Here is a 126040-nt window from a genome sequence, read left to right on the forward strand (position 1 = left end):
CTTTTTTTTAAATCTTTTATCAATGAGGAAGGAGAAAATTTTACTATTTCCCCCAATTAAATGTCACTAGGTTAGTATTAGGGTACACTAATGTATTAACAATTTAAACTTAATTTGCTTAGCAAATATTTTTAAAATGAAAGGTTTATTTGTTTAAATATGAGTAGCCTAAAACATTGATATCTGGCATGTTATTTATTATAGTCATTATGATAATATCGCTTTATTTTATTTTACAGTTTGAAATGGGCATAAATTTCTATGTGTTGAAGTTTGACTTTGGCAGTGGCATCATCTGATGTCCATCAACATATAACATACAACTATGAGGTGCCCTTGCACTGTTTGGCTGATCTAATAAATCCATTATCACTTTTAACATACATTGGTCATCTACTTGTCTAATATCATTTAACGCTGATGTCATTTTGCAAGCATGTCACAAGTCTATAAAGAAATAAAGGCTTCTTTGCAACAAAAGAAGATCATCAGTCAAACAGCAGAGTAGAACTATAGCCACCAGAACCATTACCAGAGTTGATACTTCCAGACGGTTCAATTAGAATTTGAAACCAAAATCAAGAAGAAAAAATCATAATTTTGTTGTTTAATTGTTTATTTTTGGATTCTTTTTTGTTTCAAATAGATGTTTTTATTATATAGTTGATTTTAATTTAATTTAATTTTTTCTAATTTATATTTTTTAAACAAAGCCATTAATACTAAATATATTGCTACTATATATAGTAAAAAAATGAAGGGCTATTTAAAAATGAATGGTTTCCAAAAAATTATATACGTACCTAAATTAAATAGAATCTTTAGCATGAACACAAAAAGTCTTAGGTGTTTTTTTGCAATCTGTACCTATAGTAATTACAATATTGTCCTAGTGTATAAAGGTAGTCTAGGGTGAAAAACATTAAATTCACACATGAAACAATATAATTTGATGACGTTTTAAATTCGTAGTATGTAGAATATATTATAGAAATAAGAAATCTGCATAAGGCAAACATTTTCTGTCGTAGTTCTTTTTAAGAACAATATATTAAGTGTGAATAACGAAAATGATTGCGTGAAAATTGGAAATATTACGATACAAATAAATAATGTTCTACTTCAAACATTTCTATAACATTTAATAATCAGTAAACTTATTATTTTTTATTTACTCTCGAAATACTCTAATAAATAATAATTACCAAAAAAACGTACCACTTTTAGTATTTAGAAATCTTACTTTTGGCCACCTTAAATGAATTACAGACCACTGTGCGATTCGAGTCAAATGGAAAAACTATCAGTTTTCGTTTTTTTAACATGTTATACCTAATACATACCTTGAAGCCTAAATTTTGAAATCTCAAATTTAGCTAGAAACTAAAATATTTAATAATATATAACTATAATATAACCGTTCGATAAATTAGCAGTAAAAGTGGGTTAAAGGTAAAATTATAATAACGGGAATATATTATTTAATATATGTATATAATACTATCATTATCTTTATGAATTGTGGTCGAGACTAAAATAATTATCCATTGTGAATTATTGAGCCACTTTTACATTAAAATTTAACCAAAATAATATTATTAATATTAATAATAATATTTGTACAAAAAGTTGGATAAACAAACTGCTTTAATGACACTAAATTTTCACTATTTGAGAATAAAATATAGAAGTACGATAAAGTCTATATATATTTAAATTTTCAATATATTATAACATATAGAGAGATTTGTAGAAACGAAATGTATTGTCAAACGGGCTCTTTTTGGACAAAAATGAATGTGGCGCAAATGTATATTGGAACAATTACAATTAGGACAAAACGTCCGTTGGCATAACTGTTTTGCACCAAAAAACAGTTGAAACAAATATATTATTAATGTTCGTTGGAACAAGCCATAATCATGGATAATAATGTCTTTGGAACAAATGTCTCTTGGAGTAAAAAATGCGTGGAACAAAAAGTAGTGATCCGTTTAGAATTTAGACTCTAATCTCTAGAATTTACAAATTGTACGTTGGTCGTTGATAGATTTGCGTTTAATTTATTTGTGAATATTGTATTTTTTATTTTGAGTTAATTTTCTAAATTTCATTAGGTAGGTTCAATAGGTATTATTATATTATTATCCGGATCATCGTTCTCCCTTTCGTGGGTTGTGTAATTTTTTCATTTTTTACCTTTGTACCATTTTATTATTTAGCTAATTTTTCGATAAAATATTACCTAAACTATGCGCCGTGCACGACCAACGGTTTTCTCGCTGCGTTAATACGTCGAATACTTGATGTCGAGCTCTTCTATCCTAAAAAGTTTGACACAGACTTCAGAAATGACAACAACACAAGGTTTGAATTGAAATGAATAAATGAAATTAAAAAAATATTCAATGTCTCACTAAATGGCTTGTTTCTTTACAAGATAACCAGTGACCATCTGTCAGAAGAGACTTTGCCACTGTTATTTACCAAAAAAAAAAAAAAAACTAGCTAATAATAAATAATTATCAAGTATAGAAATTCATAGGATTATTTTTGTATAAATCAAAAATGTATCGTATTTTTTTTTTTTATCAATCAGTATTCCACACCATCTATGAATGGCTGTTAATTTGACAGGTCCTATTAGGAAGTCATTACAACGGTCTCCTTTTCATAATAACTGCAGCCCGACAGTTTCAATTTTAGCGTATTATATTTTTTGGTGAACATTTTTTATATCTAACGCCTGAGGCGTAATTTTGTCATTAAATATAATAGTACAAACTGTTCTTAGTTTATACCTATCTGTTCCTAAAAAAGTTCCTACCAATTTTGATGATTATATTTATAATAATATTATAAAAATAATTATGTCTAAAAATATTTATAAATGGCCTAAACATTTTTTTATTGAAATCAACTCATATTATGTTTTTATTATCAACATTTATAGTCTTCAAATTGACAAAGTTTGTTGGTGGAAGGGTAACATACTATTTAGCTAGAATAAGACTAGAATATCCATTAGTTATCTGTAGATTTTAAAACCATAACATGTTTTTTTGTTTTACAGGTTTCCAGTCTCAAAAATCTTTATCCGACTTCAATATATATTTGGAAAAAATATTTTCAACGGATTCAGATGTCTTAAATGCTATTAAAGTAATTTTTCAGCCAATATTTAAAATTGTATTCTATTTAAATTGAACAATGTTGAGAACAAGTTATTATAAGTTTTTTAATTGATTTGTTTTGATTTTTTTCTAGAATTTAAATGTGACCATTAAATATTTGGATGATTTGTCTCAAATCAATATTTTGAATAAAAATGATGTTTTAATCACTGAAGTTTTTGAACAGTTGGCAGTTAAGAAACCATGTTTCAAGTAAACTTTAAATCTCAATTAATTATAACTTAAGGGGTCTGCACATAGCTATTAATTAAAATGCAAAGTAAAGTAAATTTTTAATCTCAGCGTCACTGCCTGAGATCTTTGTGTAAGTTGTGAATGTTATTAGTATGATAGTGTATAGATCTGTCACAGTAGTTAATGCAGTCATAAACAGTTGTTTATGAGTTTATTCTACTAGACCTGTTTCTACTGTTATTGTTGAATTATCTGCAGCATAAAAAAATTATATATTAATAAAATTATTTTAATCTATCTCTGATGATATTGTTCATTTTGAAAACTTGGTTAGTAGACGTTAAACATTGGGGGGAAAAGGGCCAAACTATAAAAAGTATATCAGCATCGGTATAAAGAAAGAAAAGGTGGGAAAAAGCATAGGTAAGTTCTAAATTATTTAATAAGTATATTGAGCTCATTGCCAGTATGATTTATTTATTATAATTTATTTGTTATCGTTTATAAATTGTTTAATAGCATTATCTAGCGTTGTTTCTATAACTAATAACTGTGTGACTGCTACCACTAACAATAAGTATGGAAACTCAATGACAATGCAGTCCACGGCAGAAGAAAAGTCTGAATTGGCCATGAAGCACGGATAATTCAATGACGATGGAATGCCCTTTATATTGGTAATAAAGGATGGTGCATAGTCGAAACAAGGCTAAACGATAAATTACAACGCTTTTTCCAGCGTAGTAAGTTAAATGTATACACCTTATAATTGATCAGTGTGACAGTATTATCCTTGTAGTGCTACATAGTTGGAGCAAGTATAAAAAATAATTTACCTATGAATCCAGGATAAGTCAATATGCAAAGAACTAGCCGTGAACAAGTGTTTTAAGAACTCGCAAGGAATTTCAACATCTTTGATCTGATACCATTCTGGAGGGTTTCGAGAGAAGTTTCAATGCATACCATGAGTTAGTACAGGTGAATATGCAATACAAAAAAAAAAACTTGTCGGGTCAGATTAGGTTTGTTGGTTTGTAGTTGTTATAGTTAACATTTTGACATTTTGGTTGCTACAAATTTTAAACAAATAAAATAAAGCAAAAAATTTTCAATTTCAAAATAACATAAAGTTCAAACGTCAATAAAAAAAATTAGCCTAACCAAAAATTATATAATTTTATATTGATAAATACTAAAAATTAGTTTATTTTTTAGATATGGATTAACAGAAACCATAGATCATTGGAAAAACTTGTCAAACCTTACGAAAAATCAAAAACAAAGATTTTTGAAAATGGATCTTTTTATGTACTTTGTTGTGATTAAAATTATGATCAGTAAGTATATTATACAGTAAAATGAATAACACTTTTATTTTAACTACATCTCGTTCATATCTAGATATTTTTGTTAAGCTGAAGCCCCTTTCTATACACTTATGTTCTTGAAATAGAATTTTGTGCAATCATATGTTGCCTATTGCAAAAAATAACTGCTGTAAAATACTTGGCATCTTTTCATGCGGGTTGCTTAATTTATAACTTGAATAATAATTATGTAGAGTCGTACAATAGAATATTTGCCAAATTTGTAGGTGACATAAGAGTAAACTATTCCCTGCTTGGTAAATAAAATATTAGTTTTAAAAATGATTTTTTATATTAATCATCAGTTACCGTTTTGCATTGTTAGGTTCATATAAGCAATGTATGACAGCTGTGCCATAGTTTAATTTAGGCCCAGACTACATTCAGGGGCTGCATAAATAAGCGACTAAGAAAAGTCCAGGAAAGTTTACTAAGCGGTATATTTCTACATTTTTAAGGTGGGGAAACTATTTAAGGAGTACACCAAAATCTAGACTCAATTTTGGGTAAAATAAAACAGTTTATTATTTCTATATATATATATAATTTTAAATTGAATATAATAATAAAATTAAAATATTCTTTTTTAGAGCATAGAGTAAACAATTTGCTGGGCACGAAACTGACAATGACGATTTTTGCAATGAGTTAGGTTGCGATGAATTTCAGCTTTCGGCCGAGGATTGGTCGGATAACTCATATTCTTATTACTAAAAACCAAGGAAAACAAGCAAGTGTAAAACTGTGAAAATTGAACACGTTCAATTATATAGTTTACAAATAGTATAGAAAATCAAAGTCTGATGCACTGTAGGAAATCTTGCCCTATCCAAAAATAAAAAATTGTATATATTGTAATTAACTACTCTACGAGGTGTGAGGGTTTTTTTCTGATGAACTTATACAAGCAGGCGCGCGCAGGCCTCTTAATTAGTATTTTTACTCAAATATTCATGCTAATAATGTTAATTTTACGTTTTGTTTGCATAGAGTACTGGGACGACCAGCGTTATTGGAACTCGCATCTAGACCTACAGGTTTAAAGGGCGTTAATCGGTATCGTTATTGCAATGCTTTAGTGGGATCTATTGTCAGCATAACTGGAATTAAAAAAAGAGATGAAATGGTAATTATTATTCCGTTATTATTACTTTGTGGTGTTTGTCGTCCTTATCATTTTTACATATATACTTTGTTCCCAGGCTCGTTTGTTGTGTTTAATCCGCTGGATGGGTGGTAGTTTTCGAGAAAATATTAACCACAAAACCACTTTTTTGGTCTCTGATTACGCGTGTAGTGATAAATCACAGTATGCATTTTTACATGAAATTCCAGTTGTCAATACGACTTGGCTTTACGAAGCTTGGAAGAGACGCAATGAGATGGGATTTTCAGCAGCTGACTTATCGTTTGTGTGTATATTTGTGTCGTGTTTTATTTGCCGTTAAAATTTCATTGTAAAAACGAGTTGCTTATGCGTTATTTCCTAGGCGTCTGAACACAAATTAAAACCTTTCCATGGAGCTAAAATAGGTTTTATAGGATTCACAGAAGAAGAAAGAACACATATGGTTGATGTTTTGCAGCAAAACGGAGGTACTCCAGTTGATAAAAATGATGCATGGTGTACCCATTTGGTATGACTATTTTTGTATTACGATAAATTGCATGTAAAACCGTAACCAGTATATAGTGATTTATCAGTTTGATTGAATAATTTACCTTTATAAATTCTTTTTGTACTATAGTTTGTTTTAAAAACACTTAAGACCCTGCCATCGATATACAGTACATGAAACAAACTTGAGCTTTGAAATATAATTTTCATTAATCGCAGGTTTAAGTTTCTTATATGGGATCTAATTTGGGACTAACAATAATTGTTACCTCTCTTAACGCTTTTGTTTGTTAAACTAACCCTATATGTTTGTCGGTGTTACATGTTTTGTGTATTTTTTTGCATGCCAGGTCACAAAAGATGTCTATTCTTGTGTTTCTTATACATATGGTGAATGGAATCCAAAAACTGCATCGTGCTTACAAGGTGTTCTGTCTCCTAAAAACTTGATAGAAATATTGGAAAAGGACCGCATGCAACCCAAGAGTCCTTATGGTAGAAATAGGGGGTTATCGTTGACGCTTAATCTAACTAATGGAAATGAATTGCTAGAAAACGAAGAGAAATGTCTTGTGGACCAAGAAAACAACATGCATCGTAGTAATCCTCTATCGACGTGTGTAAAACAAACTGATCTTAATGTGGTACTAATGGTTTGCTTTTGAAATATATTTTATCTCGTGTAAAAGATGCGCTAATCAAGAACCATTTTAATGTTCTTACAGTTTTAGTGCAGTCAATATTATATAATACAATAATTTTTACTTCTTTATGTATTTTAATTGTTATATTAATTATTTTATACGACTTATTAAAATTAAACAAAATAACTAAAATACTTAGTGTAAAAAAAGGTAATTTTAGTGTGTCCCAATAGTGATAGTTGTGCTGGTTAAAACGAGTAAGAGTCATTAAAGGTAGACCAATGAAGTGTGTGCTATTATTTACACTTATGTTAATTAATGTGAAAGTATTTATTATATTAATGTATTCTTTATTTGTAGGTTGTAAATGATTCGCTAAAAGATTATACTCCGTTGATAAAAAAGAACCATGCTGAAGTAGTGAAAGAAGCTTGGTTTTGGACATCAGTTCAATATCAGAGTTGTGCTTTGATTAGAGAGTATTATTTAACTAATGTAAGTACTTTAGTAACTTGAATGACATAATTTAATGCATTACTTCTCGTGCTAGAATGATAACTAGATCACATTGATAAAAAATGTCCTATAAAACGTTTAAAAAACTACAATTGTGTTTTTTTCTTCGTATATGTACTGTACGATAAACGTTTAATTACCGAGAAAGTTGTAGAGAGGCTGATATAATTTCTTCCCTAAAAAATAATAGTTTAGGCCTGTTAAAGCGAAAATATACATTTTTAATGAAGAGAGGAAGAGTCTATAGAACATGTTTGGACGTATGTTATGATTAAGTCGTAGTTTGAATTAAGCAATGACTAGGTATTTGATGATTTCAAGTCTAAAGAACTTCTGAAGGAAAATTGATAGACTTATTTAAGTTATAACATTATATTTTTATATGAACAAACTTATTGACATACTTTTATTCTCATTAGATCATTGTTTATAATTTCTTTTGACCAAGAGTCAAAATGTAATTTGACTTTAATTAAATGAAGTAAATAAATATCAAAAATAACTTACTATGAAAAAAAATATCATCAACTTAACAGGCCTTTAAAACCAACGCTGTGATCATGAGATGGTTTCTAAACGAATTCGCTGTCTGGGACAGGTCGTCATTCATCGCCTGATAGGTTAATTTTTTTGTTAACTTAATTTACTTACAACAAATTGCAATAAATCAATGTGGTCAGGGGGTACAGCAGGGTTATTTTTTTATTTTGCTAACAATATTTGCATACAAATTTAGTCGAATGTGTTTAATACATCAACGTCTGCTTTGTCTTCTACGTTTACAATGAACTCATCAACCCGACCACGGAAGAGGAAAAGACAAACAGACAGCATGGGTGAGCTGCAGAAATTAAATCAGACGGCAAATGGTGCAAAGACTTCTTCGATTAGCTGTTCTGATTTATCGAACCAACATTTTTCAATCGTTGAGGATTCAACCAAGTCTCCAACATTTTTAAATGTTAATAAGAGCCCTGACCCATCTACTTTCACCTGTACCAATGGTTTGTGTCAAGAATAATAAGTGTCTATTTCTAATCAAACATTATTATTGTTATTAATATTTTGTTTTAGATCCCAGTATAACTATTTTAAAGGACAAACCATTCAGTCCTCGATATCAAGTTTTCTCTGAACTATTGCAAACCGAAACAAACTACGTTGGGATTTTAAATACAATTATTTCTGTTAGTATAGAATAATGATATAACTTATTTTTTTCATCAATTGATTATGTTAATAAATATTTTTTCAGGTGTACCAAAAACCTTTAGAAGAAATGAATGGGAAAAAAGGTTGTAGTCTACTCGATAACACCGAAATCAAAATTATTTTTGGAAATGTATTACCAATTCATGAAATTCATTGTAAAATGCTGAAAAAGTTCAAGTACCTTGCAGAAACGTGGGAAGAGGATAGTAGCATAGGCAGTGTCCTGCTTAATTATGTAAGTTCTAATGTCTAATATTTATTTATAACAATTTGATTGTATTTTGTTGGCTTTTTTTACAGTCCAATGACTTGATTAAAGCTTATCCTCCGTTTGTGAACTATTTTGAGAAAACACGAGAGATGCTCTTGCAGTGTGATCAAATGAAACCTCGTTTCCACGCTTTTTTAAAAGTTGGTCAAACCAAACCAGAATGTTGTCGGCAAAGTCTTCTAGATCTTCTCATTCGACCTATTCAAAGACTGCCTTCGATTAGTCTTCTCTTAAATGGTAAGGTCTGTGTTTAAATAAGTTGGTGAAACATTTAAAGTATGTCATTTTGAACTTTTTTTATTTTAGTCTTTAGCAGTGAGATTAAGTTTTATATAATAATAATCATTACATAAAAATGTGATTGTTTAGATATATTAAAGCATACGGATAGAAATAACCCTGATCATAAAGCTCTTGAATTGGCTCTTCTAAGCATAACAGAAGTAATGACACACATTAACGAAGACAAAAGAAGGGCTGAAGGTCAAATTGTTCTGTTTGATATCTTTAATGAGATTGATAATTGTCCCGTAAGTATAATTTAATTTGAATAGTTGTGCACACATCAACAGCGATATAGCAAAAATGCAGGGTATAAGCGACATGATTTTCTATCAATACAATAATTTGTTGATAGTATAACTACATTAACATTAGTAATTTTTTATACATATTTTTAAATAACATGTAATTTTTACATGTAAAAACATAATATAATGAAACCTAATAATGTTACTAAGTTATGTGCGATAGAGACAGAGCTAAATTGGGCATATGGTGTTTTAATCCTATCATTTTACCCAAACTAGCTCATCTCCCTCCCATATCATGTGTAATGTGTTGATTTATCTTTATATATTGTCTATCGCTGATATGCGCGGTCCATATTTTTATCAAATCTATGGTTTAAATTGTATAAATGTCGGTTATGCCTGTTTGCAAGTATCATCATCGATATTAATTTAATTTAATTTAAATAATTTAATAGGCTCATTTGATTTCTTCGCATCGAAGTTTTATTACAAAATGTGATGTAGTAGAACTCGGGGACAATTTAAGTGGACGCGGTGATAGTATAACCATATTTCTGTTTTCGGATATGATTGAGGTATAATATTTTCAAAATTAACATAACACTGGATATGAAAAAAAAAATTTTAACTTAGATATTTCGCGTTGTAGTTTAGCAAAAAGAGAAGATTCTTTGATATGAAAAGTCCTAAAGAACTGAATTCGAGCTTACACAAAATCAACGGTACTAAATTATACAAACACATTAATTTGATACCACTAAACTCCATCAAACAAGTCATCGATATAAAAGAAACTGATGGTAAAAAAAAAATTATCAATAATATAAGTTAGTGTGGTAATTTTGTAATAATTCTAACAGCAGAGTTGGGCAAAATTAGAATAATTATGAATGTGTTGAAGCTTTTTCACGGGTTGAAATACCACGTGGATGACTTTCAGATATATCCTTGTCGGTAATTGTTAGCCAAAATGAACACTGATATATCTGAAAGTCATCCACGTAGTTAGAATAATTTCTTATTTAGATAAGGCGATAAATAACATTTTTCTAAAAATTATTTAGTAATCAATAATTTGTTACTCGTTATTTTGTTTCAAATTATTCACGAATAATTGTATTTGAATACATTAATGAACAGTAAATACAAATTTGAAATATTCAAGATACCTTATAACAGATAATCTATAATAAAAAAACATTGTAATGTCGATTAGTGTAAGTTGCTAGTTTTTCTTATTAAAAAAAGTTTCATCGCCATTTTTTAAGAAAACTATGTATGTAACTCATTCGACTCAAAAAGTAATAGGCAATAGCACACCGTAATTTTTAAATAGAAAATGATGTAAAAAATTTGGGTGTTTTCCTCGATTTTAAACGGGTAAACTTTAAAAAAAAATTTGTTCTTTTAAAGTAGCTTTTAGGTAAGATTTCTGATCTATAGAGTTGTTACATGAGAAACAAAACACAAATAAAACATATCATTATAAAAATATTACCTTATCAGCTACGCATCAAAGCTAAAATAAATAGATTAGGTTTGAACGGGGCTTACTGTATTTATTATTTGTTTTAGAACATAAAACTATACATTTAGAATTAATAGTTAAATTTTGATCTGTTTTGATTGATTTAGATTGTCATGATGCGTTTTCATTATTGATTATCGATAAAAATGATTTTCAAGAATACTTGTATACGTTTACTCTTACTGGGAACGGTAACAAAAAAACGTTTTTAGACAATTTGTCTGAGCAAGTGGTCAACACCAATTGTTCGGTATGTCTTTAAATATCACATAATATTAGTTATAACATAATGCAAGTACTGCCGTAAAAGTAATATTCATACTATCGTTTATTCAAGGGTAATATTTTGATTTCTTTGGATTGTAAACAACTGGATATTGATACAAGTGCGATTTCGACGACGGGTACACTGAGAAAAGCGTTCAGGTAAAAATACACAGTTCATATTACAATATTAATTTTTACTGGTGAAAATGGTTTATTTTAAATTCCAGATTTGCAAACAAAACTCGAATGAGATTTGGTCGGGCGCTTAGTATTAATAAGACGCCCAATAAGCTTAAACAAACCGTGTCGACAATGATAAGTCCTATGATGAACTTGACGAATAACGAGATTGGTGCAAAGAAGTCATTAACGCCCTCTACACTATTGTCCAACCTGGACTTGACATCTTGCAATAACCTCAGCTTTAGTTTTTTGAATGAACACAATGCCAAAAGTAATTCACTAAATAAAATTAAAAAAACTGTCAAACGTAATTCAATGTCGCACACTGCTCGTTAGCTTTATGCAGTTTCACTTCAATATGATTATTACACATGTTTTCAGACTATTTTCTTTTCTTCCTTCATTTTTTGTGTTACTTTAATAAGTGCTCTTTTTACTACATAGATAAATAATAAAATGTTAAAAACAATTTTTCTTTTATATTTTATATTTGATATAATAAGATATTTTTAAACATTTTTCAATAAATTCTTGTTTTGTTATTTCCATGTCATTTTACTTAATCGTTCTAAATATTTTTAGTTATTAAGTCTTAAGTACTTTATGATGTACTACATATTTCTTTTTCTATTGTTCATTGCTTATTATTTCAATTGTAAATGCAGTATTGATTTAAAGTTACCTTACTATAAAAAAAAATACCTATAAAATTATATATTATAATATATAAATACTTGTAAATGCTTAATTATTAAAACTACTAAAAGGCACCAAAGTGTAAAATATGTAATAGCTACATAAAGCTATGTTATATATATATATCTTTAAGTCAGTGCTAGTATTGCCTCCAAATACCATAATATGTTGTATTATTCATCGTTCAACGGTATATTATTTTGGTTAAAAAAAATTTAAGTATTTACTTTTTAATATTAAAACATATGATCAACTGATTTGTATAAGAGATAAGTGTATAATATGTAAATATATTGTAAGTAACCTAATCAAAGTTAATACAAATTGTGAAAATCTTAAACATCAAATTACAAAATGTAGAAATTTTACTCAACAAATACTCAATTACGTTACTTTGCTCAAATCATATCTTTAAAAAAAAAAACAGTCGGTTATCCATTGATCTATTTATTTTGTGAAGTATTAATATTTTATTTGTCTAGTTGAAATTTATTTGATTTTATTATTACTATTATTATTAATAAAGTTATATTAGCAATCTACAGTTTTTTTTATAAATTAAATAAATATATACACTTTGATGATAAACAATTTTTTTTTATAATCTTAAAGTTATTGTTATGTTTCGTTTGTCATTAAGTAAAGAGCACTAACACACTTTTGGGAGAATTTTTCAGTACATCTTACGGTATACTTTCTATAACTATTCATCATATTTTAACAAAATGAAACTGACATTATAATATGCTAACAGTCGATTTCAAATTATTTTTCTTTCTTATATATTAATTGTTAGACTTTGACGAATTACTGACAGTACATATTTAACAGACATATTTTTTTTTGGTAAGAAAAACTTACCTCAATAGTAAAGAACTGGTCTGCATTGTACGAAGCAGTTATATATTATGTCATACTTGTATAAAATCAAATTTCCTTAAGTTTAAATGCATTTAATGATCTGTTTACCACAATTTACCTAACTACTTGGAAAAGGCTATTTATACTGGGCTGTATAATTAAAAAAAAACTATATTTGATCGACTTGGTTATTCTATTTAAAATACATAAAGTATTTTCTCATTTAAATTAAAGCATTTAGAATAAGTATTATATTATCTTATTCTTAGCAACAATTTTTTGTACATCCAATATCCCAAATTTGTAAAATCTATTACAAAATCATAGGCGGTCCCCTCCCTGAATTTGCACCTGCGGGCACCTTTGAGAACGTCTATTATTTTAATCTCTACATATGGTATAACTTTATAAAAAAAACATAAATCAATATTTTTTTTTATTTTTGAATGCTTTGAATTTCGCTTTTGATATTATAGCTCAAATCATACTTTTTATTTTATTCATGGTATGTTGTATGTCATGATTTAGGAATCTCTATTTTATGTAGTCTTATTTCTTTGGGTGACTGGGGGCCTTATATCAATAATATTTCAGTGAAAAATATTCAATAATGTCGTTGAGTGTAACTTTAATTAGATCATTAAGTTTTAAAGAATTTCGTGGGCCAAACCCTTCTATTTGAACAACCGTATGTATTAATGTTTTTTTCTTTGAAATCATAAAAATTAAAATTATATAAATCAGTGGCAGAACTTGAGACTTAAGGCAAGACATTTTTTCGCGCCCTATATTACATGTTAACGTGTACAGTAAACCCTACTGCCGCATGGGGTGTCTTAATTGGTAACGGGCGTGACAAGCCTGCGGACCCCACTCCCCAGCCATTGGCGTAGGAAAAACGGTGTCCCCATGACCCTACCGCCCAATGTACCAATGGTACATTGCAATAACCCTATTATGGCCTTAACTGGTTGGGGTGATCTAGTCCTCCAGATTGGGGTTTAAGCGCAGGGCTAACATCTCTGCCTTGTAAAAAAAATATTTGTTCAAGATTCATATTTCGTACGACAACTCTTGGACTAGTCTTCTTAGTGGCCGATTTACCTATGAAGATGAAGTAAACGCTCTAAATTAGAATACGCCCTGGAGTAGCCCCCCTTTCCCGTACCCACGGTAGCTACGATTTATACGTTTATTTTATAAAATAAAAAATTATTTAGACTACACAAGTGCAACAAAAACAGAATTGATTAGTTTACAATATTTTTCAATAATAATTTCCACGGAAATCGTGTTCGTCGCGTTAGCAATGATTTCAATATAGCACACTTTACTAAAATTATATTCATTTGTCATCATTTTACCGGACGCTCAGACCGTTGAGTAATCGGTAACGCTGTCGTAAAATTTATATCGTTTGACTATTATAATATAACATAAAAGGCGGTTCCCCTTTGTACGGTTTGCTACCGTTGGGACAAAGTGGTTCGTTTGTGGATTATTAGAACAGCACGATCTGGCAACGTCGCAGCCGCCTAACAAACGGCAACAGGCAGGGGGAGTTTTTTCATAATCAATACGATATGACCTGCAGCCTCCAGAGCCTTTGAAGGGATCCACCTATGGCGGGGCCGGGCCGGGTGGAGATCGCCAAGCGACAGTGTTCGACGGTTGCCAAAGGCGTGCACACATCGGTTGACTGCGGAACTACTTTGGTAAGCATACTTTTTTTTATTCGTTATAGAAAGCTAAGTACGCGACTCAAAGGCCTTTCGACCGTCGCCCGTTTATTCTATATAGGCGCGAAAACGATGGTATTTTTTTCTTTCTCTTATTAAAACCGTTTTTTGTTTAAATACAAGCCGACCAAACGCGATAATAATAATTGTGACCATCAATATTATTATAATATCAACTTGACATACCTAACATAAAAAAAAAAGGGACTTGTTGGTTTCGTTGCTACGAGGGTCTGAAAAGCGATGATAAATAGAATTGGTATAGGCACGGTTAGGTATGTAAGGTATTGAGTATATATATATATTGTATAATACAATATACTCAATGGTATTTAGCTCAAGCGGCCGTTGAACATCTCATCGATGTTAACAAATAAAGCGCGAACGGTACATATTTTCCAGTGCCAATGTTTTCGGATGATATAAATACCGTAAAATAAATTCTAAATTCTATTCGATTTTTATTGGTGTGCGCACTGTCAAGTATATACATTTTGCGCGTCATTCTTAAGGCTAAACGACCGCTCTGTATTACTATAGGTATGGGTTATGTATATGCCATAAGAAGCAATGAAATGACAGGAGGATGCGCAGTACCCTCAGATCAATAGTCCGGAAAACCTCCAAACACCGTCGTCGACAATGGCGACATAACATAGAGGGAGGGTGGGCTGGCAGGGCCGTAGCAAGGGGGGGAGGGAGAGGTGTAAGGTGCCCACGCCCCGGGCACAAAAATAAGGAAATAATGTGAGGGGACGAGCCTTTGTACCTTAACGTCTTTTTTTAATTTCTTCTCGGCAAATTCCTGTTAGCACGTCGTTTGCTGTGCCCAGGTAGCTGATTTCGATGATTTTCAAATAAACGGGCCTCGTAGACTCCCTGACAATTGCCTCTGCTCTCACTCTGAGTTTTGATGCCGCCTTGGCATTGCAGTTACAGAAACGCCGAGGGTACCCAGGTCTATATTAGACGTGAATTTCTTGGCCATTTCTGCGTACGACGTCCTTTCTTTGTCAGATAGATCACTTGTTCCCACGGGACTAGCTTGCGCCCTGCTGGCTTTCCATTTAGAATGTCTTTATCTCCCTTTTTCTTTTTGGGTTTTCTCTTCTTCCTTTTGGAGTTTTGCTCTATATAGGCGCGAAAACGGTGGTATTTTTGCTTTCTATTATTAAAACCGTTTTTTGTTTAAATACAAGCCGACCAAACGCGATAATAATAATTGCGACCATCAATATTATTATAATATCAACTTGACATACCTAGCACAAAAAATAATGGCTTGTTGGTTTCGTTGCTAAAAAGGTCAGAAAAACGATAATAAATAGAATTGGTATAGGTACGTTTAATTACGGTTAGGTATGTTAGGTATTGAGTATACATATATATTGTATAATATATACTCAATGGTACTTAGCTCAAGCTGTCGTTGTACATAAAAAAATCTTAAATGGGATATTCCTCATTATGTGTTAAAAAAAATTGTGGTTTCAAGGAACTAAATACAAAATATTTCGATTTTTATTGGTGGGCGCACTGTCAAGTGTAAACCTTTTGCGCGTCATTCTTCAGGCTAAACGACCGCTCTGTATTACTATATGGGTTATGTATATGGCATAAGCAGCAATGAGATGACACGAGGATGCGCAGTACCCTCAGATCACTAGTCCAGAAAACCTCCCAACACCGTCGTCGACAATGGCGACATAACATCATGGAGGGAGGGGACTGGCAGGACCGTAGCAAGAGGGGGAGGGAGGGGTGAAAGGTGCCCACGCCCCAGGCGTAAAAATGAAAAAAGAATGTGATGGGACGAGCCTTCGTACTTTAACGTCAAAATTGTCAGCAAATTATTGTTAATTTAAAAAGTTAAAAATATATATACGTTACCGTTCAAGTTTCAGGAGTGATAAAGCTCTAGAAAATACTAACAAAGATAAAATTGTAAATATTATCTCTTACAGTAATATAGTATAATCAACATTTTTTTTAAAAAAAGAAACAACAAAATTGCAATTATTTTAAGAGTTAACTAGTGTAGGGCGTAAAAAGAATCACCTGGTATGTATATTTATAGAATATATCCAGTTTATAAGACGTACCCAGGTCGTGGCTTTTTCCTAGACCTATTTAAACAATTTTTACATTCATTTATACATTTAGTGTTACTTTCTTTTTTTTTCTCTTACTAATTATTATTAATTAAGGCTTCTACTGCACCACGTATGTGACATATTCGATGAACACTGTTATACATTATAATATAGTTTAACCAACTTCGCGCCCCCGCGCCGAGAATAAAGCATAAATAACAATTATTTGTACCGTGTAAGCTAGTAAAATGCTATTGTTAATGTACGGAAGGCAGACTACCAGTTGTAGTGTAACACGATTTAATCAATTATTTTATTTTCAGATAATAATTTGTGAGTGCTTAGTCAAGTCAAATGAAACTCGTTTGGGGCAAGGATGATGTTGCAACGTCGTGCACTGAACAACCGACGACAACCGACTCTGACAATGTGCAAAAGTATGTTTATTGTAAAAGCCATTCGTGAAATTCGTGCGGGTAATACGAGATGTGAATATAAATGTATTATGTTTTTTTTAGCGCCATTGTTGAGAATAAGGAGGATGCGTTGAACGTGAACGAGAACAAGGTCGTCTTAAAATATAAAAAGATGTATAAAGAAAGTATTACACTACGCCGACTCAGCGACAACGAAGACGCTGTGACAACCGGTAACACAGATAAGCGTGTTAAAAAGAAAAAGAGTGAAAGTCAAAGAAAAAAGCGTTGTCTTAGGAGAAGACAGCTGAAAAAAATGAAAAAATTGAGTGAACACGAAAAAAAAAAGCAGAACCTTAAGACAAGAAAGCAGAAAAAGCGAAGGAAACTTGAAAGACGCTCGGAAATGAACACGGCAAACAATTCTTCTGACTCTGCACCCGATGGCACCAACGATCATGTTGAAAATATTTTGGAAACCGGAAACCACACTCAAGCACCGAACGGACGTGACTCGGACTCGGAATCAGAATCAAACAATCTACAGCAGCAGGTTCCAAGTTCAACTGTTGACGATCATAGAGAGGACGTTGATACAACCCGGGCTGGCTGGCTAGCCTCTAGCGCCTCGATTTCCGACTTTTCAGAAGACGAATCCGGTCGGTCTAGTGAAGATAGATCGTATTCCAGTGCCGACGAAGGACTCCCGCCTCCACCTCACGTGAAGTATAGGGATATCATGGAAGTTCCAGCGGAAATGGACGAATATAATGGGGTTTCCTCGACTGTACCGATGGTAGCCGTACAGCCACCGTCGTCTCCGCCGCCGCCGCCAAACCCACCGCCACGGACAATGAAGCTGAAAAAAAAATTACTAGTGAAAGTTACTGCACTCAAGCGTGTACTCAAGACGACCGTTCGTCAGTATGCGCACGTGTATGCGCCAAACCCCATAACCGAACAGCTGGCTTTACTGCTGAAGGCCGGCGACATGCTGCACCACATTTACCAGTACTGGGACACTCGCCAAGTAGCGGATATCCGAGATTTTGTGCGGTGGTTAATTTATAGCCTGAACGACTCGCCCCGGAACATTGTGCCCCTTATCGGGTGCCTGATGACCTTGTTCCGTCGGACTTGCCCGACGGCCGGAATGACCGCCATGGAAACGTACGGGCAATTTAAAATATTCATCAACGCCATCAAAGAATGCGTCCGAGAGGTAAACGTGCAGTTCTACAGGACATGGATGACTCCCGAAAGCTTCCTGTTCGCGTGCTTCTTTATAGACCACGAGTTGTTCCGGGACACACATCCCGACTATACATTCATGAGCCACCGGATCAACTGGTCAAGGGTGACGGCTTTCAAGTGGTATTTGAAAATACCGCCGTTCCGCGTACCCCAGCCAACACGCCGGAGCGACGATACCGCGTACCAGCCCAGCCGTATGATCGTGAACAGGGGCATTCAGGTGTCATTGTTAAATTTAGCTAATTTAGTACATCAGCCATCAGGTGATTATTTTTATCTATAAGGTTATGCTTAAATTAAAGGCTTAGCTGAAGTCAATAATAGCTATTTAAAAGTAGACAATATCAATAGAAATGTTCTCAACCGGTCATGACCATGTGCGCAAACGGGTTGCAAGTATTATTTCTATTGTGTTAGCAAACGAGTTCTGTCGTTTCAGATAAAAATAATAGATTGACCGTAAACTATATAGTTGGAGACCACGTTGCTCTCTCTAAATGATTACTAGTCAATTTAGGTGGATAGTTATGGGGTGTTCATTTAGTAATTTTACTACTGTAAAATTATATAAATAAAAAACGTTTGAACTACTCTTAAAACGTGAGGGTAAAACATTTGTGTAATGATTCTTTGTCGACACTAGGAATTGTTGTACTATAAATTCTGTGTAATAAAATTAATTTTGTTTTATTTTTTAGATGAAGCGCAGTGAAGATTTGAAGGAGACTTCTTTTTAAAAACAATTTGGCATTTGTCGACCTTACCTTTTAGACGAAATTAATGAAATGTTAAAACCATTTATTAGCCAGTAGTAAACTTTTAGTAATATGTAGTAAACTTTATTAGATATTAGACTTAAGATAGATTCTAGACGTGCTTGTTAAAACATATTTATACACTAAATAATAGGGTTGGAAAATAGCTAGTTTTAATATTTAATAATACATGAAATACTCTTAGTAATGTGTGTAAACTATAATATTATATTCATCTTCTAATCACTTATTATTAGCCCAGTTTTATTAATGAGTATAGTTTTAGTATTAGCTATTATAAATATTAAATATTGCACAGATTCTTTTAAAATAAAATAACCTTTACCAATTAATACAATTTAACTTTAACAACAGAAGATAATTAATATTTGTATTTTTATTGTGTGATAAATACCTACATATTATGTAAAGATGTTTCATTAAGTATATTTTGTAATATATGTTTACAAAAAATATACTCAATGGATCTATCTATAGTAGTCTATAGTCTATCTTAATGAAAAAGTTTTCAATTGATGTAGGTACTTTTAACTATTATATGGCATTTAACATTTATCTTTGTATACATTTAATTATAAACAAAATAAATAAACTTTAATTCATAATATAAATATTGTGTTTGAATTATTTCACGTTTGGTTTATGACTCTAATCCACATATCTAAATTGTTGCTTGGTTAAATTTCATCAAATGTTTCAATCTAAAATCCGATAAAATAAAATTTAATAAATTCTGACAAACATTGGAATAAGCTAAACAAAATTTCATACAAAATATTAACACGTTAACTTAAAATAATATACACAGTAGGTTATACACCTAACCTCCTAATTTTACCATAAGAAAAAAAATATTTTTGCGAGTGTGCTACATTCTCCTTGTTTACCATACTTGATATTTGTTCATTTCTCATTCGGTTATATTATTTTTATATATATTCAAGTACGTACGGTGTACAGATCAAAAATAATAACAATTTATTATAGTAAAACATAATTTTCTGCACAGCTGTTCTTGTGTGAAAACAAAAATTATTGTATGTATAATAATACATAAATACTTTAAATATAATAACAACATTACTAACGAACAATTTATATTGATTCTTAATTATTCTTATATTTATATATTTAAAAAAAACATATACCCATTCAAATTCTTGTTTTAGATTTAGATAAGAAAATTAGATTGTTAGCTCGGTTAGTTTAAATGTACTGAATAGTTTCTTGAAATTGTATAGTAAGTTTACAATTTATTACTAAGTATAGTTATTTTTCAAACCGTTCATTTGATTGAATATTAGAGAATTGTTCACATAGATGTAGTAATTATATATGTTGCCTCACAGCATACAGTAACTAGAATATAAAAAACAAAAATCGGTAAAATTTAATATCTTTATGATTCTATAATAACATTATCTATACATATATATATATATATATATATTTATATATAATGTAAAACAGCCTAGACGGGGTATGCTAAAGCTTTACAGCATGGAGTACTGACTTTTTTTTTTATCTTATTCTGATCTGCTATAAATGTTCCTGCTATTATAGAAATAATAAAAAGTATGTAGTATCTAAATAAATGGATGAAAGTAAATTATTACTAATATTATTATTTAGACAAAACTTAAAGATCTATTATATCAATTTAACGAAACAATTAATTTAGTATATTACATTAATCTCTTTATTATTTTAATAAAGAGATTTTTTATAAAACCTCATTTTTATTAAGAGGCATATCTTGTCAAGATACACGTAATTATAATGTATAATTTGGTATGTTTCTATTTGTTCATACCTAATTAATTATTTAGTATCAAAATTGTATTGTTTATTTTGAAGAGTGAATTAATTAAATGTAAATCAACCAAATTATTGATTTTTTTTTAAAAAGTATAAATAGGTATGTTTGTTTTTTATTACTCAAAATTTCTACATTTTTATTGTTGAATAACTGTTAATAAAGCAGTATTTAAAAAAAACACTACTGTTTTTTATAATTTAAATGCAAACCTAATTTTAGTTTATTATGTTGTTTAATTATTTTTAATTAATAGAAAGCTATTAAATATAATTAGTACACATAGTACACAAAGTGGAGGTAAAAATTTAAAAGTGGCTGTGCAATATAATATTTAAGTAGGTAGTTGATTTATATTCTGTTTTAATTAGAATGTAACTAATTTTTAAATTTCCATCTATTTTTAAGTGTTAGAGTTATAAACAATCATGTATATTATTTCTACCTATTATAACCTTTTTTTTTATAATATTTATTTGGCGCCGGAGTAAAAAAAGTTTAAGTCGTGTTCTCAAAAAAAATTATAAACCTTCTACCCAACTTATCACGACCTCTCATTTATAAAAAAAAAATCATTTACCTATTCAAATTCCTGTTTTACTTTTAGATAGAAAAATTAGATTGTTAACTCGGTAAATTCCAATGTACTGATTAGTTTCTTGAAATTGTATAGGAACTTGATTTATCACCATATATTATTTATTATAAGCGGTATTTTTATAAAAAAAACATCTTTTGAATTGTCTTAAAATAAATTAGAAATAAGTAAACTCTAAAAATGAATATCTGGAAAAAACACTTTAACCTGCCTGCAATGTCTTTAAAATGTAAGAAGATTCCATAGCTTTCTTCTTTTTGTACAAGAATGGATTTTATTTCTGTTAAAATCAGTATAATAGATTTTAAAATCTTAAGTTTATGTAAAAATTAAATTAGAATGATCATAATATAATGATCATCAAGTGAATCGCTAGTCAATAGTACCTGAAAAATAGTTGCATAATGTTGTCAATACATAATACACGGGGAACAATGGCAACAAGCTATTGTAGACAACGACCACGGACCAGCCTTAACCTTATCCACCCTTATACTAAAAAACGTTTTTTAGCCAATTAGGTATTGTCTTTAAAATAATTTTTATCAATACTAAAATTTGTACTATTAACAAATTCGCATCGATGATCGAAATGTTTTATTTGGAAACAATTTCATTACTTCGTTTAAGTTGCAAATGTTTAATGGTTTAAGTAGGATTGCTTTGGAACGCCTTAAATGTAATTTTGCGGTGTCAATATGTATTACTTAAGGAAGAGTCGAAATATAAATACCTAAGCAATTTTCGTGTTAAAGGGATAAAAAACTTTAAAAGGAGCAAATCAGACTATCAGAGATTTTATGACTTATGCCGTTTGCGTTTTGAAAATTGACATATGTTTTAAAACCTGAATATTATTAAGACCATAAAAGATAGACCTAATTCAAATGATGAGACTGAGAAACATGACACATTAAAGCGGCAAATATGAAATTATCTCCTACTATTAGGTATAATTAGTAAATATTTTGTTCATGAGTCATAAGTCTTATTGCTTCCATTAGCAATCAAATATTCAAATGGAAAATGTTATCATCTTATCAATTTTTCGTCCCAACGCGTCCGACCATCAGTGATGCCGACTTCTTGTCGGTATAGAGGTCTTATTCCCGTATAGCCTTTTGGTTTTTTTCCGTTAATTAATTTCACCATTTCTTATGTCGAGTCATTAGTTTAAGCTATTTACGAATTATCGTTGTTTTACACCTTAAATTTGGCCAATGTCCATCACTCATCTGTATTTAGCGTCGGCGTCTACACAATGGCAATATAGATAAAAGATATTTTGTGTGCCGGACATGTCCGCACTGTAATAACACAACAAGCGACGCCTCAGTAAAATCATAATTTCACAATGTTGTTATTTACCAAACGACTCGACTGCTTAGTAGACGAGTCGAAGAGTTTGATATTAATTTTAAATAATAGTGCTCATCCGCCGTGTACGATAATGTCTGTGGATCCCTTCCGTTTCGATAAAAGTAAGTTACGATTACAGTCTCTTCTTTTTTTTTTTTTTTTACTTTTATGTATTATTATTTTTTACCCGAGTAAACTAATAAGGTGATTCAAAATTGACGGTGATGAAATTTAAATACGAATGAGGACATTTTAGAGATATTGAAAGTAGGTAGCTAAATTAAATATTTTACATTGGATCTGCTGGACAAAATTAAGTAGAGTATATTTATCTAAGAGGTAGCATTAAGTTTGTATCTGTAGTAGCAATAATTAATGAGATTAGGGAATAGTTAATACAGGCAGGAGATACAACAGAGAACGAGGTCAAGAAAACAGCAGTAGCGTTTGATCTTATGAAAAGTGAACAAAGAGTAGCCATTATTTATAAAAAGTAGGTGAGTTTTGTTGAAAGTGAGTTAAGATGATATGAATTAGGTAATAACAAATATTGTTAAAATTTTGAGTAATATGCACTGATTGGATAGAAATCTACTAAAAGAAAAGATTTTTATGAGTAAAGAAAAAACCAGAATGCTGCAACAATCATTTTTATACAAATATATGCAATATTTCTTTTCATTATAAATAAATAAAAATTTTAAAATCACAATTACGCCAAATTGATTTGAATCGTTTGTTATTTGACAGATGACATAGTGCTGTGTTACCACAGATCTATGTTATATGAAGCAAAGTGTCTAAAACGACGAATTGGACCTGACGGTGAAGTGAACTACTACATTCATTACATAGGGTGGAAAACGAAATGGGATGAATGGGTTCACGATGATCGTGTTTTGTCTGTAAATGAGTTTTCGCTTGACCACATGAAAGCACTCCAAGACCAACAGTAAATATGTGTTTTAATATTAATATTGTATCGAATGCAATTATTATGTCGTCAATTTTACCAATAATATTAATTTTTTTTTGAGAGAGAGAGCGATTTTTAAATTTTCACATTATTTATAACATGAATCGATCAGTCTAATTAAATAAATACTTTTGTAATATTTTCAGCAAGTTTAAAAAACATTTTAGCAAAGGAAGAGTTGGCAGACGTAAAAAAAATACTGAAGTAAACCAAACCACTGGTGCTCCATCTTCGGCTACTGAAGAGTCTGGTAATTAATTGAAATTAAAAGTTAAAATTTTTTGACCTGAAACGTTCCGGAAAAAAATCCAAATTTTACTAATTTACTTATTTATTTAAATAGAACCATCTTCTAATCCAGTTTTGGTGGCATTCAGAACTGTTGATCTAATAGAAAATAACATTAATAACTTACCTGCCATACAAGAGTTTTTGGTAATATACCTTTTTATAATTAAATTATTATCTTAATAAATATTTTGTTTAACAGAAAATTGTTATTATAATCTTTAGAACATTGTTATGGCTGATAATTGATGTATGTGTTGAACGGATGTACATATACAGCCAAACAGTTATTTATTTTGATTTTGACTTTGTCTGCAACAAAACTATAAATTTTTCTAGCCTCCATACGATAAACAACTAATATTTGATGTGCCTACAATTCTGAAACGACGATTGTCCTACGACTATAATATGATAAACGTTTTTAACAAGGTGTTTTAAACATTTTAATAATATTTGGTCACTTTGTTAATAAATTGTTTGCCTAATAATGGTGTGTAAAATATTTTAGCAATTAAAGTTTCCATCCAAATTCACTGTTATGCATCTCATTGATGGTTATATCGATTCCAAACAGAAATCAACAATATTTGTTAGGTAATTATTGTTTTTCTTACAAAGTTAATAGTATAATAGTGTGGAAAATATAATAAGATATTTTTAGGGAAAGAGCTTTGTGTGTTGGATCGACTTTTATTCAATATTTTAATTCACGAATACAGACGCTGCTATATGCGAAAGAACGTAATAATGAAGTGCACAATAAAGTAAAATATTTTTCGTTGATGAGATTTTATGTAATGAGAATTTTTATTTAATAAATTTACCAATATTTTCCTTTTAGGCTGTTGCTCTGATATTAGAAAAAATAAGACTAGACAATTTACAGTTCAAATATAAAAACATTTATTCGAAAGACTTGTGGTGTACAGTTTATGGACCCATTTATTTACTAAGGCTATTTGGTACGTATGAAATATTGACTTTGATGTTAGCGAAATTATGTTTTATTAATTTTTTATGAACGCGTTCTGGAGCTCATTTAGAAAAAGAACACCTTCCATACACTCAACCATTTTTTTAGGTGTTTTTTCCAAACATTGATAATAATATTTTATATAGCCTTACATAAAGTGCTATCCTAATAAACATAATTTTTTTAGTGACTGAAGACAACCAGCATTCTTCAATAGCTGTAACATAAATTATTTGTTCAGGTAAGAATTCAATTTTCTTTTTTTTTTAGTTTAGCAATCCTCTTAGAATTTTACTATTATATTTATTATGGTTTATATAAAATAATAATTAAATGAACTTGCTGGTTCGTCTAGGGTGATCATTTTTAATAATAAAAAAAAAAACGGAACACAATTTTGTAAAAACTTCTAAAGAAATTATTATTAACAATTATTATTCTAAATAATATTTGGATAATAATTATTATTATTTTAATTTATTAATAAACAAATCGTTTTAATTACTTGTGTTATATTAATAGTTCATTTACTAACTTTCAAGTTTCATTTTTTTTTATACAGTTCAATAAGTACATTTTTTTGTTGTAAAAATGAGTGACAAGAGGATTGCCACTCTTTTAAATTAGAAAATTTCTTTATTTTCTCATAGGAAAAGTTATATTTTTCGCTACCCAAAATTCTGTTTTAATTATTTTTGGGTAATTATGCCCAAGTGAGCAGCCCAACACTGTATACAGCCCATTTGTTTTGATTGAAAACAGTAGTATTACAATCGCTATCATACATGATAATGTTGTTCGATACATTTACAATTGAATTATGATAAATAAATGCAATATACATTCCATAAAAAAGGAATCGGTACTTGCATTTCTTTGCGATGGCCGACAAAAAAAAATAACACTATCAGCGTTAACTGATACGAGTGACCGTTAACAATTGGCTATGGCGACACTGACATCCGGTAGCACATTGTGATTGGTGTTATTTGAGAATACGAACCCCTTCCGGTCCTGCTCATTAGTAATTGTGCGCAATTTTTGTTTGCGCGCGTTTTTTTTAACAATGGGTCGGTAATCTAAAACAAAAATTCCTTTCTCGCTAGTTATTTTAATATTATAATAGTCGTGGTCTCAGCCACAGTCGTTGTGTGTTTTTCTTTAACAACTCATCGTTTCTGGCCAAAAGATTGTGCAAAAACAGACGGTCTAGTGGTACCTCGTAGTAGTCTCGTTAGGTACGGTTACGTTAAAATGTTTTCCGCCGACAGGAAGCAAGTCAAATGGAAATGTTTTTGGCTGATCGTTATGTTTGGCACCGTACAAGGTATGATTTGATCAAACTATAGAATCATAATACAACTGATTGCGATTGGTGTCTTTGCAAAACGGGGGTTCGATATCTGAAAAATAACAATTAAGTAATCGTAGGTAGCATAATAAAATTATACTAACAAATAAAACAATTAAACTTTTAAAAATAATTCAAATTCGTCATAGTTTTGTTTCAACCATATTGTAGTCATATATTTTAATTGTAATTTATGACCAACTTCAATTTAATAATTTTGCTGTTTGTACATTTTAGGTAGTGTCAAATTCGTTATAGAACCCAAGGATATTGTGACAACTGCCGGTGAAACTGTTCGGTTAGACTGTGAAGCAAAATTTGATAGTGTAGCAACTTTGCCAAAAATTAGATGGAGGATTCCCAACCAACCAAACTTGGATTTTATTGGAGACACAAAGAGGTACATGTTCAAAATGTTTATATCAAAATGGTTATTAATACATTTTTAATTTTAGAACTTTGCTGAACAATGGGTCATTACTTATTAAAAACGTTTTTAACGATGAGACAAATCCATCTGACGGTCTAGAAGCATATCAATGTGTAGCATTTGTTGATGATATTGGTTCGGCCGTGAGTCGTATTGCGACTATTATACTTGCTCGTGAGTTTCCACCTGCGTTTAATAATATGTATAGAACTTTTCGTTTTTTAAAAATATTTTTATTATTAACTAATTTTTTTTTAAGGATTATCACCGTTTGAAAAACAGCCGACAAATTTAAGACTTTTTCCGGGTCAAACTGCTTACTTTTCGTGTGTGATCAACTCTCAATCGCCTCAGAAAATAGTTTGGCTTAAAGATCATTCGCTATTAATAATAGATGGTTCTCGGATGACAATTTTTCCATCAAGTACAATTCATTTAAATTAAAGTTAAATAGCGCCTATTTATTTTATTTCATTAACTGTTATTTGGCTTTTTATTGTTTATTTTAAGTAGCATTAGAAATTGTTGATGTACTCAAAGCTGATGCTGGTGAATATCGCTGTAACGTTACTGGATTGGGTAGTTACAGGCTGAGTGATCCTGGTGTTTTGACAATCGATGAGAATGAAGGTAAATTTTATTACTAATAAATGTGTTGATTATTGATGGAAAAACTATTTAATCTTAGAACTTATCAAGAGGCCTAAAGCCCCAGAATTTATTGCCAAACCACATTCGACCATTGCTTTAGAAGGGTCGGTAGTTTCGTTAGATTGTGCAGCTATAGGAAATCCTCGACCCCGAATTTCGTGGCTGAAGGAGGATGGTGCTTTGATTGATGTGGCGTAAGTGCAATATAGAGAAAGCATTTACGACTGGCAACTATGATTATTATAAATTGTGGTCAATATTGTAGTTTCAGATTGTTAGATAGTCGTTACAGCATTATCGGCACAGGAGGTCTACAAATTACTCAAGTCAACAAGAAAGACAACGGAAATTATGTTTGCCGAGCTGAAAATGGTGAAGGTTCTGCTGACGTTCTTGCTACACTTGAAATTCAAGGTTAATCAGTTGGATATTTATTTTACAAAATGCTTATTGAATCCAAAAAATGTTAGTTTTTTTTTTTCTTGTTTCAGTCAAACCACAGTTTATTAAGAAACCCAAAGACACCATGGTCGTCGAAAAAGAAGATATAGTATTGGATTGCGAAGTTGAAGGAAAACCGACTCCACAAATTACATGGTTAAAAAATGGTGATCAAATTAAACCAGGCGAATATCTACAATTTGTTAATGGGTTGGTATTTGCGAAAAAACCAATACAGAACTCGTTAAAAAACAATATTATTACATAATTCTTGTAATAATAACATTGCTGGCATCAAACAAATTGGTTATTACGCTGATTTCTAAAAAATTTAGTTCTGATGTCAAGGAAGCTAGTGGAGGGTACCTCTGGCGGCCAATGGGTTTGGCTCAGACAATAATATAAATTGGATAAACTAAACTTTCATAGTTAACTTACTAACTTTTTATTTATCAAAACCTTTTAATGCAACACAGCTCAACTTATATATAAATTATCATGTTATATTTACCGGATTTTAAAATGTATTTATGTTCGTACTTGTAATAAATATAAATTAAAGTATCTTTTTTTAGCAGACAGAAAAATGACGAATTGCTGTCGTATTTGAAATAAATTAAATATAAAATGTGTTTCACAAAATAATCATTTTTTGCAGTACAAATTTAAAAATATTGAGATTGATGACGGACGATTCTGGAATGTTCCAATGTTTAGCGTCGAATCCAGCTGGCAATATTCAGTCATCGGCGTTTTTAAATGTTTTTCACACAGGTAACTTGATAGTTTTAAAGAAACAATATATTTGATCTGGTTTTTTTTTTTTTATTTAATAATCTTAATGTTGGTAATTAAATTTATTAAAGTTATCATTTTTTTTACTAATTTTAAAAATTGTTTTAGGTACCTACAATTTATTAATATTATGTTCTTATTCGTAACAAACATTTCATAATACCGAAAGCTTTTATAGTTTTTTAATTTATTACTTGTGTAGTAATGTTTCAACATTTTAATTTTTTTTATGGTTCAACTTTCCAAAACAATTATATTTCATTAATTTGTTAAGAATAGTTTTAGTAATAAAAAAATGGTACCTTTGTATAAAAATGTATTATTTGTTTGCATTTGCTGCCTTTTTATATTCTTAACAGTTAATATTATTTTTTCAATGCTATTTACATATTATTTATTTATTTTTTAAGTCTTAATTTTTTTTTCTAAATGAAGTAACTCAATTAACAATAATGAGTAATGTTGAAGAAAAAGTATTCTTATTTGTTTAAAGATCAATTTAATTACTTATTGCATTTTGTGCCTTATTTTAGTTTTAGAGTAAAGCAATTACTTTATTTATAAATATTTTGAATAATTCTGAAAGTGTTGACTAAGGCAGAAATGAACTTACCTGGACCTCCATTAAACGTGACGGCTATGCCAATTTCCTCGTCTTCGATTTTCGTCTCTTGGAACAAATCTGACCAAGGAAACAAATCCTATAATGAACATAAATTGTTCTTTGTTGATGTAAGTTAAAAATGGTACAACCCCTATGTATTTTAATTGTCTTTAAAGTTTAAAATATAAATTACTTTTGTAATAGACTTACACTAATGAAGAAAAGTACAAAATAACCAAACATACCAAGAAATTCAGTCAAGATGGGCTAATAACTGGCTATAAAATACAGTATAGGAAACGAGATGAGAAGGTGTACCGCGATATAACAACAGCTGGGGATATTACTAGTTACCAAATTTCTGGTTTAGAAAAAAGCTCTGTAAGTAAAATATTTAGGCTTTATTAAATTTTATATTTCACAATATGTCTTCGACCTTAACTTGTAGGTAATTTTTTTTATAAGATGGAAGCATAAAAAATAACTTCATTTTGTAGGAATTAGACTGCGGGAACCTTTGTGCGATTTGTGATGATTCATCTTCAGCGCTAACGATAGACTATTAAACTAACCACGTTTTGTATGTTTTCTAAGTCTCTCGATGGTAGCTATCATGTACTTGTACGAATGACTATTAATATTTTTGTGGTTTTACTGTTGTTTTAGGTGTATCAAGTTCGGCTTTGGACTCTTCACACTGTAGGAAAAAGTCCACCCACAGACTGGTTAACGGTTGAAACATACGAAAATACTCTTGGAGAAAACACTGTTCCCGATTCACCGACCAATTTCAAAGGTAAACTAAAAGGGATTAAATTGCTAACTATAGATGGTATAAAATTAAAAACATATATTATACCATTTCGTAGCCAATAATAATATAATATCTAATAATTAAATAAAAAACTAACTTGATTAATGATAAATTTAAAAAAACTTCTTATACTAATCATCAACATGGGCCAGACATGGACAAATTATTGTAACTAAATAAAAAAAAAACAAGTTAATTAAAATAGATTTAGTGTTATAAAATAAATTTGTATTTACTGTATTAGATAATCATTTATTAGTACTACCAACAATATTTCATTAAAATATAGTTTTTGGTGAGGATGAGTATTACTAAAATCATTTTTGTAATATTTGATTTTTAGTTCGAGCGTTTTCCAATTCGTTGCTGGCTACTTGGTCACCTCCCAAAGACAAGGCAATAATGGTCAGAGAGTACACTTTGGGGTGGGGTAAAGGTATCCCGAATGTGTACACAGATAAGTTGAGTCCAAAATCACGGCAGTATGAAATCACTAATCTAGGTAATATGATCAATAGTTTTTTCTCCAAATTTATTACTGTAGTTTGGAATTTCTCGCCATCATTGTTTTTAGAACCGGGTACAAAATATGTTTTGAGCATTGGCGCATGCAACGACATGGGCGTTAGTCCATTGGCTTATCAAGCCGCTACTACAAGAGCCAGTAACATGAACACGTTGGAAACGAATAAACCATTGATTCCGCCAATAGGATTAAAAACTAACATTATTTCTTCGAACGCTATCGAAGTGTCGTGGACTGACAATACTCTACTAGATTTGGATGTAACATATTGTTTTTATTAATATTATTATTATTAAGAATACAACATTCTGAATGTTTATCAATTTTTTTTATTTGCAGATGAATGAAGATGAAAAACGTTTATATGTTGTACGATATAACGTTTACGCCCCAAGCAACGTCGGGTATAAAACGTTCAACACCACAAAACTGTCTTGTATCATTAACAGTTTGAAACCTAACACACAGTACGAGTTTACAGTGAAATTAATTAAGGTGCGGTTTCTGACATAATCTCAAGTATTATTGTAACTTACCCCAACATTAACCGAGTGTTAATGTCTTTAGGGTGAATTGGAGAGTGAGTGGAGCATGCTGGTATCAAACTACACTAAAGAAGCCAAACCAGCATCGCCTCCTAGAGACTTGGCCGCTATTAAAATCGATGATAAACCTCAGTCAATAACCCTAAATTGGCAACCACCAATATTTTCAAATGGAAAAATCATTGGTAGGTATTTTATATTATTGAGTATATATATTATATACTCAGTTATATTATTAACTATTGTAATAATTCACTTAATAATGATTTTTGGAAATTGTTTTTTTTTTTTTTATGTCGTTTTTAGCTTTATTTCTTACTGTATTCCATTGATGAAAGTATCCCAGATCCCAGATTTTTTTTTTTTTTTTTTAATATTTTTTACATTCCTTGCTATGAAAAAATAAGTTTTTATAATAACTTTAAAAAAAAATTGTTTTTTTTTAAACCCTTTATTGTATTTAAAAGCATATGATATGAACACTAGGTAATAAGGTGCACGAGTAAAAATTTACCCCAGTTCTATAATGTAGTTGTGTCACACTAAATTTAAGTGTGACTGAAAGCCGTGCACCTGATGGGGGTTAATATTCTTAAAAAGTTCTTTAAAGAAAACAACTAATATTTAAATTATTTTTATAATTTTTTTAGATGGCAAAAGTGGAATTAATATCACTACTATATTGTATATCTTAATAATTTGCTGTTTGATGCTAATATCTTGTATTGGTGTTGGAATCGCTCTGTTGTGTTGTAAGCAAAACAAACCGCTTAGCAATAGAAGTAAAAAGGAGTAAGTCAATTGTTTAAAGTTATTGGTTTTGCAGTTGATTAAATATATTACATTTTTTTTTTTTTTAAAGGTATATAAAAGGTAAAACTGTAAAAGCGGCTCAATCGCCGAGCATCAAGCCACCAGATCTGTGGATACACCCTGATCAGATGGAACAAATATTGAACGAAAAATCTTCTCAAGGATCGTTAGATTCATGTTCAGGTTGCAGTCAAGGAAGCACCAACACTTATGATGGATTTGACACCCGTGTGACAACACATCACGTGCCACATTCGACTAATTCATTGGACAAGAGTAACGTGGGTAAGTATTCGTTGGTTGGCACACACATAATATAATGTAATGTAATTTAGTATTATTAATTTTAGTTAAACAGATTTTTTTTTTTCATTTCTTTGTTATTATAAATTATTATATACGTTTACTATTTTTCTGCATGTCAATTTCATTTTTTTTTTTCCAAACTCGTTGTTTTGCCTGTTGATGCTTTTGATTATGTTTATAAAGACAGTAAGTTTACATTTCAATTTATTGTTTAGGCGTTACCGTAATTAAATCTTTGGTGCTTAGTCAAAAGAAGGTTACACAATAAGAGTCTAAAACGTCACCTTTTGAGTAATCTTCTTGGTATTTGTGTGTTAATTGGAGGGGGATATAAAATATTGGAATTTTTCCTATTCCAGAGGTATATGCATCAATAAATTAACTTACTCGAAAAATGAATTGTTAATTGAATAAGAAATTTTAGGCAATTTCATGAAATGTTGATATTTTTTATTTAAATAATTTTTGACTTTGCCCTGAAGATAAAAATTATATTATGGAGATGAAAAAATATTTATACCAATTGTGTACATTTAATTTTCAGATATGACCACTTTACCAAGGCAAGAATCTAGCTCGCCATTTCCATTTCAACATGCCACTACCAGAGCACATGTTACCGTAGACTTGACTGCAGGTACAACATATTTTACTATTGATTTTGAAAATGAAAAATGTATTTATTTTTAATAAAACTGTCTTGTTATTTTTTTATAAAAAGGTGCTCCTAAAAATAATTATATTGTCCAAGCTACAACTGTTTTGGAAAAATATGAGTCCATTCCTTTGACATCTACATCTAGTCTTCAGCAGCACATGTAAAGCTTATAATAAAAACATGTATTAATTTTTATAATATTAAATTATAATTTATATAGAGGATCGATGAACACAAAAAGACAGCAAGGCCATCCTTTGAAAAGCTTTAGCGTACCTGCCCCGCTGCCCCAGTCAGTGCCGTCGACACCACAGCAAAAACCCAATGGTAAAGGTCGAACATGTGTTTAATTGAATGATATAAAAAAAAAATTGTACTATAACTTGATAATATATCTATGGCGTTTTCAAAATTGTAGTTACAGTAAGACCTCAAGGATCGTCTGGTCTATACAAAAAACCAATGACCTATTCGATGGTGAACAACTCGCCGACCAATAAGTCAAAACTAGCCAGTGCTCCGAAAGTATCGAAACCACCAACTACCAACGATCAGTCCAATCAACAGAGCGACTTGGGTCCTGAAGTAGAATTCCTTAGCAAAATACAGGTAACTTATATGATGGCAGCTAACTTAGGGCCAAAGTAAGCATTGTTTAAAAATCCATCTGGTGAATACATACTAAAATGAATATTTTCTTTTTCTTGTTAACGTAAAACAATAATATGTGTTAACGATTTAATGTGAAACATTACGATATTGTTATTTCAGACGTCGAACAGTACTGAAGAACTAAATCAAGAAATGGCAAATCTGGGAAGATTGATGAAAGACTTGAACGCGATCACCGCATCCAAATTTCAGTGTTAACAGAATTCCACTTCGCCTTCTTACGTACTACGACCACATTGTTATATTATGGTTGGAAATTATTTATTTATATTTAAACATAATACTGTTTGTATTATAATAATATTATATAATATTTAGTATTTGATAGTGACTATTGCAAAGACTGATCGACCAGAGACTAGGCCGCCAGCTCTAGTATTTGAAAATATTAATTTTTTTATATAATCCATTATAATATTATTATTTCTTTTTTTTTTTTATTCGATTTAAGCTTAATTATTACATTATGTGAAAAATATTTTTACGACAACGGTCCTTTTCTTACGTACTAAAAGTTTGAGTCTTTAAAAAAAAAATAATTATTATTTTAGTATATTTCTGTGTATAAAACTTAAAAACGACAGACTTGTTTCTCCGTTATTTGTATGAGAATTGTATTTTTGTAAACGTGAAGTATGATATTTTCTATTTACTTTTTTAATTGTTTGTTCTACTGAATGAAAAAGATATTTTATCATATTTTGTTTTTTTATATATTTTGTTTGTCTTTTTTTTAAACATGACATTTTTTTAAAATGGTGGCACCACAATATTAAGCATTTTATTGTAAAATAATAACGATAGTATCAAAACAAGTAACAAGACAGTACATTTAACGTTACACATTAAAGATTTATATATATTTTAATAATTTACTTCTGCTTTATTTGTATTTTTATATTTTTGGTAATATTGCTTGACTGAGACATCACAATATTTTTACATTGTTACGCAGAACATTGCGGTTTACTTAAATTATAATATCGAGAACTCGACTATAAACATATTGTTTTTTTTTTTACAAAACTAATAAATAAAAAACGACCTCAAGTAATTTATTATTGATAAAACAGTGTATTTTTTTTTTCTTAGACACAAAATATAAAAAATGAAACACTTCATTTTTATTACAATTGGATATTAATCCGGCTTTTTTTTAATATAACTAAATGACCATTAACAATTTTTCATAATTATGTGATAAACTCTATTGATATTTTTTAACTAAATATGACAAGTAGTACAGTTGATAAATAAATAAATCGAATTGGGATAGTGCAGCTAAACGATATTTTTTCTTATTTCTCATTTTTAAACTTACTTTTACAAATAATAGAAAATAATTTTAGGGAGGTGAAAACTTATCCAACTACTAGCTAGGTTAGTCTAATCACCCGTCGACTACTCCTTTAACCAACATTATATTTCTTTCAATATTCTAATAACCACAGGTGCAACTAAGGGAGGCTAGGAAGAAATGCTTAGCACTTTCACCTTCCAAATTAATACAATCAGATTTGTCATTAAATATATTTTATCCTAATGCTTTAAACTTATCCATATGGCCATGTTGATAAATAAATAAAAAAATATTTTATTTCAAAACGTTTTATATCCATACTTCTTTTCAAAACGATGCAACTGATAGGGCACTTAAACTATTTTATTTCAAAACGAGTGACTGACAATATTGGAAATTTCTTTATAATTAAATTAAATTGAATCATTTTTAAAAAAATATTAAAATGTATTAAACGTTGCAATTTATTACAGCTGTTGATAAAATAATATATAAACAAATAATTGAAAATTTATATTTTATCATTGCTTACACTCATATGATTGTTATTAACCGCCAAAGTTCATGATAAAGCATTTTTACACTGAATTCGGTGATAGTGTAACGGTGATAATACTTAAAAATCCAAATTTTTAATATTATTTGTATATAATTTTTACAAATTGGAGCACCTATTAACCAATATAATAATAAAATGCTTCGCTCTAAAAGAGCAAAAGCAATTATAGAATCAATAAAGGATTCAGTAAGTATCGTATATATTAACTGCCTATAATCTACTAAAATACATTTAATAATAATAAAGTTAGTGTGATCTCATGAAGAAGTATGAATGTTCTATTTCAAATTTGTTATTTGTTATTAAAAGTATAGTATACAAAAAGTAATATTTTACTCGTTGTGGTAAATAATGTTGTTTGTTATAACTTAGTAATACTGAACACAAAATTAATTTTAAATAATAAATAAAGATTTTACATGTAATACACATTAAAAACTAATAACTATAATTTTTTAGTACTTGAGTAATTTTATTAGAAAAATAAAATAAATTAGGTATACAGTAATATTTTTAAAATAGTATAATAAAACTATGGAAATCACTCATTTTGACAATAAGTAATTCTTTTTTGCGAAACGGACTATCATAATTTTTTTTCCAAAACGTACTATGTCTGGAAATAACACGTTTTGTACAAAATCCTATTTTAAAATCATTTAAAAAGTGGTAAAAAAATATTTTTATTTTTATTTCGTACATTTTTGGTATTTAATCATCATCCTGAATCAAATATTCAACATATTATGCTATAACTTATTTAGTTCTTTTAATATAAAAAATCTCTATTCCTGAAAAAAGTGGTTTTTGGTGATAACGCGTTTTGCATAGAAACGCCTCATTTATCAAAAGGATAATCTTTTGAATTAGAAGATTTCCCTTATTTTCCTAGAGAAAAAGTCGTATTTTTCTGTACACAACATTTTGTTTAAAACATTTTTTTTTTTTAAATTCTTTTTTGAATAGCTGTTCGAATAGTTAGCACGGACAGGTGATTTCCCTTTGTACGGTTTGCTACCGTTGGGACAAAGTAGTTCGTTTGTGGATTATTAGAACAGCACAATCCGGCAACGTCGCAGCTTCCTGACAATCGGCAACAGGCCTAGGCAGCTTTTTCATAATCAATACAATTTGACCTGCAGCCTCCAGAGCCGTTGAAGGAATCCAGCTTTGGCGGGGCCGGGCCGGGTGGAGATCGGCAAGCGACAGTGTTCGACGGTTGCCAAAGGCGTGCACACATCGGTTGACTGCGGAACTACTTTGGTAAGCATAATTTTTTTTATTCGTTATATAAGGCTAAGTACGTGACTCAAAGGCCTTTCGTCCGTCGCCCGTTTGTTCTATATAGTCGCGAAAACGGTGGTATTTTTTTCTTTCTATTATTAAAACCGTTTTTTGTTTAATTACAAGCCGACCAAAGTAGTTCCGCAGTCTACATTCAAATATAAATGTATTATGTTTTTTTTTTAGCGCCATTGTTGAGGATAAGGAGGATGTGTTGAACGTGAACGAGAACAAGGCCGTCTTTAAATTAAAAATGAAATATCTAAAAGATACTACACTAAACCGACTCAGCCACAACGGATATGTTATAACAACCAGTTACACAGATAAGCGTATTAAAAAAAAAAAGAGTTTAGCCCAAAGAAAAAAGGGTCGTCTTAGGAGAAGAGAGCAAAAAAAATTGAAAAAATTGAGTGAGAAAATGAACAGAGAAAACAATTGTCCCCACTCCGCACCCGATGATAGACCACCGGTACGTGGCATAAACGATCATGTTGAAAACATGTTGGAAAACGGTAACCACACTCAACCGGGCATTTCTTCGACAGTATCCGGTCAAGCACCGAACGGACGTGACTCGGACTCGGAATCAGAATCAAACGATCTACAGCAGCAGGTTCCAATCTCAACTGTAGACGATAATCCCAAGGAAAAGGATCAAAATGATGGCCCCCCTCCGGAAATGGATCGTGATCAATATTTGGAAATGCAATATTTGGAATATTTGGAATCATTGCAAGCTATCCCGCCGGCGTCCGACGACGGATCCGACAAAGACAAAGACCTCCCGCCAGCAAATACGGACCAGGAGTTTAATGGGGTTTCCTCGACTGTACCGATGGGAGCTGTACAGCCACCGTCGTCTCCGCCGCCGCCGCCGCCGCCGCCCCCGCCGCCGCGGCCGCGGCCAATCCCACGGCGAAAGAAGAAAAAGAAGCGGGTATATGGTTATTGCACGAAAATTGCTTTCCTCCGGCGTAAGCTTATTGACACCGTTTTAGAGTATTCAGACTTGTTGTTTAAGAAAATTCCCATAACCGACCAGCTGGCTTTACTGCTGACGGAAGGCGACTTGCTGTACAACATTTACCAGTGCTGGGACACTCGCGAAGCCTCGGAAGTCCGAGATCTTTTGCGGCAGTTAATCTATAGCCTGAACAACTATCCTGAGAATATTGTGCCCTTTATCGGGTGCCTGACGACCTTGTTCCGTCAGACTTGTCCAACGGTCGGACTAACCCCCACGGAAACGTACGTGCAATTTCAAATATTCTTTGACGCCATCAAAGAATGCGTCCGAGAAGTAAACGTGCAGTTCTACAGGACATGGATGACTTCCGAGAACTTCTTGGTTGCGTGTATCATTATAGACTCCAAGTTAATCCAATACGCGCCCGGTTACACACACATGAGCTGGGATATCAAGTGGAATAAGAAGACGGCGTTCGAGTGGTATATTAATATACCGACGTACAGCCTACCCGAGCCAATAGAGCAGTGCGATGATATCATGGACAAGACCAGCCCTATGACCACGAACAGGTACATTTAGTTGTGATTTTTGTATGATGGGTACTAATTTAGTACATCAGATGGTGATGATTTTTATCTATAAGGTAATACTGTCGGAGAACGCCTTTTTAGTTTTACAGCAAAAGTGTCTTTACTTACAGAGACTAAATATTAGTAAAGGCCCAGTTACTCCTAAAACATGAGGGTAAAAAATGTGTTTAACGATACTCTGCCGACACTAGGAATTGTTGTACTATAAATTCTGTGTAATTAAATAAATTTTGTTTTATTTTTTGAGTATATATTGTAATATATACATACAAAATATATACTCAATGAATCTATCTATAGTAGTCTATCTTAATGACAAAGTTTTCAATCGGTATAGGTACTTTTAACTATTATATGGCATTTTACATTTATTTTTTCCAGGCTATTGTCTGATGATAAATCCGGTCAGTCGGGCAATTCTTCGACTGTATCCGTTCAAGCACCGGACGGACGTGACTCGGACTCGGAATCAGAATCAAACGATCTACAGCAGCAGGTTCCAATCTCAACTGTAGACGATAATCCCAAGGAAAAAGATCAAAATGATGGCCCCCCTCCGGAAATGGATCGTGATCAATATTTGGAAATGCAATATTTGGAATTTTTGGAATCATTGCAAGCTATCCCGCCGGCGTCCGACGACGGAACCGACAAAGACAAAGACCTCCCGCCAGCGAACACGGACCAGGAGTTTAATGGGGTTTCCTCGACTGTACCGATGGTAGCTGTATATACTGATGAATATTTGAAAAACGTTGAATCATTCCAGACTTTCTCGCCGGCCACTAGCACCTCAATCTCTGACTTTTCTGATGACGAATTTGGCGAACAGAGGTCTTGCTGTAGTGCCAGCGAATACCAACCGCCAGCAAATACGAACGTAGAGTTTAACGGGGTTTCCTCGACTGTACAGCCACCGTCGTCTCTGCTGCCGTCAATCCCGCGGCCAACGAAGAAAAAGAAGCGGATATATAATTCTGAATCGAAAGTCCTTTTGCTCCAGCGTAAGCTTAAGGCGGTCATGCGTCAGTATACACACGTGTATGTGGCGAATCCCATAATCGAACAGCTGGCTTTACTGCTGAAGGCCGGCGACATGCTGTACAAAATTTACCAGTGCTGGGACACTCGCCTGGCTACGGATATCCGAGATCATGTGCGGTGGTTAATCTATAGCCTGAACAACTTGCCTGAGAACATTGTGCCTTTCATCGGGTGCCTGATGACCTTGTTCCGGTCGACTTGTCCAACGTCCGGACTGTCCGCCGCGGGTACGTACATACAATTTCAAATATTCATCGACGCCATCGAAGAATGCGTCCGAGCGGTAAACGTGCAGTTCTACAGGACATGGATGACTCCCGAAAGCTTCCTGTTCGCGTGCTGCTTTATAGACCACGAGCTGTTCCGGGACACACCCGACTATACATTCATGAGCGACCAGATCGAGTGGAATAAAGAGACGGCGTTCGAGTGGTATATTGAAATACCGATGTACACCGTACCCAGGCCTATACAGCGGTGCGACGATATCATGTACCAGACCAAACGTATGATCATGAACAATTGTGATTTTTATATGATGGATACTAATTTAGTACTTCCGGTGAGGTTTTTATCTATAAGGTTATACTGCCGGAGAATCGCTAGACGCGTTTTTTAGTTTTAAAATAAAACTGTCTTTACTTACAGAGACTAAATATTAGTAAAGGCCCAGTCACTCCTAAAACACGAGGGTAAAAAATTGTGTCTAACGTTTCTCTGCCGACACTAGGAATTGTTGTACTATAAATTCTGTGTAATTTAATAAATTTTGTTTTAAATTTTAGGGGAACGCAGAGAAGATTTGAAGGAGACTTCTTTATAAAAAAAACAAGAACTATCTTCTGTTGTTATATAACAACAGAAAATAATTAATATTAAAACCATTTATTAGCCAGTAGTAAACTTTTAGTAATATGTAGTAAACTTTATTAGATTTACTGAATAGTTTCTTGAAATTGTATAGGTACTTAATTTATCACCATATATTATATTATTTTAATCGGTATAAAAAAAATTTTTTTTGAATTGTCTTAAAATAAATTAGAAATAAGTAAACTTTAAAAATTAATATCTAAAAAAAACTCTTTCACCTGCCTGAAATGTCTTTAAATTGTAAGAATATTCCATAGTATTCTATACTCTGGCTACTCTGACAAAGTTTTTAATCGGTGTAGCTACTTTTAACTATTATAATATGGCATTTAACATTTATCTTTGTATAAATTTAATTATAAAAAAAAAAAATAAACTTTAATTCATAATTTAAATATTGTATTTGAATTTGTTCACGTCTGGTTTTAGACTCTAATCCTCATTTTAAAATAATTATTAGATAAATAAAGAAAGTTGGTTGGAATTCATTAGTCTTTTAAATATTCGTCGAGTAAATTACTTTTGTACTAGTAATACTTATTATCTAAGTATACCTAAGTATACTTAGATAGATACGAGCTTGATCTAAAGTCTGATAAAATAAAATACAAGGAGTAAATATGCGTTACAAGGAGTATCAGAAAAAATAAATAATGCCATCTCAAATGGAGAAAAACAACTGATCGCAGTTACACAGTAGCACGGTGGAAAACGCCACACAAACTTAATTTGTTGAATCGATTAATTTAAAATGCCAGATGGACATTGCACATTTTATACAATTTTATTTTAACAACAAATGTATTACATTTATCAATAATAGGTTTATTAAAAAAAACAATTTTTATCTACTTGAAAACATAAGATTATTATTATTACTAAATTAACAATTGGTTTTTATCGAGTTAATAAAACAAAATATGTTAATAAATCATCAATCGGCGGTCTGACGTGTAGATGTCTAGTTTGTTGATAAGTCTATTTGCCAGATCAACTTTAAAATTATTAGACGTTCGTTGATGGTAAAATTGTAGCTATTTTTGAAACGCGTATAAAATTTGGTTGGTGCAAAATTGTTATTCGGTCGCCCAAGTCGTGAAAACACAAATTAATTACAATTCATTTTTTTTTTTTTTACAGACCCGTCAAGTTAACCTAACCTAACCGTTGAGATAATAAAAGTTTGATAAAGTGTCCCCTTGAAAAATGAAAAAAAAAAACATCCCATAACAGGAAAGTAAAACTCAATTATACGCTTTAGACTAGGTATACCGAAAAGTAAAAAATAATAAAACTGGTGGAAACGGTACTCATAATATTAATGGCTCTAGTTTAAACTCGTCAGCGTCTATCATGATTATGTATTACCGCCCATACTACAATGCCAAAGCGGTCATTTAGTTTGTAGCACATGTCGATCAAAGTTGGTGATATTCGTAACTTGGCAATGGAAAAAGTTGCTTCTGCAGAGATGTTTCCTTGTAAATACTCATCTTTTGGTTGTCCCGAAGTGTCTTTACTACTTACTGAAAAAGTTCTTCACGAAGAACTTTGTGAACGTCGCCCATGTACTTGTCCATGTCCGGGTGGAAAATTCAAGTGGCAAGGTGGTTTAGAGCAAGTGTTGGAACATCTGATGGTTGCTGCACATAAAGCTATGACAACTATACAAGAAGAGGTTACTGTTTCCGGATTCCTCAGTGTCAAAACTGTCAAGTTTTATGGCCACACCCGTACATATTGTGCACATCTACCCAAGTGTGTAAAATGTGGGGGTACAAAATGTGTATACTTGCACAAAATCAGCAAAACTTCCAGCAAAATGCGCTCGCTGACATTTAGGTTTATATGTTCTACTTATATTATTTTTAGCTTCTTTAATTATGTTTGTTTATTAAAATAATGCAGCGGTTATACGGGTAATTAAAAACTACCTATGTAATGAGTACACAATACAAATAAAGTACAATAATAAGTAGGTATACATTTTTTGCTATATGTAAAGCAAAGTAACCGTTTATTAAAATAATTAATGTGTATTGTATGATAAACTCGTATATTAACAGTCATTACACTTAGACATAAACCAAAAATTGTTAGTTTTGAAATCATATTATTACCTAGGTATCTAAATGATAAAGATTTTTTAACCTTCTGTTTAAGGGGCCTCTACACCAGCATTTATTAAGGAGTATTGTATAGGCAATTTCAAAAAACATTTTGTCACTGTGTTGGTAACTGTTTATTCGTAAATGAACATTAGTGTTAGTGAGCAATTATATGTATATAATATATATACATCATAATTCTCCGTATACGGAGTCACGACCGCGAAAGTGCGATAACAAGATAATAACTTACTATTATTGGAAACACGACAAAAGGTCGCCCGACAAAACGCCGCCGTTAAAAAAATCAACAAAACGTCGCCGGACAAATCGCCGCCGTTAAAAAAAACCGCCTCTCAGTAATGCCAACACTAACAATACTTGTATCATTGATTAAATATACATAGATAGCCCAAGCTGTGTTAAAAGCTAGCCGCTCATAAATGGGAGCCAGAAATTGAGTAGTATGGGAGCCGAACCATAGAGAGCGCTAAATCTGTAGTTCATTCGATCGAAAATGGTGCTCTGACACACGACATACCGGTTCAAAACTGGGCGGCCAATACACTTTTTTTGCAACTTTTTCCTTTATTTTATACAATTTTTATTTACATTATACTTTATTATAATTAAAGTATAACTATTATAATAAAGAAAAAATAGTTTTTTTTGTATAAATTATTATATATTAATATATTTTTTTAATCATGCATAAATTGAAATTGCATTTGAAATACAATATTTAGTATATGTCATGAGTTCTTGTGAATTTGTACGCACATTATTACCAATTTAAATTATATTTCTCAAATTTACATAATTGGTTATTTATATTAATCTACTATTCGCCCTCAATACACCATTGTTGCTGTACGTAATTGGACTACAATATTACTTATTAGGGAATAGTTTAATATTAAAAAAAATACAATTACATAATGCCGTTTGTAAATAAAATAAAAATATCATTTTTCCACCCTTTGAATCTAATTGGTAGGATTTTTTTACACAATATGTTCCCTCTCTTCCTGTACTCTCTTACACCACGGACGTCGGACATCGACGGAGTCGTGACTCGTGTCCAAGTCTTATGATTTTGTTTTTTTTAAATACAATACAATATAATGTAATAAATAATAATAGTACAATAAGTAAATCGATAGCGTCACTAGACATTCTTTTGTGCGTTTTAAGCAAACAATTTTGTTTTTTTTTTTTAGTCATTGATCTACTTTTTTTAAACCTTTATTACCACCACAGTTTGTGTTGAGCGTTTTAAGAGTCGTGAGCTCCTCTAGTAAAATTCTATATTTTATTCGTCTCTTTAATTTTTATATTTTATTGTTTTAAAATGTCTCGTAAATGCGGAATTAGGTGCGAGTATTTTAACTGTGGTAAAAGCGCAAGAGATATTGAAAATCTTAAATTATATCGGTTTCCAAAAGACCAATCATTATGTTCAAAATGGGTTTCTAACTCAGGTATAAAACTAAACATTTTCATAAGCTTAACAATTCCTTTAGTCTCTTTCTTGGATAGGTACCTTATTAGCACCAGGAAGTTGGAAAATTACAAAAAATGCCGAATGGTCATAATTGAGTACATTCAGCGTACGTAGGGTAGTCGGTAGTAATATTGGCTTCCTATTTAATGTAGTGAAGAAAACGGGCATTACCTATTATTATTATTGTCTACTCAATTTCCCGGTGCTATCAGGGTGATTTTTAACCAATATGTCCATGGCTCGTGAGTTATGTAATTTTTTTTATCAATCTTACTAAGTCGTAATTAACTCTACCTTTAAAGCTATTGGGTACCGGCTAATATTAAGGTGTTTTGTACAGACAATACTTAAGAAAAAAGTGGTTTTAATAAATTTTGATCAGGGGCCGATTGAACTTAAATGGGTAGTTTTTAACGGAAAAATTAGTCGGTACCCAATAGCCTTAAGCGAAAAAGATAAAAAATGTGGTATAAGTAACCCGGGGAAATATTCTAGATTGTAATAATGAAAATAATCTTATCGGATGACTGGTTCGGCCTGTACAATTGACAAAAGATGATGTATTTTGACTAAAAAAACGGTCGGTATCCAATCCCATATAGGGCCATTCTGCGACATTTTTACGCTTCGATGCGGAGAAGGTATTGTTTTTTAAAATATGTTTTTATTTTTTTTTTGTTTTGTGTCTGTTCTATCTTTAAGTCACTGAATAAATTTCATTATTGGACCAAAAATTTAAAAAGTTCTTTCTAAAAAATCTTTTCCCCTTCAAAATGGAGAAAAACGCCAACAAAACTACGTATTTTTCAACTTAAAATTACGACGCTCCATAACTTTTTTAAAAATAGTCCAATTAGTTTATTAAACATATTTAATAATAATAAATAATGGTTTTATGAGAAATTTAATATTAAAATTTATCATTTTTTGTATCACAATATATGTAGCTCTTTAAACTATATCAGAAAATGGAGTACAGTTTTTTTCGTGAAAATGGACTTATTCCCTTTTACCCGCGCACTGTCCATATTTAATATGGCATATTAACTATATAAATGAGATTTTAATTGCATTAAATGACGAGCCGTGGACTTATGTTATTTACCTAACCATACATATTTTCTTTTTTCCTCTAAATTATACTTCTATTTGTTTTAAACACATTTTAAAAGTTATCTAAATTTTTTTAGGGAACATAGGTTTAATACATCTAACTTCTGACGATCTTAATAAAAAACGATTATGTATTTTGCATTTTACCGATGACGATTTTACAAATCCAACAACGAAAAACTTAAAAAAAAATGCTGTACCTAAAAAGTACGTGGACCCAGAACAACATCTAGTATTAACACCAACTAAAACATACAAGCATCATAATTTGTTCCCTAAAAGCCCTGAAACTCCAAAATTAAAAAAAAAACAAATTCCGGATGAGACTATACATTTACAAACGCCAACTAAAAAAATGAAAAAGAATGAAATCGTACCTCCATGTTCACTGCTTGAGCTTACACCTAAAACCCATGACTTACTTGTCTCAACGCGAAATTTCCCTACTCCAAAAAAAAACTCTCCGGAAAAACGTGCGTCGCCTTCGAAACGTTCTTTACATAAAATTGTAGACAAACTAAAAAACACAATTAAAAACCAAAGAAGGCTGTTAAAAAATAAACGGGGATCAATTTCAAAACTCCGTAGTAATCTTTCAACTTCCAAATTAAAATATAAAAATGACGATATTTTAAACTCTTTAAATTATTTATCTAAAGAATCCAAAACCTTAGTTAAAATGCAAATTTCCAGAAAAAACAAAACTACAAAAAAATGGGCTATAGACGAAAAAAATCTGGCTTTGAGCATTTTTTATAAATCTCCATCAACGTACAAATTTTTACGTAATTCAAAAAATATTAACCTACCTGCTGAGTCTTCAATTAAGCGATGGATTGGCAATTCAAAGTTTAAAACCGGCTTTAACCCAAATGTCTTCAGACAACTTAAAATGAAAGCTGAAACAATGGACGAACAAGAACGGTATTGTACACTTGTTTTTGACGAAATGAAAATAAAAAATTTCTTAGAGTACTCTAAATACCTTGATTTGGTCGAAGGCTATGAAGACTTGGGTCCATTGGGAAGGTCAAATAAACTAGCTGGCCAAGCAATGGTGTTTTTAATTCGTGGTTTATATGCTCCGTGGAAGTTACCAATTTCATATTTTTTTACTTCTACATCTGTAAGACATACGGATTTAAGTACTCTACTAATAAATGCCATTGAAAAATTATTGGACTGTGGATTTATAGTTACTGCGATGATATGTGACCAGGGTAAAAATAATGTTGCTGCTCTTGTAAAAGACTTAAAAATGACAAAAGAGACACCGTTTATCGAAGTCAAGGGCAAAAAAATTTATTCTATTTTCGATGTTCCTCATATATACAAAAATTTTAGAAACAATTTTAAATCAAACAATTTTATTTTCAAAGGAAAAGAAACTTCATTTAAAGACCTTAGAGACGTATACGAAATTGATAAAAATAGTGGAACAAGTAGGTCCCTTTTAAAAATTACTGATAGCCACATGAACCCTGGGCCGTTTCAATTAATGTCCTGTAAATTGGCAATGCAGCTCTTCAGTAATTCGATGGCAGCAACAATGGAGACATGCATAATGACCAAACAACTGCAATCTAATACTGCTTTAAATACTCTGGACATGGTTAAAGAGTTAAATAACTTATTAGACGTTTTAAATAGTAAAACACTATTTCACCAAAATCGATTTAAATGTGCAATATCTCAAGAGCGTCCCCAACAACTGGAATTTTTACTTAAAACAAAATCTTGGCTCAAAAATTTAAAAAAAGTGAAAACCAAAAGTAGACAAGAAGAAAGACCTCCGTGCTTTGATGGACTTATATGGACCATAAATTCTATCGAAATGCTGTATAATCAACAAAAAGGATTAGGATATAATTACCTTCTAACGAACCGATTAACGTCTGATGTCATTGAAAATACTTTTTCGGTTTTCCGGCAAAGAGGAGGATACAACCGGTATTTTTATTTTTTTATTGAATTTAATTAAGTTTTATTTTTGGTATGACAAAAAATTACTTTTTTACATGCTTTTCTTCAACTCGCTAACACGTTTGTACGGGTATTTTTCAAATCTTGCAAAATCAATTTAACTCACTTCCCGATGTCGTAGAGGGCTGAAACTTGGCACTGACACTCATCTCGGATGATAATACAATATTCCGTCATAATATTAGGACCCGGGTATCCAGGTCACAAATTCTGGGGGGTCAAATATAGGGGTCATTTCACTAAAATTTCATGTTTTTTCAAATCTTCCAAAATGAATTTAGTAATCTATTCACCAACTATTAAGTACCTTTAATAGGATTAAAAAGTAAAAGTAAAATAAATAAATACAATTTTTTTTTAAAAAGCTCACTTTTTTACTATTTTTTAGAAAAGCGTGTTTTTAAAAAAAAATGTTTTAGTTATTTTTTTTTTTTTTTAGAAATCCGACAGCTCGTATTTTCCGGACGACATTTCGTATCAATGTTAAAATGAATCTTATGAGACCGTCTATATTTTCGAACTGCGAAGCAGATAATGATACTCATTTATTGAACAATGATAATCGCAATGAAGCAACCATGCATATTGAAGATACTAATGAAATTTCAGATAGCTCTTCCTCTGTATCGTTGTCGTCTATTTCGTTCACTGAAGAAAGTGATGATGGTTATACACCTAACGTAACACTAGAAAAATGTTCAAATACTTATTTTTCAGGTTACTTAGGCAAAAAATGTGTAGAAAAATTTAAGTGTAGATTATGTGAAAATAATTTTTTAAAAGAAACTAATGATGAGCAATTTAATGAAAATGAGTTTCTCATATTTTGTAAAAATTATGATTCTGAAAGCTCAAAATTGTTTTTAAGGAGGCCAACTGACTCATTTAAAAAGTTTATTACCAACGCTCAAAAAATAATTATAAAAATAGTAGAAAAAATGCCTCACAAAAATAAAATTTCTTTATTTATTTACCAAAAAATAAAAAATGAAATTATTGGAATTATAAACTTTAATGAGCAGTGTGAGCCTCATATTGATTTCATAATTAAACATTTAATTTTGTGCAGGCTTTTAAGAGATTTTAATTGGAACTCTAAAAACATAAAAAAAATAAGATCGGAAAAATCAAAACAAAAATTAAATATTTTAAGGAATGTATAGTTTTTATATATTTTGCCAGTTTATTTTTAATAAGTATTTTTTTTTTAACTTTACTACTTCATTATTTATTAAAAGGGAAAAATGAAACTGAATGTCTTGGTTTTTGTTTTATTTTATTGTACCTATTCGTATTTTGTTCCAGTGCCTTTTTTTCAAGATTTCCTTCTCATCGTCTAAATAGATCCATTAAACTGGTATTTTTTTTAAAAGGTGATATTCGAAGTAAATACCTATAAATTATAATAATGTTATTTAGTCTATATTTATAACCGTTTTATTTAACTAATTCATATTTAGAACTAAGATTCTAAATTTTGTTTGCAATAAACAAATGCTTTAGAGCAAAAACTTTAGACATACAATATAATTTAATTCTAAAAAGAAAAATATCTGAAATAATCTTATGGATAAGATTCATTTATAAATCTTTTATATTTTGTAAAAGAATAATAATTGTATGAAACTCATATAATAAAATATAATCTCATACCGATAGGAAAACCGGTTTTACTTTGCGCACGACGGGTGGTCGCGGCCGACCGGCCGCGGCTGTGTCTGAAAATACGGCATAACAAAAAAATATTATTTTGTAATATTGTACGACATCTATGAATAGTATAGAACACTAAATAACGTGTTTCCATATTTTCTATTGACATGAGCTATCTATGTATATTTAATCAATGCTTGTATCATTGATTAAATACACATGGATAGCTCATGTCAATAGAAAATATGGAAACACGTTATTTAGTGTTCTATACTGTTCATAGATGTCGTACAATATTACAAAATAATATTTTTTGTTATGCCGTATTTTCAGACACCGCCGCGACCACCCGTCGTGCGCAAAGTAAAACTGGTTTTGCTATCGGTATGAGATTATATTTTATTATATGAGTTTCATACAATTATTATTCTTTTACAAAATATAAAAGATTTTTATAAATGAATGTTATCCATAAGATTATTTCAGATATTTTTCTTTTTAGAATTTAATTATATTGTATGTCTAAAGCTTTTGCTCTAAAGCATTTGTTTATTGCAAACAAAATTTAGAATCTTAGTTCTAAATACGAATTAGTTAAATAAAACGGTTATAAATATAGACTAATTTAACATGAGGCATTTTTTCTACTATTTTTATAATTATTTTTTGAGCGTTGGTAATAAACTTTTTAAATGAGTCAGTTGGTCTCCTTAAAAACAATTTTGAGCTTTCAGAATCATAATTTTTACAAAATATGAGAAACTCATTTTCATTAAATTGCTCATCATTAGTTTCTTTTAAAAAATTATTTTCACATAATCTACACTTAAATTTTTCTACACATTTTTTGCCTAAGTAACCTGAAAAATAAGTATTTGAACATTTTTCTAGTGTTACGTTAGGTGTATAACCATCATCACTTTCTTCAGTGAACGAAATAGACGACAACGATACAGAGGAAGAGCTATCTAAAATTTCATTAGTATCTTCAATATGCATGGTTGCTTCATAGCGATTATCATTGTCCAATAAATGAGTATCATTATCTGCTTCGCAGTTCGAAAATATAGACGGTCTCATAAGATTTATTTTAACATTGATACGAAATGTCGTCCGGAAAATACGAGCTGTCGGATTTCTAAAAAAAGTGAAATAACTAAAACATTTTTTTTTAAAACACGCTTTTTCTAAAAAAAGTGAGCTTTTTAAAAAAAAAATTTATTTATTTATTTCACTTTTTTTATTTTTACTTTTTAATTCTATTAAAGGTACTTAATAGTTGGTGAATAGATTACTAAATTCATTTTGGAAGATTTGAAAAAACATGAAATTTTAGTGAAATGATCCCTATATTTGGCCCTCAAGCATTTGTGACCTGGATACCCGGGTCCCAATATTATGACGGAATATTGTATTCTCATCCGAGATGAGTGTCTGTGCCAAGTTTCAGCCCCCTACGACATCGGGAAGTGAGTTAAATTAATTTTGCAAGATTTAAAAAATACCCGTACAAACGTACGTACGTGTTAGCGAGTTGAAGAAAAGCATGTAAAAAAGTAATTTTTTCGTCATATCAAAAATAAAACATAATTAAAATCAATAAAAAAATTAAATTTCCTCATAAAACCATTATTTATCATTATTAAATATGTTTAATAAACTAATTAGACTGTTTTTAAAAAAGTTATGGAGCGTTGTAATTTTAAGTTGAAAAATACGTAGTTTTGTTGGCGTTTTTCTCCATATTAAAGGGGAAAAGATTTTTTTAGAAAGAACTTTTTAAATTTTTGGTCCAATAAAGAAATTTATTCAGTGACTTGAAGATAGTACAGACACAAAACAAAAAAAAATAAAAACATATTTTTAAAAACAATACCTTCTCAGCTCCGCATCGAAGCGTAAAAATGTCGCAGAATGGCCTATGTGGGATTGGATGCCGACCGTTTTTTTAGTCAAAATACATCATCTTTTGTCGATTGTACAGGCCGAACCAGTCATCCGATAAGATTATTTTCATTATTACAATATAGAATATTTCCCTGGGTTACTCATACCACATTTTTTTATCTTTTTCGCTTAAGGCTATTTTTATTTAATCAATGCTTGTATACAATATACGATTATTAATGGTGTTAGTTGTGCTGCCAGCATGACATATTATTAAGGAGTAATTATTTCACATTTTATTCATTAATGAGCTAACGACTCAAACGAGGCTGTTTTTAAAAAAATATTTCCAGATGGCATTTTGAAAGTCGGATAAGAAGTCCGAATGTATATTTTTCACCACAAAAAAAAAACGATATTTTATTATCTCTAGAAAACTGTTTACCTATTATTGAACTGTTATCTTTGTTTATTTTATAAATGCATGTAGGTATTACCTATATATTTTTAGTACTTATTGCAAAGTGTATAGGTGTAAAATGGTGTTATTGTTTTAAAGGAAGGCAAAAAAATTATACACAATAATTATTCGTATACCAAACAACACATACTAGAACATTCCATTCGATGGAAATGTTCACAAAAAAGTTTAAAAAAATAACATCCATCAATAAACGTAAAAAATCAAAAAAACTTATACATAAACATGTATAAATAATGTTAAATTTTTACTTTTATTAATAACAGTTAACTGGTTCATTCATTGACTTCAAAATATAGATGATAAAACACAGGGCAAAACCGCACACTTTTAAAATTGCTGTATTCAAAAACCGCACATTTTATAATGACGTATTAACTGTTGTAACGCTTGACCCTCGGTTGGGTTCAAATTAAGCATTATTATTAGCTAATTAAATAAATTATAAATGCAAAAACTTGGTAAGGTAATAATTGATTTTATTGATTGGTAATGTAGGTTGCTTCCTATAGAATAATAATAATAATGATGACGATGATGAGATGGAAATGTAGGATGTAAGTATGGAGCGGGGATGAAATCACGATCGGACCGGCGTCTAGATCGTGATTAAAAAAAAATAGATTAGCTCAAGGCTAAGGAGTTGGGTAATAATATTACCTATACTCTATTGCTGGCTACGGCGACACAGTGTGCGGCAGAGGGTTTACATACGCTATACGGTGTGGCTAGTGGGGAGATGGACGGCAGGCGGTGAACTTTCCAGCGACGGCGACGAGTTGGAACGGTGGGAGTTGGCAGCTAGCTCAATTGGTAGACGGTGCGGCTAGCGGGGAGATGGGCGGCAGGCGGTACGACGACGGTGAGATCGACGGCAACGGCGACGGCGAGCGCGACTGGTGTAGTTGCGGTGGGAGTTGGCAGCCTAGATGCGGCTCCTCCTGGCGGCGTATGGCTCGGAAGACCGGGGGGACGTAGTCGGCCAACTATTACCACTATACGGTTGGCTAAACCGATGGATGCTTACCACTGTGCCGTCCGCTCGTATATGTTTAATCATGCCCATAGCCCGCCCGTATAGTCAAAGTTAGCCACTTTACATATGACTGTTAATTGTGTGTCGACTTGTGGCTAGTGCAATGGGCGTTTCAATATGGTCGACACACTTCTTACGTATTTTATTAATTTATTTAGCTCTACACTACCCTATTCGGTATTTATGCCCTTATTAGCGTATCGCTTCGAATACAGCGATGGGCTGCGCGCTCTCTATCGGCACCTATAATTGATCCGTCCTACGGGCGAGTAATCGTCCGTCTTTTTAATGTTTTGGTAGCCGCGAGATTGCGGGCCGTAAGTGTTACACTATTGTTTATATATATATTAAAAAAACATTTTTTTGGTACAATTTATATGTTGAAAAATTTAAGATATAAAATTAAAAAAAAAAATTTTTAAATTTTATTTGCTGAAATCATTTCTAACGTTTTAAAGAAATTTCAAACGATCCCCGTCCTTGAAAAATTCTTCCCAACATTTAAACAAGTGTTCCTAAAAATGAACCCAATTTCATTCAAAATGATGTATTAAAAATATTAAAATGTGCCTATTAACTAACTTGTTTTTCAATTGGACTGACAATATTTTGAATACTCTTATTAAGCTTTCGTCATTACTTCCTATTATCGTATTATTTTCTATGGATGACATCTCTCAGCGTATTATTTTTTGCGGTGTCTCTTGAATGTCATTAGAAGCCTTGCGTTTACAATTCATTTGTTACGTGCCTCTTGTACCTCTTTTTACCCAATATAAGTGTGCGGTATTCACCTGGCACCGGTACTTACCTGGAAACCGATGAAATGTGCGGTTTTTGGCTGTAACCGGTTCATTCAACCCCTGTTATATTGTATCTATTTTATCTTATTATTCAGATTTACCATGTTATATTTCTCATTGTTAATTAGATATTTGTCCGTATTGTTTAAAAAAATTTAAATAAAAAAAGACTATAATGGCATGTGGGAAAAATAACAGTCGAGTTGCCGCGCCGGTTGAATTAACTACCTGCCAAATATACCTTCTTAGGGACGAAAGTATACGCGTCCCTGTCTTACTTCGTATATTTGTTATTCGTTATTAGTATTAAGTAAAATTATATTATTATTTATTAAAAAAATGGTCTTAACAATGGCGGTTCTAAAAAAGAATATGAAATAACATTTAACCATTTTTTGTATCCATTGCATTTTTTTTTATAAATATATCCATTTAAAAGTATTCTTATTTTTTCATATATATATAATAATAGTTTTAAAATTTAAACATAAAAACATTGAGAAAATTAAAAAGTATGGAAAAAAAATTACTAATTAGTTCATGTGCGTGTACATTTTGTTTTTGTAAAGCCAGTCGGCCGAATGGACTTGGGAACAATGACCTCGCTAAACCCCTGGCCAGAAATTAAGTTAATTTGTTGTGTGTGAATTTTATTCACAATTGTATTTTGTTTGGTTAACTGTTTGTTGCACCGGTGAGGCAATTCTAGTTTAAGTACTAATGATAACCGAAAAAGAAACTTTTTTAAATTATTAAAGTTTTCAAATTATCAACATTATACACACTGCACACATTACACATTCGACACTACAGTAACTCTTTGGTATTACTAGGCAACCCCATTTATCCCTTTTGAGCTAATATATACACCATTACATTTCCTTTGCTTTGCAGCGTAATCGTTAAAGCTGATAGAATTAAATTCCGATAGTAAATATACAGTATTACAGTGGATATAAAAATAATATAATATATTTTATTTATTTTGTAAAATATTTCAAGATTATCCTATTATACAAAGAAGTATTTTAATAGTGTAAAAAGCTCATTCAACTTAAACTATAAAATTGATTTACTTTTTTTAATGTAATGTAAAATGGCTTAAATTTATACTAGAAGCGTTATTTATACCACTGAAATACCAGGAATTAGTTATAGTTGTAGTTAATATATGTTTATAGTGAGGGACAAAAGATTAAAAATATAACGTACGTACAAGATACGAAATATCTAATAATAGTATACAGAACGTGCACAAAAAGACCCAAAAATGTTTGGTGTTTGTTTGAATAAAAGTTATATATTATTGTTAGTTAGCGCGTAATTTTTTTTTTTAATTTCTATAGGTTAATTTTTGGTTTGAAATTGAGCCCCCGAAAATATTTTTTTTAGTAATTGAGTTTTAAATATTCGGTTGTCAATAGGTGTTTGGTACACTCTGTATATTATACCATCTTCATAACCAAAACAAAAAATAAAAGCCACCACCGGCACCAGAGCATACGGTCAGACGGAAGGGCGAGGAGTGGCTACGGGTGTTGTATTAGGATTTAATACCAAATCGTACACCATTAGACTTGTTTTATTAAATTATTTTAGTAATAAATATTTTTATACATTATTTGTGAACTATTATTTCAGATTATTAAAATTAAAGTCTACTTTCTTAACAAATTTAGAATTCGTTAATAGTACAGTTTTTTAAAAAGTATTAATACTTATATTCATTTATATTTTATAATAAAAACTAATAGGAAAGCATCAGAACAAAGGTTATCTTACTTTAAGAACAGTACAATTCATAATACAAGTTTAAAATTACATATTCTTATAATAATATCATGTGATAGTCAATGTTACTAGCCTTAGTAATCGGTCAATTAATGTATGTAATCTGATATTAAAAAACAGTCATCACCTGTTGGATAGGCCATAAGCTTAAGAGCCAACATAGCTTATATTATACTATAAAAAAACATACCCAGTATAAAATGATTTATCAGTTTTTTCAACCCACTATAATATGTTTTAATTAATAAACATTTTATTCATATGCCCAATTATTTGTGTTATGTCGAGTAAAATATTTATGAAATTTTTATTTTTCAATTTACGCATTTTAGCAACACAATTAATTTTGTATTGTCCGGTTTGCTTAACATAATAAATACACACGTATTATTTGTACGTATAATTTTATCGTCTAAGCTATTCATATTGCAATCTAAACAAACTAGTAGTAGGTATATTACTATAAAGTGTAGGTATGTAATATTAATTAACGTGTTAAATGTTTTATCAAGTGTATAAATAATGTGTCAGTTTATTAAAAATGCTTGATAGTAATGAAAAAATATATATGACCAAATGATACCAAATGATGATTGTATTAAATCAAACGCGATTTGTTTTTAAATGATTGCATTTTCTTATCAAGTGTAGTAAAATATGTCTGGTTTGTGATAGATTAAGTCAAAATAAGTATTAATAAGTAAACATTTGGAAATGTAATCATAATTTGTTTTAGCTGTTATTATAAATTTTCAACTTTATATATATTTTGATTAAAAATAAAAAAGGGAATTATCTAAGGGGTTTATTCGATCATCCTTTAACGTTTCGGACAACACACATGACTCTTTAAATGTGATGTTTTCGTCTTAAAACAATTTCAGCGCCACTGCATTTCAACGTGTATTATTTTTTCAATAGAGAACTGAAATATAATAACCGTCGTTTAATTGTTATTAACTTTTCGGTCCATAGTCTTTGTGGTTCTGCGAAGACAACAGATGAGACGTACTGGAAATTCGAATTTGTGCCCAGCCCGCACGCTATGCGTTAATAGTTGTTATTATTCACATAAGACTTGCCGTTTTTGTATACTCTTAAGTATTTTTTTTTCTTAATAAACAAAAAGTCTGGTGGAAGTTGCGAGCACGGGTTAATTTAGTTCTTCAGTTTATTTTAATTAAAAATCGTCTATAAAAAATACATCAGATTGTTTTTATATTGGCATTGATTATGTAATAGACTATTACATAATCAATGATATTGGTATACCTAAAGTATAAAACTAATTTTTCAGTTTTTGCGCTTAGATCGTTTGTCAAGTTCACTCTCAACACTGAGCGTGAAAACCCATTTAAATTGTACACAACTTGTTAATATAATTTCATTGAGTGTAGAAACTATCCATACTCAATGATTGTCGCCGTTTTCGGTTTGTATAGATGACAATCTATGGGTAATAATATTGTTAATAATAATGTGTAGTTAACATTCAATACCTTATGTGAGGTACATAATAATATTATATATTTATATAAAAGGTAAATTATCAACCCATTGTATCTGTGATCCACAGTGTGATACAATATTATGAAACGTTGGCGAACTAGTTAAGACATCCAAGTGGGAGTAACCTCAAGCCATGTAAATAGTGTAAATATAATGTACCTCACTCAAGCTTCAATAATTTTTTAATATTAATGTTGACAAGTTTTTTTGTTTTGTTTCATTATTTACATGTCTAAATTTTGTAGTAGACGACGGTGACGATGATGAGGTTGATAACATTTATCTTTAACTCATTTGGCACACTTAGTGCGAGTAGTTGTCAGGCTATTGATTAAATTTGATAAAGAGTGTTCATTTACACGAAATCTGCATACTATTATTTTACTCTACTGTATTACAAATCGGTTCGTTCGTTGTAAAAGTGGTGTAGCTCCAAAAAAGAAAAAAAAGTTTAAGTTAATTTATTGCATTAGTTTTGGTTTTATTTTCCAAGTCACTATAAATTTGTAGAACCTTTGGTTTGTAATAAACATTAAAAGTAGGTACAAGTATTAGTTCAGTGTTTTCTATTTTTTTTTTTTTTTTTGCTATACATTAATTTTCAAAAAGCTCGTTGTTTCAAAATTCAATTACAAAGAGATAATTCACTTTTACAATGAATGACACAAGAATTACTATTACAGTGAGAGATTTTTAGAGAACAAATCAATTGTTACATTTATTCAAACCTACTGTTTCGGATAATTGATTATCACTTTCATAATCCATCTTCATTATCCAAAGTAACTTTTGTTCAACACTTTCATTTTTTGAAGCACAAACGGTAGCATATTCAGATATTCTGTATTTCTGTAAAACGTTTTTATGTTGCCTGGAAAATTATTCAAATACTGTCCAATCCAGTCAGCTTACCCTGAGACGTTTACGACCTTTTGCTTTTTTAGCGTCGATATGGAGTCATAGAGATATATATTCAACGCTGTGGCGTGGTTACCGTGAATGCAGTGGAAAAAGCTGCCCAAGACGAATTCTAATTTAGGGAATTATACGTACGGTTTACCTGTACTACATTTTTAATTTTTAAGTCAAATGTAACCTAAAATGTTTGTAACAGCACAGGTATATGCTATTAACAATCGTCATTTAACTATAATAATAAATGTTTAAAAATTAATATGATCAAATCAGATGGATGATTACTATTTACTCCTTAATAATATGTCATGCTGGCAGCACAACTAGCACCATTAATAATCGTATATTGTATACACATAGTGTTAGTGTTGGCATTACTGGGAGGCGGTCTTTTTAGGGGCGGCGTTTTGTCGACTTTTTGTCGGGCGACGTTTTGTCGGGCGACGTTTTGCGGTGTAACCACTATTATTGATTCCATACTATCTAAAATTTTATCGCCTAACGCGCGGACAGGTAAATGATATTACTTTAATTGTATCTGGGGTCGCATTTATATTATTTCTGTAGGAGTATCTACACAGACAAACAGAAGCACGAAGATAATGATTATTACTAGACATTAAAAATTACGAGCTTACTTACTTACTTTTGACAAATATAATAACAACAGACTAGCAGTTATTGATGAAAATTTGATTATAACTATAGTAATAAATTAATACAATTTTAATATATAAAGATATTTTTTTGGTTTGTCAACGTTTTTCCGTTTACGTTGTATAGTACTTTATCCGAAGAATATTCCATAGAAATTTGGAACAAAATCGACTATTTTAAAAAAAGTTATAATAAATATGTAATATGTACATTTTTATGTGTTTTCCCAATTTTGAAGGGGAAGAAGTGAACTTTCAAAATTTTGCCCCAAGAAATTAACTTTTAGATTAGATTTAGATTTAGAACGGGAGGCACTTGTGACGGCCAACCCTTGTAGTCAGAACGATCGGCTGGTGGAAATAGTGATTGAATATTGTGAGAATAAACAATATAATCTCAACTATAATCGTTCATGCGTAGTTGCCGTTAAAATAGTGCAACTTTAATACAAATAACTCTATTATTGTTAGTTGTTACAATTCATAAATGTGAAACGTTTATAAAAATAGTTGAAAATATTTTGGTAAATATATTATTTTACTTATCAAATTAATCTGGATAGTTCATCATGACCCTCGGAGACAGTTTGGGATTAAAACTGTCATGGGTAGGAAAAATTCTGTTGCGGTGGCGTTTAATTTTACAAGTCAGTCACACGTTAGAAAACAGTATTTTATGGTGTTTAATTTTTTTTCCAAGACAGCCGCCAAAGGGTTAGAGATTTCTAATACATAAAGTAAATACATGAAGAAATCGGTCAACGGCATAGAAGATACGTCCAGACACAAAAAACAAAAATAAAAACACATCATTGTAAAAACAATACCTTCTCAAATTACGCATCGAAGCTAAAATAAAAATTGTTTTTTGGTAAAATATGCCGTTCTTAAAAATATAATACATAAGGACTCGTTTTAATCATCAAGACATAATATTAGGTAACTCACGGAGCATGATCTAACCTCTCTCTGGATAGTTTTTTTTATTCAGCGAATTTAAATTCCCTTTACTCTTTATCCAGCGAGATAAGGGTTTTCCATACTTAGGTCAATACTTCCTAGTATACTTATTATTCATTATTATATGAAATATAAATTATATAAAATATGAATTGTGTGAGTATAAGACGACCTGACGATGGACAACATCAACAACGCTAGTCGAATACTCGAATGACTAAAATCTAAATTGTAGAAAAACGATCATTTTTACAATTCAGTATAAATTGCAATGCTCTGCCAATGATCCTCGTTTTAATAGTATTTTGTTATACACCGTACATGACAATATATCTAAAAATAATATCCTCATCTGCAATTTGCGGGTGCCATGCGACGACGACGATAGCGGTCGATAAGAAATGTCACGCACTCGCAGGCACAAGTCAATAAACTGTTTGAAACCACAAAATTTGAAATTGAAATTTCACTTTAATACATCATTCTACTTCAAACGTACTGTCCTTAAAAATACTCCGATTTAAATTTTTAAAAAACATTTGAATTCTGCACAACATTTTCAAGGCATCGGTCGTGGCACAATTTTAAAATTAATTTCAGTTAATTAATTATTTCAATGTAAAAAAATGCAATTTTTTAACTTTTTTAAACTGAAATAATTAATTAATTAAAAATAATTTTAAAATTGTGCCAAGACCGATGCCTTGAAAACGTTTTGAAGAATACAAATATTTTTTCAAAACTTAAATCGGCGTATTCTTAGGAACAGTACGTTTGAATTAGAATGAGTTGTTTTCGACTAAAAAAACGCAGGTGTAGAGGCCCCTTAAGGGGGAACATCCCAATGAGTTATCGACAAATTCCGTAGGAGCGCGCCACTATTATCGGTTGCAATAAAATAATATAAATTGTACACGTACTGTCGTCGCACGTCGGCAACCGGCAACGTGCGACGGTCTGGTGCGATAAACAACAATGTTCTCAGTTAACAATACTATTGTCATATGCCTACCTACCTATCCGACCGATTATGAACCCATCGGCCGAATTTACGGAACATAATATGTTCCGTAAATTCCGTATATTATATACACCGTTCAAAATAAAAAGCGATCTCGGTGGCTATCTGAATTCCACGTAGAAAAACCGGTTTTCAGGTAGCCGCTGAAGTCGCTTGTTATTTTGAACAAGAATATACAAGATAATAATATTATTATTATTATTTATCATTTATATTATGAATGATATTAGAATTATTTGTTACTTCGTGACTAGGTCGTACTGTGTAGATTGCTATACTTAAATTTAGATACATTTTGCGTTTTTACCAAAACGAATGTTTAGGCATGTTATATGTCATTACCATTTGCGTCCCTGAAGTGAAAGCGGTAAAAGCGCAAAGTGTGGTTTTTTCTAAAAAATAACGGCAAACAAAAACATGGCCGACCATTTAAAAGCAAAAAAAAAAAGCCCGAGACCCCAACTCATTGAAAGTTTAACTTATAATAGAATGCAAAAAAAATATTCTCTAGTCGTTCCAGAGACTCCTTCAAGTTCTCTAGAGATTCCGCTTTCTGTGGAAAATACAAATATGTAAGTATATCATTGCAGTAATAATAAGTATTTGTTTATTTGACCAATAATATATTATAATAAAATGCAAGCCAATAGAGGTATAATCTCCATTAGCATACATACTCTGTAATACAAAATATAATGAATTATCTATTAACCCATTTTCCAAAATTTAACCCCTAAGAGTGTAAAAAGAAAACGCGTATATTCTAAACAATAAAAACTCTCCGTTAGCTTGGATCAAATTAAAAAAAAAAGAGCATATTGCAAAACCCCGGGCGAAGCCGGGCAACACAGCTAGTATACTATATTATAGTACATACTACGGGTACATATATATATATATATATATATATATATATATATGCATATGGCGTATTGACCGGGAGTGCCTATGGCTAACTTTATGCCAGCTCGGTCGCCAGGGTGCATGGCATTTCAGCCATGCACCCGGGGTTGATAGTGTGGGTCGCCGCTAAAAATCCCGGGTGGTCACCTATCCGGGATCAAGCAGCAACGGACACAGCTTAACCTCAAGTGCCATGCGGCACCTGAGATGTCCACTGCGCCACACCTCCAGATATTAGACTGTTTCAAAAAAAAAATGTTTTACCTCTACTACGAAAAATGGAAAAAAAAAACGTCTGGTATAAAATGCTCATTTGCAAAAACATTAATTTCCCATAACCCGCATAATATTTTAGGTTTTTTTATACACGCAAATCACAATACAATAAACATTTCTACCATACGGCGTGTAAAAGCTTGTAAAAAGCTCTTCAAGATTAATTATAACTATAATATTGGTTTTATATTGAGTTTTGTCAAGTAGTTTGGCCGGTAAAATCATCGGAATAAAAAAAGTAAAAATGCACCTAATGACGGGGGATGACGGTGAAAACGAGTATTCCAATGACGAATTAACAAAACATGTACTTAATATAGTTATTTTTCAAACCGTTCATTTGATTGAATATTAGAGAATTGTTCACATAGATGTAGTAATTATATATGTTGCCTCACAGCGCACAGTAGCTAGAATATAAATACCAAAAATCCCGAGATTATCGATCCTAGACTTCCAAGAGGATTACAAATTAGAGATCCTGCTAAAATTACAGAGGCTCAATATCGTATAAAAAAGAAAAGTAAACAATAAACTAATAATATAGGTACGTGTATTTTTTATTTTACTTTTTTTCATATTTTTATAACACATATTCATATCTTTTCATTATATATGACAATTTTTTGAATTCGTAATGTATACAAAATGTGTACAAATGGTTGTATTATAATGTATTATTACTAGACATAAAATTTCTTTACAAACTTATTATTATATTTATTTTTTCTACAGTGTAAATTATCTACTTGTACCTAATACCTATATTATTAATTTATAATAAAAAATATAATAACTATAGCGCACATCACACATGGATCAAGTATTACAAATAATAATAAAAATAATAATGGAACACAACAAATAAATGCATAGTCAGGAATAACAATAACCGGTTCGTACAGAAATAAGCAACTATTGCCGCGCGCACCACCGTTACCTTCAAAACTTAGATCTCTCTCAAATCATTCAAGTCGTGTTCTCAAAAAAAATTATAAACCTTCTACCCAACTTATCGCGGCCTCTCATTTATAAAAATAAAATCATTTACCTATTCAGATTCCTGTTTTACTTTTAGATAGAAAAATTAGATTGTTAACTCGGTAAATTCCAATGTACTGATTAGTTTCTTGAAATTGTATAGGAACTTGATTTATCACCATAAATTATTTATTATAAGCGGTATTTTTATAAAAAAAAATCATTTGAATTGTCTTAAAATAAATTAGAAATAAGTTAACTTTAAAAATGAATATCTGGAAAAAACACTTTAACCTGCCTGCAATGTCTTTAAAATGTAAGAAGATTCCATAGCTTTTTTCTTTTGTACAAGAATGGATTTTATTTCTGTTAAAATCAATATAATAGATTTTACAATCTTAAGTTTATGTAAAAATTAAATTAGAATGATCATAATATAATGATCATCAAGTGAATCGCTAGTCAATAGTACCTGAAAAATAGTTGCATAATGTTGTCAATACATAATACACGGGGAACAATGGCAACAAGCTATTGTAGACAACGACCACGGACCAGCCTTAACCTTATCCACCCTTATACTAAAAACAACGTTTTTTAGCCAATTAGGTATTGTCTTTAAAATAATTTTTATCAATACTAAAATTTGTACTATTAACAAATTCGCATCGATGATCGAAATGTTTTATTTGGAAACAATTTCATTACTTCGTTTAAGTTGCAAATGTTTAATGGTTTAAGTAGGATTGCTTTGGAACGCCTTAAATGTAATTTTGCGGTGTCAATATGTATTACTTAAGGAAGAGTCGAAATATAAATACCTAAGCAATTTTCGTGTTAAAGGGATAAAAAACTTTAAAAGGAGCAAATCAGACTATCAGAGATTTTATGACTTATGCCGTTTGCGTTTTGAAAATTGACATATGTTTTAAAACCTGAATATTATTAAGACCATAAAAGATAGACCTAATTCAAATGATGAGACTGAGAAACATGACACATTAAAGCGGCAAATATGAAATTATCTCCTACTATTAGGTATAATTAGTAAATATTTTGTTCATGAGTCATAAGTCTTATTGCTTCCATTAGCAATCAAATATTCAAATGGAAAATGTTATCATCTTATCAATTTTTCGTCCCAACGCGTCCGACCATCAGTGATGCCGACTTCTTGTCGGTATAGAGGTCTTATTCCCGTATAGCCTTTTGGTTTTTTCCCGTTAATTAATTTCACCAGTTCTTATGTCGAGTCATTAGTTTAAGCTATTTACGAATTATCGTTGTTTTACACTTTAAATTTGGCCAATGTCCATCACTCATCTGTATTTAGCGTCGGCGTCTACACAATGGTAATATAGATAAAAGATATTTTGTGTGCCGGACATGTCCGCACTGTAATAACACAACAAGCGACGCCTCAGTAAAATCATAATTTCACAATGTTGTTATTTACCAAACGACTCGACTGCTGAGTAGACGAGTCGAAGAGTTTGATATTAATTTTAAATAATAGTGCTCATCCGCCGTGTACGATAATGTCTGTGGATCCCTTCCGTTTCGATAAAAGTAAGTTACGATTACAGTCTCTTCTTTTTTTTTTTTTTACTTTTATGTATTATTATTTTTTACCCGAGTAAACTAATAAGGTGATTCAAAATTGACGGTGATGAAATTTAAATACGAATGAGGACATTTTAGAGATATTGAAAGTAGGTAGCTAAATTAAATATTTTACATTGGATCTGCTGGACAAAATTAAGTAGAGTATATTTATCTAAGAGGTAGCATTAAGTTTGTATCTGTAGTAGCAATAATTAATGAGATTAGGGAATAGTTAATACAGGCAGGAGATACAACAGAGAACGAGGTCAAGAAAACAGCAGTAGCGTTTGATCTTATGAAAAGTGAACAAAGAGTAGCCATTATTTATAAAAAGTAGGCGAGTTTTGTTGAAAGTGAGTTAAGATGATATGAATTAGGTAATAACAAATATTGTTAAAATTTTGAGTAATATGCACTGATTGGATAGAAATCTACTAAAAGAAAAGATTTTTATGAGTAAAGAAAAAACCAGAATGCTGCAACAATCATTTTTATACAAATATATGCAATATTTCTTTTCATTATAAATAAATAAAAATTTTAAAATCACAATTACGCCAAATTGATTTGAATCGTTTGTTATTTGACAGATGACATAGTGCTGTGTTACCACAGATCTATGTTATATGAAGCAAAGTGCCTAAAACGACGAATTGGACCTGACGGTGAAGTGAACTACTACATTCATTACATAGGGTGGAAAACGAAATGGGATGAATGGGTTCACGATGATCGTGTTTTGTCTGTAAATGAGTTTTCGCTTGACCACATGAAAGCACTCCAAGACCAACAGTAAATATGTGTTTTAATATTAATATTGTATCGAATGCAATTATTATGTCGTCAATTTTACCAATAATATTAATTTTTTTTTGAGAGAGAGAGCGATTTTTAAATTTTCACATTATTTATAACATGAATCGATCAGTCTAATTAAATAAATACTTTTGTAATATTTTCAGCAAGTTTAAAAAACATTTTAGCAAAGGAAGAGTTGGCAGACGTAAAAAAAATACTGAAGTAAACCAAACCACTGATGCTCCATCTTCGGCTACTGAAGAGTCTGGTAATTAATTGAAATTAAAAGTTTAAATTTTTTGACCTGAAACGTTCCGGAAAAAAATCCAAATTTTACTAATTTACTTATTTATTTAAATAGAACCATCTTCTAATCCGGTTTTGGTGGCATTCAGAACTGTTGAACTAATAGAAAATAACATTAATAACTTACCTGCCATACAAGAGTTTTTGGTAATATACCTTTTTATAATTAAATTATTATCTTAATAAGTATTTTGTTTAACAGAAAATTGTTATTATAATCTTTAGAACATTGTTATGGCTGATAATTGATGTATGTGTTGAACGGATGTACATATACAGCCAAACAGTTCCATCCAAATTCACTGTTATGCATCTCATTGATGGTTATATCGATTCCAAACAGAAATCAACAATATTTGTTAGGTAATTATTGTTTTTCTTACAAAGTTAATAGTATAATAGTGTGGAAAATATAATAAGATATTTTTAGGGAAAGAGCTTTGTGTGTTGGATCGACTTTTATTCAATATTTTAATTCACGAATACAGACACTGCTATATGCGAAAGAACGTAATAATGAAGTGCACAATAAAGTAAATTATTTTTCGTTGATGAGGTTTTATGTAATGAGAATTTTTATTTAATAACTTTACCAATATTTTTCTTTTAGGCTGTTGCTCTGTTATCAGAAAAAATAAGACTTGACAGTTTACAATTCAAATATAAAAACATTTATTCGGAAGACTTGTGGTGTACAGTTTATGGACCCATTTATTTACTAAGGCTATGTGGTACGTATGAAATATTGACTTTGATGTTAGCGAAATGATGTTTTATTAATTCCTTATAAACGCGTTCTGGAGCTCATTTAGTGAAAAAGAACACCTTCCTTACACTCAACCGTTTTTGAAGTGTTTTTTCCAAACATTGATAATAACATTTTATATGGTCTTACACGAAGTGCTATCCTAATAAACATAATTTTTTAGTGTTTTTGTAGTGTCCTAATTATATTTTTTATACATATACCTATGTGTATTTTAGTATTCGATACTTGATGACATATTAATGGATTTTAATATATTTTTCAGTTAATTTGAAAAAATTTCTAAGACCAAAGTCCGTGACCGAAGACAACCAGCTCTCTTCAATTGCTGATAGCATAAATGATTTTTTCAAGTAAGAATTAAATTTTTTTTTTTAATTTAACGATCCATTTAGTTAAACTATTATATTTATTATGGTTTATATAAAATAATAATCAAATGAACTTGCTGGTTCATCTATGGTTATCATTTTTAATAATAAAAAAAAAACCGGAACACTATTTTGTCCAAACTTCTAAAGAAAGAGCTTCAATAAAAAATTGAAAATTACTTTTTGCACCTTTTGATAATAACCTTTTTTATTATTATAAATAATATTTTGATAATAAGTATTATTATTTTAAATTACTTTAATTTATTAATAAAAAAAACGTTTTAATTTCTTGTTTTGTATTAATAGTTCACTGACTAACTTTCAAGTTTCATTTTTTTTTTATACAGTTCAATAAGTACATCTTTATTTTTTTTTTTGTAAAAATGAGTGGCAAGAATTAGAAATTTTCTTTTTTTTCTCATAGAAAAAGTCATATTTTTTTCTACCCAAAATTCTATTTTAGTTATTTTAAAATCTTTTTTTGAATAGTTATTTAAAAATAGTTAGCGTTTAATTCCACTACTTTCTCCACACTTTCGAAATCTAAATCAAAATTAATAATTATTGCTCTATTTTTATTAATATTTTGATAAGATAGCTGATAAAGAGAGAACCTAACCATATTCTAAGAACCGGACAAAAAGCGTCCAGTCGAAAGTCAGTTAGTGGGACAAGGGAATATTTAGCTCCAAAAAGGGACAATCCCATTTTTAACGAGACGTATGGTCACCCTAGGCTAAGTGAGAAGGTTAAGTGAGTGATAACTCATGTTTTATCGTAGAGGGCCATGCGATTCAGTAGGAATTAGACAGAATATGTTGAGATAATTAGAGATATGATTTATTAGCAAAGATAACTTCTGCAATAGATTCATCGCTTTATGCAAGGTGTAAACAACAGAATGCGTTGAGGATGTATAGTACAGAGTTAGATAAATAAGATAAATGATGGTAGGGTTGAAGCAACAATGTGAAGTAGCTTACATTTTTAAAAACTGATCCGTAAAAAAGCCACATTTGTTTCAATCTCAACTTTAGTCAACAATCGACGTGCAATTCAAATTGAGCAGTCGTGTACGTAGGTATCGACTATAGTTTGATGGTAAATTGTTTAGTTATTTTTTCAAAAAATAAAAAAAACATTTGGGTCTAAAATATAATTTTATTCTTATGTTATGAAACATCAACACTGTTTTCTGACAACCTTTCTATAAAATGTCTTTGTTAAAATATTTGTTTTCAGGTACCTAGAACAGCAACATTCCAAATATTTTGCCAACGATGACTACGAACCTGCAACTGATACGAGCGAGACAGAAGTATCGTTAACATAATCTATTTTTCACATCACTAAAAATTCATCCGCTCAATTCTTAGTTTTCTTCCTATTTTGATATAAACTAAATTATTTGAGCAGTGAAGTATAATTTTATGTATTTTATAATGTGTTCAGAATTTATATTTGAATTTTTTTCTACGTCATCCATCGCACATTCAACTTTTTTCCTCTTTTTATCTTTTGACTTATCAATTTTTTTTTTTTTTTTTTATGACGTAACTGACGTTTGGTCGATAATGTACATCAATTTTTAGTCATAATATTATTTGTATTTTTACTAGTTGTCCAAATGTATATTTTTTCAGTCAATTATCTATTTTGTATATTGTCATTATATTTTTTGTTCAATTTTATTCGTAAGCCAACTAATAATTATATTTTTACATCAATTATTGTCACTTGCTATTATTGAATGTGCCAATATTTTTCCTTTTTTAGTATAAGATAGTACCTACAGTTTGGTTATATGTTCCTGAGTGGTACCAAAAATAAATAAATTGTATCCATACTCTTTTTAATCCCACCTTAATTTCTACTCTACGCTTGTACGAACGGTCCATCTGTTCAGGTCAAATTTATTAAAACGAGTTATTATTATTCTTTTAAGTAACTTTTATATTAATTGTATACAATATACCTTGTGTTATTTTTAAGTGATACTAGCAATTTTTTGTGTTGCATGATTTAATTGTATTTTTAAGCTTGTGTCAATACGAATGCCAAATAAAATATTTATTTACTTTTGTCTTAAAATTGTTTAAAACACTTTTTTTTAACTTGAGCAATTATTATAAACTATAATGATTTCTGATTTTATAAAGACGAATGTAGTAAAAAACATAATAGTTAAGGTTCGAATGATTAAAAATTACGAGCTTACTTACTTACTTTTGACAAATATAATAACAACAGACTAGCAGTTATTGATGAAAATTTGATTATAACTATAGTAATAAATTAATACAATTTTAATATATAAAGATATTTTTTTGGTTTGTCAACGTTTTTCCGTTTACGTTGTATAGTACTTTATCCGAAGAATATTCCATAGAAATTTGGAACAAAATCGACTATTTTAAAAAAAGTTATAATAAATATGTAATATGTACATTTTTATGTGTTTTCCCAATTTTGAAGGGGAAGAAGTGAACTTTCAAAATTTTGCCCCAAGAAATTAACTTTTAGATTAGATTTAGATTTAGAACGGGAGGCACTTGTGACGGCCAACCCTTGTAGTCAGAACGATCGGCTGGTGGAAATAGTGATTGAATATTGTGAGAATAAACAATATAATCTCAACTATAATCGTTCATTCGTAGTTGCCGTTAAAATAGTGCAACTTTAATACAAATAACTCTATTATTGTTAGTTGTTACAATTCATAAATGTGAAACGTTTATAAAAATAGTTAAAAATATTTTGGTAAATATATTATTTTACTTATCAAATTAATCTGGATAGTTCATCATGACCCTCGGAGACAGTTTGGGATTAAAACTGTCATGGGTAGGAAAAATTCTGTTGCGGTGGCGTTTAATTTTACAAGTCAGTCACACGTTAGAAAACAGTATTTTATGGTGTTTAATTTTTTTTCCAAGACAGCCGCCAAAGGGTTAGAGATTTCTAATACATAAAGTAAATACATGAAGAAATCGGTTAACGGCATAGAAGATACGTCCAGACACAAAAAACAAAAATAAAAACACATCATTGTAAAAACAATACCTTCTCAAATTACGCATCGAAGCTAAAATAAAAATTGTTTTTTGGTAAAATATGCCGTTCTTAAAAATATAATACATAAGGACTCGTTTTAATCATCAAGACATAATATTAGGTAACTCACGGAGCATGATCTAACCTCTCTCTGGATAGTTTTTTTTATTCAGCGAATTTAAATTCCCTTTATTCTTTATCCAGCGAGATAAGGGTTTTCCATACTTAGGTCAATACTTCCTAGTATACTTATTATTCATTATTATATGAAATATAAATTATATAAAATATGAATTGTGTGAGTATAAGACGACCTGACGATGGACAACATCAACAACGCTAGTCGAATACTCGAATGACTAAAATCTAAATTGTAGAAAAACGATCATTTTTACAATTCAGTATAAATTGCAATGCTCTGCCAATGATCCTCGTTTTAATAGTATTTTGTTATACACCGTACATGACAATATATCTAAAAATAATATCCTCATCTGCAATTTGCGGGTGCCATGCGACGACGACGATAGCGGTCGATAAGAAATGTCACGCACTCGCAGGCACAAGTCAATAAACTGTTTGAAACCACAAAATTTGAAATTGAAATTTCACTTTAATACATCATTCTACTTCAAACGTACTGTCCTTAAAAATACTCCGATTTAAATTTTTAAAAAACATTTGAATTCTTCACAACATTTTCAAGGCATCGGTCGTGGCACAATTTTAAAATTAATTTCAGTTAATTAATTATTTCAATGTAAAAAAATGCAATTTTTTAACTTTTTTAAACTGAAATAATTAATTAATTAAAAATAATTTTAAAATTGTGCCAAGACCGATGCCTTGAAAATGTTTTGAAGAATACAAACATTTTTTCAAAACTTAAATCGGCGTATTCTTAGGAACAGTACGTTTGAATTAGAATGAGTTGTTTTCGACTAAAAAAACGCAGGTGTAGAGGCCCCTTATGGGGGAACATCCCAATGAGTTATCGACAAATTCCGTAGGAGCGCGCCACTATTATCGGTTGCAATAAAATAATATAAATTGTACACGTACTGTCGTCGCACGTCGGCAACCGGCAACGTGCGACGGTCTGGTGCGATAAACAACAATGTTCTCAGTTAACAATACTATTGTCATATGCCTACCTACCTATCCGACCGATTATGAACCCATCGGCCGAATTTACGGAACATAATATGTTCAGTAAATTCCGTATATTATATACACCGTTCAAAATAAAAAGCGATCTCGGTGGCTATCTGAATTCCACGTAGAAAAACCGGTTTTCAGGTAGCCGCTGAAGTCGCTTGTTATTTTGAACAAGAATATACAAGATAATAATATTATTATTATTATTTATCATTTATATTATGAATGATATTAGAATTATTTGTTACTTCGTGACTAGGTCGTACTGTGTAGATTGCTATACTTAAATTTAGATACATTTTGCGTTTTTACCAAAACGAATGTTTAGGCATGTTATATGTCATTACCATTTGCGTCCCTGAAGTGAAAGCGGTAAAATCGCAAAGTGTGGTTTTTTCTAAAAAATAACGGCAAACAAAAACATGGCCGACCATTTAAAAGCAAAAAAAAAAAGCTCGAGACCCCAACTCATTGAAAGTTTAACTTATAATAGAATGCAAAAAAAATATTCTCTAGTCGTTCCAGAGACTCCTTCAAGTTCTCTAGAGATTCCGCTTTCTGTGGAAAATACAAATATGTAAGTATATCATTGCAGTAATAATAAGTATTTGTTTATTTGACCAATAATATATTATAATAAAATGCAAGCCAATAGAGGTATAATCTCCATTAGCATACATACTCTGTAATACAAAATATAATGAATTATCTATTAACCCATTTTCCAAAATTTAACCCCTAAGAGTGTAAAAAGAAAACGCGTATATTCTAAACAATAAAAACTCTCCGTTAGCTTGGATCAAATTAAAAAAAAAAGAGCATATTGCAAAACCCCGGGCGAAGCCGGGCAACACAGCTAGTATACTATATTATAGTACATACTACGGGTACATATATATATATATATATATATATATATGCATATGGCGTATTGACCGGGAGTGCCTATGGCTAACTTTATGCCAGCTCGGTCGCCAGGGTGCATGGCATTTCAGCCATGCACCCGGGGTTGATAGTGTGGGTCGCCGCTAAAAATCCCGGGTGGTCACCTATCCGGGATCAAGCAGCAACGGACACAGCTTAACCTCAAGTGCCATGCGGCACCTGAGATGTCCACTGCGCCACACCTCCAGATATTAGACTGTTTCAAAAAAAAAATTTTTTACCTCTACTACGAAAAATGGTAAAAAAAAGCGTCTGGTATAAAATGCTCATTTGCAAAAACATTAATTTCCCATAACCCGCATAATATTTTAGGTTTTTTTATACACGCAAATCACAATACAATAAACATTTCTACCATACGGCGTGTAAAAGCTTGTAAAAAGCTCTTCAAGATTAATTATAACTATAATATTGGTTTTATATTGAGTTTTGTCAAGTAGTTTGGCCGGTAAAATCATCGGAATAAAAAAAGTAAAAATGCACCTAATGACGGGGGATGACGGTGAAAACGAGTATTCCAATGACGAATTAACAAAACATGTACTTAATATAGTTATTTTTCAAACCGTTCATTTGATTGAATATTAGAGAATTGTTCACATAGATGTAGTAATTATATATGTTGCCTCACAGCGCACAGTAGCTAGAATATAAATACCAAAAATCCCGAGATTATCGATCCTAGACTTCCAAGAGGATTACAAATTAGAGATCCTGCTAAAATTACAGAGGCTCAATATCGTATAAAAAAGAAAAGTAAACAATAAACTAATAATATAGGTACGTGTATTTTTTATTTTACTTTTTTTCATATTTTTATAACACATATTCATATCTTTTCATTATATATGACAATTTTTTGAATTCGTAATGTATACAAAATGTGTACAAATGGTTGTATTATAATGTATAATTACTAGACATAAAATTTCTTTACAAACTTATTATTATATTTATTTTTTCTACAGTGTAAATTATCTACTTGTACCTAATACCTATATTATTAATTTATAATAAAAAATATAATAACTATAGCGCACATCACACATGGATCAAGTATTACAAATAATAATAAAAATAATAATGGAACACAACAAATAAATGCATAGTCAGGAATAACAATAATCGGTTCGTACAGAAATAAGCAACTATTGCCGCGCGCACCACCGTTACCTTCAAAACTTAGATCTCTCTCAAATCATTCAAGTCGTGTTCTCAAAAAAAATTATAAACCTTCTACCCAACTTATCGCGGCCTCTCATTTATAAAAATAAAATCATTTACCTATTCAGATTCCTGTTTTACTTTTAGATAGAAAAATTAGATTGTTAACTCGGTAAATTCCAATGTACTGATTAGTTTCTTGAAATTGTATAGGAACTTGATTTATCACCATAAATTATTTATTATAAGCGGTATTTTTATAAAAAAAAATCATTTGAATTGTCTTAAAATAAATTAGAAATAAGTTAACTTTAAAAATGAATATCTGGAAAAAACACTTTAACCTGCCTGCAATGTCTTTAAAATGTAAGAAGATTCCATAGCTTTTTTCTTTTGTACAAGAATGGATTTTATTTTTGTTAAAATCAATATAATAGATTTTACAATCTTAAGTTTATGTAAAAATTAAATTAGAATGATCATAATATAATGATCATCAAGTGAATCGCTAGTCAATAGTACCTGAAAAATAGTTGCATAATGTTGTCAATACATAATACACGGGGAACAATGGCAACAAGCTATTGTAGACAACGACCACGGACCAGCCTTAACCTTATCCACCCTTATACTAAAAACAACGTTTTTTAGCCAATTAGGTATTGTCTTTAAAATAATTTTTATCAATACTAAAATTTGTACTATTAACAAATTCCCATCGATGATCGAAATGTTTTATTTGGAAACAATTTCATTACTTCGTTTAAGTTGCAAATGTTTAATGGTTTAAGTAGGATTGCTTTGGAACGCCTTAAATGTAATTTTGCGGTGTCAATATGTATTACTTAAGGAAGAGTCGAAATATAAATACCTAAGCAATTTTCGTGTTAAAGGGATAAAAAACTTTAAAAGGAGCAAATCAGACTATCAGAGATTTTATGACCTTTGCCGTTTGCGTTTTGAAAATTGACATATGTTTTAAAACCTGAATATTATTAAGACCATAAAAGATAGACCTAATTCAAATGATGAGACTGAGAAACATGACACATTAAAGCGGCAAATATGAAATTATCTCCTACTATTAGGTATAATTAGTAAATATTTTGTTCATGAGTCATAAGTCTTATTGCTTCCATTAGCAATCAAATATTCAAATGGAAAATGTTATCATCTTATCAATTTTTCGTCCCAACGCGTCCGACCATCAGTGATGCCGACTTCTTGTCGGTATAGAGGTCTTATTCCCGTATAGCCTTTTGGTTTTTTCCCGTTAATTAATTTCACCAGTTCTTATGTCGAGTCATTAGTTTAAGCTATTTACGAATTATCGTTGTTTTACACTTTAAATTTGGCCAATGTCCATCACTCATCTGTATTTAGCGTCGGCGTCTACACAATGGCAATATAGATAAAAGATATTTTGTGTGCCGGACATGTCCGCACTGTAATAACACAACAAGCGACGCCTCAGTAAAATCATAATTTCACAATGTTGTTATTTACCAAACGACTCGACTGCTGAGTAGACGAGTCGAAGAGTTTGATATTAATTTTAAATAATAGTGCTCATCCGCCGTGTACGATAATGTCTGTGGATCCCTTCCGTTTCGATAAAAGTAAGTTACGATTACAGTCTCTTCTTTTTTTTTTTTACTTTTATGTATTATTATTTTTTACCCGAGTAAACTAATAAGGTGATTCAAAATTGACGGTGATGAAATTTAAATACGAATGAGGACATTTTAGAGATATTGAAAGTAGGTAGCTAAATTAAATATTTTACATTGGATCTGCTGGACAAAATTAAGTAGAGTATATTTATCTAAGAGGTAGCATTAAGTTTGTATCTGTAGTAGCAATAATTAATGAGATTAGGGAATAGTTAATACAGGCAGGAGATACAACAGAGAACGAGGTCAAGAAAACAGCAGTAGCGTTTGATCTTATGAAAAGTGAACAAAGAGTAGCCATTATTTATAAAAAGTAGGTGAGTTTTGTTGAAAGTGAGTTAAGATGATATGAATTAGGTAATAACAAATATTGTTAAAATTTTGAGTAATATGCACTGATTGGATAGAAATCTACTAAAAGAAAAGATTTTTATGAGTAAAGAAAAAACCAGAATGCTGCAACAATCATTTTTATACAAATATATGCAATATTTCTTTTCATAATAAATAAATAAAAATTTTAAAATCACAATTACGTCAATATGATTTGAATCGTTTGTTATTTGACAGATGACATAGTGCTGTGTTACCACAGATCTATGTTATATGAAGCAAAGTGCCTAAAACGACGAATTGGACCTGACGGTGAAGTGAACTACTACATTCATTACATAGGGTGGAAAACGAAATGGGATGAATGGGTTCACGATGATCGTGTTTTGTCTGTAAATGAGTTTTCGCTTGACCACATGAAAACACTCCAAGACCAACAGTAAATATGTGTTTTAATATTAATATTGTATCGAATGCAATTATTATGTCGTCAATTTTACCAATAATATTAATTTTTTTTTGAGAGAGAGAGCGATTTTTAAATTTTCACATTATTTATAACATGAATCGATCAGTCTAATTAAATAAATACTTTTGTAATATTTTCAGCAAGTTTAAAAAACATTTTAGCAAAGGAAGAGTTGGCAGACGTAAAAAAAATACTGAAGTAAACCAAACCACTGATGCTCCATTTTCGGCTACTGAAGAGTCTGGTAATTAATTGAAATTAAAAGTTAAAATTTTTTGACCTGAAACGTTCCGGAAAAAAATCCAAATTTTACTAATTTACTTATTTATTTAAATAGAACCATCTTCTAATCCGGTTTTGGTGGCATTCAGAACTGTTGAACTAATAGAAAATAACATTAATAACTTACCTGCCATACAAGAGTTTTTGGTAATATACCTTTTTATAATTAAATTATTATCTTAATAAGTATTTTGTTTAACAGAAAATTGTTATTATAATCTTTAGAACATTGTTATGGCTGATAATTGATGTATGTGTTGAACGGATGTACATATACAGCCAAACAGTTCCATCCAAATTCACTGTTATGCATCTCATTGATGGTTATATCGATTCCAAACAGAAATCAACAATATTTGTTAGGTAATTATTGTTTTTCTTACAAAGTTAATAGTATAATAGTGTGGAAAATATAATAAGATATTTTTAGGGAAAGAGCTTTGTGTGTTGGATCGACTTTTATTCAATATTTTAATTCACGAATACAGACACTGCTATATGCGAAAGAACGTAATAATGAAGTGCACAATAAAGTAAATTATTTTTCGTTGATGAGGTTTTATGTAATGAGAATTTTTATTTAATAACTTTACCAATATTTTTCTTTTAGGCTGTTGCTCTGTTATCAGAAAAAATAAGACTTGACAGTTTACAATTCAAATATAAAAACATTTATTCGGAAGACTTGTGGTGTACAGTTTATGGACCCATTTATTTACTAAGGCTATGTGGTACGTATGAAATATTGACTTTGATGTTAGCGAAATGATGTTTTATTAATTCCTTATAAACGCGTTCTGGAGCTCATTTAGTGAAAAAGAACACCTTCCTTACACTCAACCGTTTTTGAAGTGCTTTTTTCCAAACATTGATAATAACATTTTATATGGTCTTACACGAAGTGCTATCCTAATAAACATAATTTTTTAGTGTTTTTGTAGTGTCCTAATTATATTTTTTATACATATACCTATGTGTATTTTAGTATTCGATACTTGATGACATATTAATGGATTTTAATATATTTTTCAGTTAATTTGAAAAAATTTCTAAGACCAAAGTCCGTGACCGAAGACAACCAGCTCTCTTCAATTGCTGATAGCATAAATGATTTTTTCAAGTAAGAATTAAATTTTTTTTTTTAATTTAACGATCCATTTAGTTAAACTATTATATTTATTATGGTTTATATAAAATAATAATCAAATGAACTTGCTGGTTCATCTATGGTTATCATTTTTAATAATAAAAAAAAAACCGGAACACTATTTTGTCCAAACTTCTAAAGAAAGAGCTTCAATAAAAAATTGAAAATTACTTTTTGCACCTTTTGATAATAACCTTTTGATTTATTATTATAAATAATATTTTGATAATAAGTATTATTATTTTAAATTACTTTAATTTATTAATAAAAAAAACGTTTTAATTTCTTGTTTTGTATTAATAGTTCACTGACTAACTTTCAAGTTTCATTTTTTTTTTATACAGTTCAATAAGTACATCTTTATTTTTTTTTTGTAAAAATGAGTGGCAAGAATTAGAAATTTTCTTTTTTTTCTCATAGAAAAAGTCATATTTTTTTCTACCCAAAATTCTATTTTAGTTATTTTAAAATCTTTTTTTGAATAGTTATTTAAAAATAGTTAGCGTTTAATTCCACTACTTTCTCCACACTTTCGAAATCTAAATCAAAATTAATAATTATTGCTCTATTTTTATTAATATTTTGATAAGATAGCTGATAAAGAGAGAACCTAACCATATTCTAAGAACCGGACAAAAAGCGTCCAGTCGAAAGTCAGTTAGTGGGACAAGGGAATATTTAGCTCCAAAAAGGGACAATCCCATTTTTAACGAGACGTATGGTCACCCTAGGCTAAGTGAGAAGGTTAAGTGAGTGATAACTCGTGTTTTATCGTAGAGGGCCATGCGATTCAGTAGGAATTAGACAGAATATGTTGAGATAATTAGAGATATGATTTATTAGCAAAGATAACTTCTGCAATAGATTCATCGCTTTATGCAAGGTGTAAACAACAGAATGCGTTGAGGATGTATAGTACAGAGTTAGATAAATAAGATAAATGATGGTAGGGTTGAAGCAACAATGTGAAGTAGCTTACATTTTTAAAAACTGATCCGTAAAAAAGCCACATTTGTTTCAATCTCAACTTTAGTCAACAATCGACGTGCAATTCAAATTGAGCAGTCGTGTACGTAGGTATCGACTATAGTTTGATGGTAAATTGTTTAGTTATTTTTTCAAAAAATAAAAAAAACATTTGGGTCTAAAATATAATTTTATTCTTATGTTATGAAACATCAACACTGTTTTCTGACAACCTTTCTATAAAATGTCTTTGTTAAAATATTTGTTTTCAGGTACCTAGAACAGCAACATTCCAAATATTTTGCCAACGATGACTACGAACCTGCAACTGATACGAGCGAGACAGAAGTATCGTTAACATAATCTATTTTTCACATCACTAAAAATTCATCCGCTCAATTCTTAGTTTTCTTCCTATTTTGATATAAACTAAATTATTTGAGCAGTGAAGTATAATTTTATGTATTTTATAATGTGTTCAGAATTTATATTTGAATTTTTTTCTACGTCATCCATCGCACATTCAACTTTTTTCCTCTTTTTATCTTTTGACTTATCAATTTTTTTTTTTTTTTTTTTATGACGTAACTGACGTTTGGTCGATAATGTACATCAATTTTTAGTCATAATATTATTTGTACTTTTACTAGTTGTCCAAATGTATATTTTTTCAGTCAATTATCTATTTTGTATATTGTCATTATATTTTTTGTTCAATTTTATTCGTAAGCCAACTAATAATTATATTTTTACATCAATTATTGTCACTTGCTATTATTGAATGTGCCAATATTTTTCCTTTTTTAGTATAAGATAGTACCTACAGTTTGGTTATATGTTCCTGAGTGGTACCAAAAATAAATAAATTGTATCCATACTCTTTTTAATCCCACCTTAATTTCTACTCTACGCTTGTACGAACGGTCCATCTGTTCAGGTCAAATTTATTAAAACGAGTTATTATTATTCTTTTAAGTAACTTTTATATTAATTGTATACAATATACCTTGTGTTATTTTTAAGTGATACTAGCAATTTTTTGTGTTGCATGATTTAATTGTATTTTTAAGCTTGTGTCAATACGAATGCCAAATAAAATATTTATTTACTTTTGTCTTAAAATTGTTTAAAACACTTTTTTTAACTTGAGAAATTATTATAAACTATAATGATTTCTGATTTTATAAAGACGAATGTAGTAAAAAACATAATAGTTAAGGTTCGAATGATTTTTCATAAATATTAATTTATAGAAATAACGATTGATAAAATGAAATAAAATAACCAGTATACAGGTATTTTTATGAGTTATATGTGCAAGCATTTAGTGAAAAGATGGCAATATGTACCTTGAGTGATTACATGATTATAATAATTAAAGTATTGAACAAATTAAAAACAAAGTTAGATGTTTAGAGTTTGAATATTTGTTCCACACATAAATTGTCATTTATTGGTAAATAATCAAATATTTTTTAGACCTGGTTACTGAATGGCTTTAGGTATTATTCTTTTTTTAAAATTAATGTGCTTTTATTTAAACAATATTACTGCACGACAATTACAGGTGTTAGGTCCTTATCGAGGCAAAAAATGTGTTTCCCTAATCCAAAGAAGTTCGATTTATGGCATAAAATTTTGATTCATTTAGAAAATCCACTCGCACACACATTAGATGATTTGGCATGGAGTGACTATAAAAAGTAGTTTTTCCAAATAGGCAATAGTTATTTAACTTTCAAATACAAAAACTTTATCTTCAAACAAAATCTGTAGTGTTACCCTATCAAATTGTTTATAGGGGGTTATCTTATGTATTTTATAGAGCAAGAATTAAAATGGGTACATTCATTTATTATTATTTTTTTTTTTGCTAAATCTGATTCGGGCCTTAGATTTTTTCAAGCACGTTTAGTTATTTTTCAAATAACCTCTAAAAATGTGAAATAAACCGCTTTGTGTATTATTTTTAGCATGTTCGATACGGTTGCATAATTATCTAAAATATACTTCAAATAGAGTATTTGTGTTTAGAACTAATCTAAAAATTACTTAACAGTTTTTACAATTTTTTTTTTTTAAACCAAAATAAAAATTTTAATTTTGTTTTTCACAAATAATTTTTTACAATACACAAATACACTTTTATTTTGTGTATTGTAGTTCAAAAATGTACATGCTAATGAAAATAGTAGGCCAATTTCGGATTCATTAAATAGGTATATCCTATTAAAGTAGTACTTTTTTCACTCTTAATTAAGAACGCTTTGGCTGGCATAACTTGAGCATTACAATCAATTTAGATCTTAAGAAAGACACTATTGTGACGGTCGTTCCTTTTGATGGTTCAATTTACATGGTTCAATGGGCTAGGCATATATAGGTGTATCACAATGATCCGACAGCTTCGCATATAAAATGTATGAAAAATCTGTTAGATGACTGATACACCCTATATACTATAAAGAGCCTGTCAATTAGTGTATTATTTAGATTGGGTCCTGTCCCTACATCCTGTCCTTGTACCTACGGTTTAACAAATGAGCCGTTTTATAATTCTACAATAGAACTTTGATGTATTATAAGTTAAAACGAGTCTTGTCTGACCGTTTCAAAAATATTTATTTTTTAAGATTATTTTTCTAATAAGAATTCTTGCCCTATTTTAATTTTTAGACCACGATAATTAGAGTTACAATATTATATTATTAGCAATTCCGTTTATTAAACATACATTTATTATTTAATTGCTAAAAATGAATTTACTGTGTTAGTTCACTATACAAACTTACAGACCTCGCCATGTAAATGGATTTAAAAGTTACTATTATATTAACTACCCTTGTGCAGACTTGGTTATTATTTTAATACTATATATTGAAATATCAATTTAAATGATAATTTCAAAAAAATCTGTGTCTAAATGAATAATAAATAGCTTATAAAAGTTGTAATAATAATTAAATTTAGAAATGTATTGAATTAAAAATTCAATAAATTTAATATTTGCCAACCTGAAAAAATATAAACTAAACCACCTAAAATATTTGAGTCTTTATTTTAGAAATGCTGAACCGGCTATTCGATTAGGTCGTCATTCAAGTAAGCGAAATGGGTAATATTATGGAAAAATGTTTTTATATAAGAGAATATAATATATTTTACTATTTTGATGCGCTGAAAAAAAAAATAATCATTTTCCACGTGGATGCCATGTTGTAACATACCTGGATATTATAGGTTTTAATTTTTTTTTAAGTTTCTTTGGAATTTGAAATGCCAACTGGCGTGTGAAAGGGTCAAATTTCTTATAGACTAGGTATCTATACAATTGAGTACAGAGTGTTCGGTTGTACCTACACACACGGTCATTGCCGTCCAACGACTACCTACCTGAATAAAGTACCCTGTAGGCTATAGTTTATAGGTACCTACACCGGATAAATTTCATTATTATAGGTAATATACGAGTATGATATTTTATTATGTCTAGATGCCTACCTAATTGTTGTGAATAAAATATTCCATATGGGTCAAAACTCCAAATATGAACAAACGTTTGAACAGACCACCAGTCAATTTTTTTTTCGATTATTTTGGTCATGGCCGTAAAAAGTATTTTGAGTTTTTGCCTTGATACTTCTTTATTATCATTATTTTATCGTATCTTCGGCCTTAAAAAAAAATATATATATATATGTATATATTTATTAAAAATAATTTTTTTATGTAAAATAATCTCAGCTTTCTAAAAAAAAAGGGAAAATTACCTAATTTTTACACATAATTATTTTAACTATTTTTAATACTGTGGTCGTTTTTATATGAATTTTGACCTCTTGTTTTTATGGAGATCCCAATTTGAAATTTACACATATTATGTAAAATTTCCTCGGCTTTCTGAAAAAAACTATTAGAAAAAATCTCAAATTTTTGGTAACATGAAAAAAACAAATTTTTACATTATAAATTCAATTTTGATGACCTTAACATAATACTTATGTATAATAATATTATGTTTTTGGTTAAAGTACAAAACCGACAAAGTTGTCTACATAATATTTTTTCCACGATTAAAAAACATTCATTAAACGCTTATAAAATCGTTCAATAACACAATACAACGTTGTTATATTTTTTAAAATTTTTATTTTTGGGACCTACAAGCTACAGCTACATATTCTGTTTAACTTATTGCTGTTATTGTAATTTTAAAATTGGCAATTGACCATGTTGTTTTTTTGTCAATTTTTAATATTCTTCACGGTTTAACAGCGTTCTATTTATCCTACTCTATATAGCTGCTAAGTAAAGTTTCTTTCAATAAATCTAGAATTCAGTCAACATTACACCACTCTAAACAGAAGACTGTTGATAATTGTTTTGCTTTTATAAACAGGATTTTCATAAAAGCATAGTGCTATTCTGGACAGCCTTCTAATTTTTATCGTTTTTAAAACTGTCCAGTGTACTTATATTATTAAAATTTGTGTGTAGTTTTGTTATATTTAATGTTTTTATATTTTTTTAAATGTTATTTGTATGTTCCCAATTGATATAAAAACAAACTACTAGTTCTACACTAACTCTAGATTATTAGATTAATATAAAATGTATGTACTTGAAAGTTAGACAATCATAGTAGCTAAAATACATATTATTGCTGTGTCAATAAGAATATAAGGTTGTCGGCCTGGGAAAAATAGGATTTTTTGCTCTAGAATAATGGTTAAAACCCTCTACCCAAAAACTACTAACGTTAACATATTATATTATTCCAACTGTTCGCTTTGTCGACAAACGGGGTCCTTCTTTCAACAAAAAAAAAATAGTATGTTTAAACAGGGGTCGGACCCTCGTTCGACCCTTCTTTTCCCCAATGCATTATTACCGACCGGCTGTGAACCTTACTGGATATAATGGGTGTAGCACAATATCCTTCAAAACACAAAATATACAGGGTGTGTCACAAACATCTGACAAACGAATAATTTTTGTTCCGGTGAATATTTTTAAGATTTTTTTTTCAACATTTATTTATGCACATTTGCGCTTTAAGCGCCGCGTTATTTATGGCAGTTTTAAATAATTATTTTTTAAGTTATTAAAAGTCAAAATTTAAGACGGGTAGGGTTAGTTAGCGTAGGTAACGAAAAAAATAAAAATAAAATTTATAAAAGTAAAACAGTTAGAGAGAAATACGAACCGTGGTTTTTATAATGCAAATAAATATAAATAAATTTAAAAAAATGTTTTTTAAAAAATATTTACTAGAACAAAAGTTATTTTATTTGTCAAATCTTTGTGATACAACTTGTATACATATATTGTACATACAGTGTGATAAATTCAACGTAAGACACTCATTTTCCTAGAGAATATTTGCAATTTTGAAAACATTTTTGTTTATTTTCTATTCATATTATTATAAAATTACTAAACATTTACCATTTTTAATATTTTCCACAGCTCTGTCGAAACTTAAATGTTAGCATACAAATTGCATTAGGTATTTAAATTAGAAATAATTTGCTGACCGATTTGACTGATCGGTAACCGGTTTTTGATGGTCACTTTTTGAGTTATTAAACATTATAATTTAAGACGGGATTAACCTACCGCTTTTCAAAACGCATGTATTCTAAACTGGTTATCGTCCAGTCAAAAATTGTCGGCAAATTATTCATAATTGAGTAAATTAAACACCATTAAAAGGATCCGGTGCAAAAACCGGCTACATCCATATTTTGACAGACAAAAGAAAATTAATCGTCCCGTTTACCATCCTATTGGCGGGGAAAAACGCGTTTTGTACTATCTTTGTAGGTACATTTTTCCATGAATTTGATAAAAACCGTAGACAGCCGGTTCTCGCATCGGGCAGGGAGCACGACACGGAGCCACTCGACAAACAGCCACCGAAAATCGACACGGAGCCACTCGACAAACAGCCACCCGAAGAGATACCAACATGTACAATATTTATGTAAAATGTACGATTATTATTTGTGTATGTTGTGCGGCCGACACCACATATTATAACGGAGTAATAGCAAAAAATGTAATTTCCAAATTGTATATCAATAAAAATAAAAACAGTAACTTTGTAGAAAATATTATATTTTCATTAAAACCCCTATTGTATAGTAGACATTGTTACTATGTTCATTGTAAACATTTCAATTTACTCAACAGGATTTATTGTTAACTCATGCTATTAATAATAATTATTGTTTTTAAATACTTTTACTCTATTATTATAAATAATTATACATTTTTATATTATTAATACTTATTTATTAATATAATACATAGGTAAAAAATTATGTATATTGCAACGATATTAATTGAATAATATTTTAACTTGCTTTCATGTATTCCAATTAAATTACAAATATATTTTAAATATAAAACAAATGAAGTTATTGAACATTGTTTAATTTGTGTGCATTTTCATGAGTATCGGAATGAACTATCCATGTATATATTATATATACAACTAAAAAGTATTTGATAAAGGTTTTTACTTTTTATTGACTTAGAACTAGTTATTAAAAACTCAGAAGCAGAGGGTTAGAATTAGATAAATACCGATATAAAAATAAAAAAAAAGTACATTTTTAGCTAATTGGCAAATGTGTATATTTTCCACCCATTTGGCTTATGCTATAGGCCATCTATATAAATTGGATTTTTTTATCTGATTAATTATTTCTATTTTTATTATCTATATATATATATATATATATAAATGAATGTATGTGTGTGTGTCCCTCACAATTTTCATCAGAGTTTGTAGAAAAACAGCATTATATATTTATTTTGTGTTAATATATGTAGAATCATAAAATATAAATAAATAACCAAATTATAAAAAATGATTAACATGTATTGCTTTATAATAGCCCGTAATACTTTATAATATTAGCGGGGCGCGATAAAACATTAATATTTACTACTAAGTCATCCTCAAGTCTCAACAATGTGCATCGGGCGAGCCAAAAATTGTTCATTGTTCGCTATAGCAAAATCCCAAACAAGTCAAATATTAGCGTGATGAAATTATGATGCAAAAAAAAAAAAGGACCACGACGGGCGGGAGGCAGGTAGACGAGGAATCCGATGATAATTGAGCGGCGATCGACGGACGAAGTACCCAGCGGGCGCGGGTAGACGTGCAGTGCCGGGCGCGCACGTATGTCGATTTCGGCGAACTTTAAAAGTCTGTAACTTCCAAACTAAGTGCGAGCGGCGCAAATTTTTTACATATTCGTAATCAACATTAAAAGTACTGTCGATTTAAAAAAATAATCGAAAAAAAGGGTGCCCGGTAAAGTAGATTTATACCATAATTATTTGTAATGTTCTAACTATATTTTGTTATTTTTCCAACTATGTTCAAAATTTAATAACTATAAGCCAAGTGGAAATAATTTAGTAAACATTTTTTTATAAACTTGATTATATTAATTTAGTATTTTTCTTTAATAATGTACAACTGTTTTTAACTTTAATATTAAAATAACTTGTATGAAATCCGTTGTGTTCATAATATGTACACTATTAGTTTTTATTCAACAAATGATTAATATTATATGTTTATTACTGCTGATAATAACTTTTAAAAATAAACATGTACATAATCATTTTAGAAAATACATTTTTGTCAAGGCTGTTAGAATACTTAAGCCAAACAATTTTTTTTTTTTATTAAATCGTGGTCAATAATAAAATAAATTTTAATAATTATAACATTAAAAATAGATAAAACAGTAAAATCATCATTTTTTTTAGTAAAAACTATTTCCTTGCAGTCTTTTGTTAAGTACCGGTCACCGCCAACGTGTTGAAGCATTATATTTTTTTTTTTTGATAGCTCGAATCTCATAATTATTTAACATCAGTGATGGATGGCCGCAGTTGGTAACCAACCGTTAGTTTGTATAAACTTGACCATAGTAAACTTAGTAATATTAACGTTTCGTTAATAACTTTTTAACCGTAGAGACCCACTTCACGTTAATTATAATATCACACACTAAGTATCAATCATTTTGTGAAACCCTTGTGTACTCTATGCACATGTATAAAAACATCTAGATAATGCAATCGACAACGCCAATACACATGTCACTTAAATTTAAGTTATAGCTAACTTTTAACTTGTATATTATAATAGTGTGAAATAAGGAAATCTGTGTTTATAAATATAAATTTAATATATTTGAACTTTTTTGTTGTTAATGCATTTATACATAATATCTTTGATTAATGATAATCAATGATAATATTATGTATATTATATTATAGCACCTGAGTTAATTTGGATTGTTTTTAAGAAGTCATGTGAATTTACTACTCATAAATTCGTTATAGTTTGACTTTGTTTATATTTATTTTAATATAGATTGTATTATAAACTATTAACTATTAACTCCAGCCTTCCCCTTGTATCTGACCTTGTTTACACATAAACTGGAGTGATCTATTTTATATATTAGCTGGACATTAGTGATAAGTCTGATGAGTGTATCATATCTAGATCCAAAAGAACCATACCGGTTATTTTAGACCCCAAAAAACTACTGCCGGCTTAATAATATATAAACATTTTATTCAGCATCGGCAAGGCGCCAGTCTACCATAGGTTGTCCCTGTTTGAATTTACTATTGTGTAGCTAAGTATAAACAAATACTAACAATTAAGCATTGGTAGTATATATGGAAAAAAAATGTCAACCACAAAATAAAAAATAGCTGTATATTTCAATAACAAATGGAACTTATCACAGATGTTATAAAAATAGCGTAGACAGTAGACACAACGCGGTCACACGGCGCGCGTAACAGTGTTTTTGTATACTATTATAATTTATAACTTATAAGGTTCTGTTCAAATAATAAGTGTCAGCTAAAATACGTTCGATGACATTATTTTCTACCTAAATAGTTTTAGTAAATATTATTTTCGACTTAAATATTTTTCGGCTATTATATTTTCGGTTAATATATGTTTTGGTTCTAAATTTTTTCGGAATTATTATTTTCGGCATATATATAACATGATAACTAATACACAGATACGAAAATATATAATACAAAATTATATAATATTTAACTATAATTTATTATTGTGTTATTGCCTATTGGAAGTTGTAAAGTATTTAAGTAAATGTGTTTAATTTTATTGTCGGGTATCGAATAGTTTCGTATGAGGTATTCACGATGTATTGTTTTAAATAGATAGGTATAATACATCGGTATTAAATAATTAAAAAAAAAAGTATAATTTCATTGAAATTTGATCAATGAACATTCTGCTTTACTTATTATAAAACGTGTAAGTATGTTTTCAAAAATATTTTTTTTTACAAACTCAAGAGACAATTTATTGTTGGTAAATTATCACTATAATATAATATTGTAAATATTGTTTCATATACTTTCAGTTTTTTTTTAATATAAATTTCAATAATAGAAACTGATTTGATTATAACTTAAATAAAAAAACTCAAAACAGGAGACAGGTCACACAGTGAATTAAAAATAGTTCAAGCCTTATTGCATTAATTATGAAATGTACAAGTTTTCCCCTTTAAATAAACAATACTAGCCGCACAACATACACGGATAATAATCGTGCATTTTTTATAAATATTGTATATGTTGGTACCCCTTCGAGTGGCTGCTTGTCGAGTGGCTCCGTGTCGATTTTCGGTGGTAGTTTGTCGAGTGGCTCCGTGTCGAGTGGCTCTTTGAGGTGTAACCATCGGGCACTTCATTTTTCGAGTTTTTAAAGTTGGCAGAACTGTGAACGGGAAATTAAAAATTACAATACTGTCTATTATATCGTATAAATAATAACTCGAATGTCGCTAAAAACAGCAAAGCCGCAATTATAGTCATTTTTTTTTTTTTTAAAGACTATTGGTGTCTTTAACGATGTTTTAAAACGATCACCCTGTATGCGAATCATCGTTATAACACGACCCTCCTGTATGTAGCCGCTGGATTACCTACGTTGTTCGAAGGGGAGGCGCGGCGATCGAGGCACCTGGCATCTGCTTGTAACAGCAACGCGGTTCGGCAACGCTGCCGCAAGTCAGGTCGTCCCCGGGCAGAGCTTATTCGAATCAATAACGAAGACCTCCCCACGCCGCCATGCACACTCCACACGGGCACTCTGTGATCAGGCGATCCCTCTGACGGTTATGTTCAGCTGTCGTTTCCAAGCCCAAAAGAGTCGTGCAGACCACACGAGGCGTCCTGTTTTTGTGAGTATACATTTATCTATTTATTGTACATAAAATAACATGTAGGTATATTATAACACACAAACGTTTGCGCGTGTATATTATAAATATATGGATAGGCGGACGCATGTTTTACACTCGGGTTTATATTTTATTTGCCGCCCCAAGAAAGGGTTTGTAGTCAAGCGCGGGGTAAACGTTAACGGTTGATATATATGTAAACGATAATATTTTTTTAAAAATTTAAACACTTATTTCGATTTCAACTGAACACTTGGGTACAGCTGTTGTTGTGTGACAAATATATTTTAATAAAACGCAAACATTGTTGGTCTTGTAAAAAAAAAAAATGTTTGTGTACATATTATACCATATTTGCTTACAAATATACATTATTTTACACATTACATGTAGATTTGTATGTAAGAAACATTGTCACGAAGGTATTCATCAACTAGTTTTTAGTCTAGTTGTCTTAAGAGTAAAAACACTGATCTGATAATATTTCTGGAATGCTCATCGGCGGATATATTTAAGAATATAGAAAAACTAGTGTATTGTTTGTGAAAACCCTTTCAGTTTTTAAAAACTGCCAACGTATTGACCTTAGAGGTATGCACTAATATGTCATTATTATATCAAAATAAATTATGTTGTACTTTATAAATTAACTTGACAAAATGCACTAGTACGCAGTGTAGGGTTGATTGAAGGGTCCATAGTAAGAACCAGGTTATCTCCTTATTTTGAAATTGTTCAGGACAGCCAAAAGAAAATCCATTGTCCCATTTACCACCATTGGCGGGAAAAAATGCGTTTTGCAATATCTTTGTAGGTAATTGTCCGATTTTATGATTTGTTTGATGCACGAAAGGGTAAATTATTTTTCCATGAACATCTTCCCATAAAAAAAACAATTTTTTATAAAAAGTGAAGATATGACCTGGTTCTTGCTCTGGCCCGTTCAATTAATATTTATTTCATTTTCAGCTTAATAACTAAGCCTTTGTGAACAATTTTCTTTTTAAGTAGTTTTACAATTATACTTGTGGATTTTTATTCATATCATTCCCGATATTACATTTCCTAGTTATTTCTAAAATGTTATGTGTAGGTGATTTTAATCGGGTACTCTTTTTTTTTACGGTAACAATCAGTTTAGGAAATAAAAAAAATATAGCATCTGAAATTGTTACTTAAGCAACACTTTACCATTTTCCCAAATAATTGTTATGTTTTTCAAGGTTTGATCACAATAAGTCTATTAGGTATTAATTATTTGTTACCTGAATTAGTCGTGTAACGTTTATTGAATAGTTTCGTCTGGTCATTATTTATATAACAGGATTTTATCCATTTACAGACATGAAACTCGCTAGTTTAAAATAACAGAAACAACCGATTTCCCAAAACTACTTTAAACCACGGTGTATTTTTTTGTAGACAATTTACAAGGGGTTTTGAAAGTATTAAAAATAATTTAAAGAGGTCTGGATTACCTACAGTATTTTTCTTGGATAATATGGGTTGTATACTCGGTTGCAAATGATGTGCATGTTGTCAGCTTTAAAACAATTGCGTCTTGTTTATACTTATATAAATAAAATAACAAATCAAATATTTTAATACAAAATAATTTTTTTTCATATCATAATGGCATATTAGTGCATACCTACATGCACACATTCATTGCGCATTTAGATTTAAACTTTCTGAAAAATACATACAAGTATTTGTATGTAGGGTTAATACAGCAATGAGGAGTTTTTTTATCAGTAAAACAATTGTTTAACAAGTTATCAGAGTAACCTAACTGAAAGGTTTTTTTTAATATTTTACAAACAAAACCCTAGTTTTTCTATATTTTTAAATAGGTCCGCCGATGTGCAGTCCAGAAATATTTTTAGATCAATGTTGTTACTATTAAGACAACTAGACTAAAGAATAGTTGAACACCGATCTTCGTGATAATGTTTCTTACATACAAATGTGTTTGTATACGCCGTATAAAATTTAAATATTACTTTTAAAATAATTGCAACTTTTTAGCGTTTCATTTTGGAATCATTTTTATTTATGTTATAGTACAGTTTTAGACGATATTCAAATTTTTTTTTTTTTGTATTTGGTAGAGCCTTTTCAACTTACAAAACTTAAATGGCACCGTTTTATTTAATTTGATTTTTAAATTAAGAATAATTTACTGTCAAATTTGACTGGTTCAAAACCAGTTATGAATAATTATTTTTGAAGTGAGCAAATAAAAAAATAACTCTTTAATCTCCACACTTCCTCCCGCCCTAAATTTTAAACGTTAATAACTTTAAAACTATTTATTCAATACTGATTATCGACCAGTCAACATTTTTTGCAAATTATTTTTAATAAAAAAATAATAATAAAATATACAGTAGACTGTACAATGAAAAATGGGTATATTTTGGTAAAAAAAAAATACTTTCCGATTTTTTTTTTGGCTAGTCGCATTTTCTATTTAAATAACCTACAAAATATACTGTTATATTAATTATATAAAATAATGAATATTGTCTCATTTAACAATATAGCATAAATAATAATGTTTAAAAAATAAAACACACTACTAAAATTAAATTATCTTAAGAGTAAACCAGTGTAGGGCGTTCAAAGAATCGCTTGGTTTATATGTTAACATTTTTTTGCATTTATAGTTGTAACTTATAAGCCTCCAATTCCCTATCCTGGATAGTGGATAATGGATAATATGTTACTGAAACAGTGTGAGTACAACATTGTCTGGTTTTCTCTTGGTTCGTTTTGATTTGATTTCGGATCATAATATAACATTAAAAATTATTTTAGGTATCTTAAAAGAAAAACAGACGTGTACAATAGATGACAAAAAAAACTGTTGTTTTTTTTTTTTTAAATTGTTTTTTCTTAACTTTTAACAAATAAACAAATAATTGCTGTAGCGTTATCATTCAAATTTGTGCACGTGGCCTTACGGTTTACATAATCATCGTCATGTTTAGCGGGTCTTTGGTTATAGTTTTTCCTCAAGTAATATATATATATTAACATAACCATGGTTAAGGTACGATAAAATAAATGTTGAAGAAGGTTTTACCGAGAAGTCATTAAGTAATAGTAATATATTTAGTTCAGTGCTAGTGCCCAAATACAAAATTAACTGCTGGGTAGTGTAACATACACAATACAATTTATATTATACATTTACAGTTATTATGATAACATATTAATTATACACCAAAAACATTTAAACATGTGATGTATCAAATAAATAAAGCCCAACATCAATTTTTAACGTCTATTTTGACATGAAATTAGATTTATTGTGTAATTTAATTGAGCATCAAAACAAAAATCATGAAATTAAAATAAAAGGAATCAATGCATATTGCTTTGACCAAATAGTATCCCGTATTATACTAACCTAATGACCTAATGAAATGTGGTTTTTGAGGAAGCTACTAAAGCATACATCACATTGGTAGGTAATATATGATAAATACTACCAGTGTGATGTATGCTGGGTAATTTTCTCAAAACTCTCTACGTAAAATATACAAACTTCAGTACGTAGATTAATAGGCTAATTGAACACTTCATACATTTGACAATTTGCAATATTCGACAATCAGCACAAGAAAATCAGCAGACAAGCGAGAAAAAACTAACAACATTCACCTACACCTACATATGTGGAATGAATTTTTGAAGAAGCTACTGAAACAAATTTCGCATTTGTTGGTAATATTTGATACCACCAGTGCGGAATTTGTTTAGTAATTTACTCAAAAACCATCAACGTAAAATATACAAACTTCAGTGTGTGGATTAATAAGCTAATTGAACACTTCATACATTTAACAATTTTCAATAAGTGTCTTTTACTAGATAATCATTTCAAAAAAGATAATTTTTTTCTATTTATCATTCAATACTTTTTATTTGTTCTAAATGATGTACAGCTTATATTTATTTTGTATCAGTATAATTTTAGCGATTTTTAGAATATGTTATGCTTTATACTTAAGTATGTTAAGTAGATTTTTTTATAATTTAAAAACTGTGCAATTAGAAAAATCTGAGTACAACTTGAATACAAATACAAATCAAAAGAAGCGCTTGGGGAACCAAACTAGATTTGTTCCTCAATATTTTCTGTTGTACTTTTTTTGTGTACTCAAAATGAATCATAATACTAATATAAAATACTACGATTTATTTATTTGATACATCATGTGTTTAAATGGTTTTGGTTTATATTTAATATGTTATCATAATAACTGTAAATGTATAATATAAATTGTATTGTGTATTGTATTTACACTACACAGTAGTTAATTTTGTATTTCTCTAGTACTGAACTAAATATATTACTATTACTAAATGACTTCTCGGTAAAACTTGATAATGATTATGTGAACCGTACGGCCACGTCAACATGTTTGAATGATAACGCTCTAGCTATTATTTTTTCTATTTGTTAAAAGTGAAGAAAAAACAATTTTTAAATAAAATACAACACAGTATTTTTTGTTATTCATTGTACACGTCTGCTCTTCCTTTAAAATACCTAAAATAGTTTTTAGTGTTATTTTAAAATCTGAAATCAAAACAAATCGAACCAAAAGATAACCAAACGTTGTTGGCAAAAATTGGTGAAGTACAAGGGTATTTTAGTGGGAATATATTAGTATAAACTTTATCAATTAATAATAATTATTAAGGGTTTATAATCATTGTTTTTTACCTTTTATAGGCAAGTGACAGATTTATTGGAATTATAAAATATATCAATTAATGCCAAAAATGTTAACATATAAACCGAGCAATTCTTTTAACGCCCTACACTGGTTTACACTTAAGATAATTTCAATTGTGTAGTGTTTTTTTTTTTAACTTTTTTGTTTATGATATATTGCTAAATTAGACAATATTAAAATTTCTATCAATTTTTTTTATGTATTTTTAGAGCTTTATCAACTTTTGAAACTTAAATGATACCCTGTATATTAGACTGGTTTAAATAAAATTGTTTTTTTTCCACCTCCACAATAAAAAATGAGTACTTTGGCATTTTTCATTTCCAATTTAAGTAACCCACAAAATATACTAGTTTTTTTTTTTAAATTAAACATAACTTATTCAATTTTTAAGATGTGCGGTTTTAACATACAGCGTTTTAAAGCTTATAAAAAGTTGTCTAAGATTGATTATAACTATAATTGAGTTTTGACAAGTAGCATTTAAAACCCTCGGAATATCGAAACAAAAAAACAAATTTTAATATAAATATCGAATTAATTTTATTGTTACAGCTCTTATCTTATCTTCTTTTGTTATTTATTCAATATTTCGAGGGTTTTATCGGCTAAACTACTTGTCAAAACTCAATTACAGTATATTAATATTTTATATAATTAATATAATAGTATATTTTGTGGGTTATTTAAATGGAAAATGAATAGTGGCTTTCGAATAATGCCTTTGCATATATCAGTTTTGAATAAATAGTTTTAAAGTTTAAAATTTAGGACGGGAGAAAATGTGGAGATTAAAGAGTTATTTTTATATTTGCGCATTTATCAACCCCTCTTCACCTTCCATCCTAAGTTTTAAACTTAAATAACTTCAAAAATAATTATTCATAGTTTGTTATGAACCAGGCAAATTTGTCAGTAAATTCTTCTTAGTTTAAATGGCAAATTAAATATATATGTTACCATTTAAGTTTTATAAGTTGAAAGATCACTAAAAATGATAAAAATTATTTTAAAAGTAACCTAGTGTAGGGAGTTAAAAGAATCACCCGGCTTATAACTACATAACTTAAGTATGGATTTAAACGGGCTACATTTCACTAGCACTAATAGTACTAAAAGTAAATGATTTTAAGTACAAGTCTCACGAGCAATACTTATTTTGAATGTACGATAAATATTTAATATTCTGTCTCATAAAACTCCATAACTTTGTTGAGGTTTAGGCACTGTGTAACATTGGCTGAAACTAAAAAACCAATACACTTTATGTTAAACGTTTTTATTTGCCGTCAATTTAATAATATAACAAAATATAATATAATAATCGGTTTTCTCTAGCACACGCCCCAAATACATATACGGGTAACTTGAGTGGAACTAGTAATGAAGTAGTTCCGGTCTTAGTGTAATATTTGATTAAACTTATTCATGTGGTACTTATGAGCCCGTATTATATTCCGATGTAATTGAAGTAATTGAATGCTTACTGGGCGATTTGTTATTTATATTTATATTTGTTATCTGAAACCGTCATAATAAATTTCCGTTTATATTCACATTATTACCAGCACCGCAGGTGTCATAAAGCGAGAAGAGGTCGCTTTCCCATAGCTTTTATAAATTTAAATTGAAGTGCTAAAAACAATAGGGTTACAACTTAAAAATATTTAAACAAGGTTTACTGGATACCATTTTTTTAATTCATAGAGAATCGTAAGAAATGTTTGTTTTAGGTTTTCGTTACTTGCAATAGAATAATATTAATTTAACTTCATGTTTGTTTATGTCAGAACTTTCCGTATGATCCCTAAAAACAATGTTATTAACTTGGACTATTAACTTAAAATACCGAAACGAAAATCTCTGATGATTCTAATAGGTCTTCAATACGGGCGTTTTTTCATAAAAGGAAATTACATGAACGCATAGTTAATAATTAAGCATATCTATAATAATAGTAGCATAATATTCATAGTAGGTATCCAAAACTTGGTTATTAAAACCAACATTCGTGATTTCAAAAAATGACATAGATCACTGTTTTTACAAAAACTTATTAATCAAATTTGATATTTAGGTGGTATGTACTTTTTATTTATTTTTAAACTATTTTATTTTTTTACCTAAATTTAAAAAAAATTAGTTGCTTTATTTCCCAACAAAATAACATAATTCGAATATGTTTTATATTGCTTTAGACAAAGGTAAAACTATGATTTATGAATGACAGATCATAAAAAATAAATTTAATTTTAATTGTTAGATTTATGGAAAAATTAAGTCATTTGTGTTTAGTTTATATTATTATATTAACCACTTTGTTATCGCCCTTGAAAAATTGTGTTTAGAGTAGATAACCAATTATATTTTATATTTTTTTCTGGTGACGGGTAGTAGTGATGAGAATAATATAATGTCACGTTCTCTCTCCTTTCTTTGATTTTTTTTTATGTTAAACAATTGTGTGGAAAATACATACACATACAATAGAGTTTTTAAAATGTTTACCGTATTAATAAAATTATTACGCAATAGATTTTATTAAAATAAAAGATAACACGCTCTAATTTTGTACTTAAAAATTATAAATAAACATGAGAAAAACAAATATTTGGGGAAAAAGGACCTCTTGTCACAAAAATCAAATTTTAAGTTATTATATAGTTGTTTTTAATTCTAATTTTAAAAATGTTGAGACCAAAATCATTCTCCTATCTTGTTAATTGGCCAAAATATATATAAACTTTTTTTCGGAAAAAATGGTTGTTTTAAGAAAAAAACTCTTTAAGTTTTGTAATGTTGCCAACTTTTAATTTCCATACTAAAGGAATGAAACTTAATCAAAAATTAAAATAAAGTGCCCTTAAGCAGATAATTTAATTTTTTTTCATAAAAATGTTTCCAACCCGGATAGATGTTTTAGCCTCTCCTGCTATTCTCGCTGGAACATGTCACTTTTCCCTTTCCGCCTCACAAATGCTTGTGTATTTTTTTTATGTATATAAGTTATTAGACATACAGAAAGGTAGTTATAACGTAGCATGGTGTAATCAATCATTATATTTTCAGGCGTACTGTGGTCGTTGAAATTAACAATGAACAATAAAATAGACATGGAACCCAATTTGGACGATACACAAAAGTATGTTTACCGTTGTAATCAGTGGAATAAGTGCAGATAACTCAAGTTGTGAACTAATTTTATTATTTTTTTTTCATAGAGAGAATAAAAATAATACTGCTTGTGTCAGCGATTTAAACTTCGAAGTAGTTGAAAATGTCGAAGGAGATATTCAGCCATCTCATTCCAACGCCGACGGGCCTTCTGTGACAACCGGTGTAAACGGTGAATCGACATCAGCGATTGTATCCGACGGGCCGATAAAAAAGCAGTCGTCCAAAGAGAGAAGAAAAATAAAGAAAACAAATCTTAACAAATTGAAAAGGAAAAGTAGAAGACTACGCGAAAGGTTGAGGGATTTATTTAACCTTAGGGCGGTGGCAAGAAACAATATACAAACATCCAAGTCTCGTGCTGCATGCCGTCGACCTGTGCCAAAACAACATCGACAAAAATGGGGAAAAAAAACCGAAATCGGTAAAAACAAAGGGCGAAGGACTGTTGTCGCGACAGCACCCGACCAGGAGCCGAACAGGCTTTGTACGATAGAAGACTGTGAAGTAATAATCATATCGGAAAACGAAGACGACGAATACCAACAGCCGACCTGTTCTACAGCAGCAGGACCAGAGATGAGCCCCGAAACGATTCCAACCTCGGGCATCATTGATTTGACTACTTCTGACGACGAGGACGCGGGCTACGTTTTAGCCGACTGTTCGCCCGTCGCCGACCAGCATGGAAACGATGACGATGACGATGAACTGATGATTGAAATCGATGTAGGCCGTCCTTTGGAACACGCGGAACCTTGGTTAGTCAGTCATGCCGACGTGGAACTTCCTCTGCCGCCGGACATCGTGGAGCTCAGAGAGTTCTTTGGCATAGGCATGACGGTCAGAAGTTCGCGGCCCGGGGTGCCGTCGACTGTACAGCCGCAGGCTACACGACCACCGCGGCCAGCGCCGACCGGTGTTATCGCACAGTCGCCGAACGCGACTTCACTGGAAAGCCAAGTGGTTATGTTGAAGAATAAAATCCGGGGGACCGTGGTCGAATACGCGTACTTGTACGAACCGAACTGCATCGTAGACATGCTGGTGGCGCGGTTGCGGAACGGCGATTTGCTGCACAACATGGACACAGCCTGGACCACGAGCGGCGCGTCAGACGTCAAGGAGCTTCTGATGTGGTTGACTTACAGCATGAGCAACAACCGCATGAACATTGTCCCTCTGATGGCCTGCCTGATGATCACGTTCCGCGCGACCGTCGACACGGCGCAGCTGTCCGACGCAGAAACGTGCAGAGAATTCAAAATATTCATCAACGTGATCAAACGGTGCTTTTTCAACAAGGACGTGCAGTTTTGGAGAACGTGGATGACCACCGAACACTTTTTGTACGGGTGTTGCTACGTCGACCACGTGCTGTACAGCAGAGCGGCCCAATACCGATCTATGGAACGTCGGATCAAATGGAACAAGGTAATGGCGTTCAAGTGGTATTTCCGGATACCGTCGTACCACGTCCCGTTGCCGTCACCGTCCACCGAAAATCAAGCCAGCATCCACAGGATAACATTTAGAAGCCTCACACCTCCATTGACTGAGCAGCCAAAAAAAATAAAGATGGTTGACCAAGCCGTCCAAGTGAACATAGGATCTGAACCAAACCTAGCTTCTATATTAGGTAAACATTTAACTTTACGAGTATACTTAGGGAAAAGTCTTAAACGATGACCAATAGACGTAGAAAAAAACATTTTTTTTTTTTTATACAAACTTAAGCTAATTTATTAAGCTAATATAACAAAAGTATTCGGTAAATTCTGTATTCTTTGCCTTACTAATATTACTTTAAATTTTAATTTCCCAACATAGTTCGCGTATCTTTTATATTTTAGTTTTATTGGTTTTACATATTTTATAAATATTTTCGTACTTCATTCTATTTATATATTAAATAATACCTATGTCTAGATACATTATACAATTCTAATGGTTAGATTAATTATTTTTAATAGCACTGTACAATCGAGATTGTATTGTGCTATTTAAAATATTATCTGTTAGGCGTTTATAAATAAATGATAATAATACCTACCTTTTTAACTTAAATTAAACTAGTAAACTTAGACTTAATAAACTATATAATAATAATTATTTATAAAAATATAAATATATTTATGATAAAAATATTATTTTACATAATACCAAATTTATTTAAATACAAATATAATAACTAATTAGTATGATAAATAAAAAAAATTTTTTTTTATGTAATTTAAAGTTTATTCAAATAAATCTAACAATTCATTTTTATATTTAATTACCTGTAGTCTATACACAAAACTATTTGCAGACTTTCAAATAAATTAAAACTAGGTACCTACTAAATAAGTGTGCTCAATGAATAACAAATCATTTTTTGATTAAAATTGTTTAAAATGAATAAATTTATAATAAATAACCAAATTATAAACTATTGAATAAAACAATATCTTTAATTGATCACTTTATTAAGATAAAAAATTATAAGAATAATTCCCAATTCTTTAGAACACCACATTAACAATAATTATCAAGCATGTAATATTAGTAGTTAAAACGTTGATCATATAGTAGAAAATAATTTAAATAACTTAAGTTTGTTTTTGGATAGTATGCTTTATTAAAATATTATTGTTTTCTTGTCTAGGTTTGGCGCCATCAAGTTCTCGAGACAATTCCACATAAACTTCTTCACGGCTTCAAATATTAAGTATTATTAAGAATACTAATAACATAATCTATTTTAACCTTTCATCTGACAAATAAATTGTTAAGTTTCTTCAATAAAAATTTAATCATTTCCAAAAAATAATATGTTAGTACTTATGTAGTATAATATTTTCTTTGTGTACTATTATTACAATTTTTTTACATTTAATTATTTGTTATCAAGCCATTTCCATTTATTATTTTTATTTAAAATAAAAAATTGTAATTAAATATCCATTAATTAAACTTGTGATATTTTGTTTATAAAATGTTTTATTTTCACAATATTATTTATAAATAATATTTTATTATTTTAAGCGTTTTCAAGATGAAATAACAAATTCCTATTATCTTTTTATCGATTTAATTATCTATCTTAGTGAATTAAGTTATTATGTATAAATGTTTAATAAATAACATACTACTTATTAAATAACCTTTTCATGTTTTCTTTTATTAAAAAAATACAAACTTCGATTTCTATTATCTAAACTAAATTGTTCAAGTATGTACTTTTTTCCAATCTCAAGCTTAAGAGCTGGTAAGTATTTTTTTTTTTTTACAAACCATAGAAGAATAAATATACTTAATTTTAAAATACTTATCTTACAAAAAATCAAAATACGAATCGGTTGATAGCATTTTAAAAATAATTTCATTTTACACTTATTTAAATTTTTGTTTTATAGGCCATGCTAATATTTGTAACTTTTAATAATGATGAAAAATTAACTCAATGAGAACCGGTCTTTTGATAAGTATTATTGGCTACTTTTAAAATTTGAAAAATTCCGACGCTCAATAATTTGGATTATAGCGAATTCCAAAGAGATTATACACTTGTTATATTCTCCTTGACAAATTGATCATAAAATAACATGTTAAGCACCAATCATGTTAATCTATCGGTGTTATCAACCGCTAGTTTTATACCAATTCCGTTAAAACCGTTCACTGTGTAAAGTGAAGTTTTATTCTAAAACAATAGTTTTGTATTTAGTCGAAGATATTTATCTGTAATATTACTATATTTGTAATATTTAACTGTACAGGCCACCAAAGTATTTCGGTAAGTTGACATTTATTTTCACTTAATAATAAAACAATTATTGACCTTCTAAAATATGTATGCAATAATTTATCTTGGCGAAACTATCAAGTTATATAAGATTGTACTTTTAGCTTTTTAGCGTTTATTTAAAAAAAAATCTACTATAAAAAAAAAATGCGATCCAGGTGTTTACTAGCGGATGATTTTTGTGCGATACGGATTTCACATATTGTTATCTACACAACGATAGAATCTTTTCAGAAATTAAATTCATAGTACCTGAAACCTGTAAAATTAATAGATACGTTGTTGGTGTTGTCGTTACACTATTGTCGTTACAATATTTTTTTTTTTAATAACCGAGTAATGATTGATTATATTTTACCTTTTTTTTATGAACTATTACTCATTTAATCAGAGCCGGTGCTAAGAAATATGCAAGGGGGGGGGGGGTGTCAAAATGAAGATGCCGACTTTAAAATTTTAATTGCCGACTAAAATATTTGGGTACTTTCGTAAATATTTTATGACATTTTGTGACTTGATTTTTTTGATTTTTAAAATGTTTTTGGAGCATAGAAATATTTTAGGCAACTAACAAATTTATTTATTACTTCATTTTCAGTTCTCAGTCACCAATACTAAAACAATTAGAGCCCTACTTTAATAGCATTATTTTTAAAATGTTTGAATTTATTTAACATAATTATAATTTATAACGTATTGCAGTTGAAACTGCAATTTAACCGAGATATAATCCAAATAGCCTTATTTTAAATAATTTTATAAAAAATAATAAAATTGTATTCAAAATTATTATTAAAATCTTTAAAATAAAAACAAAAGTGTATTTTTTTATGAGTTATTATCTTAATACAATTTTATTTTTATTTTAGTTAGGTACACTATTTAAAAATAATGCTCATGTCTATTCCCTGCTCGCTATATATATAGTATAGTAGGATATTATAGTAGGTAATATCCCACCGCAACGATAGTAATAAAGAAGAAACAAGACATAGTGAAGTAGTACCAAGGAACTCTCATAGGCCTTAAAAATCTGGATTAATGATTTATTCTAAATACGTATCCATCTCATACCTTTTGTTCAAAATTTACTCGGGCAGGCTCAAAAGGATTGTTAGCAGCTCCTTGGTGTATCATATTCATTCTCTAACCATATATATTAGATTACACATATTTATAACCAATACTTATTATTTTACACGCGCACACGGGACAAGCAAAAATAAACCCGCTAACTCTTTGCCTGCAGACTTAATACTATGGGTTATGTGATATGTCTAAAACAGAAGAGTAGGTTTTTTTTTTATAGTAAGGAATTTTTTAGAATTTTAAAACTAAAATAAAAATATATACTTATAGAGGGATAGAATGTTTGTTTACAATAGACCAATAGGTCCCATGACCGAACATCGTTTGATATAATAATATACACCACAGTTATTATAAACAAATAATAATACTTCTGCTAAAATCGGGAAATAACCGGAAATGCATTGTTTTTTTTTACTAAAAACTAAAATTATATTTTCGTATGGTCGTCCGTATGCCGACTATTCACTATTCGTCGCTAGATTCCAATAAAAATGATTTACCTACCTACTTTTATAAAATAAAAATAATAAATATGTTATTTGTATAATTTTATGGGGGATATAATATTTACCGACTTTTTGTTCGGAATGTGCCGATTAGGTATACTTGAGTTTTCCGAGTGGGGGGTGTCAAACCCCCCCACACCCCCCTCTAAGTCCGGCCCTGCTCATTTTATTTTGTAATTAAAATTCTAGGTTTGATATTATTTTAGTAAAATCCAAAACAGTATGAACATATTTGCGTTGCGATAGAAATATTGTTATGATTTTAATAGAAGTAGATACCCATCGTAAATTAGACTATATTTAAATATTAGGTATTTTTTATAGTTTTTCCTAATATTAACGATGGGCGAATATGCAAGAGAGCCATGCCCGATGAGGATTATGGAAGATCTTGGTGGTGCGTTTGCCATAGGTTTCATGGGCGGAGGAATTTTCAACGGAATCAAAGGTTTCTGCAATGCACCAACCGGTTTCCGTAGACGTTTCAAGGTGAGTGAAAATACAATAATTATTGTCCAACAACAACTGCAAAAATGTAATGTTAATAATTGTTGTATTCTTTTGTTTGCTCCAACGGAAGACGGCATTTAATTGTGATTTAATTTCCAGAGTGCTTTTCATTCGGCCACCACCCGAGCCCCCCAAGTGGGCGGCAGTTTTGCAGTTTGGGGAGGCGTGTTCGCGGCCATTGATTGTTCGTTGGTGGGCATAAGAAAAAAAGAAGACGCTTGGAACGGCATCATTAGCGGCGGTCTGACCGGCGGCATACTGTCCGCGCGAAGCGGCGTCGCCTCAATGGTAGGTAGCGCTGTCTTCGGGGCCTGTCTGTTGGCCATGATTGAAGGATACAGCTTGTGGTTCATGCAAGTGTATGAAACCGAACAGTATCGACAACAACCTCCGATATTCCAAGATCCTCCTCCAATATTCAAAGATCCTCCAAATGGCAAAGTCTGATGATGTGACAATATTGAGTTTGAAGACTATTTCTTTGATTGTTAGCTTTTTATTTTCGTATGCTTTCTAAACATTCTTTTTTGTGTAATATGTAATTTATGATATGTAAAAAATATAACTGTTGTTGAATAATAAAAAAAAAAATGTTATTTTGAGGAAAAAAAAACCTTTCCAAATATTATAATCTGTTCTGTATACAATTATTATGTATAATTTTCAAATATTCCCAGTATTTTGTTATATTATGTACATAAATAGAACAAACTAATTAAACAAATTATTACGCTATTAGTATTTTGTAGTCGATTATCCATAAAGTTGTCAAGTGTTAATATTTTAATGCTGAAATTATATTTTTTCAGTTTAGTTTAAAACGACAAGTACTTTCAAACAAAATAAACGCTATAAATAAATATTAGATTTATAGGTTCTAATAAAAAAAACCAGTACAGTGGGGTCGGTGCATAGTAGGGACGGAACATAGTTGGGTCGGGGCATATTGGGGACGGGGAGGTCACAGGTTTACAGGAATTTTTAAATCTGAAAGTGATAAAATCACTTTCGAAAAAACGCTTCGATGCAAATCGGTAGTTAGTATTTTCAAGCCAGTACAGTCCAAACCAAGCACAGTATAAACCAGCAAAGTTAGAAAGTTTTGAATGAAGGTTCTGTATTTACAAATGAGCATCAAAGCGTTAATTTGAAAGTGATTTTATCCGAGAAGACTAGTACAGTAGAGTATTGGCATAATGTAATCAAAGCAATGAGGAAACGGAGAGGTCACAGGTCTACAAGAATTATTATAAATAAAAGTGATAAAATTGAATAAAATCGCTTTCAAATAAACGATTAATAGAGTTGCTACTCGAAGGAATTGGTCCAGTATTAAAAAAGTTACAGTGTATACAGATAAAAAAAAAACACACATCAGAGTAAAACCAATACCTTCTCGCTTTGCATCGAAGCTAAAACATTTTTCTGGATTTTTGTGTAAAAGACATCAAAAGTGGTCAAATTATATGTTTTTGGGGTCGGTGATTACGAAATTAATATCAGTTCTCAATTTTAATCATCCGGAAAGAACTTAAGTAAAAAAAAAAAAAAATCGAATTTGTGTAAACTTTAAGTCAAAAGTGGTACTTGAGCACAAAACCTAATAGTATCATTCTGCATAGATCTACATAAAATTGTTATAATGATTGTGAAAACACAGTTTCCCGGCAATTAAAAAAAAACTGTAGTGCCGAATTATTTTTCCGTTTAATATGTTATGGATACATATGAGTTCCAACTACTGGCAAATTTTCAACCCAAAAGTCTTAAAATTACGGCTAAAAACCCCGAAAAACAAAATAACTTGTACCCCCCCTAGGGGGGTGGGCATTGGGTTAAATTTAAATTTGATACAACTGACGTGCGCGGGCATACTAAATAAATATTTCTTATAAATTTCAACTCGATCCGACTCTTTTTCTCGAAATTATAGCCAGTAAAAGTTCTAACTTAAAAACTCGTACGGTTTTTTTTTGTTTTTTCAACTTTCGTCTGTGAAGAATTAAACTTTTTCAACTTTTACCCCCCCAAAGTACTAACTAGATGAAATTTGCGATTAATAGAGTTGCTACTCGAAGGAATTGGTCCAGTATTAAAAAAGTTACAGTGTATACAGATAAAAAAAAAACACACATCAGAGTAAAACCAATACCTTCTCGCTTTGCATCGAAGCTAAAAATATTTCCGAATTAATTACTTATAATATAGTTTGAATAATTAAAACAATTATTATCATTACCTAACATATTAAAGTCGTAATTACTTTTCTTTTCATAATTTAAATAATTATACAGAAAAACAAAAACCATATTTTATATTTTATCTATAACAATATCTAAAACTGAGTTTTTTTTTAACTAATTGATAAACATTCAATAATTATATTTAGAATATCCACCAAATGATAAAAGACTGAACTCAAATTTAATATTTATTGTTTTTGTTTGGAAAAAAAAAAATTATTATTATTGAACTTGTGTATTTACAAATTATGATATTTACCTAAGACGATGGTTATTTTATCATGCAATTTAGTTTGGTAAGCTATGCTTTCTAAAATTGAAAAAAAATAGTCATTCATTATACCAATTATGCAAATATGAATTTTTTACTAATTATGAAACAAAAATATATGCAAACACGTCCATACATTTGAGAATTATTATTACCTGTCCCACAATCTTATAACGCGTTTAAAATGTAACGATTTAAGTTAAAATTATTAAGAAAAAAACAAAATGCGTGTTAAAAAAGTTTTGAAACAAAAAAAATCTAGAAAGAAGTTGTACCAGTTTTTGTGTGTAAAGACAAAAATAACGCTATTTTAAGGGAAGTATTAGGGCATAAAATTTGACCGAAGATAGATCCAGAATGAAGTTTAGTAATATTGTGTATACATGCAATTTTCCCAAAAATTTGTAGTCAAAACATTATTTTTATTGAGAAAAAAAAAAGAAAAATTAAAATTTGTCCGTAGTCAAATTCCAACAACCAAGAGGCATATGAAACTTTTAAAATTTTTTTTTTTCAATTAAGATAAATAAGGAAACTAATTTACTAAATAAATTATTACAGACAGAAGATAAACCCAAATACTAAAAATACGTACATTTTCAAGCACATTTTATAGGCAGAATGCAGTTTACAGATTCGCATCGAAGAAGTTTATTTGAAAGTGATTTTATTACTTTCAGTTGTTATAATTCGTACATATACCTGGCTATGGATGTACTGGCTCTTTTTATTTAAAAAAAATATATTAGGTCAACAATTTAAGGTCACTGGAGTTCTTGCGCAATCGAAATCCGATAAACGTTGTAAATCAGTAACTTGAAAACAATAACTTTGTCAGATAAAAAACAAAAAATCTCCTTTTGGGTCCTTCAAAGCAAAATTCGTTTTATACAAACCGTTGCAAACGTCCAAACGCCAGAATATAATTAGCAATATAATTATTAGCAATACAATTAGCAATTTTTGGTCCATCCAGCAGTGTAACCGTGGTAAGTACGCTTTTTGAAATTGTGGTTATAATATTACGTTTCTACCCTTTGGCCTGCAAAACCGTAACCGTAAGCGCACCCTACTTTCGTTTATCGATTAAATGTGGAGGGGTGGAAGAACTTGGAAAAAAGCATATATATATATATTATATGTCTATTGTGTATGTCAGTAACTCGCCTTACCCGTTTGGACGCTGTTTGTCTTCTGCTGGATTTCTCTTAAAAAAAAATATAACAGGTAAAATATAAACTCGATGATTAACATAGGTACAATAGCGTAACAGCAGTAGTTATTACAATACTAATAAGATTTTTTTTTTTAATTTCGCGTTTTGTTGGGATATAATAATTGTACATATATTTATGTTTGGCAGTCACCAGTCGGAGTTCACACAGACTATTATCCAAGATGGCAGAAAATAACTCTATCAACTACAAGTATGTACATTATACTACCTAAATTAAATAATATAATATTAAGAAATTACAAGTCTTTAAGACGACGTTATACAAGCTATTATACTTAAGAGTTCGGTATAGGCATTTATTGCAAAATCTGAATTTAAAGCTTAAGCTAAATGTGTAGGTAGGACTTATTTTATCTCCGACTATCAGCACCTTTGACAGTTTTTAAAATATTTTTTTTTTCATACAACATGGCTTCGTAGATTGCGTTTTACTCGGTGCCTGTTGGTTAAGACAAAATATACTGATATGTAAATAAAATTGTATGTTGCAAGTATAAGTCCATAGGCGGACTTAGGGGTTGATTTTTTTTTGGGGGGGGGGGCTTTAGTCCCAGACAATATTTAGACACTAATATAGCCTACAATATCTTTATTTTTCGTAAATTTTCCACTTTACGTATGTGTGGGCATACATATGCTATATTTTGTCAATTTTTTTTATTGATGCAATATGTATAATATTACAATCGAAGTTGGTTATCAACTCATAACTAAATTATTAGTATATAGTACATTTAATTTATTAATTATATATAAAAATATAACAACCAAAGCCGCTACTGTAGTAGTGTTAATAATTTTTTTTTATAATTCTAATTCTAATAGCACAATCAAAAATTGACCTTTTAACCCCCATAAAGAAAACGGTAAACTTCAAATTAAAAGGAAAATTGGAATCCGTCTTATTAATATGATCTAAAATTACATTGAGTTGTTTTTTATCAAACTTCCGCCAAAACTGAGAAAAATAGGTAACTTAAAAAGTTATATAATTAGAAAAAAATAATATTTGTACGCCTTAAAGTTAGTTGGAATGTACTTATATGATTTTTTTTTCCGCCCACAATTATCGTCCCTTTTTTTCTTTTCTCGTTTTATCTGATAATATTAATTTATAGTTCTCTATTATAAAAAAAAAACATATTTTATATTGTTATTAGTGGTAATTGTCAGCTAAGCAAAGATTTAAATGACGAAAAATATGATATTTAATTTAAATATCACACAAAGATGTCTTTGAAATAATATCTATCTTAATAAAAAAAAAGTATACATCTAACAGGGGAAAAAATATACCCAATGAACTTAAATGTACTTCACATTATGTTGTTTATTTATTTTAGCTAAAAAATGTCCAAAAAAAAACTAAAATTTAGTTTTATTTTATGTCGATGAGGTGAGAAAAGGGCTAGAATACTATTATTTCCATCCACTTACTTCGCAAATAACACAAATATTATTTAATACATTACAAACCAGTTTTTGGTGTCACTATACTTAATGGATGAATTAAATATTTAGGTTATCTATCATCATTTATCTTTCATTTATCCTTCAAAATAATACCTACTGTAAAATTGTTGTGTTTTAATTTACTATAGTAATTATAATTCAACTTACGTACATAATAAGCTCCATTTGCCAAAACAAACTGAAATATTTTGTGTGTATTAAAAACACTATCTGTACTATTTGTCAGTAAAATAGACAATGAATTGGTTATATTTTTTAGCATGGCATATACCTCAAAATGTTTTAACATAAAAAAAAAAAAACATTTCATTTTACCACGGGTTTTCAACTATTTTTATAATATCTGCGATAAGTTTGCTTTATTATTATTATATATATATATATATATACATTTACTTCGACTATGATATTATTTAAAAACAAAAAAACCCATAAAAAAAACGAAAGATGACAGGATTTTGAACACAATGCAATTAAATCCTTCTTGAGATAACCCTAATGGTTAGCTTAATATTTACAATTAAAATACCTTTTTTTACTTTTTCAAAATAGCTATAACTTTTTTTCACGTTTTAAATCGGAAATGACATTAACTCAACAACAGAGGTGAGGTTATACTTCGGTTTCATAATAATAATATGTGCTTTTGCTTTTTTAAAAAAACCATTGATTTATTAAAACGCTTTCTTCTAGAGTTGTATATTTAGATAAAAAAAATATTTAAAATCTATCACGGAAATGGGAAAGAGTTCTATAATAACTACCCATTACAGTTCAAGCATCAAATTATAGTTTTGCAAAAAAATTGCCTTTACTTAACCCTTTGATAAATAGGAGAACCATGTATTCGTAAAATCTTTTATTGTGTTTAAACGTTAAAAACTAAGGAGAACTTATAAAACGGAATCGAATAGAAAGAAACGGTGTCTCCAAGACGATAAAAACAGAATATCTTATTACGGTTAGAGAATAAAACAGGAATAAACGGTCAAGTCGACAAAAAAAATTCTCATTGCTGTTAACAGAATATACTATTATTGTTAACTATAATAATTATATATTATTTTTGAATTTTTAGCGCTATCGCTGGACAACTGGAGGCCACTGAACTGGAAGTTGGAATCTTGCCGCACGACGATTATGTCAGGTTGTTTGTAATTTATTTGCTCAACAAAGACATGTGCGCAAACAAATTTCTCTGGCGCCGTATACCTGCCGAAATGAAGTGTTCTGCAGAGCTACAGAGAATGAATATGATTAGTCAGGCCTTGTGGAATCAACTGTCTGCCGAGGCCATGAAGTTGACCGATTTCAACTGGTCAGAAGGGTTGAAACCGGTCATTAGCACTCTGAAAGAAAGCATTAGAAAAGAAGCGTTGGACATTATCCGCGAGAGCTACTCGGCCATTTCGGTGGACTTGTTTCAGATAAGTATGGGGACAGACAGAGAACAAGCGATACAAATTGCACAACAATTGGATTGGATGGACGACAGACAGTTTATCTACCCAGTATCGTCTGCTAGAAAAGCGAAATCACAGAAAGCAACTGAAGTCCTCGAAGGCCTTTCGAGTTTGCAACTGAATTCATCGAACGCCGAAAACTAATTTACTTTGAAATGTTTAACAAATAGTGAAAAATAAGTGGCTGACCATATTATAAAATCAGCTTTTATCCATTCATAATTTATCAAAATTATTTAAAGACAAAAAAAAAAAATGAAATGTAGAATAATTCAGTTAACTATAATAATACAGTAAACAATGTAATCTTTTTTTCACCTTTCACCCGACATCTAAATTATTGCGATTTTTTTTACATTTAATTGTTTGTTATTTATTAATTTTACTTTATTCTTTTTATTTAAATAATAATTATGATTTAATATTCATTAATTAAACTTGTGTTATTTTAATATTTTATAACCTATTTGATTTAACAATAACATTTTATTATTTTAAGCGTTTCCAATATAAAATAACCAATTTCTATTATCTTTGTATCGATATCTATCTTAGTAAATTGGGTTATTAAGTATAATTATTTAATAAATATTATTACACCTATAAACTAATGGCCATTAGATGGTCTTCTCAAGTTTTCTTTTTTAAAAAAAATTTGAACTTCGATTTTACCTATTAACTAGTCTAAATTAATTTCAATTTTTTATTTTTTTTAAATCTTATACTCCAGAACCTGTATAAGATGGTAGTAATTATTTTTTGCCAACAATAAAAGAACAAATATCATACTCTATTTTAAAAGAATTATCTTACAATTTACAAAAAGTCATAACACAATTTTATTTGATAGCATTTAAAAAATAATTTAATTTATACATTTGTCTTATAAGATATGCTAAAATTTGTAATTTATTGTATAATGATGGGAAAATAACTCATCCCGAGCTAGTCTTTTGATAAATATTATAGGTATTCTATTTATAATAATTGTATAAAAAAAAATTAATCAATCTTCATTCTTAACAAATTCCTATTATCTTTGTATCGATTTAATTATCTATCTTAGTGAATTAAGTTATTATATATAAATATTTAATAAATAACATTATACATATTAAACGACTCATATTTTCGATTTCTATTACCTAAACTGATTTGTTCAAGTATGTCCTTTTTCTAAGTAATAAGCTTAAGAACTGGTAAGTTTGTTTTTTTTTTTGCTAACCACAGAAGAATTACATTCTAAATTTTAAAAGACTTATGTTACAATAAAACATAACACATATTATTTGATAGCATTTTAAAAATGTATTTCATTTTATACCTATGTGAATTTTTTATTATAAGATGAGCTAAAATTTGTAACTTTTAATAATGATGAAAAATGCACTCGAAAAGAACCTTTTCTTTTGATAAGTGTTATTAATATCCTATTTCTAATAATTTTATAAAAATAAAACAAATAATAGTCAATCTATTAGTACTAATTTTTATCTTAAGCACTACTATCAATTTACACACTGATCAACGTTGTTTACTACACTGTAAATATAATTAATAAAACAAACATTTGCTGCTGCCGCTAACGACAAGGTTCAATTAGAATAAATGATATAGGCGAGGTCTAAGAGTTAAACAAATTATTGGATTTAACATAATAGAATTGATAAAATACTAAGGTTATAGGTAATTATAAAGAAAAGAAAATAACAAGGTTTAACTAGAGCTGGTTTCGCACATATTTAAGGCATCTACATTGTACACTGTTCAGTGTAAATTTTAATAATATTGTTGAAACCAAATAGTATAAATGATACTTAATATTGGTAAGTCAATGTTAATAATTGTTAATATGTATTGACTTAGAATTCCCCCCAACAACAGTGTTACCCAAATCAAGGAATAAAAATAGCATTATTCTGAAACGATGTCTGCATTGCGTCCATTTTTTATAGTTTTTGATATTATATAGGCTTATCAAATATAAATTATTATCATACGCAAAGGGCCTACGGTATATTGTATCACAATATATGGCTACACTGTTCGGAAAAAAACGAGGCCCTTAAAAGATCTTCCTTTCGGGTATTATCATTTATAATATTTGTAGAAAACATGAACTAATATAGTATTATACGCTATAGTTTGTGGTGGAAACCCTTATCGGGATTGTCATTTAGTTCTCATCACCTTTCACCGGGTTGGCTCGTACAATTGCCATATTATAATCACAGGATAACCAGAAGGGAAACTTAGCTCGGGACAGAGTTTGATATTTTGTATTGGCGGGTTACTTACAATAATTGTTACTCTTTTTCTTGGAAAAATCTATAGTCCATTTGTTATAGTCTGGCTTTCAGTCGTGACAGTATATAGCAATCAGCGTATTTCGGCTGTTCATAAAAACCCATGTAATTTTTAAAGAGTTTACTTCTGGTTATTATCACAGACGGTTGGCTCATTGCTTGCACCATCGACCTGGTTACAGGTCAAATGCCAATGGTTTCACCCAATTAAGAAATTAAATTAAGTTTTACGTTTAATTTTGGAAACACTCGATAATATAATTTGTAAAGAAACAAGTAAACGTGAAAATGTAGGAGAGGGTTTTTTGTTTTTATGTCCATCCGATAGTGTAACCATGGTAGGTACGCTTTTTGAAACTGTTGTTGTTATAAGAAGTTTCTACCCTGAAATACTGTTACCGTAAGCGCACCCTACTTTCGTTTATCGATTAAATCGAGGGGCGAAGGGCTTGGCAAAATATATATATATTTATATATATATGTATGTTAGTAGCATTACTCGTCTGGACGCTGCCTTTGTCTTCTGCTGGATTTTCATTTCGACAAAAAATTTCTATAACAGGTAAAATTCGTACTATATAAGTACAATAGCGTAACAGCAGTAGTTATTACAATACTATTATGATTTGTTTTTTGATCTTGGCAATTTGTCGGGATAATAATAATATATTTATGTTGGCAGTCACCAGTCGGAGTTTACACGGACAATAATCCAAGATGGAGGACGACAACTCTGTTGACTTGAAGTATGTATATACCGCCTAAAATAAATAGTAAAATAATATGTAGAAATTATATGTCGTTAAGAGGGTCGTTATATAACTTATTTATTAAGGAATTCGATGTAGGCAATCTGAATTTAAAGCATAAAACCAAGCAGGCCCCCCACATGCATTTTTCAAGTACGGTACTGTAAATGAATCCGGGCCCTTATTATATATTAGTATTTATAATAATTTTAATATAATTTCTAACATTTATTTTTTATTTTTCATAAGGTACCTAAAATATTTGTTACATAGCTAGTGTGACCAGACGTCCCGATTTTGGCGGGACAGTACCGATATTCAAGCAGGTGTCCCGCTAAATATGGTGATCAAATCGGGACAGTAAAATGTACCGACTTTTAATCGACGTCCCGCTTTTGTCCCGATTTCAAACAATAGTTATTTTTTTCTTATTTTCGCTTATGGTGTGTATATTTTGTGTTCCATCAGATCTCATCAGTTTATTTTGTACAGTTTCTATAATCTATACTGTGATATCACTTATTATCATAGAGACCTAGACATTGGTGTTTATCACGTTATGATCTGGACTCTCAATCGGCTATAGGTAACCACGGTTTTAGAAATGAAACCCAAGTGGTTACAACTGATAAAAAACCTCCTTTATTGCTCAAATCTATTGCATCAAATGATAAATACTAAGTATTAATAATTTTTTTATCTGTATTAAATATTTTATAAATTTGTATTAAGTATATTTAAATTTGGTTTTCATCCTACTTTGATTATAATTATAAGTTTACTTGTTATAATATTTAATTCTTGTATTTTAAAGTTACATTTTGTTTTTAAAATTTTTTTGTTAAGGATATAATATACTTAATTTTATTAAGGTATTAATAAAATAAATATTTTATGTTCAATGAAAAATTGATTTAAATTTTGATTTTTATCCTATTTTGATTATGATTTTTTCTTTTGCAATGTCTAGTTTTAGCATGAAGAAATAAAGGTGTACCCAAAACCAATTATTAAGGGAGATTAACTCCTCCTACGAGTACTATTTTATGAGGAGGGATACCCCACTTCCTCTAGTTCCTTTTGAATACTTGTCCCGCTTTTATAGAATTTTGATCTGGTCACTTTATACATAGCTTATATTGCTTTTATACACCTGTAGACAGTATCACAATATTACCGCCACAACTCGGGAGATTGACGGTTGTGGTAAAAACTAAAATGCATGCTATGATCGCGGGTTGTTTTGACTTTGGTCATCGATAAAAGAATTATTATCTTCTAATGCCAAAAATAGCACTAGTAGGGCAGACGGCTGACTTATTGCTTTTATCGTCCCGGATATTTTCCCCTTTTATTTTTTCCAAGAAATGCTTGCGCTGCACGCCCTACCCGTCTACCGTCCTACCGACGTCAAGTGGCCGATCTCATTAAATAAAAATAATTTACAATTAGATTGTTAAACAAAATTATGTATTATAAAAAGTATTATGTATTATAGTAAAAAATAAAAATATTTATATACCAATATTATACAAACATATAGTGACTGGGGTGGCACGACTCATTATATTTTTCTAATTTAAATGAATAATACGTATATATTTTGTTTTTTCCTCGGGCTCTCAGAGAGCCCGGGCCCCGGGACCCTAGTACTCACTGACCCCCCCCCTTGTGGGGGCCTTGAAACCAAGTGTGGAATTAGGGTTCATTTTTTCCAGACTATCAGCATCTTTGTCAACAATTTTAAACATGTTTATCGTATAAACATAGCTACGCAGTGTGGTAGTATTATATGTGTTATTATTATAATATTTGTGTTTGTTATCCGACGGCCGTAGCCATGTAATATTTCCCCCAGACAGTTGCCTCGTTTCTAATATTTCTTTATACTACCATATTTTGCATTGCAAAAGTTAGTTTAGGTACAGAACTAGTTACAAATTTTTTGTAACTAGTTCTGTATTCATATTTATATTTATACTTTTTTTAAAAATTAGCTCTCTTTTTTTAAATTCTAAAATTAATAGTCCTGAATTCCTCATATACAACAGTCCTTTTAAAATCTATGATATCAAGAGGAAGTTTTACATACCTAAGCATTTATGCATTTTACTCACTTAATAATAATTTTAGAGGTAAAATACCTACAATAAAAACGAAAGATCACACGATTTTGGAGACAATGTCGTATCATTTTTTTTGAAAACTCAATGATTAGCTAAATATTTAACATTTAAAATCACATTCACGTTGTTATTTTCAAAATCGGATATGACATTGTCTCCAAAATGTTGTTGTAATCGATTTTAATAAAATCGCTGACGAAGATGCTGTGTTAGTCCGAAAAATAAATTAACTACCAAAAATGTGTTCTTATTATAGTTCAAGTTTTAAATTAAGGTTTTGCAAAAAGTCGCCTATACTTATAGCTACATAATACATAGGGGGGGCATCACATCCTTTTAATAACTTTTTGTGTTTAAACATAAAAAATAAGGAGAATTTATAAAAGGGATCGAAACTCATTGCTGAATTCTTATTATTATTAATAATTTATGTATAATAACATAATATTATATTTGAATTTTTAGCGCTGTCAGCCAACACCCTGAGGTCGGTGTAATAAAAGTTGGACCCTTTCCGGACGACGATTACGTGAAGTTGATTGCACTGCATTTGCTCCACAAAGACATGTGCCCAAGCAGATTTATTTGGCCAACTTTGCCGGACCACTTGAAGGACTCTGCAGAACTAAAAAGACTGTTTAGGATTGGTCTAGCGTCGTGGAAAAAACAGTATGACAACGCCATGACGTTAATCGATTTTGACTGGTCCGATCAGTCGAAACCTTTTATGGGGCTTTTAAGAGAATGCTTGAAAAAAGAAGCGTTGGAAACTATCGCCGATAGCTATGCGGTCATCTCAATAGACTTGTTTCAAAAATGCGTGGGATTGGACAGAGAAGAAGCCATACTAACTGCACAACAACTGGGTTGGTCGATTGACGGACATTTTATCCACCCCATAAAACCTACAAATAAACCGCCGCCATCCAATGCATTCCTCCTCGAATCAATGGCTGGTTTGAATGTGAATTCGTCACGCCAAAAAAAATAATTCCCTTTTTAAATGTTCAACCGATAGTATAAAATAATTAGTGGCTAGTCAAATAGAAAATACGCTTTTATGTCTATTCGTAATTTACCAAAATTACTTGAAGACAAAAAAAAAAAATTGAAATGTAGAATATTACTACTGTAAACTATAATAATACAAATGACAATTTAATCTGATTTTTATCTTTTATCCGACATTTCAATTGACTAGTGTCTTGAGTGAAAATGTAATAATTAAATAAAAAATCAATTCAAAAAATAATATCTATGTACTTTGTAAAATAATATTTTCATCTATGTACTATAAACTATTACGGTTCACCGTCTGCAACGTGCCTACAAATATTTTTGTGACAAACATAACTATAAACAGTCATGAAACTGCATAGTTAAAGGTTTTAAATAATAGAATTTTTATACAATTTTTCATCAACTTTGCAACTAAGATTGTTTGCTATTAACAATCGAGTCAGAGTTGGAAATGTTTCATGTTTGTCAATGAAGCATTTTCCGTTCTGTATTTGCTTTAAAATTTCTGAAAGGACTATAATAAATAATATCACACCTTTTAGGTGTCCTTCTCATGTTTTCTTTTTAAAAAATAATATAAACTTCGATTTCTATTGCCTAATCTGATTTCAGTTCTAGTATATACATTTTTTTTCTAATCTTAAGCTTAAGAACCTGTACAAGCTGCTTATTATTCGTGCAAACTATTGAAGAATAAATATCATACTATGTTTTAAATTACTTTTCATACAATCATAACACAATTTTATTTAATAGCATTTAAAAAATAATTTCATTTTTGCTTTTGTCAATTTTGGTTTTATAAGATATGCAAACATTTTTGACTTGTCTAAATCTAAGAGTTTAACAAATCATTGGATTTATCAAAAACAATCTGATGTCTCTTCAAATTGTCACTGACTGCAAATCGTAACAAAATGTCTACAAGTATTTTTATGATAAACATTATGATAAACAGTCATGAAAACTGCATAGTTTAAGGTTTAAAATATAATAGTACTTATTTAAATTTTTTTATCACTTTCACAACTAATATTGTTCGCTATTACCAATCGAGTCAGATGATTAGAGATGGAAATGTTTCATGTTTGTTAATGAAGCATTTTTCATTCTGTATTTGCTTTAAAATTATGTGAAAGAACTATTGAATATAAAATGTTCAATATGTTCCCTTTAAAATGTTCTGCCTTTGTCGCTGAAATAGACTTTGAACGGTATTGGTAACGCTAAATTTGAAGTGTTAGTAATGCATAATACAAAAGACTGGGTAAGAAATTATACTTGAAAAAATAAAATCCTAAGGTTTTACTAGAATTGGTCTCGAATATAACTAAGACAACTGCAATGTACACCGTTCAGTGTAAATTTTAATAATATCGTGGAAACCAAATACTATAAATGATACTTAATACCGGAAAGTCAATGTTAACATGTATTGGCTCAGAATTTCCTCCAACAACAACAGTGTCACCCAAATGGCAAATCAACTAATCAAGGAATTAAATAGCATTATTCTGAAACGATGTCTACATTGCGTCGATTGTTTATAGTATTTGATATTATATAAGCTTATCAATTATAAATTATTATCACACGCAATAGGGCTACGGTATATTGTATCATAATGTATGGCTACACTGATGTTGGGGGAAAAAAGTAAGCCCTTAAAAAAACCTAACCTTCGGGTATTATCATTTATAGTACCTATTTGTGGATACTCCGAACTAACACGTTTACTGTCCGATGACCCTTATGTGGTTCATGATTTATTTATAGATAAGTCCATAATTAATTAATTAAGTCCCTATCATCTCACCTGTCCAACTGTGTTATTATGAATTTTATAGAATATAGTCCATACAAATAAATCTCCAGAGAAATAAATGTTTGAAATGAACCACGTGTAGATCATGGACTACTAAAATAGGTTTAACGTGATCCCATATATGGATCACAGGACTGATAACTTTTGATTTAATTTAAAATTAGGACAGTGAACGTGCTAAGATAGTGGTGGAAATCCTTATCGACCTTGTAATTTAGTTACCATCACCTTTCACCAGTTTGGCTCATACAATTGCCATATAACCAGAAGGAAAACTTGGCCGTCCCTTTAGTTGGCATTTTGTTTTCGCGGATTACTTACAATAATTATCACCTTTTTGTCAGGAAAAATCTGTTCTGTAAAAATATTCTGTTGAAAAACCTTAGTCCATTTATTATAGTCTGGCTTCCCGTCGCGAAAACAATATAGCAGTCGGCCTTTTTCAGCTGCTCAATGGAACCCATGTAATTTTTTTTAAATGGACCTTTTTGGTTATTCTGTGATATAATCTCATATATGATAAGCTTATTGCTTGCACCATCGACCAGGTTATTGGTGAAATGCCAATGGTTACACCCAAATCAGAAATTGACAAAAGTAAATTAAATTCAACGTTTAATTTTGGATGCACTCGACAATATAATAAGCAAAGAAGCAACTGAACGTGAAAATATAGAAAAAAGTTTTTTGGTTTTTGGTCCATCTATATCAGTGTAACCACGGTGGGTACGCTTTTTGAAATTATTATTATAATATGTTTCCACCCTGCACAACCGTTACCGTAAGCGCACCCTATTATCGTTTATCGAGGGGTCGCAGGGCTTGTCAATAAAAATATATACATCTCAGTAACTCGCATTGCCCGTTTGGACGCTGCGTTTGTCATCTGCTGGATTTCTCTTTCAACTAAAAAATATTATAACAGGTAAAATACAAACGTACTGTAATAGGTACAATAGCGTAACAACAGTAGTTATTACAATACTATGATGATTTTTTTAATATTAATTTCGTGTTTAATGAAACATTTATGTTGGCAGCCACCAGTCGGAGTTCACACAGACAATAATTTAAGATGGCAGAGAACAACTCTATTAACTTCAAGTATGTATATACTACCATAAATAAATAATATAATATGAAGAAATTGCAAGTCTTTAAGACGACGTTATACAAGCTGTTTATTAAAGAGTTCGGTGTAGGCATTTATTGCAAAATTCTGAATAGATAGCTTAAGCTAAATGTAGGACTCATTTTTTTCTGATTATCAGCAATTTTAAACATTTTTTTTTGTCATATTAACATAGCCAAGTAGAAAGCGTTTTACTCGATGCGTGGTAGTTTTAAAGCAAAAAAAAAACCTATAGTGAAATCTAAAGGTGATACAAATATTAGAGACAGAGACATATTCTTTTTTTAACTAAACCAAAATACATCACTTGTTTTTTTTAAGAGCGGGCGTTGATCAATTCTTGATTCTTTAGTTTTGGATTGCATTTTTAGAAATAATTGTTTACATTAATATAACTAGTAACAGATGTTTGTAACTAGTTCTGTACTAATTGTTATAGTTTTATATACTCCTATAATATTTATCTCTTTTTTTTTAACATCTATAATCGTCCTCAAGTCTCTAAAAAGTACTTTTAATTCTATAACTTTAATGAAGGATGGCAAACGTCAATTTTCCAACGTAAAACGTTTAACGAATGCGTTTTACTAGTTCTATGATAATTTTAGAGCAAAAATACCTATAAAAAAACAAAAGATAACATGATTTTGTAGACAACATAATATCTTCTTTTTGATAAACCTAATGATTAGCTGAATATTTAACATTTATAAACCCTTTTTTTTTCTTTATTATAATAGCTATAATTTTTTTACACGTTTTATTTTCATTGTCTCTAAAATTATGTTATCTTTCAGTTTCATAATATTATGTGCTTTTGCTTTAAAACAAGCACGGACTTGGTAAAACGCATTTTTCTAGAGTTCTATATTTAGATAAAAAAAAATATTATTAAAAATCGCTGACGAAGATGCTGTGTTAGTATGTAAAATAAATTGACTACCCGAAAAGAGTTGTAATAACTACACATTACAGTTCAAGCTTTTATTTAAGATTTTACAAAAGTTGCCTATACTTGGCTACACAATGAATAGGGGGCATCACGTCTTTTTATTAAATTTTTGTGTTTAAACATCTAATATAACGAGAACTTATCAAAGAGAATGAAACAGGAATAAATGGTGTCTTCCATAGGCGCAAACACGGGGGGGCTAGGGTGGGCTTAGCCCCCCAAAAAAATTAGGTTATGCATGCAATTTTTAAATACAAAAATATATTTACTTATATATATATTTAAAAAAAATTTCCAGCCCCCCCCAAGTTAAAAATTGAAATTGCGCCTATGGTGTCTTCAAGTCGACTAAAAAACTTCTCATTGCTGTTAACAGAATACACTATTATTATTAACTGTAATATTTATATATTATTTTTGAATTTTTAGCGCTATTGCCGAACAACTGGAGGCCACTGAAATAGACGTTGGAATTTTGCCGCACAACGATTATGTTAAGTTGTTTGTAATATATTTGCTCAACAAAGACATGTGCGCAAACAAATTTCTTTGGCGCCGTGTACCGGCCAACCTGAAGCGCTCTGCAGAATTACAAAGAATATATAAGATTGGTGTAGCCTATTGGAAAAAACTGCATGTCGACGCCATGCGATTGACCGATTTCAACTGGTCGGAAGGGTTGAAACCGGTCATTAACACCCTGAAAGAAACCATAAGAAAAGAAGCGTTGGAAGTTATCCGCGAGAGCTACTCGGTGATTTCGGTGGACTTGTTTCAGATAAGTATGGGAACAGACAGAGAACAAGCGATACAAATTGCACAACAATTGGGTTGGATGGGCGACAGACAATTTATCTACCCTATATCGTCTGAAAGAAAAGTGATGTCACCGAAAGCAATAGAGGCCCTCGAAAGTCTTTCGAGTTTGCAACTGAATCCATCAAACCCTGAAAACTGATTCACTTTAAAATGTTCAACCAATTGTATGAAATTAGTGGCCCACCAAATATAAAATAAGCTTTTATCTATTCATAATTTACCAAAATTACGAAAGAAAATAATTTCAAATGTAGAATAATTCAGTTAACTATAATAATACAGTGAACAATGTAACCTTTTTTTTTTCACCTTTCACCCAACATCTAAATTACTACGATTTTTTTTTATATTTAATTGTTTGTTATTTATTAAATTAAACTAATTCTTTTTATTTAAAAAATAATTATAATATAATATTCATTAATTAGACTTGTGATATTATAATATTTTATTTATAACCGGTTTTATTTCACGATATTGTTTAAAAATAATACTATATTATTTTAGACGTTTCCAATATAAAATAAGCAATTTCTATTATCTTTGTATCGATATCTATCTTAGTAAATTGGTTATTAAGTATAATTATTTAATAGATATTATTATACTTACAAGATGGTCTTCTCATGTTTTCTCATGTTTTAAAATGAAATATGAACTTCGATATTACCTATTAACTAGAAATGTTGTATAAACACCTATAAACTGAATTCCACGTTGAAAACTAATTCACTTTTAAATATTCAACCAATTGTATTCATTTAGGTGCTAGTCAAATAGAAAAGAAGTTTTTGTCTATTTATAAATTGTAAACATTTCTGTAAGTGTAGCATTAACTTAATTTTTTTGTCATTATTTATCTATTTTAATTGTACGAGTGTACTCAATAAATATCTATACTATACCTACACAACATATTTTCTTTTTTTTTTAAATATTATACTCTCATCTTACCTTTATTGCATACAGCGATTTTAAGATAATAATTTAATACTCAAAAAGTGTTCTCGACTATGTATTAAGTATTTTCATTACACTATTTTTTTTATTTAACAGTATGGACCACAAAGAGATTATTAAGTCTGAAAATTCTACTACTAGTAGAAAACAAGACGTCCATCACTTGAATGAATCTCACACTAAAGACGTCCTAACAATGGTAGTGGTGGAGTCGGACGATGGAAGTTCTAAAGAGTAAATTTATTGCTTAAAACTAAATCTTATCTGTTCAATCGAACTAGACATTTTTTATATTTTACAGAGTATACAATATAAAGAGTACTGATGAACACGAAACAGGGTGCTAAAGTTAACGTGGATAAAGTAGAAAATCAGCTCGAAAATAGTAGCAAAATAAAAGCAAAAGCAAAGAAAAAGATGAAGATGGGTTTACCAACATTCGAAGAAGCCTTCGTGAATAGATTGAACTTCTATTACTGCACTATTTGTTTAAAGCCATTTCTTACTTTAAAAATAATTATACAAAACATGGCAAAACTTCACCCTCTAAAAAAAAACGGTCAAACAAGGCGGGCTGATAAGTGGGCCAGGTAGTTGAAATATTTGACTATTTTTAAAATATATACTTTTAACTAACAAGGAAGCTTGCAGTACATCTAAATGGTGGTGTCTACATTTTTTAGTAGAAGCAAATGTATAAAGTTGATTCTCGACCTATAAGTGTTACACATAAATGTAATACATAGTTGCTGCACATATTTACAATAAGATGTTTTTTTTTAGTTTTTCTAGAATTCAATTTTTAATATGTATAAAAAAAAATATTATAGACTTAGTTAACTTAACTCATATACACAAGAGAGTGGATTTTACCAATGTAGACCTAATGTTAACAAAAAAGATTTTACCTTTTTAATTTTGTAATGATTTCACTAATTTTAATAAAAAAATTTGTTTAGGCCAACCACACTTCTTCTGGTGGATCAAAATTCTCCGTTATTAAAGAAGTGTAAAAAAGCAAAATCATCAAAGTGCAAGCAGAGGGGTGGCTTACGTGGGTGCAAGAGGGTCAGCTGCATTCCTTTGTTGATGCATCCTATTATAGGTAGTATTTTAACGCTTTACTATCCTACCGGCTAACCTACCCTACTAGTGCAATGCGTTTGAAGTGATTTAACTCAAGTGGCACCAGGTGCATTTTAATGTATTTAATGCAAGAACGGTTGCATAAAACAAGCAACATGCCCTGTGCCTGGCCATTTTTGTAAATTATTTTTACAAGTACAATATTATTATATTATAAAACTAAATATTGCAAAACCTTACGTCAAAATATGTCATTAAATTGTATTTTTGTTTTTTATGAAAGATTAAGTTATATTTTAAGTTAATATCAAGTATGTTTTTTTATCAGCTATCAAAATACTATTAATTTTATGATTTAATAATTATATATCATCAGACATCAATACATAAGTTTATTGAGAAGTGCAGTTGATCATTGTGATTGTGTTTCGATGTTTCAATGTAGTTTATATTAAGAAAATATATCTGAAATCCACTTATTAAATATTTTTACTTAATTTTTATTATTTTAAAATTATAATACTGAATTATTATTATAACTGTCTTAGCTTTAAATTTTAAGATTTTGTAAAAAAAAAAACTACTCTTTTCTTGTAATTTATATCAAGAAAATATATCTGAAATCCGCTTGATAAATATTATAAATTTTTATTTACAAAAGTACATGTTTTGTGTGTGTTTTTCTCGATTTTAAACTGGAAAAAAGTGATATTTTTCTGGTTGTATTTGTTTAAATTACCTTAAGTGATCCATATACTGTGGATAAACATGTATGGCGTTTTCAAATTTATTTGTCACCCCGGTCAAATAATTTTTTGCTTTAAGTTTAGGATAACGTTATTTTAATCATTAATGTATAACAATATATATAATTTAAATGAACGTCAAACAATCGTGTCCAATAAATATTTATATTCCTTTACGTTATGTCTACTACAGAAACTTGAAAATACTGTTTATTGAAACTAAATAAATTTTTTTTAGAAGAAGTGGCTAATAGTTTAAAAAAAGTGTTATTAAAATAAAAAGTTCGTGTTACTGTTGTGTTATTTTAATTGTCTTAGCTTTAGATATTAAGATTTTGAAAAAAAAACCTACTTACTTTTGTAAATGAAAAACCAATTTTTCCCCATAAATTGTACTTAAAATGTATCCTTTTTTTTTAATATTACGCTAAAAAAATAAGTGATGTACAAATGCATCATTTGGAATCTATTATCTACATTTTACTTAATTTCTCAAAATAAACTATTCAATTTATATTAAAAAAATAAGTTTTTTTTTAAAGAAAGAAAATTGAATTTATAGTAAAAATATTATGAATATTGTATCAAAACAAAACAAGTAGAAACCGTGTTTCGAACCCGTCCAATTTAATATCTGTTACTCAGTTTATAACAAAATAATCAGAAGTGAAGAAAAAGTTCAAGGTTAAATTCGATTTTGTTAACAAGTACATAAAGTATGCTGGTCAAAGGTAATAAAATATGTATTCTTTCGTACTCAAAAAAAGAGACCATTTAAAAAATATCTTATAACTGATAAGATGTGGGTACAAATTTAAAATTCGCATTTATTTACCTAACTATACAAAAAAAAACTCTACACTATATTTTATTTAATGCTTTTTGTAACAAATTTCAATTAAAAATAATATTTATGTAACTGGGACTATTTGATTTTTGTTAATGCTTGCTAAATAATGTTTAATTAATAAAAAAATATGGATTTCCAAATTAAATTCTTCAAGTCCAAGTTCATTCATGTTTTTAAACTAAACAGGTTGCTAATTTATTGAAATATTTGACTTTGAGTATTCTGAAATGTTTTTTTTCTAAAAGAAAAACCTGCTACTATCAACTGTCCGTGTCTTTAGATTTGCTAACCAAATCTAAATTAACTTGAGCAGAACAATCGAAATGCTGAAAAATTGTTACTTCCTTAGTTAGTTAATTTTAGAAAAGTAAGCTCTTATTGTGACAAGTGTTAATGCTATATTTTTTAAGGAATTTTTTTTTTATTGAAATGCTAAAGCCTTAAACGTCCGTCTAAACTCTTTTTAGGAATATTTTTAATATTTGGCTGTAATATTCGACTTTTAACATTTAAATAATGTTGTAAATATAAATGATCCATATCATTTTAGTTATAATTAAGTAATTTTTAACATCTTTTAATAGTACACCCAGTTATGAGTGTGTCTTGTATAACGTATAAATACATTTTTTTTGTTTGCCCAAAAAATCTTAAATTACTGGTAAAAAATGAAAATGTCAAAATTTGAACTTGATCGGATATTATTTAAAGGTGACTCAAAGCTATTTTTTCAATTTAATTAAAACGTGTGAAGATGAAATCATTTTTTTTTCTTTTGACTATATTATTATGTTTTTCAGTTTTGAAGCAACAATTTTTGAAGTTGGCTCACTCAAAAGAACAAACAGAAAAACTTTAAAAAAGTAAGTAAGTGAAGTATATTTAATCGACTTAATTGTAGCTTCAAAATTGAATAAAGATATGCTTCTGAGAAAAAAGATATTATCTTCACACGACCAAATAGCTTCGAGTCACCTCTAAATAAGTAAATGTGAAGTGTGACATTTTCTTTTTTTAATCTTAAGTCAATGGTTTTTCATCATTTTTTTTGGGTCGGTCTATACATACACAATGTCTTCCTAAAAAACGACTTGTGGCCTTTATTATAGCCACGAGATGTCTGTTAAAACTATCGGATCAGCTATATATACACTAGCTGCTAATATTTTGCTTTTCTGTTTTTTTTTTTTGTGTTGTATTTAAAGAAATATATTTTTTCCATTTAAAAATACAGCGTTGTCGTTGGCGATATCGGAGGTTTTTATTTCAGACTTGTTATCTTTTTCCGTCATGAAGATAATATTATAAAGCTCGACTCATCTGTTTTTGTAGTTCTACAAGCGTCCGCTGTGGCTTTGTCGGGCGGTCTTGTTGCACTTTCCCAGGACCGAATCCGCTATCGATTTATCAGCCAACAGCGCACTGTATCGCGTCCCCTGTTTAGTGTTACTGTCCAATACATTGTAGCCGTATAGCTGTTGTTAATTTCCGGCTGATAACGCAATAGTTTGGAATCGCTCATCACAATCGTACAGCACCATAACAAACACTTGGAAGACGGTCCAAGACAAGTGAAAACTTGCAGGTACGTTTAAGGAGTTTAATCTGATAACCTGCTAGAGACACAGTGTGTAAACCGCATACCTACAGTCATTTCCATACAGATAACATTGCATCTCATTTCAAGTACATCGGTGTTGTGCAAAACAAGTATATTTTTCTCTCTTTATCGCTATTTTGTTAAATATATTATACTGTTTTTGTGTCTGTGTCTCATGTGCCGTTTCCTTCAATGTGATTCTGTAGGAACTTTGCTCTTACTTTGTTATCTGTATTACACGTCTTATATTGTATGCTGTCCTTGTAGAATTTATAGAAGTTTTAGGTAATCCATTCCCATAATGATTTTTGACAGTTTTCTTAATGCCTACAAATTCTATGTAAATCCAATTGAGATGCCTTTGTTCTAATAAAAACTTTTAAAACTGAAAGTTTATATTTATTTGATAAAAAAAAAAAACACTTGTTCTGTGTATGAAATGTAACATTTTTATTCAATATTATATTGCTTAAATTATTCATGCTTTTAAGCAATTATTCATGCTTAAAGAAAAAAAAAGTGTCTATAGAAAACAATAATATTAACTTTGAGAATACTACAACACTTTAATCAAAATATTTTACTTTGCAAGACTTTTTTAATCACAGCTGTACTTTGGTTTATGAAATAACACTTATTAAGCCTTTTTTCTAGTAAAATAAAATAATGGTTTCTTATTACAGTATTTCCCGGTATGCTTACTGGGCTAATAGTGTACCACAATATTAAATTTTAAAAAAATGTTCAAGAAAAAACGCATTTTGCAAAAAAACCTGAATTGGGCCTTGCTCAAATAAGTGTCTCAATTATTCAAAAACCCTATGTTAAAAATTAGAGATTTTTAGTAGTCCATATTTTGTTTTCTAATGTTATGATCTCCTATAAAAACTAGTATTAATCTTATTTACAGCAAGTCGCAAATTAAATCCGTCCAATAAAAATATAAAACTTTAATCGGACAACAACTCAACATTGTAACAGTTTAGTATACATTTTTTTGACAAATTTAATTAAATACAATTTGTCCAAAAAAAATATATTTATAATATATTGATCAAATTTATTGTAAAAAAAAATATATATATAATGTGCTTAAAATTGTATGTTTCACATTAGGGTGGATACAATTAGGAAGCAATTTTTTACCAAACTCGGTACACAAGAAGGCAATGGGGTGAAATAGTTAAGAAGGGTGTCAATAGTTTTAAGGGGTTGTATATCCGGGGAACGACTGGGAAACTTTTACCTCTCTAAAAATACTAACTACATTTTGTTTATGATCTAATGAGGTGTTGATCGAGCAAATCAAATATTAAATTTGTTACATTTTGTTCACAGTCTCATCATATAGACTTGGTTAAATCGGTACACTGATCGGATGGAAGTAGATATAATTTTATTTATATAGTTTTTAAATTATGAATATTAATATGAATTTGACAATTTATATTGAGACTTACACTTTCTGCTACATTTTGGTTACCGTCTTTTTACGAATCATTAATTAATTATTTGTATCATACTATAATTTTATGTGTTACACATTAAGTACCTTAAGTTGAATTGCAAGTATTCAAACAAATTTTGGTAAAATGTTTCATATGTTTTCCACAGAATGGATACTACCAAGAGTTCTGAAATGGACGGGGCACTGTCTGTGAAAGTTGAAGTGGATGAGATAGACCAACAGCTTTACTTTGAGAGCCTTATAGACGAAGAAGAAGAACAATGTGTAAATGCATTGTCGGATGTACAAAAGACGGGAGTCATTGTAAAGGAAGAACTTTTGTACAACTGCGATATTTGCCAAATTACATTTGATACTGAACAACAGTTATTCCATCACTTGACAGAATCTCACGTTGAGGTTAAACAAAGCTC

The 126040-nt window shown here is 30.0% G+C and overlaps 9 protein-coding genes across 12 annotated transcripts; all 9 read left to right on the forward strand.

Annotated features, from left to right (window-relative positions):
• The first annotated feature begins 2051 nt into the window (after positions 1-2051).
• Positions 2052-12056, forward strand: LOC126836491 (protein ECT2-like). Of its 3 annotated transcripts, XM_050569962.1 has the most exons (18): positions 2078-2117; positions 2223-2367; positions 3074-3162; positions 3268-3386; positions 5729-5864; positions 5941-6150; positions 6229-6375; positions 7361-7495; positions 8253-8520; positions 8591-8703; positions 8772-8963; positions 9029-9236; positions 9369-9529; positions 9988-10107; positions 10182-10332; positions 11168-11310; positions 11398-11486; positions 11555-12056. In XM_050569962.1, exons 2-18 carry the CDS (start codon positions 2307-2309, stop codon positions 11844-11846), a joined length of 2634 nt encoding a protein of 877 aa, XP_050425919.1. In that variant the 5' UTR covers positions 2078-2117; positions 2223-2306; the 3' UTR covers positions 11847-12056. The 3 variants fall into 3 exon arrangements, with proteins under 3 accessions (XP_050425918.1, XP_050425921.1, XP_050425919.1); XM_050569961.1 differs by having other exon boundaries at positions 2052-2367; XM_050569964.1 differs by lacking the exons at positions 5941-6150; positions 6229-6375 and having other exon boundaries at positions 2052-2367.
• Positions 12057-14735: 2679 nt separating this feature from the next.
• On the forward strand, positions 14736-19387 carry LOC126836816 (uncharacterized). The gene is made up of 4 exons (XM_050570464.1): positions 14736-14782; positions 17223-17336; positions 17418-18832; positions 19268-19387. The coding sequence occupies exons 2-4, from the start codon at positions 17254-17256 to the stop codon at positions 19279-19281; spliced, it is 1512 nt and encodes a 503-aa protein (XP_050426421.1). The 5' UTR covers positions 14736-14782; positions 17223-17253; the 3' UTR covers positions 19282-19387.
• A 3773-nt stretch (positions 19388-23160) lies between these two features.
• On the forward strand, positions 23161-67498 carry LOC126836715 (uncharacterized). 2 transcript variants are annotated; one of them, XM_050570323.1, is made up of 9 exons: positions 23161-23240; positions 64363-64564; positions 64735-64838; positions 64932-65023; positions 65102-65239; positions 65307-65409; positions 65487-65607; positions 65908-65995; positions 67259-67498. In XM_050570323.1, exons 5-9 carry the CDS (start codon positions 65142-65144, stop codon positions 67347-67349), a joined length of 501 nt encoding a protein of 166 aa, XP_050426280.1. In that variant the 5' UTR covers positions 23161-23240; positions 64363-64564; positions 64735-64838; positions 64932-65023; positions 65102-65141; the 3' UTR covers positions 67350-67498. The 2 variants fall into 2 exon arrangements, with proteins under 2 accessions (XP_050426280.1, XP_050426279.1); XM_050570322.1 differs by lacking the exon at positions 23161-23240 and adding an exon at positions 63629-63736.
• Positions 26511-34540, forward strand: LOC126837181 (netrin receptor DCC-like). Its single transcript, XM_050571007.1, has 23 exons — positions 26511-26685; positions 26947-27109; positions 27165-27313; positions 27399-27563; positions 27650-27769; positions 27828-27984; positions 28056-28204; positions 28282-28441; positions 28890-29005; positions 29613-29758; positions 29835-30011; positions 30297-30426; positions 30788-30946; positions 31019-31230; positions 31310-31465; positions 31538-31694; positions 32166-32307; positions 32378-32613; positions 33179-33271; positions 33356-33452; positions 33513-33619; positions 33711-33901; positions 34064-34540. Exons 1-23 carry the CDS (start codon positions 26613-26615, stop codon positions 34160-34162), a joined length of 3354 nt encoding a protein of 1117 aa, XP_050426964.1. The 5' UTR covers positions 26511-26612; the 3' UTR covers positions 34163-34540.
• On the forward strand, positions 36983-40520 carry LOC126837182 (uncharacterized). Its single transcript, XM_050571008.1, has 4 exons — positions 36983-37086; positions 37294-38649; positions 39052-40276; positions 40500-40520. The coding sequence occupies exons 2-4, from the start codon at positions 37361-37363 to the stop codon at positions 40518-40520; spliced, it is 2535 nt and encodes an 844-aa protein (XP_050426965.1). The 5' UTR covers positions 36983-37086; positions 37294-37360.
• A 6350-nt stretch (positions 67499-73848) lies between the features above and the next one.
• On the forward strand, positions 73849-77727 carry LOC126836717 (uncharacterized). The gene is made up of 9 exons (XM_050570324.1): positions 73849-73956; positions 74581-74782; positions 74953-75056; positions 75150-75241; positions 75320-75457; positions 75525-75627; positions 75705-75825; positions 76127-76214; positions 77480-77727. Exons 5-9 carry the CDS (start codon positions 75360-75362, stop codon positions 77568-77570), a joined length of 501 nt encoding a protein of 166 aa, XP_050426281.1. The 5' UTR covers positions 73849-73956; positions 74581-74782; positions 74953-75056; positions 75150-75241; positions 75320-75359; the 3' UTR covers positions 77571-77727.
• Positions 77728-99104: 21377 nt separating this feature from the next.
• LOC126837183 (mitochondrial import inner membrane translocase subunit Tim17-B-like) lies at positions 99105-101748 on the forward strand. The gene is made up of 3 exons (XM_050571009.1): positions 99105-99184; positions 101116-101280; positions 101401-101748. The coding sequence occupies exons 2-3, from the start codon at positions 101134-101136 to the stop codon at positions 101746-101748; spliced, it is 495 nt and encodes a 164-aa protein (XP_050426966.1). The 5' UTR covers positions 99105-99184; positions 101116-101133.
• A 5360-nt stretch (positions 101749-107108) lies between these two features.
• LOC126837184 (COP9 signalosome complex subunit 8-like) lies at positions 107109-108152 on the forward strand. Its single transcript, XM_050571010.1, has 2 exons — positions 107109-107131; positions 107604-108152. The coding sequence occupies exons 1-2, from the start codon at positions 107109-107111 to the stop codon at positions 108130-108132; spliced, it is 552 nt and encodes a 183-aa protein (XP_050426967.1). The 3' UTR covers positions 108133-108152.
• A 2587-nt stretch (positions 108153-110739) lies between these two features.
• Positions 110740-114196, forward strand: LOC126836921 (uncharacterized). The gene is made up of 3 exons (XM_050570642.1): positions 110740-110856; positions 110977-111040; positions 113635-114196. Exons 2-3 carry the CDS (start codon positions 111012-111014, stop codon positions 114158-114160), a joined length of 555 nt encoding a protein of 184 aa, XP_050426599.1. The 5' UTR covers positions 110740-110856; positions 110977-111011; the 3' UTR covers positions 114161-114196.
• Positions 114197-126040: the final 11844 nt, after the last annotated feature.

Source organism: Adelges cooleyi, unplaced genomic scaffold, assembly GCF_023614345.1.
Source record: "Adelges cooleyi isolate 19-005CV unplaced genomic scaffold, UGA_ACOO_1.1 ACOO_flye_CR_arks_rails_tigmint_CR_PRNA_247, whole genome shotgun sequence".
NCBI classification, from domain to species: domain Eukaryota; kingdom Metazoa; phylum Arthropoda; class Insecta; order Hemiptera; family Adelgidae; genus Adelges; species Adelges cooleyi.

Coding starts and splice junctions, on each gene's coding strand:
- LOC126837183 (XM_050571009.1), top strand. CDS start 101,134: ATGGGCGAATATGCAAGAGAGCCATGCCCGATGAGGATTATGGAAGAT. Junction 101,281..101,400: donor GTTTCCGTAGACGTTTCAAG/GTGAGTGAAAAT, acceptor TTTAATTTCCAG/AGTGCTTTTCATTCGGCCAC.
- LOC126836717 (XM_050570324.1), top strand. CDS start 75,360: ATGTACATATACAGCCAAACAGTTCCATCCAAATTCACTGTTATGCAT. Junction 75,458..75,524: donor AAATCAACAATATTTGTTAG/GTAATTATTGTT, acceptor AGATATTTTTAG/GGAAAGAGCTTTGTGTGTTG. Junction 76,215..77,479: donor AGCATAAATGATTTTTTCAA/GTAAGAATTAAA, acceptor ATTTGTTTTCAG/GTACCTAGAACAGCAACATT.
- LOC126837182 (XM_050571008.1), top strand. CDS start 37,361: ATGAAATATCTAAAAGATACTACACTAAACCGACTCAGCCACAACGGA. Junction 38,650..39,051: donor AGCCCTATGACCACGAACAG/GTACATTTAGTT, acceptor TATTTTTTCCAG/GCTATTGTCTGATGATAAAT. Junction 40,277..40,499: donor ATACTAATTTAGTACTTCCG/GTGAGGTTTTTA, acceptor TTTAAATTTTAG/GGGAACGCAGAGAAGATTTG.
- LOC126836921 (XM_050570642.1), top strand. CDS start 111,012: ATGGAGGACGACAACTCTGTTGACTTGAA. Junction 111,041..113,634: donor GACAACTCTGTTGACTTGAA/GTATGTATATAC, acceptor TTGAATTTTTAG/CGCTGTCAGCCAACACCCTG.
- LOC126837184 (XM_050571010.1), top strand. CDS start 107,109: ATGACATTAACTCAACAACAGAG. Junction 107,132..107,603: donor ACATTAACTCAACAACAGAG/GTGAGGTTATAC, acceptor TTGAATTTTTAG/CGCTATCGCTGGACAACTGG.
- LOC126836816 (XM_050570464.1), top strand. CDS start 17,254: ATGAAACTCGTTTGGGGCAAGGATGATGTTGCAACGTCGTGCACTGAA. Junction 17,337..17,417: donor GACTCTGACAATGTGCAAAA/GTATGTTTATTG, acceptor TGTTTTTTTTAG/CGCCATTGTTGAGAATAAGG.
- LOC126836715 (XM_050570323.1), top strand. CDS start 65,142: ATGTACATATACAGCCAAACAGTTCCATCCAAATTCACTGTTATGCAT. Junction 65,240..65,306: donor AAATCAACAATATTTGTTAG/GTAATTATTGTT, acceptor AGATATTTTTAG/GGAAAGAGCTTTGTGTGTTG. Junction 65,996..67,258: donor AGCATAAATGATTTTTTCAA/GTAAGAATTAAA, acceptor ATTTGTTTTCAG/GTACCTAGAACAGCAACATT.
- LOC126837181 (XM_050571007.1), top strand. CDS start 26,613: ATGTTTTCCGCCGACAGGAAGCAAGTCAAATGGAAATGTTTTTGGCTG. Junction 27,564..27,649: donor GATGACAATTTTTCCATCAA/GTACAATTCATT, acceptor GTTTATTTTAAG/TAGCATTAGAAATTGTTGAT. Junction 33,620..33,710: donor ACCACAGCAAAAACCCAATG/GTAAAGGTCGAA, acceptor TCAAAATTGTAG/TTACAGTAAGACCTCAAGGA.
- LOC126836491 (XM_050569961.1), top strand. CDS start 2,307: ATGTCGAGCTCTTCTATCCTAAAAAGTTTGACACAGACTTCAGAAATG. Junction 8,964..9,028: donor GCAGTGTCCTGCTTAATTAT/GTAAGTTCTAAT, acceptor CTTTTTTTACAG/TCCAATGACTTGATTAAAGC. Junction 9,530..9,987: donor ATGAGATTGATAATTGTCCC/GTAAGTATAATT, acceptor ATAATTTAATAG/GCTCATTTGATTTCTTCGCA.